This window comes from Triticum urartu, chromosome 5A (assembly GCF_056163025.1).
Source record: "Triticum urartu cultivar PI428250 chromosome 5A, HENAU_Tu73, whole genome shotgun sequence".
Lineage (NCBI taxonomy): Eukaryota > Viridiplantae > Streptophyta > Magnoliopsida > Poales > Poaceae > Triticum > Triticum urartu.
Window position 1 is genome coordinate 328,083,504 of NC_141877.1, and position 144,179 is coordinate 328,227,682.

A 144,179-nucleotide genomic window follows, 5' to 3' on the forward strand; every position below is an offset into this window, starting at 1 on the left:
TGACAGGACTGGGTGGAAACGTCGGGGCAGATTAACTATCCGGCCCCTCTGCCCGAAGACACTGCGGACGCTCTCCTGATGGAGATGCTGACTCCGGTTCCTTACAAGTTGCCGGACAAGACCAAGAAGGCCAAGGGAACCCAAAGAGTTCCTGGCTCCAGGTGGTATCGGACTCATCGTCCGATAACTCCGCGACGCACTCCTCCCCCAAGGACGAGGAGGAAGATGAAGATGCTCCCCCTTCAGTCGGGGGAGACAAGAAAATCAAGGCCGCCCCGACCGGGGGGGCCGAAGGGTTGATGTCTACTACACAACCTTCTTCTTGTAGACATTGGTGGGCCTCGAAGTGCAGAGGTTTGTAGGACAATAGCAAATTTCCCTCAAGTGGATGACCTAAGGTTTATCAATCCGTAGGAGGCATAGGATGAAGATGGTCTCTCTCAAGTAACCATGCAACCAAATAACAAAGAGTCTCTTGTGTCCCCAACACACCCAATACAACAGTAAATTGTATAGGTGCACTAGTTCGGCGAAGAGATGGTGAAACAAGTGGTATATGGATAGTAGATAAAGGTATTTGTAATCTGAAAATATAAAAACAGCAAGGTAACTAATGGTAAAAGTGAGTGTAAACGGTATTGCAATGCTTGGAAACAAGGCCTAGGGTTCATACTTTCACTAGTGTAAGTTCCCTCAACAATACTAACATAATTGGATCATAAAACTATCCCTAAACATGCAACAAAGAGTCACTCCAAAGTCACTAATAGCGGAGAACAAACGAAGAGATTGTGGTAGGGTACGAAACCACCTCAAAGTTATTCTTTCCAATCAATCCGTTGGGCTATTCCTATAAGTGTCACAAACAGCCCTAGAGTTCATACTAGAATAACACCTTAAGACACAAATCAACCAAAACCCTAATGTCACCTAGATACTCCAATGTCACCTCAAGTATCCGTGGGTATGATTATACGATACGCATCACACAATCTCAGATTCATCTATTCAACAAACACATAGGACCTCAAAGAATGCCCCAAAGTTTCTACTGAGATCCTAACAATCTGAGATCCTAGATACTCCATCTTTTTGCTTTCTATTTAGACTCTCAAATTTATTTTTAGACTCTCAAAACGCATATCATGTGGCGAATAAAAATATAGCTCCAAGTAAAGTTACCGATGAACAAAGACGAAAGAGGGGATGCCTTCCGGGGCATCCCCAAGCTTAGGCTCTTGGCTATCCTTGAATATTACCTTGGGGTGCCTTGGGCATCCTCAAGATTAGGCTCTTGCCACTCCTTATTCCATAGTCCATCGAATCTTTACCCAAAACTTGAAAACTTCACAACACAAAACTTAACAGAAAACTCGTAAGCTCCGTTAGTATAAGAAAATAAATCACCACTTAGGTACTGTAATGAACTCATTCTTTATTCATATTGGTGTAATACCTACTGTATTCCAACTTATCTATGGTTCATACCCTCCGATACTACTCATAGATTCATCAAAATAAGCAAACAACACATCGAAAACAGAATCTGTCAAAAACAGAACAGTCTGTAGTAATCTGGATCAAAAGTATACTTCTGGAACTCATAAAATTCTCAAATAAACTGATGGACCTGAGTAATTTATCTATTAATCATATTCAAAAAGAATTAACTAAATATCACTCTCCAAATAAAAATGGCAGCAGTTCTTGTGAGCACTAAAGTTTCTGTTTTTTACAACATGATCAACAAGACTTTCCCCAAGTCTTGCCAAAGGTTCTACTTGGCACAAACACTAATTAAAAGCATAAAACCACATTTAAACAGAGTATAGATGATTTATTTATTACTAAACAGGAGCAAAAAGCATGGAATAAAAATAAAATTGGGTTGCCTCCCAACAAGCGCTATCGTTTAACGCCCCTAGCTAGGCATGATGATGTCAATGATGCTCACATAAAAGATAAGAGTTGAAACATAAAGAGAGCATCATGAAGAATATGACTAGCATATTTAAGTCTAACATACTTCCTATGCATAGGGATTTTGTGAGCAAAAAACTTAGTGGAACAAGAATCAACTTGCATAGGAAGGTAAAACAAGCATAACTTCAAAATTTTAAGCACATAGAGAGGAAACTTGATATTATTGCAACTCCTACAAGCATATGTTCCTCCCTCATAATAATTTTCAGTAGCATCATGAATGAATTCAACAATATAACCATCACCTAAAGCATTCTTTTCATGATCTACAAGCATAGAAAATTTACTACTCTCCACATAAGCAAAATTCTTCTCATGAACAATAGTGGGAGCACACTCAACAAAATAACTATCATGTGATTGAAAATTAAGATCAAGATGACAAGTTTCATGGTTATCATTGTTCTTTAAAGAATACGTGTCATCACAATAATCATCATAGATAGGAGGCATGATTTCATCATAATAAATTTGCTCATCAAAGCTTGGGGGACAAAAAATATCATCTTCATCAAACATAGCTTCCCCAAGCTTGTGGCTTTGCATATCATTAGCATCATGGATATTCAAGGAATTCATACTAACAACATTGCAATCATGCTCATCATCCAAATATTTAGTGCCAAACATTTTATAGATTTCTTCTTCTAGCACTTGAGCACAATTTTCCTTTCCATCATACTCATGAAAGATATTAAAAAGGTGAAGCGTATGAGACAAACTTAATTCCATTTTTTGTAATTTTCTTTTATAAACTAAACTAGTGATAAAACAAGAAACTAAAAGACTCGATTGCAAGATCTAAAGATATACCTTCAAGCACTCACCTCCCCGGCAACGGCGCCAGAAAAGAGCTTGATGTCTACTACACAACCTTCTTCTTGTAGACGTTGTTGGGCCTCCAAGTGCAGAGGTTTGTAGGACAGTAGCAAATTTCCCTCAAGTGGATGACCTAAGGTTTATCAATCCGTAGGAGGCGTAGTATGAAGATGGTCTCTCTCAAGCAACCCTGCAACCAAATAACAAAGAGTCTCTTGTGTCCCCAACACACCCAATACAATGGTAAATTGTATAGGTGCACTAGTTCGGCGAAGAGATGGTGAAACAAGTGGTATATGGATAGTAGATAAAGGTATTTGTAATCTGAAAATATAAAAACAGCAAGGTAACTAATGGTAAAAGTGAGCGTAAACGGTATTGCAATGCTAGGAAACAAGGCCCAAGGTTAATGCTTTCACTAGTGTAAGTTCCCTCAACAATACTAACATAATTGGATCATAAAACTATCCCTAAACATGCAACAAAGAGTCACTCCAAAGTCACTAATAGTGGAGAACAAACGAAGAGATTATGGTAGGGTACGAAACCACCTCAAAGTTATTCTTTCCAATCAATCCGTTGGGCTATTCCTATAAGTGTCACAAACAGCCCTAGAGTTCGTACTAGAATAACACCTTAAGACACAAATCAACCAAAACCCTAATGTCACCTAGATACTCCAATGTCACCTCAAGTATCCGTGGGTATGATTATACGATATGCATCACACAATCTCAGATTCATCTATTCAACAGACACATAGGACCTCAAAGAATGCCCCAATGTTTCTACCGGAGAATCACGACGAAAACGTGTGCCAACCCCTATGCATAGGTTCATGGGCGGAACCCGCAAGTTGATCACCAAAACATACATCAAGTGAATCATGTGGCATCCCATTGTCACCACAGATACGCACGGCAAGACATACATCAAGTGTTCTCAAATCTTTAAAGACTCAATCCGATAAGATAACTCCAAAGGGGAAACTCAATTCATTACAAGAGAGTAGAGGGGGGAAGAAACATCATAGGATCCAAATATAATAGCAAAGCTCGCGATACATCAAGATCGTATCATCTCAAGAACACGAGAGAGAGAGCGATATCAAACACATAGCTACTGGTACATACCCTCAGCCCCAAGGGAGAATTACTCCCTCCTCGTCATGGAGAGCACCGGGATGATGAAGATGGCCACCGGAGAGGGATTGCCCCCTCTGGCAGGGTGCCGAAACGGGTCTAGATTGGTTTTTGGTGGCTACGGAGGCTTCTGGCAGCGGAACTCCCGATCTATTGTGCGTTCTGGAAGTTTTAGGGTACGACGATATATATGGGTGCAGGAAGTACGTCGGAGGAGCTACGGGGGCCCCACGAGGCAGGGGCGCGCCCTAGGGGGGCGCCCCCACCCTCGTGAGCACCTCCCGTATCTCCTGACGTGGAGTCCAAGTCTATGTGGTGGCTTTCGTTCCAAAAATAACTTCTCCAGTTGATTTCGTTCCGTTTCGACTCCGTTTGATATTCCTTTTCTTTGAAACACTGAAATAGGCATAAAACAAAAAATCTGGGCTGGGCCTCCGGTTAATAGGTTAGTCCCAAAAATAATATAAAAGTGAAAAATAAAGCCCAATATTGCCCAAAACAGTAGATAATATAGCATGGAGCAATCAAAACTTATAGATACGTTGGAGACGTATCAAGGGTCCAAGAAGGGGAGGACCCTCCTTCCGGACTACTGCGAAGACGAGTGGCTGCTCAGGGCCAAGCCCCTGGAGAAGTCGTAAGTATTCGGATACCAGAGTAACTCATAGGATACCTTTGTTGCACTGCTTCTCCTAACGCCGAATATGATTATGCAGACCGCCCCAAGCCCGTATCGACGTATCTTCGTCGGGCGGCTCCTTGGACTCGCCGGATATGGATAGCGATCCACTTCCGACCGCCACCTCCCCTTTCCCTACGGACAATGCCGAGGTATTGTCTCAAGAGGCACCGGGTCGAGGGGAGACAATCCCGGAGGCGCCTCAGGGCGACCTTCCGGACTCCAGGAGCAGAGGTAGTAAGGCTCCCGAGGGCTCCGAGTTCGGCCCTCAGCCGAACACCGCGCCAGAACCTCCAGTGGTTCCGGACTCGGGCAGGCGGCCTCCTTCCTAAAGGGGCAAGACGCCTGTGCCGGTGACCTCTGCCCATCCAGGGGCACCGGACAATCTGCTGGGAGCGCTTCGCAGCGCTTCCATCGACAAAGAGCACCGCACTATTATGAGTGCGGTGATCCAGAAGGTTCAGTCCGCCAAGAGCGGACTGACTGAATCCTGTGCCAGCCTTCTAACAAGCTTTGAGGTAAGTATTTGAAATATAGGAAAAATATTACCGCATAGACAGTAGCCCCTGATGCTATGTTCGGTGTTCACAAAGAAAAGCCGAATAGAGGATCAAACAATATCATAGGAGTCTAATATAAGTATGTCTATATGCGTATGCAGGCTTCGCTTCTGGCCTCTGCCGCACTGACTACGGAGGTCACCGCACTGAAGCAGGACCTCGAAGGGTCCAAGAAAGAGCTCGGCCTTGCCAATAGGCAGCTCGAGGAGAACACAGGTAAGTAATACCTAGTCTGTAGATATGTATATATATAAAAGTGATGCGATTGCAAAGTGACAGGATCATCTTTAATCTGCCAGGGGCCACGACCGAAGTGGCAACCCTGAAGTAAGCGCTATCCGAGGCCGAAAACAAAGCAGCCCAGGAGCGCACCAAGCGGGAAAAACAAGAGGCACGGGTGGGCGAGGTGTAGCAAGAGCTCCACGCTCTCGTGAAGAAGCACGAGGCGTTGGAGCTTGACTTGAAGACGCGAGAGTCCGAGCTTGCCGCGGCCCTTGAGAGTGCAAAGAGTGCCAAGGCTGAAGCCCAAAAGGCTCTCTAGGAGATTGATGCGATGAAGAAGATAGCGGCGGGTAAGGCATTCTATATGCAAAGCAAGCATGTGAAAGTAAATTACTTGTTACTTACCCGAATCCGGAGCTCTCCAGGAGCATTCGCAGATTTGCCCCGCAGCGTGTTGGATGCCGCACAGTTTTACCATGCCGAGGAGGGAAGCTCAACGGAGAAGCTGTTCTGGTCACAGTATACTGAGACCGAACACCCGATGCCTCTGAGCGACCAGCTGAAGCAACTGGTCGAGCTGCACAAGGCGGCCGAACAGGCCATGAAGGGCTTTATAGTCCGGATGTGGCCTGGTGACGCCCTTCCCAATAGCTACTTCGGCCTGGTGAGGCGGCTTGTGGATGCCTGCCCATGGCTGGAAGTCATCAAGCGGTCCATCTGCATCGAAGGTGCATGCCGGGTTTTCGCCCGTGCGAAGGTGCACTGGGCCAAGATGGATGCCGTGAAGCTGGTGAAGGAAGGGTCGCCGCAGGGCAAGGAGCATCGCCACCCCAAGATGTACTATGAGGGTGTCCTGAAGGGTGCCCGTCTTGTAGCGGACGAGTGTGCGAAAGATGTAATATTTGAGTAAACTTGCTCGTGTAATCCTGTATTATGAAAACTTGTTCATATGCGCTATGCAACGCTTGTTTGAATTTAAAATATTGCCTTCTGTTCGGCTGTTTATCAAATCTGAGAGATGGCTAGTCGTCGGCTTCTGCCCCCACGCCACGAGTGCTGGGGTGTTCGGGATAAACCTGAGCACTCTTGTTCCCATTGTTGGGTCCTTCGAGGGAGGTGCTCAGCACAACGAACAAGGCAATCGGACTATAATGCGTTATCACTCTCACTTAGCCATAGAATTCTATAATTTTAAATTTCGGCGAAGCCCCTAGTATTTGGAAGGCCGAATTCGGGGCGCGATACACGCCTTAAGCCGGACAGGGCCGACTCCTCGCTCTAAGGGGCATAAGTCTTTAGGGACTTGAAACCTCTCAAACAACGACTAGTCTCTCGCCTTATCATGATAGTCAGTTTTAGCTTTCTCTACTGAGGTGCTTAGCCCAGCAGAACCGGGGCACAATCGCAGTAGTTCTCCCAGTGCTACCTTAGCCGATATAGCGGAACGTAAGGTACCAAAACATGGGAGCCGGGCAAACCCAACTATTGACCCAAGACATGATTCGGAGCTGATGCATATAATGCTATAAGTTCGGGGTGGCGCACTGTCGAAAGTGTTCGGACTTCTCACGCCGCATTATGGGGTATGCGTAAGCCCCTGGCGTATTGGCCGTACCAGAGTGTACGGGTGCTAGATGTCATGAATGAACATATATATGTAAAGGAAGAATGCAATAATAGTCTTAATGATATGCATTGTTTTATTCAAAAAGGTGCGTTAGAGTAGAATGATACAAATAGTGCGATAAGCAAAAAGTAGGACTATTTGACATGTCCCTTCCAAGGGCGAGCTGAGGAATAGTATTAAAGCAAGTATTTCACTCGTTATCTTAATCCGCCTAGGAGTTCCGTGGTGTGACGTAGCTCTCTGCTTCCTTGGTTGCTGCATCATGTGTTCGACAATCATGCTGCCGGACAGGGTTTCCAGAGATTAAAGTCCTGAAAGAGAAAAATAACAAAGCGGGAAGCCCCTAGTGCGGTTTAAGCCGCGTCTTGGGGCGTGCCGTAGTTGTGCCCCCTCCCCACCTGTGCCCATGGTATTTTTAATGCGTAATTATGTACGCGTGGCATGGATTTTGCTGTTTGGATGGGACCGGGGTGGGGGCCGTATTGCTATGCGAGCTCGGAACGGGCCAGGCGGTCCAGTTGTCGATTACTCCGGGCACGCTTGAAGGTGTCCAGGTCCTTAATCACCGAACTAGTGGATTGCCTTGAGAGGCTGCTTTGCGCTTCTGCTGCGAGGACCGCTGTGTGCTCCTCCGTGCGGAGAGAGCGCTCTATGTTTCCATTGACTGTTATGACCCCCCGAGGTCCTGGCATCTTAAGCTTGAGATATGCATAATGCGGTACCGCATTGAATCTCGCAAATGCGGTTCGCCCGAGCAGTGCATGGTAGCCACTGTGGAACGGGACTATGTCGAAGATTAACTCTTCGCTTCGGAAGTTATCCAGGGATCCGAAGACCACTTCTAGTGTGACTGAGCCTGTGCAATGGGCCTCTACACCTGGTATGACGCCTTTAAAGGTCGTTTTAGTGGGTTTGATCCTTAAGGGGTCTATACCCATTTTGCGCACTGTGTCCTGATAAAGCAGGTTCAGGCTGCTGCCGCCATCCATAAGGACTCGAGTGAGGTGAAATCCGTCAATGATTGGGTCTAGGACCAATGCGGCGAATCCGCCATGACGGATACTAGTGGGGTGGTCCCTGCGGTCGAAGGTGATCGGGCAGGAAGACCATGGGTTGAATTTTGGGGCGACTGGCTCCAACGCATATATGTCCCTGAGTGCACGCTTCCGCTCCCTCTTGGGGATGTGGGTTGCGTATATCATGTTCACCGTCCGCACTTGTGGGGGGAACCTCTTCTGTCCTCCGGTATTCGGCTGCCGGGGCTCCTCATCATCATCGCTATGTGATCTCTTATCTTTGTTTTCGGCATTTATCTTGTCGGCCTGCTTGAACACCCAACAACCCATGTTGGTGTGGTTGGCTGGCTTGTCGGGGGTGCTGGCACGAGCGATTGAGTATACGGTCCAAACTGGATGGGCCGGGAGTGCTTCTTTTGAATGGCTTTTTATGCTGACCGGGTTTAGAGCCTTTGAATCCGGCATTGACTACCGTATCCTTGGTATTGTCGCTGTTAATGTGGCGCTTATGTTTGTTGCGACGTGACCTGCCATTGCCATCCTTGGTATCCAAAGTACCATGGTTCTTTGATATGTTATTGCTGCGAGCCAGCCAGCTGTCTTCTCCCGCACAAAAGCGGGTCATGAGTGTCGTGAGGGCTGCCATAGATTTTGGCTTTTCCTGACCGAGGTGTCGGGCGAGCCACTCATCGCGGATGTTTTGCTTAAAGCTGCTAGGGCCTCTGCATCCGGACAGTCGACCATTTGATTTTCCTTTGTTAGGAACCGTGTCCAGAATTGCCTAGCCGATTCCTTTGGCTGCTGAATTATGTGGCTCAAGTCATCAGCATCTGGTGGTCGCACGTAAGTGCCCTGGAAGTTGTCGAGGAATGCGGCTTCCAGATCCTCCCAACAGCCAATGGACTCTGCTGGCAAACTATTGAGCCAATGCCGAGCTGGTCCTTTGAGCTTGAGTGGAGGTATTTAATGGCGTGTAGATCATCACCGCGGGCCATGTGGATATGTAGGAGGAAATCCTCGATCCATACCGCATTATCTGTTGTGCCGTCGTATGATTCTATATTTACGGGTTTGAAACCCTCTGGGATTTGATGGTCCATTACTTCGTCTGTGAAGCATAGGGGGTGTGCGGCGCCTCTGTACTGGGCTATGTCGCGACGTAGCTCGAATGAGTCTTGCCCGCTGTGTTCGGCCCGGCCGGACTTACTTTTACTATATCCCGCGTGACGATCATCGTCTCGCATAGTGGCGCACCCTCGTGATCCGTAGATCGATCTTGTGTATTTTGCTTTGTCCTCCAATACGTCTCGCAGGTATGGCGTATTTCCCCATGCCTTTTTATTTGAATGGCGTCGGGGTGCGGGCTGAGCTTTTGGCTGGAATGCCTCTCTGTCGCGGCCACGAGGTGGCCGACCAGCCGCGTCATACACCGGGGATGGTGCTTCCTCCTCCAGTCGGGGTAGCAACCTGCACTTTGGGTAACTCTTGGAGGGACGTTCGAGTTTATACTCCTCGGCCGCAAGGACTTTGGTCCATCTGTCGGCTAGTAAATCTTGATCAGCTTGAAGCTGTTGTTGCTTTTTCTTAAGGCTATTTGCCGTGGCTATAAGCTGGAGCTTGAAGCACTCTTGTTCGACGGGATCCTCTGGCACGACAAATTCGTCATCATCGAGGCTTGCCTCGTCTTCGGAGGGAGGCATGCAATTATCATCCTCCGCCTCTCCATCAGCCGCTCTCTCAGGAGGGCTGGCCTCTCCATCCTCCTGCTCTAAATCTTGCTGGAGGGGATTGTTGTTGTCTTCGGCACTGTCCAAAGTGCTATTATCTCATGTGCCGGTATCACCGCTTTTGCCTTGGCGGGACTTAGAGCGGCGCCGCTGACGCCGGCGCTTGGGTTGCTTCTTGGAGGGGTCATCCTCCATTATCTCGTCGCCATTGCCTTCTTTGGGTGTGTCCACCATGTATATATCGTATGATGAGGTGGCTGTCCAGTGCCCTGTGGGCAGTGGTTCCCCTTCGTCTCCCGCATCGTCGTCCATACCGTCGATGTCTTCGGAGTCGTAGTCGAGCATGTCAGTTAAGTCGTCGACAGTGGCTACTAAGTGGGTGGTGGGTGGGCGGCGAATTTCTTCATCATCCGCATCCCAATCCTGCCGGACATAGTTCGACCAGGATCCTTCTGACAAGGAGAGATACCTTAATGAGTTCAGTATGTCACCGAAGGGCGAGTGCTGAAAAATATCCACGGAGGTAAACTCCATGATCGGCGCCCAATAGGATTCGATAGGAACAGGCGCGGGCGGTTCGGAGTCCGTGGCCGGAAAAGGATCCGGCAGTTTGGCAACACGGCTCTCATGAAGGGTAAGGTCGATATTCGGCTCGATCGCTGCTGAGGATACGGCCTCCGTGACAGGGTCTATCCACCCATCCATGGATGGCGCAACTGGCTCCGAATTGAGGCTCAGAGTGACTGCCGGTGCGATCTCCTGAATACGGTCCGATGGTAGAGTTAAATTGTACTCATCGTGACCACGTGGTGCACAAGGCAGGGGCTCGAATCCGTCGAAGATCAAGTCTCTGCGGATATCGATCATTTAATTTAAGCTTCTAAACCTGACCTGGTGACCAGGGGCGTAACTTTCGATCTGCTCCAGATGGCCAAGTGAGTTGGCCCGCAGTGCGAAGCCGCCGAACACAAAGATCTGTCCGGGGAGAAAAGTCTCACCCTAGACTGCATCGCTACCAATGATCATAGGAGCCATCAAGCCTAACGGCGATGACACAGAGGAACTCTCAATGAAAGCACCAATGTCAATGTCAAAATCGGCGGATCTCGGGTAGGGGGTCCCGAACTGTGCCTCTAAGGCGGATGGTAACAGGAGGCAGGGGACACGATGTTTTACCCAGGTTCGGGCCCTCTTGATGGAGGTAAAACCCTACGTCATGCTTGATTTATTCTTGATGATATGAGTATTACAAGAGTTGATCTACCACGAGATCGGAGAGGCTAAACCCTAGAAGCTAGCCTATGGTATGATTGTATGTTGTCCTACGGACTAAAACCCTCCGGTTTATATAGACACCGGAGGGGGCTAGGGTTACACAAGGTCGGTTACAAAGGAGGAGATATACATATCCGTATTGCCTAGCTTGCCTTCCACGCCAAGTAGAGTCCTATCCGGACACGAGACGAAGTCTTCAATCTTGTATCTTCATAGTCCAACAGTCCGGCCAAAGGCTATAGTCCGGCTGTCCGGAGACCCCCAATCCAGGACTCCCTCAGTTGTCTCCACCACTATTTCTCCATCCAAGCAGCTACATGCATTGTGCCATCGCAGCTACACAACCATTCCCTTGTCAAGTTGTCGTGCACAGATAGCATCTCACCGCCAAAGGCAACCACCGAATCTGAAGAGGGAAAATCCTCACGAAGACCTTTCAGTGATTGCCGCAATCCGACGTGAAGCTTGCGCTGCTACAGGCCAGAGTGGTACCAACACCGATGAGGAATCATGCCAACACCACCTCACCATTGAGAGCCCTACCCAATCACGTCGGACCATTGGACCATAGCATAGAAGGGTGGATTTATGTTAGAGGGCGGATCCGCATCCTGGTGCACTGGAACTTCAGCGGACCATCAGATCCACATTGGGGCACTGACTCTGGGCAGACCACAAATGGAGGCACCATAAGGAGGTTGCACATCAGTGATGGACCAGGGCTAGGGCGGGGAGACGTAGCGTTGTCGGCAACAACACCAAGGTCCGAATCCGAGGCGCCAAGCGGCCCATGGTGAGGAGTGTCATAGCTGGGGTAGTGTAGGATGAGCCATGACTGTGGCCCATGGTGAGATCCACATAGGGCATGGCTGAGCATGAGTAAGGAAGGATGCGCGGAAGGGCCCGCCGCCGCCAATCACCGACCAGGGCTTCATGGGAAAAAGTCGAGGTGGGGCCTGGAGCGGCGGCGACGGCGGAGCCACCCAAGACGCCCAAGGGGACTATGCAGGGGCGCTCGAGCGGACCATGACCTAGTTTTGCACCCACTAAGCCCCACCACTGTCTCACACCACTGCACTACTAATTTGATTTTGAAATATATCTACTACTCCCTCCGTTTCATAATGTAAGACGTTTTTAACACAATCGATTGTAGCGATCCATGCAATCGATTGGCCTTGTGTCACCCACTGGATGCGCCCGACGATGAGACGCTAAAATCAAGTGGGTACAACTCGTTTCACGTGTGAACCGTGGACAAAAAAGCTCTCTTCTCCCCTGATGGGCACAACTCTTCTCCACTGATGTGAGCCACTGCCTCCGCTTCTCCTCCTCCCAGCTCTCTCCTCTCGCCGCATCCGCTCTCTTTTCATTTGGTCTGAGCCGTCACAAGTCGATTTGGGGAGGGTCTGAGGCTGTCGGTGATTTGTCGACCTTTCATCCGTAGTCTGCCGCCGCTCATCCCGTCAGTGTCATGTGCCTGGTTCTTCCTCCATCCTGGTGGCCGGCCAGCCTGCCGAGCGTTCCTCCTAATCTTGGCTCAGTATCAGCAACAACTACCTCCGCCCGCCGCCGAGTGAATTGCAAAAAACATCAGCATTGAAGGAAAGGGTTACACAAACCACACTTCTACAGTTTTGTGCCAAAAATCACTAATTCTAAGCCTTTTTTGAAGGAAATATGCCCTAGAGGCAATAATAAAGTTCTTATTTATTTCCTTATATCATGATAAATGTTTATTATTCATGCTAGAATTGTATTAAACGGAAACATGATACATGTGTGAATACATAGACAAACAGAGTGTCACTAGTATGCCTCTACTTGACTAGCTCATTGATCGAAGATGGTTATGTTTCCTAACCATAGACAAAGAGTTGTCATTTGATTAATGAGATCACATCATTAGGAGAATGATGTGATTGACTTGACCCATTCCGTTAGCTTAGCACTCGATCGTTTAGTATGTTGCTATTGCTTTCTTCATGACTTATACATGTTCCTATGACTATGAGATTATGCAACTCCCGTTTATCAGAGGAACACTTTGTGTGCTACCAAACGTCACAATGTAACTGGGTGATTATAAAGGTGCTCTACAGGTGTCTCCGAAGGTACTTGTTGGGTTGGCGTATTTCAAGATTAGGATTTGTCACTCCGATTGTCGGAGAGGTATCTCTGGGCCCTCTCAGTAATGCACATCACTTAAAACTTGCAAGCATTGCAACTAATGAGTTAGTTGCGGGATGATGTATTACGGAACGAGTAAAGAGACTTGCCGGTAACGATATTGAACTAGGTATTGAGATACCGACAATCGAATCTCGAGCAAGTAACATACCGGTGACAAAGGGACCAACGTATGTTGTTATGCGGTCTGACCAATAAAGATCTTTGTAGAATATGTGGGAGCCAATATGAGCATCCAGGTTCCGCTATTGGTTATTGACCGGAGACGTGTCTCGGTCATGTCTACATAGTTCTCGAACCCGTAGGGTCCGCACGTTTAAACGTTTCGATGACAGTTATATTATGAGTTTATATGTTTTGATGTACCGAAGGTTGTTCGGAGTCCCGGATGTGATCACGGACATGACGAGGGGTCTCGAAATGGTCGAGACATGAAGATTGATATATTGGAAGCCTATGTTTGGATATCGGAAGTGTTTCGGGTGAAATCGGGATTTTCCCGAAGTACCGGGAGGTTACCAGAACCCCCCGCGTGCCCCTCCCCCCTAGTCCGAATAGGACAAGGACAGGGGGGCGGCACCCCCCCCCTTTCCTTCCTCTCTCCCTCCTCTTTCCCCCTCCTCTCCTAGTCCAACAAGGAAAAGGGAGGGAGTCCTACTCCCGGTAGGAGTAGGACTCCTCCTGGCGTGCCCCCTCTAGGCCGGCCGCACATCCCCCTTGCTGCTTTATATACGGGGGCAGGGGGCACCATAGTCCACCTCGATAATACTATAGCGGTGCTTAGGCGAAGCCCTGCGTCGGTAGAACATCATCATCATCACCACGCCGTTGTGCTGACGAAACTCTCCCTCAACACTCGGCTGGATCGGAGTTCGAGGGACGTCATCAGGCTGAACGTGTGCTGAACTCGGAGGTGTCGTCCATTCGGTACTTGATCAGTCGGATCGTGAAGACGTACGACTACATCAACCGCGTTGTGCTAATGCTTCCGCTTTCGGTCTACGAGGGTACGTGGACAACACTCTCCCCTCTCGTTGCTATGCATCACCATGATCTTGCGTGTGCGTAGGATTTTTTTTGAAATTACTACGTTCCCCAACGGTGGCATCCGAGCCAGGTTTTATGCGTAGATGTCATATGCACGAGTAGAACACAAGTGAGTTGTGGGCGATATAAATCATACTGCTTACCAGCATGTCATACTTTGGTTCGGCGGTATTATTGGATGAAGCGGCCCGGACCAACATTACGCGTACACTTACGCGAGACTGGTTCTACCGACGTGCTTTGCACACAGGTGGCTGGCGGGTGTCAGTTTCTCCAACTTTAGTTGAACCGAGTGTGGCTACGGCCGGTCCTTGCGAAGGTTAAAACAACACCAACTTGACAAACTTTCGTTGTGGTTTTGATGCGTAGGTAAGAACGGTTCTTGCTAAGCACATGGCAGCCACGTAAAATTTGCAACAACAAAGTAGAGGATGTCTATCTTGTTATTGCAGGGCATGTTGTGATGTGATATGGTCAAGACATGATGCTAAATTTTATTGTATGAGATGATCATGTTTTGTAACCGAGTTACCGGCAACTGGCAGGAGCCATATAGTTGTCGTTTTATTGTATGCAATGCAATCGCCCTGTAATGCTTTACTTTATCACTAAGCGATAGCGATAGTCGTAGAAGCATAAGATTGGCGAGACGACAATGATGCTACGACGGAGATCAAGGTGTCACGCCGGTGACGATGGTGATCATGACGGTGCTTCGGAGATGGAGATCACAAGCACAAGATGATGATGGCCATATCATATCACTTATATTGATTGCATGTGATGTTTATCTTTTATGCATCTTATCTTGCTTTGATTGACGGTAGCACTATAAGATGATCCCTCACTAAATTATCAAAGTATAAGTGTTCTCCCTGAGTATGCACCGTTGCGAAAGTTCTTCGTGCTGAGACACCACGTGATGATCAGGTGTGATAGGCTCTACGTTCAAATACAACAGTTGCACACACGGAGTACTCAGGTTAAACTTGACGAGCCTAGCATATAACAGATATGGCCTCGAAACACGGAGACCGAAAGGTCGAGCGTGAATCATATAGTAGATATGATCAACATAGTGATGTTCACCATTGAAACTACTCCATCTCACGTGATGATCGGACATGGTTTAGTTGATCTGGATCATGTAATCACTTAGAGGATTAGAGGGATGTCTATCTAACTGGGAGTTCTTAAGTAATATGATTAATTGAACTTAAATTTATCATGAAATTAGTACCTGATAGTATCTTGCTTGTCTATGTTGATTGTAGATAGATGGCCCGTGATGTTGTTCCATTGAATTTTAATGCGTTCCTTGAGAAAGCAAAGTTGAAAGATGATGGTAGCAATTACACGGACTAGGTCCGTAACTTGAGGATTATCCTCATTGTTGCACAGAAGAATTACATCCTCGAAGCACCGCTGGGTGCCAAGCCTGCTGCAAATGCAACTGACGACATTAAGAACATCTGGCAGAGCAAAGCAGATGACTACTCGATAGTTCAATGTGCCATGCTTTACGGCTTAGAACCGGGACTTCAACGACGTTCTGAACGTCATGGAGAATATGAGATGTTCCAAGAGTTGAAGTTAATATTTCAAGCAAATGCCCGGATTGAGAGATATGAAGTCTCCAATAAGTTCTACAGCTGCAAGATGGAGGAGAATAGTTCTGCCAGTGAGCATATACTCAAGATGTCTGGGTACTGCAATCACTTGATTCAACTGAGAGTTAATCTTCCGGATGATAGCGTCATTGACAGAATTCTCCAATCACTACCACCAAGCTACAAGAGCTTCGTGATGAACTATAATATGCAAGGGATGGATAAGACAATTCCCGAGCTCTTTGCAATGCTAAAGGCCACAGAGGTAGAAATCAAGAAGGAGCATCAAGTGTTGATGGTCAATAAGACCACCAGTTTCAGGAAAAAGGGCAAAGGGAAGAAGAAGGGGAACTTCAAGAAGAACAGCAAGCAAGTTGCTGCTCAGGAGAAGAAACCCAAGTCTGGACCTAAGCCTGAGAATGAGTGCTTCTACTGCAAGCAGACTGGTCACTGGAAGCGGAACTGCCCCAAGTATTTGGCGGATAAGAAAGATGGAAAGGTGAACAAAGGTATATGTGATATACATGTTATTGATGTGTACCTTACTAATGCTCACAGTAGCACCTGGGTATTTGATACTGGTTCTATTGCTAATATTTGCAACTCGGAAGAGGGGCTACGGATTAAGCGAAGATTGGCTAAGGACAAGGTGACGATGCGCGTGGGAAATGGTTCCAAAGTCGATGTGATCACGGTCGGCACGCTACCTCTACATCTACCTTCGGGATTAGTATTAGACCTAAATAATTGTTATTTGGTGCCAGCGTTGAGCATGAACATTATATCTGGATCTTGTTTGATGCGAGACGGTTATTCATTTAAATCAGAGAATAATGGTTGTTCTATTTATATGAGTAATATCTTTTATGGTCATGCACCCTTGAAGAGTGGTCTATTTTTGTTGAATCTCGATAGTAGTGATACACATATTCATAATATTGAAGCCAAAAGATGCAGAGTTGATAATGATAGTGCAACTTATTTGTGGCACTGCCGTTTAGGTCATATCGGTGTAAAGCGCATGAAGAAAATCCATACTGATGGACTTTTGGAACCACTTGATTATGAATCACTTGGTACTTGCGAACCGTGCCTCATGGGTAAGATGACTAAAACGTCGTTCTCCGGAACTATGGAAAGAGCAACAGATTTGTTGGAAATCATACATAAAGATGTATGTGGTCCAATGAATGTTGAGGCTCGTGGAGGATATCATTATTTTCTCACCTTCACAGATGATTTAAGCAGATATGGGTATATCTACTTAATGAAACATAAGTCTGAAACGTTTGAAAAGTTCAAAGAATTCCAGAGTGAAGTTGAAAATCATCGTAACAAGAAAATAAAGTTTCTACGATCTGATCGTGGAGGAGAATATTTGAGTTATGAGTTTGGTCTTCATTTGAAACAATGCGGGATAGTTTTGCAACTCACGCCAACGGAACACCACAGCGTAATGGTATGTCTGAACGTCGTAATCGTTCTCTACTAGATATGGTGCGATCTATGATGTCTCTTACTGATTTATAGCTATCGTATTGGGGTTATGCTTTAGAGACGGCCGCATTCACGTTAAATAGGGCAGCATCGAAATCCGTTGAGACAACGCCTTATGAACTGTGGTTTGGCAAGAAACCAAAGTTGTCGTTTCTAAAAGTTTGGGGCTGCGATGCTTATGTGAAAAAGCTTCAACCTGATAAGCTTGAACCCAAATCGGAGAAATGTGTCTTCATAGGATACCCAAAGGAGACTGTTGGGTACACCTTCTATCACAGATCCGAAGGCAAAACTTTTGTTGCTAAATTCAGAATATTTCTGGAGAAGGAGTTTCTCTCGAAAGAAGTAAGTGGGAGGAAAGTAGAACTTGATGAGGTAACTATACCTGCTCCCCTATTGGAAAGTACTTCATCGCAGAAACCGGTTTCTGCGACACCTACACCAATTAGTGAGGAAGTTAATGATGATGATCATGGAACTTCAGATCAAGTTGTTACTGAACCTCATAGGTCAACCAGAGTAAGATCCATACCAGAGTGGTACGGAAATCCTGTTCTGGAAGTTATGTTACTAGACCATGATGAACCTACGAACTATGAAGAAGCGATGGTGAGCCCAGATTCCGCGAAATGGCTCGAGGCCATGAAATCTGAGATGGGATCCATGTATGAGAAAAAAGTGCGGACTTTGGTTGACTTGCCCGATAATCGGCAAGCAATTGAGAATAAATGGATCTTCAAGAAGAAGACTGACGCTGACGGTAATGTTACTGTCTATAAAGCTCGACTTGTTGCGAAAGGTTTTTGACAAGTTCAAGGGATTGACTACGATGAGACCTTCTCACCCGTAGCGATGCTTAAGTCTGTCCGAATCATGTTAGCAATTGCCGCATTTTATGATTATGAAATTTGGCAAATGGATGTCAAAACTACATTCCTGAATGGATTTCTGGAAGAAGAGTTGTATATGATGCAACCAGAAGGTTTTGTCGATCCAAAGGGAGCTAACAAAGTGTGCAAGCTCCGGCGATCCATTTATGGACTGGTGCAAGCCTCTCGGAGTTGGAATAAACGCTTTGATAGTGTTATCAAAGCATTTGGTTTTGTACAGACTTTTGGAGAAGCCTGTATTTACAAGAAAGTGAGTGGGAGCTCTGTAGCATTTCTGATATTATATGTGGATGACATATTGTTGATTGGAAATGATATAGAATTTCTGGATAGCATAAAGGGATACTTGAATAAGAGTTTTTCAATGAAAGACCTCAGTGAAGCTGCTTATATATTGGGCATCAAGATCTATAGAGATATATCAAGACGCTTAATTGGACTTTCACAAAGCACATACCATGAATTTTTTTTGAAGAAGTTCAAAATGGATCAAGTAAAGAAAGGGTTCTTGCCTGTGTTACAAGGTGTGAAGTTGAGTAAGACTCAATGCCCGACCACTGCAGAAGATAGAGAGAAAATGAAAGATGTTCCCTATGCTTCAGCTATAGGCTCTATCATGTATGCAATGTTGTGTACCAGACCTGATGTGTGCCTTGCTATAAGTCTAGCAGGGAGGTACCAAAGTAATCCAGGAGTGGATCACTGGACAGCGGTCAAGAACATCCTGAAATACCTGAAAAGGACTAAGGATATGTTTCTCATTTATGGAGGTGACAAAGAGCTCATCGTAAATGGTTACGTTGATGCAAGCTTTGACACTGATCCGGACGATTCTAAATCGCAAACCGGATACGTGTTTACATTGAACGGTGGAGCTGTCAGTTGGTGCAGTTCTAAACAAAGCATTGTGGCGGGATCTACGTGTGAAGCGGAGTACATAGCTGCTTCGGAAGCAGCAAATGAAGGAGTCTGGATGAAGGAGTTCATATCTGATCTAGGTGTCATACCTAGTGCATCGGGTCCAATGAAAATCTTTTGTGACAATACTAGTGCAATTGCCTTGGCGAAGGAATCCAGATTTCACAAGAGAACCAAGCACATCAAGAGACACTTCAACTCCATCCGGGATTTAGTCCAGGTGGGAGACATAGAAATTTGCGAGATACATACGGATCTGAATGTTGCAGACCCGTTGACTAAGCCTCTTCCACGAGCAAAACATGATCAACACCAAGGCTCCATGGGTGTAAGAATCATTACTATGTAATCTAGATTATTGACTCTAGTGCAAGTGGGAGACTTAAGGAAATATGCCCTAGAGGCAATAATAAAGTTATTATTTATTTCCTTATATCATGATAAATGTTTATTATTCATGCTAGAATTGTATTAACCGGAAACATGATACATGTGTGAATACATAGACAAATAGAGTGTCACTAGTATGCCTCTACTTGACTAGCTCATTGATCGAAGATGGTTATGTTTCCTAACCATAGACAAAGATTTGTCGTTTGATTAATGAGATCACATCATTAGGAGAATGATGTGATTGACTTGAACCATTCCGTTAGCTTAGCACTCGATCATTTAGTATGTTGCTATTGCTTTCTTCATGACTTATACATGTTCCTATGACTATGAGATTATGCAACTCCTGTTTACCGGAGGAACACTTTGTGTGCTACCAAACGTCACAACGTAACAGGGTGATTATAAAGGTGCTCTACATGTGTCTATGAAGGTACTTGTTGGGTTGGCATATTTCGTGATTAGGATTTGTCACTCCGATTGTCGGAGAGGTATCTCTGGGCCCTCTCGGTAATGCACATCACTTAAGCCTTGCAAGCATTGCAACTAATGAGTTAGTTGCGGGATGATGTATTACGGAACGAGTAAAGAGACTTGCCGGTAATGAGATTGAACTAGGTATTGAGATACCGATGATCGAATCTCGGGCAAGTAACATACCGATGACAAAGGGAACAACGTATGTTGTTATGTGGTCCGACTGATAAAGATCTTCGTAGAATATGTGGGAGCCAATATGAGAATCCAGGTTCCGCTATTGGTTATTGACCGGAGACATGTCTCGGTCATGTCTACATAGTTCTCGAACCCATAGGGTCCGCACGCTTAAACGTTTCGATGACAGTTATATTACGAGTTTATATGTTTTGATGTACCGAAGGTTGTTCGGAGTCCCGGATGTGATCACGGACATGACGAGGAGTCTCGAAATGGTCGAGACATGAAGATTGATATATTGGAAGCCTATGTTTGGATATCAGAAGTGTTCCGGGTGAAATCGGGATTTTACCGGAGTATCGGGAGGTTATCGGAACCCCCCGGGAGCTTAATGGGCCATAGTGGGCCTTGTGGAGAAGAGGAGAGGCGGCCAGGGCAGGGCCGTGCGCCCCTCCCCCTGGTCCGAATAGGACAAGGAGAGGGGGGCGGCGCCCCCCCCCCCTTTCCTTCCTCTCTCCCTCCTCTTTCCCCCTCCTCTCCTAGTCCAACAAGGAAAAGGGAGGGAGTCCTACTCCGGTAGGAGTAGGACTCCTCCTGGCGTGCCCCCTCTAGGCCGGCCGCACCTCCCCCCTTGCTCCTTTATATACGGGGGCAGGGGGCACCCTAGAGACAATTGATCGTTTGATCTTTTAGCCGTGTGCGGTGCCCCCCCCCCCCCCCACCATAGTCCACCTCGATAATACTGTAGCGGTGCTTAGGCGAAGCCCTGCGTCGGTAGAACATCATCATCGTCACCATGCCGTCGTGCTGACGAAACTCTCCCTCAACACTCGGCTGGATCAGAGTTCAAGGGACGTCATCGGGCTGAACGTGTGCTGAACTCGGAGGTGCCGCGCGTTCGGTACTTGATCAGTCGGATCGTGAAGACGTACGACTACATCAACCGTGTTGTGCTAACGCTTCCGCTTTTGGTCTATGAGGGTACGTGGACAACACTCTCTCCTCTCGTTGCTATGCATCACCATGATCTTGCGTGTGCGTAGGAATTTTTTTTTGAAATTACTACATTCCCAACATTTTTTGCAAAAAACACTAATCGGTGGTTTAGACCGTTTTAAGCATGATTATGACAGGTGGGTCCTGCTGGACAGGATGGCATTGCAAATAAGAAAGTTGATTACATCCCTATATAATTTGGTTTTGCAAAAAGACCCCTGAAAAAAAAAAGCAATCGGGTCCTCCATCTCCTCCCACCAGTCCGGCGGTGGATGTCGGCTGCCACTCCCTCCCTGTGCGCGACCGGCGCAGCTGCTGCTTGCTCAGGCGGCGGGGCATAGGGGAGGTTCGGCGTTGTCGGGGACGCGCGCCACCGCAACGCCATTCCTAGGCTGGCGCCGACGAGGAGACACTGGAGGTTGCTGACGTCCTCCCTGCCTCCCAGGCCATTGCTCGTCATGGATAGAAGACGCGGGAGGTGGGGCGAGATGAACGAGCACGGGGCGAGACTCCCCCAAGGCTAGCAGCAGAGGTGACGCGGGACTCCGGCAGCAACGACGGGGCCAACACGGAGGCGACACGGGACTCCTTTATCTGAATTACTTTTGCATCTTTATTTTTAATCCTTTTATTCACTTGTTGTTGGAAGTAAATATTGCATATTGTTCAACATGTTTTCTTGAAATTTACAAGTAGAATGCTTCATCGTTGGTCGTTTGCTGCTACTACTATAGAGTGTGTTTTCAGTTACTCTGTGTCCAATATGGATGGTGTACTTAACTATGGTATTTTTAGACATTTTTCCTTTGGATAATGGTAATTCTTGCTACCATTTACATGCGTAGATGAGTTTCCTCGGTCATTTGTACATATTGTATTTCTATGATTATGTCTCCTCCAGGAGCATCAGAAACTTTGCATTCTACACTTACAGAGAGCAATTTTGGTTGCTCTATATTAACTTTCTCTGATCCCATTCAAGCAATTTCTCATAGTGATTGTTTCATAACGCAACTATGGATTTTTAAGGACCCATGTGTGCATTTTCGAGCGAGCAAGAAATCAATTCCCATAGTTGGTTGTTGTGTGCATGTGAAACTGTGAATCAATCAAGGCATCCAAGCTGGATAGCTAGGTCATGCCTATCTCGCTAGGCAGGACCGGTGCTAGCTTCATGTTGCTAATCATTTAGGAGAGGATTGAGTCAGCTTGCTTCGTCGTCGTCACCCCGTGGCGCAGGGGTTGTGGCGAGGCATGGCGGCATGGTTTGCGGTGCTAAGGCGTGCAGTTTTTACGATAGGTGCTAAAGCGTGCTTTGGGGCATAATTTATTTCACATAAAATTGCTCCAAACAATTTCGATTGCTCATCATATACTAATAAGCCAAAAAGGACAGCAAGTTTGGACACTCTCCCAACATCCAACTGAAATGGAATGGTGCATGGCTTGAAATATATCATGCCCTTTTGCGATAAGATAACAATCAAGTGCATCACCATTCAATGTTACTTGCCTATTTCTTTGAGTAGCGAACATATATACGCACAAAAGAGAGTAAGATTGAGTAGTAAAATTTTAACAAGCACGTCCACGAGAAGCTCGAACCTATGTAAAATATTTAACAACTAGAAAAGCTCTCTCTATCATATGTAAGAATCTTAGCAATTAGGACATGTAAAATATTTTATCGATCGCATTTCTTTTGGCAGGGTGATGAGCTAAAAAGAAAATACCGTTTAGCCAAATGGGATATCATCTGTAGAACGAAAGACCAAGGGGGTCTCGGGATTAAGAATCTTGAAGTTAAGAACAGATGTCTTCTCAGCAAGTGGTTATGGAAGTTATCAAGTGAGACTGACGCCACTTGGGCGCAAATCCTCCGTAGCAAGTATCTTCAAACCAAAACTTTGTCTCAGGTGACAGTAAGACCGACTGATTCACCCTTTTGGAAAGGGCTTATAAAAGTAAAGCTTTCCTTGTTTAATAGGACAAAGTTTATTGTTGGTGACGGTGCCAGCACGCGATTCTAGGAGGATACTTGGCTCGGAGAGGCACCCTTAGCCATCCAATACCCTTCTTTGTATCGTATTGTTCAACAACGTGAGGTTTTTGTTGTAACGGTATTACAATTAGCCCCCCTTAATATTCAGTTCAGAAGGGCGTTAGTGGGTAATTGTTGGGAAGAATGGTTACATCTAGTACGTAGACTGATGGACGTTCAGCTTTCCCAACAACATGATAAATTACGCTGGAAGCTTACTAGGTCAGGAGTATTTACAGTTAAATCAATGTATGTTGATGTTATCAATTCAAGCTCGATTCCTAGTTCCAAACATGTTTGGGCTGTCAAAGCCCCTTTGAAAATCAAAGTGTTTATGTGGATTCTCCATAAACAAGTTATTTTAACTAAGGATAACTTGACAAAGCGTAATTGGACATGACCTACTAGGTGTAGTTTTTGTGATCGAGATGAGACGATCAAACACCTTTTTCTTGATTGCCCACTAGCTAAAGTTTTATGGAGACCGGTCCATATTGCTTTCAATATTACTCCACCGAGTTCAGTCAACACGTTATTTGGAACATGGCTTAATGGGGTAGATCCGGAGTTAGCGCGGCATATTCGTGTTGAAGTCTGAGCCTTGGTGTGGGCGCTCTGGAATTGCAGAAATGATTTGGTTTTTAACAGGACAACACACATTCATTTTTTGCAGGTTATTTTCAGAGCCACGGCGTTGATCCGTTCGTGGTCGCTACTCACTCCGACGGAGGCCAGGGAGAGTTTGGTTACTGGATCTATTCGCTGGGAGATGGTAGCTCGGGATATCTTCAAACGGTTTGGATGGCGGTCATGTAATAGGATAGGCAATTAGTTTACCTATCTCTCTTTAGCCAGCCGGTTGTGGCGTCCTTTATTTGGCTAGTTTGTGTTTCTAGCCCATTTTGGCTCTGTGTGAGCTTTTTCACTTTTTCTAGTTGGAGACTTTGAGACCTTGTTGGAACTTATTTATTTGGTTTAATAAGATGGCCGTATGCATCGCTCTGATGCAGAGGCCGGGGAGATCCCCCTTCTCGGAAAAAAGGACATGCAGGAGACCATGGAAAGGCTACCATACAACCTATATTCTAAATGCAATATGTGGGTTGAGGTAAGCATGCCCTGGTTCTTGCATTTCAAATTGAGGTCTAGGTTTGTAACGTTTGTCATTCCTTTGCCTACATGGATTTTCTGTGTAGTCCTTTTTAGATGTTCTTTCGTGCAGTCTATATTTCTTATTATCAAAAGTGGGTGGGCAAGGGGGCTGGTACCCTGAATTGCTTTTTGCACAAGAGAAAAGCTATTTATATTGTTTCGGGCCTTGAGATGATTTATATCTTTCATGTCTTCCATGGTGGTTTTTTAGCCTTGGACACTTAGGCGGCCTAGCAGCACCTTGCAATTGTGCCCGCTTTAGTCGCTTAGGCATCAGGGCGGTTGGTGCTCGCCTTATGTCGTCTTACCGGCTTATTAACAATGGTTCTTTGCCTTCAGTCTTTATTTTTATTTGGAGGAAGGTAGAGGATAATATCTAGCTTCAATGTACCATTATGAGTATTATACCCTTAGAAAATTTACTTTCATGATCATCTCTTCCACAACGTGAAATAGATGTACAGATAATTGTCTTGTGTGAAAAGTTGGCAATTGTTGTTTGAAGATTTCGCATTAGTTGTTCTTTGCAGGTCCATTCAATGTAAAAGATGGTGTCAGGCCAAAATGCTTAGCTACACCAGATTTTCTTAAAAATTAGGAGATTTGCCTTTTGTGCTCATCTTTTCTACAGTGTGAAATGGATGTATAGATTCTGAAGAAGTCGACAATTGGCCATTCAAAAGAAGGTCGAGAATTGTTGTTGAAGATTCAACATTGGTTCTTTCCAGATCACTGCAATGCAAAAGGTGGTGTCAAGCCGAGATGCTTGGTTGCACCTCGAGATTTTCCCAAGACCATATGGGTTAGACTTCTATCATTTATAATGAGTAACCACAACTATATTACCGAAAAAGGGTTTCTCCCCGCTTTATATTATAAAGCAAACATCACCGATCACAAAACATGTGCTGGGGCGAACAACACATCAAGTCCAAAAGAAAAGAGAGAGAAAAGGAAAACTAATGCCAACAGTAGCGGCTCGACGAAACGCGGATGACTCGCCCCCGCTGCACCCTCCGGAGTTGTCCCACCACCCTCCTAGACTCCAGACCTCCGCGTACCAAGAAGGAATGCGACGGTGGCTGACATTGCTGCCCGGACATATCCTAGTGTTTCTCCCAGCATGCGGAAAGTGTTTCTCCTGGCACACGGAAAGGATTGGGGAATGGGTGCAACTATATTGCCAATGGTTGTAATTGTAGCAAATCTTGTGATAGTGACTTATATGTATGAACGGGTTGTTTGGTTTGAGCCCCAGTCAGCCACACCAAATTTTTGGTATGACCAATGTAAGGGCATAACCAAAAAATTGGTAAACTAGTAGTGTTTGGATTGAATCCATCCAAAGTTTGCCCATGTGAATAGTGTGAGGGGCCTATTAATTAATTACTGTCAAAAGGGTCTGCTGCCTTACTGCATGCACCACATAGTAATAGAAAATTAAAAAGTATACCTGGGACCCATCAATACAGGGTGACAAAATGGGACGCCAATTTTTTGGCAGAGCTTTTGGCCGCCCTCATCTCGCCAACGCATTGGCCAGATTTACACAGGCGTATGCGGGCTGTGATTGGCGCGCCAATTTCCTGGCAACAGTCCAAACGGCTACCAAATCCTACGGGCGAGCCAAAATATTGGTAAGGTAAGTTTTGGTTGTGATTCAAACGCACCCGAAGTCTCAATAATTGGATATAAGGGTGGTTCTTCCTTAAATCTAGGAGATGTTTTGTTCTGCTATGGAGATGATGATCAGTAGTATATACCCAAAATTGTGTCTTACATAATTGTGGCTCACGTAAGAGTTGCATAATTATTCGTACATTCTTGCGTATTATTTTCTGCTATCAATGGTCCACTTTGAGATGCTGACCAGTTTTTCATCTGTATGTTTTTTCGCGAATACGCAAAAGGCTTGCATATCATTGCATCTGTATGTTTCACAATACTAAACCTTACTCAACTGACAGATTTGCGTGTTATCGAAGTGCCTCTATTTAGTGATTTGATTGCAAATTTGTTTGCTGGTACCTCTACTTTCTGTAGTTTTTATATTTTACTTCTGTTTTAAATTTAACTGAAGGAAGTGCCTTTGAAGTAAAGTTTGCTGATATGCAAGACTCTGAGGCTCGCAAAGGAGTTTTGTTCTGTCAAATATAGAAACGTAAGAACACGTAGTTCCGACGTAAGTAAAGTATAGGCTCATTTTCGCTTAGGCATGTGCTTACTTGCCTAACACCTCACATTGTATTATTTGCTCTGTTACGTATAATATAACAGTTTGTGTTAACAAGCCTTGACGATGAATATGTTTCTGATTTTTCTACCGACCAAATCATCATTTTTTTAGGTTATAATGGAGTGAGCGCAGCAACACGCGCCTTTCCCATCTAGTAGTAAGTCAAATTCAAATTAAGAAGACACTTTCCCTTGTAGTAGTAAGTCAATTTCCAATTAAGAAGAATTATTTAGCCGGTGTCTCATTTAGCACTCATTTGGTTTAGAGGATTCCTACGAGATTTCCACCCACGAGATTTCTTCTTTTATGTTCAGCATTCGTTCTAAAGGTATAGAGGTACTAGAATCATTAGGATTGTGTCCATATTGACTTAATTGTTTAGGACTCGTAGCATCTGGCTAGACCTTATAGAAATTTTGTAAGGATTGGAAGGGGTAGCACATCGAACCCTTTACTTTTTCATATTCCCTTGATCTGAGAATCATGTAAAGTGAATGATCCCTTGCCAAGGATGGCCGATTATTTCTTAACAAACCAGGCACTATGGTGAGACGTAAAGAAATCTGATCCCATTCCGACCTCAATATATATGTGTAATCGTCTTGTGCCGTATGTATTGAAATTGTTCGGGTGACATGGTCAAAGCCCTGAGCAAGAGCAAGAAAACTAAAAAATGTTAGTGCATTGGACTTGAAATTCAAATTGTGCTAGCTGACAAAGAGAAAACATAATACAATAGATCAATATTAGTTCTGACTAGTTGGTAAAAGGACTATAAATCTTTGAATAAAATGACTAAAAATCCATTGGGTGCTAGTGGTTCCATTCCACAGCATAACAAAGAATTAGATGAATGAATGAATGAAAGTCATGATCATGCCTCCAGTAGGAAGATCGAGGAACCGGTGTTGGCCCTCCTGGTTCATGAGATCCTAAGCGTGATGGGTGAAATTAGATATTATTCTTTCATAAGTCCATATAAGTGACCTGGCCAAATCCTTGGTCAACAGGCAACATCATAGATTGATAATATTTTTTGGTTAAATATATAAAAAGAAAATATGCTTCACCTGCCTATATTGTAAGTTTATAGTGGAGCCTCACAACATCTACGAAACCAAATAAACAAGATGAAAGTATATTTCATGATGGATCTTAATATGCTAATTATATGTCCTAAATATTTGTACACTCTCCTCCATTGCGGGTGCTTGTGGGCTAACTCTCTACTTTAGGGCATTTTAACCGATCCCCAATATGGCCATAAGGGAGTAAATTTTTTGGTTTACTCCCTTATGGTGGACCTACCCGATCCCCTAAAAACGTTAACGGGCTATAATTTTTACTCCAACTCCCTCCCCCCCCCCCAAGATTTTCCTAAATATACTTCATCGTGCGGCGGTCGAGTAAAACTCCCTCTCGCCCTCCCACGCCGCACTGCCTCCCGCCCCCGCCGTCGCCACCGATGACCCTTGAGCCGGTCAAAATGGATAACCAACCACCCCCCCCCCCCCGCTCCCGCTCACCCTGCCGGACACCAACGCCGGCTTTTCACCGCTGGAAACCACCCACGCGCGATACTGCTGGTGCCAAAAAAAGTTTGGGAATGACAAAGAACCGTCGGGTCCTAGCTCCGCATCCAACCGCGCCAATGGTGTCCGGGGTGGTCACCGTGTCTCCGGCAATGGCACGCCAGCCTCCTGCCGCACCTACCAGAGGCAAACAGGCTCGAAAGCCGGCAGCGGAGGCGGCGCTCGTCGAGGCGGCCGCCAAGAAGAAGACGAAGAAGACCGCGTCGGTGCCTCCTGCAAAGCCTATGCCTCATGTGGCAACTCCGGCTTCCCCTACGGCGACTGCCCCGGGGCGAGCGGCAGCCGCAACCGACAACAAAAAACGCAGCCACCAAGTGCTCGATGAAATGTTAACAAGGTAAAAATAAAACATCGTGTCCCGTTGGTATTCGATAGTGATTGTTCATGATCGGTAGTGATTGTTTATAGTGCTTGCTTTGACATTGTACAACAGAGATGAATACGACCGAATTCCTTGCATCGTTGGAGTCCTTGGCCACCGTTGGCCTTGATGATCTCAACTATGACTCGTTTTGGGATCATTCGGCCACCCAAGACACGGAGGAGGCTGAGGAGGATGTCCAAGAGGTGGTGGCCGAGGAGGAGGTGGTGGAGGTGATTGAAGCAAACCAAGGCCTCAAGGAGCCGCACCCAAAATACAACCAAAAGGAGGACCTTGCACTTTGCAACGCTTGGTGTGCCATCTCCATGGATGCAACGATCGAAACGGATCAAACCAAGACCATGTTTTGGGAGAGGATCACCAACTACTATAGCATCTCTTTGGACGTGTGATCAAGCTGTACACAAGGTTCGCTTGGGCATCGTTGGAGCACCATCCATGATCAATTGAACCGATGGTCCGGTTGCATAGACCAAGTGAACCATGCTCCACCGAGTGGTGCAGGTGGCGGAGTATGGCCCCTGCATCCAAGAGCTATTCAAGCATTGGAACACCAAGTTTGGCCACAAGCCCTTCACTTTGCATCATTGCTACAAAGAGCTATGCAGGAATGAGAAGTGGATCCAAAGAATTGTGGAGACCACTCCGAAGAGGTCAAGGTTGAGCGTATCCATTGAGGACGACGACGAGGTTGATGAAGATGCCAACAATAGACCGAAAGGAAATAAGATTGCAAAAGAAAGAAACAAGATGAATGCATTCGGTGGCACTTACAAGGATGAACTTGTGGCGATGATTGAGACCAATAAGGTGTTGGCGGCCAAATGCAAAGAAGACAAGATGGCGAGGTGGAATGAGCTCAAGCCCTTCGAGGATGAGAAGTGGAAGACCAAGTTGGCGGAAGAAGAGAGAAAGTTGAAGGCTGAGGAGCGTAGGCTTGCACTTGAGGAGGAGATGATTCGTGATGCAAAGAAGGCCGAAGAGCGTGCTATCATGTTCATGAATCCAAACAAAATTGATGAAACCGCAAGAAAGTATTGGGATCTCACTTGTGGAGAAATCTTGGCCTCTCTTCGGAATGTTGGTGGTGGCCGAGGGGGTGGTGATGGTGGCCTAGAGGGTGGGGGTGGTGGTGATGGTGGCCGAGAGAATGTTGAGGTTGATTTCTTTGCCGAGGACATCATTTGAGTGGTGGTGACCGAGAGGGTGGTGGTGCATGCCAAAGATTGGCTCGATCCACAACATATACATGTTATGTTTGTGGTGATTTTGAATCAAACATTGTGTTTGAAGTGATGTATTTTGGGTGAACTTGGCATTGTTTAAATTTGAAAAACGTGGTGATGAAACTTTATGTTATAACGATTATTGCTATCCATGCTTTAATCTGAATAATTTTAAGATATGTATTGTGTAGAGATTGTGTTTGTGTGACTAGTATACAAAATGGCCACAAATTTGATTTTGCTCCGCTAACTACAGGGGATCGGCTAGGTGCGGTCACCGTTAGTGGAGTAAAATTTTACTCCACTAACTTTACTTCAACTTTTACTCCACTAACTTTTAGGGTATCGGTTAGAAATGCCCTTAAGCTCACGACTTTATGTAACTAGATGATACACCTTGTTGCAAGAATATTTTGAAATATATATTTTTTAAGGAGACCAACAACAGCTCGACTTTTTATTATGATAGGCAGTTAGCAGTATGTACATTGACCATGGAGGTCATAAAGAGAAAAAACTCAGAGAAAGCTGAAAAAAGGGGGTATAAAAAGGACGGAAAAATCTCTCAGCCTGGGTCCCCGAAGGGCGACAACATGCAGTTCGCACCCCCCAGTCTCTACATTTACAAATCTCCTCGGATCTCCTGTAGTGTGGTTGCCGCCACAGAAATTTTGTTGTTGAAGATTCTGTTGTTTCGTTCCAGCCATATCCTCCGTGATACCAGTATCAGCATGGACTTGATTTCCTTCGTGTGTTCTGTCGCCGCCTTGGATACAATTGATATCGAGAGATCTTTATTTCAATGAGAACTGATTGTATGAAACATGAATATTTGGAGTAATAACATGAAAATTAAAACTAATGATACATATAATTATATGTTTGAATATTTTGCATGATATAAATATCATAATAGAATGGAAATTCTTGAGGTGTCTTTTTCTTATGCATGGTCGCAAGTTGAGGTGATCATTTACTCATGCATGTTGAATGTTGAGGTGACATGCTTGCATGTTGAGAAAAATATGGTGTTATGGGCGAGAGGGGCGTTTTGGTGGACGAGCTGCATGGAGGCCGCTATCTGGAGCGGTCGTCTTGGCGCTGCGATGCGTGATGGCTGCTGTTTTTACTATATACGAGACCTATTTAGTGCGTATACAGATGTGCCGCATAGTCATGTTCACAATTTGTACGTGGGCCAGCGATTTCGGCCCCGCCTCGCACGCACGAGATGTGCTACCTGGGCGGCTTTGAAAAATGGCCCACTACGCGGCCTGGGAGCAGGTGGGGGTGGTTCGGGAAATAAATGTATCTGTTGGGCCTGTCCAACCACAGCGATGACCATTAAGCCATCTGTGGTCGTGCGTGGGCACTAGAACCGGGCCAGGTGACCGCCGCTTCTCGCCATGGACGGCATGGAGTTCTTCTTCGAGGATTCTGGAGCTGGGTAAAGTTCTCTAAAAATTCCTATTTCGCGCCAAAGTTTCCGCTGATGGGTGTGGTTTTGTGAACTGGATTTCGATTTTGGACTGTAATTTCCCCCCGTCTTGTTCTTATAAGAGTCAGATCTGGCTATCCTCTTGACTGCCTTCGCAAGCTCGTGCCGCGCTTGGACGGCGGTGACGTCCTACGAGATTTAGTTGCCGGCGTGGACCTGCCTGGTGGCGACACCAGTTGGAGTGCTGACGCTGACGAGTTCTTGTCTTCTTCTCTGCCGATGGGGCTAGTCGGAGGACTGAAGGATTATGAAGGGCGCGAGGATACAGGTGAAACAATGCTCACTGGGAGGGGGTGCGGCTCGTCTGATCTTGGCGGCGAAGGTGTGGGCGACTCCTGCGAGATAGGCGATACAGAAGTTGCATCTGGCGCCGAGGATAACGATACAGTCGAAGAGGGCGTCGCAGTGTCAAACGCAAATCAGTCTTGTTGGACCAAGAGGTAATTTTACCGTTCCCTGAACTTTTAGCCTCTTCGCTAGTTTTAATGATTTTGCCCTGATCTAGAATTTATGCCTATCGGTTTGGCTAATAGATTTGTTGTGATGCTGTTCATCTCATGGCTTGTCTTACTAGTCGCTGGACCAAAACCTGAAAATTACTGAAGTATATGAGTATTGTAAATATCTGAAAAAAGTACAGTAATCTAGCAGCACCAGGACGTTCATGCCCCAGATGCAGGATATGCTATGTTCGATTTCAAGCCGTGGCTAGCGTGCCCAGATTACAGATAATGAATGATTTTGCAGACTGAAAAAATAAAACCCATAACCATCTCTTGTTTTCTTTTTTTGGTCGGTACAAGTGATTTTTTTGTGAATTGCTTGATGATAAATGTATAGCTATGTTCGAGACACCATAACCATCTCCTGTGTCATCTATGGGCAGCAATACTATGGTCGCCACTGTATTTGCTTTTCTTTCAAACCAATTAAAATCTGATTGGGTTGTGTGCCATTCTTTGCAGGGTTAGAGTTGGGAAAGCGGCTGATGTGAGGGAGCCTAGCTCTTCGAGGATGACTGCCCTTGAAGCTTCTGTCCGTGCATTTGTCGATAAAAAATCTGGAAATGTTGTCAATCCGTCTATTGGGACTAGCTTTGATTCTGTCGAAGAGGGCTATGAGTTTTACAATCTGTATTCATGGGAGGTCGGTTTTGGTGTCCGCTATGCAAAAAGCCATTTGAATGTACACCAGAAAAAGTGCATGCAAGAGATAGTGTGTGCCTGTGCGGTGAGTAACTAGGCAAAACAACATTCTCTTGTTTTTTGATGCTTCTGTCACATATATTTACTAACAAAAATTGGCATGTCTCTTGTCTGCATGCTTGTTTCCTGCAGGGTAAGCCATTGCAGGCCAACAGTCGGTCAACGAGGTGTGGCTGCAATGCCATGATAAGACTGCTGAGGTCGGATGATGGTGGATGGTATGTATGTGAGCACAGGTCCGAGCACAACCATGCTTTATCTGTCATTTGTGGAGAGAAATTGCACTGGAAGTCGCACCGACACATAGATACCTATACGAGGGACCTGGTTAAGCAGTTGAGAGAGAATAATATCAACATTAGCAAGGTGTATAGTGTTGTAGGGAGTTTTTTTGGCACGATTAGGGACGTGCCATTCACGATACGGTCCTTAAAAACACTATGTGGAAAACTGAACCAGGAACAATCGCTAAATGATGCAACAAAAACCATAGATGTGTTCAACGACATGCGGGCAAAGGACCCAGAATTTAAATACAGTGTCCAGGTGGACACTGAGGGCAGAATTAAGACACTGATGTGGGCGACTGGTAGAGGCATTGAGCAGTTCAAGTGTTTCGGTGATGTCGTGACGTTTGATACGACCTATAAGACATTCCTGTACGACATGCCATTTGGCCTATTTGTTGGTGTTAACAATCATTTCCAGAGTGTCATTTTTGGAGGTGTACTGATGAGTGATGAGAAGGTGGAGACTTTCAAGTGGATATTCACAGAGTTCTTCCAAATGCTAGCAGCGCCACAGCCTAAAACTATCTTAACAGGTAACACACCCTGCGTAAAAACAGAAAAAGAACTGCGCATTGATTTACATCAATATGCTGCGATCCGTCTTATAGGTATAAAAGTTTAATGCTCTTGCTTGATTTTCTATATTGTTGATACATACCAAGCTCGTTCGATGGAAATTGCAATAGCTGACGTGATGCCGCGGACTGTACATCGTTGGTGCAAATGGCACGTACTGAAGAAAGCAAAGGAGAGCCTTGGAGCACTGCTTGCAAAGGGGAGTGAATTCAAGCCAGAGTTCAGCAAACTAGTCCACCACGCAGTTAGTATTGATGAGTTCGAGAATGGGTGGGCTTGCATGTTGGAGAAATATGGGCTGCAAAAAAATGCATTCCTGACCCAGCTATACGAGGTGAGGGGGAAGTGGGCAAAGCCATACTTTATGGGTGTATTCTGTGCGAAAATGACAAGCACACAACGAAGCGAGAGTGCAAACCACCTTCTGAAAGGATATGTGCCACCGGGGTGCCCCATGCACTTGTTCATCAGGCAATATGAGAAGATGCAATTTGACCGCGATTCCGAAGAAAGTTACCAAGAGAAAAGGACAAAACTGGTGAGATGCAATTGGTCCCTATAACATAAGAAACAACTGTGATTAACGAATACTAAAAATCTTTTGTTATATGATCATCATTTGCAGGGTGGGGTTGTCCTGAAGCAAAATATCCCAATTGAGGTACATGCGTCGGAGGTGTACATCAGGACAATGTTTGAGAAATTTGGTGAAGTGTTGTATGGATGTGGATCTTATGACCTAATAGAAGTCAAGCCACGCTTGGAGTACATTGCTAGGCACATCAAATTTCAGTCAAGGGAAAAATGGTGCAAGAATGAGTTTGTGATCACTGTGAGCGAGGCAGCCGACGAGTTCAAGTGTGAGTGTGGGACGTCTGAGCGCTATGGAATGGTGTGCAGCCATGCACTTAAGGTGAGTTATCGCACATCCTCTTCCTTAATTGCAATATTTTTTCTGAAAATCGCGGCAAGCTCCCTACATTTGCTATAGATAGTTTTGAAAGCACCGGAATAATGACTCTATTTTTCATGGATGCTGGTTTTCAGGTGATGATACACCTAAAACTGCGTGAGCTCCCTGCGAAGCATGTGCTGAAGCGATGGACAAAAGACGCGAGAGATATACTGCCGCCAGAGTATTTGCACTACCAAAAGGATCATGGGCCGCTCAAGTATTCCTCTCGCCGACACAACACTTTATACCTCTTGGCACTGGATGTTGTTAAGTTAGGTGACAGCAATGTGGAAGCATATGCTCTTGCTGAGGAAAAACTGCGACATGTCAAAGTGCAGCTGGAGCCAGTTGCTGCTGTGAGGGATGGACTTGGGTTGTCTGATAAGGAGCTGGCCGCAGATTCAGCGGGTTCCGGCGTTGGTAACAAGCAGCACTTTGGTCGACCTGAGTCTGAGCACACCATTTCACAGGGATCGGATGTGTTCCCAGCTGCATCAAAGAAGCGGCCGGCTGGGCGCCCTACAACCAGCCGTGACAAGGCTCCATATGAACAACCATCAAAGAGGACTAGGTTTTGTTTAATATGCAGACTTGAGGGGCACAAGAGCACGACATGCCCTGCAAGGGGTGATGTGCCAAAGGCGCCCCGGAAATCTCCTCGCTGCTCAAAATGTGGTTTGACCGGGCATAGGAAGAACACATGCAGCAACCCCCCGAAAGTATGAAAATTCAGAAATTTTAGTGTTTTTTTCGTTGTTATCCTGATGGTATGCATTTGTCTATGTGACCCCTCTGCTGTTAGAAGCCATACCTAATTTGAACATCTAGAAAAGCGAGGGTCGTGCACTGTGTCTGGCACTATCTGTTTGCTTATGATGTCGACTCATCTCAGGCTGTTGACACATTTGTTTAATTTCCCGTCTTAAGTCAATTAGAAAAAATCGTGTGTTGTGGGCAAGCTATTAAGATTCTCATTAATATTTCATATCTTTCAATGTTGACAAAATTGTTAAATTTTTTGTTTGAAGTCAGTTGGAAAAAAGATTGTTTGATGCGCATAATATTGTCTCACATTGTGAGTTAACCCTGGTCAAAAAAATCATTCTCTTCGTTGCCCCCCCCCCCCCCCCCCCCCCCCGCCGCGTAAAAATGACGGGAAAAGAAGGTTGTACGTATGATGATGAAAAATTGTGCTGCAAAAGCAGTGAAAGCCGAAAAAAATACAAAGAAATAAATTGATGTGCTCAAGAAAAACTCCCACTGTGTTGAAAAAAAAAAGAAATAATTGAACAAGGGTGGCAGAAAAAAAAACGATGCAATGCAAGCTTGTTGTGCGAATGATGCATGCATGGGCCGTATGTGTGTCGTTGGGGGCATGCCTCGATGGGCCGGAGTGCACTTTCGGCCACTGGGTTGAAAAATTCCCATCAGTGGATGTATAGTCTGTCTGCGGCTTTGCGGTCTTGCGAGAAAAAATAAAGTAAATATAAGTTATTGCGGATTGCCTGCTGGGAATAACCAGGCATGTAGCTCCTGCATGCTTCTGACCGGCCATCTGGGTGAGCCATGTGGTGCTCTTCGTCAGTGAGTGTTTTTTCAGGTGATGGTAGAAAAAACTCACCTGCCAAAAATGGCGGCGTGCTTTACCCACGCCGACGCAGTGTGGGCACGGGAGCGTTTCAGCTCGATTTCAAAAATAAAAAGTGTTATATCTTTGTTGTTCTTTTGCCATTAAATTAAATAATCTATTTTTTAGACTGTGTGTTTGCGGCGTGTTCGATTTTCAATATATTTGAGCCCGAAACAAAGGGATTAACGAAAAAATGTTTTATTTTCGCTTTGACGTATTACATGAAGCAGTGGCGATGGGAGACCAGTGGAAATCACTATCGTCGGAGGGGGAAACCGCTCCCTTGGGGGTCCGTTCCAGCCAGTACCACTCAAGGCGGTGCCACCGGACCATGGGAGCCACTCACCAACTGGCTGGCGGACACAGGTGCCGAAAGGATTCTGACACGTGTGGATCTCCTGCTGGATTGCGATCGAGCTACTGCGCATATGCCTTTCCTCTATGGATGCTACCTTTACCATTAACAATGGATTCCTCCCTTGGGATGACAGCTACAGGCAGTTCAATGCGTGCTGCCGCGTCGCTGCAGCGACAGACCAGCGGCACCGGACAGTACATTGAAGCAAGTGGGATAGGTGTGCTGACAGGTGAGTTGTGTGTCGGGCCATGCCCGTGCTCTCAATGCTGATCGCGATAGGCATGGCATGATACCGCGTAAGAGAGAGCACGCATGCATGCGGTGGCCGCTGCGTGCCAACCATTTTCCTCGAAACGTCATTGGAAAAGAAGGAAAAATACAAATAAATTTTTTCTTTAAATCAAGTGAAAAAAAATGTAATTTATACTTTTTTTGCTTAGGGCCATGCCTCATAGTTTTACTTATTTGGGGGTCCGCGTTTAAGGTTTAATGGTTCGGGGTTCCCGGGTCATGATGGGTTAGTGTTCGTACTTAAACGTAAAAAAAGGTTACGCTTATACAATTTATGTTTTTTCTTGGGTTTTTAACTCCTGCAGCTGGTTTGAGACCCGCTTCCTCATATCTTTGTCAACATGATTATCGCTATTCAATGAAGACCCATCCGATTTAAAAAGTTAATTGACCAGTAAATCAATACTTATCGTACGGGCAAAAAAACTGAGGATACATATTCAACGCGTTAAATGGTTAGGGTATTTTGTTTCTGCGGCTGGCTCCAAATCCGCTTTCTCGTATCTTGGTCAACAGTACTGTCACCATTCAAAAAAAACAACCGACTAAAAACAGTTTACTGCATAATTAAACGCTAGTTATCAGGGTGAGCAGAGAAAAAAACGAATAATGCCTATACATCGCATTTATATGCCAGGCCGATTCAAAAATGTCGTGTCATACCGATAAAAATGGTCCGACGGAACCGATTAAGTGGTGTGTTAGACGAATTTAGGGACGGGAGGGGCTGGAATGATCATTTTATGCCACATTATGGTGGGCGTGGGGAAAAGCGATGGTTATTTGGCCCATAAACCCTACCAGCCCCTCCCGTCCATAAATAACAAGAGCTTAGCCTTCCACCTGCTGCCTACTACTAATCTGATCCGATCCAGCCCTCTTCGGCACGCCGCCACTTCCCCCTCCTTCATTGTGTGTCGCCGCTTTATATTCTCCCTCTGTGTGCCTCTACTTCCGATCAACCTTCGGGACATGCAACCTCTGGTTTTAGGTTTTAGAGCTACGATTTATGGTGTGGGTAGCTAGCTGCGTGGGTTTATGGTTTAGTAGCTAGTGGTGAGTTAGACCAATTCCCAGTTGTCACTCCGGAATGATCATTTTGTGCCACATTATGGTGGGCATGTAGGAAAAACGGTAGACTGGTTGTTTGGCCCATAAACCCTCCCAGCCCCTCCCGTCCATAAATAACAAGAGCTTAGCCTTCCACCTGCTGTCTACTAAAAATCTGATCCGATCCAGCCCTCTTCGGCGCGCCGCCACTTCCCCCTCCTTCATTGTGTGTCGCCGCTTTATATTCTCCCTCTATGTGCCTCTACTTTTGATCCACCTTCGCGACATGCAACATCCGGTTTTAGGTTTTAGAGCTACAATTTATGGTTTTAGTAGCTAGTTGCGTGGGTTCATGGTTTAGTAGCTAGTGGTCACTCCGGAATGACCATTTTGTGCCACATTATGGTGGGCGTAGGGAACAGCGATAGACTGGATATTTGGTCCATAAACCCTCCCAGCCCCTCCCGTCCCTAAATAACAAGAGCTTAGCCCTCCACCTGCTGCGTACTACTAATCTGATCCAATGCAGCCCTCTCTGGCGCGCCGCCACTTCCCCCTCATTCCTTGTGTGTCACCGCTTTCTATTGTCCCTCTGTGTGCCTCTACTTCCGATCCACCTTCACAAAATGCAAACTCTGGTTTTAGGTTTTGGAGCTACGAGTTATGGTTTTAGTAGCTAGTTGTGTGGGTTTTTGGTTTAGAGTTTGGGTTTTTGCTCGTTAACAGACTATGGCTTGTTATTAGATATTGGGGCGGCATTTGTAACTGGCAATGGTGATGTAATTTTTTTTATCCATTGACATTCCATCAAGATGTGTGTGTTGGGTGAGGAAACGGCATTCCACGGGGAAGTTGGTTGACCGTGCCATGGGTGTATGCGATTTACGAAAAGGGCAAAGATCGGACCGGCGTATTTTGGAAAAAAACAAAAAATGTGGTCAAACTTGGCACGCGGTGGCTATGTGTACACGATGCCTTCGTGAGCTGTTTTATGGAGTGTTGATGTTCTAACATGGTGGTGATGTCCTCTCTAGTAGGACATTGCTCTTTTCAGAGATCTTGGCGCTTTCGATAATTAAATTTGCAAAGGACCAGCGCATGAGTGAAGTGGTTCACAAGCATTTTATCTTGTAATCCATGTCGAGGGGTTAACAGGATTTAACTTTTGAAAGGTTTAGCGTTTAATATTTGCGACCATAGATTAAGGTTTCAGCGGTTAGGGTGTGTGTTCACTGTTTAATGGTTCAGCGTATTTTAGGTAGGATTCACTAGTGTTTATGGGTAATCCAAAAAAAAGGCTGCATGCACACTGTTTATCCTTGTTTCTGATGGTTAGGGTTTTAATTTCTGCAGCTGGTTCCAAAATCGCTTTATTGTACCTTGGTCAACATTACTATCACCATGCAAACAAAAACACCCGATTAAAAAACAGTTTACTGGACAATTAACCGCTAGTGATTAGGTGGGCGAAGGAAAAACGAATAACGCCTATTCGTCACATTGATATACTAGGCCGATTCAAAGATGTCGTGTTGTACCGATTAAAACGTCCGATGGAACCAAGTAAGTGGTGTGTTAGACCAATTTCAAGCCGTTGGTCCAGATTAAATCATTTTGTGCCACATTATGATGGGCGTAGGAAAAATTGATAGACTGGTTATTTGGCCCATAAACCACGCAAACGCTTCTGGAGTCCAAAATGGCTACGGTTTAGCCTTCCACCTTCTGCCTCCTGCAATTATGGCTATTCATCGCATTTATATGCTAGGCCGATTCAAAAATGTCGTGTCATACCGATAAAAATGGTCCGACGGAACCGAGTAAGTGGTGTGTTAGACGAATTTAGGGACGGGAGGGGCCGGAATGATCATTTTGTGCCACATTATGGTGGGCGTGGGGAAAAGCGATGGTTATTTGGCCCATAAACCCTACCAGCCCGTCCCGTCCCTAAATAACTAGAGCTTAGCCTTCCACCTGCTGCCTACTACTAATCTGATCCAATCCAGCCCTCTTCGGCGCGCCGCCACTTCCCCCTCCTTCCTTGTGTGTCACCACTTTCTATTCTCCATCTATGTGCCTCTACTTCCGATCCACCTTCGGGACATGCAACCTATGGTTTTAGGTTTTAGAGCTACGATTTATGGTGTGGCTAGCTAGTTGCGTGGGTTTATGGTTTACTAGCTAGTGGTGAGATAGACCAATTTTCCAGTTGTCACTCCGGAATGATCATTCTGTGCCACATTATGGTGGGCGTGTAGGAAAAGCGATAGACTGGTTGTTTGGCGCACAAACCGTCCCAGCCCCTCCCATCCATAAATAACAAGAGCTTAGCCTTCCACCTGCTGCCTACAAATAATCTGATCCGATCCAGCCCTCTTCGGCGCGCCGCCGCTTCCCCCTCCTTCCTTGTGTGTCGCCGCTTTATATTCTCCCTCTATGTGCCTCTACTTCCGATCCACCTTCGCAACATGCAACCTCCGGTTTTAGGTTTTGGAGCTACAATTTATGGTTTTAGTAGCTAGTTGCATGGGTTCATGGTTTAGTAGCTAGTGGTGAGTTAGATCAATTCCCCGGTTTGTCACTCCGGAATGACCATTTTGTGCCACATTATGGTGGACGTAGGGAAAAGCGATAGACTGGATATTTGGCCCACAAACCCTCCCAGCCCCTCCCGTCCCTAAATAACAAGACCTTAGCCTTGTTTTCTGATGGTTAGGGTTTTAATTTCTGCAACTGGTTCCGAAATCGCTTTATTCTACCTTGGTCAACGTTACTATCACCGTGCAAACAGATACACCCGATTAAAAAACAGTTCTGGACAATTAACCGCTAGTGATTGGGTGGGCGAATGAAAAACGAATAACGCCTATTCGTCACATTGATATACCAGGCCGATTCAAAGGTGTCGTGTTGTACCGATTAAAACGTCCGACGGAACCACGTAAGTGGTGTGTTAGACCAATTTCAAGTTGTCGGTCCAGATTAAACCATTTTGTGCCACATTATGGTGGGCGTAGGAAAAATTGATAGACTGGTTATTTGGCCCATAAACCACACAAACGCTTCTGGAGTCCAAATGGCTACGGTTTAGCCTTCCACCTGCTGCCTCCTGCTATTATGGTTCCCTCTTGATGACCTAGGTAGTGGCTGGGCAGGTCCTCATCGAAACACCACCGCTTTCCCTTCTCCCTCTGTGTGATTCTAATTCCCATCAACCTTCACGACCTGCCACCCGCTAGTTCGACGGTTTAGAGGTACGGTTTAGGGTTTTAGTATCTAGATGCGTGGGTTTAGGGATTTGTTCTCGCGTTAGCCGGCTATGGCTTATTGTTAGATATTGTGCCGGTTAACGGGATTGTGACTAGTAAAAAAGAGAATGATAAACCAGAGGAGTACAAGCTGGTTTGTCGCAAAAAATTAGACAAGGCGTTTCTCTAGCTAGACATGGAGGGGGTGTGGGAAAAAAATGTGTGCGGGCAAAAAATGAAAAACGGAAAGAATGTAACTGTGGAAATCAAAGCATACCCCGTAAAAAAGGGTAAAACAATGATGTGCGTCCAAAAAAATTATTTTTTTAATACATATATAATGTGAAAATTATTCTCAAATGGTCACCGGATGGATAATTTTTGGTACAGCGGACGTATGGCGTAGCTGCAAATCCTCTCTAGTCCAAATTTTCTCGTGAGAGTATTTGGGTCTCTACGCCGGACACACGCAGTAATTAAAGATGCTCCACCGGTCTTTGGACTTTGGGTGTGCTCAGCTGACCGAGTAGATGAGAAACATCACTTGCCGTGTCGTCTGTTATGGCCGCCCGTCGATGTGATTTGTACTGCGCACTCGATGGATGCCTATGGCGGCTAAACTAGATGTAGCTGCTGAGCTGAAGTGACAAGGCATGAGCATTGACCATGGGAGGCTGTGAACATGTGCTCCAGGGCGGAGACGCGTGCGACACGGTAGCTGAGTAAAATCTTTCCATGGATTTGCCATGAATGGGGGGTATCGATTTACTCCAAAACTGGTATGCACTGCGAGCGGCAGGTTTGGTTAGGTGAGCTATAAGTATGTGCTTCGTGACATGCCCGGCTGGAAAATTTGAATATTTGCTAAGAAAGATATGTATACGTCACCCCCCTCATTCAAAAAATTTTGAAATTTGTTTGGGAGGGAAAGCGATGGTTCCAAGGGTTTTCTAGTCGCCTACATAAGTGGGTGGATGCCCGAGCAAACAGCAACTCAAACCAGAAAGCTCTCGCATAGCCTCTCAACCAGATCGACTTGCAAAAACTGCGCTCAGCTCCAAGCAAAGGCATGCCTCCTCCCCATGCTGATCGTAGCGCTACATCCGGCGTAACGGCTGTCTCCGATGTTAGCCTGACCGAGCAAGAGGTTAGTCTTGTCTGATTTAGGCGAGTTTTTTTTCAAGACCACCGGATTAACTTGTAGATGTGGCATCTATATGAAGGGTTTGGGCGAACATGCGTCGAGTGGCGTGGTTCGGGGAGCGGAAAACAGCGCGTCAGCTGCAACAGACATCAATGGCATCGTCCATGGCAACACCACTCTGCCCCTGGTACGGTCTATGTTCCGAAAACATTGTTATTCCCTTGCCTTTTCGTTGTTTTTTGCGTGAGCGATAAGGATTGATGTTTTTCCATTTGCGCCTGCATGCAGGTGGGCTGAAGATGCTAATCCTGTTGAAGGGTACGGTGACTTCAACCCCATGGTCATGCTGATCGAGACTGCTCCTACAGAAAGTTGTGCGTCGAGCGGTGCGTGCTCGCGGGTCGGTGACGCCCGGCCGGGTTCCTGTTGCGAAGATGAAGAAGTGACGAGCCCCCCGCTCAAAAAATCCAGGCTGGTTTGACATTAGTCGTCTAGGTATAATTAGTGAGCGGTTGAAGTCTGTGTTTGGTGTGCTTAGTCAGTCGCGTGTGTGTTGGCAGTTTCTAGTGTGAGCAAAAAATCATTCAGCATGTACTACGTATTCAACTACTCATTGTCGCTTCCAATAAAAAGAACTGTTCGACCAATCAGCCCTCAGCCTTGCTATTTTTGGATGTTTTTCTTTTGTGTTGTGTGATGTGCGGCCTCCAAAAATCGGTGATCCTCCCTCGTATCCCATGCATGGCTGGTTGATCGACGTGCGTGTTCACTGCTCCCTGCTGATGAAACTGTTAGTGTAATGACCTAGCTGCTCTGAGGCCATTCAGTTTGTATTGCATCCATCGTTACTTTCCTAATTACCATGCACCGTGCGCTAAAAAAGAAGGGAGACGCATGCCGCATGTGTTTTGGGCCACAAAGAAACAAAACGAAAAATCAGATTACGTAAACAAGTAAGAAAGAATGCTTAAAAAAATGAGTGGGCGATCACAGCTCGCTGATCGATGTGCCTGCAAATGTCCTGCCACCGCAGCGTGGTTTAATGAGAAGGTATCGAACCATTAGAGAAAATGAAAACAAAGATACTGCCTCTCTCCCCCTGCTGCGTGTGGCTGGCCAGTGGGACCATCATGAGCGCGGGGGGGGGGGGGTCATAAAAGGCGGGCGGCTGGCTTGTTCTCCTCTCACACGCCATTCCCCCCTCACCACTCCTCCCTCCACTCGCTTCTGCTCTAGTTTCCTTCCTCTTCCACCACCATCGCATCCAGAGACACGGAGTGATTCAAAACCCGGTAGCGTTGAAGAAGACGACCAGTGGTGGCCCGAGGTGAGCCTCCTTCTCCTCACAAACTTTGCAATCCCATGCATTTTCGCTCCCTGCGCTAGATCTGTACTCCCTCTTTTCTTGTTTTCCTACCTTAATGTTGCCGTCTCTGCCTTGTGAAACAGAGCCACACTCCGATGAAGCGTTCATGCAGTTCATTGCGGCAGCAGGCCCGGGAAGCCGCTGCCATGCGGCTGCTGACCTCATACTCGACGCCACCCATGCCGACAACTGGAGCGGGAGCGGCGGCAAGGTGTGTTGCCAGAGGGACGCACATTCAGAGTTCGTACGCCCCGCAAAACCTCATCGGGGCGACCAACAACTGGAGCAGTGAGCGCATGAACCTTCTTCGTAGAACTGGTTTGGGTGGGCTTCTTCAACTTAGGCATGTAGGGAATGTTGATAGGCAGCGTGCACTCTGGCTCTTGTCACGCATAGACCCCGACACTATGTTGCTAGATGCAGGGGATGATGTGTTTGTGCCAATAGATGCTCGCGCGTGTGCTAGAGTCCTAGGTTTGGAGGAAGGCGGCATACGCATCCCGTTGGGTAAGCCACCAAGCAGGCCTGCAGTCTTGGCTAGGGTTCATGCTCTTCTTGGCACGGGTATAGCTAGATCAAGCAATGTTCCGGCGCAGAGGGTGTTAGCTATCCTAGAGGAGGCCATGGTTGGGGAGGTAGATGCTACAAGGGAACGGAAGTTGTTGGCGGCATACACACTGTATGCCGGTGCAGTCTTCCTAGCCCCATGACCAGCCTCGGCTCGTGTTCCAGATGAGTTGCTTCCTGTTGTTGAAAACCCAAACCGTATAGCCGAGTTTGACTTCTGTAACCTGGTTGTGGACGTCCTCAGTGAGGGTGCGAGGGCAATCAGGGAAGCGCTGCCGCACCACCCGAGTAATGTTGTGCTTCCGAGATGCCTCATGGTCCCCCTGGTGCGTACAAGTTTTACTTCTCCTGTACTACAACCAGCAAAAAATTACTATCTGTTCTCATGAGTGATACTGCTTCTTTTGGCATGGCTGTCCTCTTTTGCAGTTGCTCTTCTTGGACGCCAAGGAGCATGGTGTTGACGCCCTTGAGAGCCTTCCTGGGCCACGAATCGCCATTTATGGATCTTCACTGATGAAAACCATGCTGGCCAAGCACTTCCCGACTCATTTGTTCCTTGGCGGCATGCTTGCGGTAAGGGGAAAGTCATCTTGTGATGTGCTGAGCATTTTTTGTGGGAGTTTTCTTTTGCTAACAGAATGATGGATGTGCAGATTGGGGGCGACGAAGCAGCCCAAAACCCTTTGCCTCGGCCCCATGCTGCCCCAGCATCGCCAGACTTGGGTGCTGGGTCATCCTCACACCCTGCTGATGGAGCAAGTGATGCTCGTCGTAGGCTCAACGCGCAGGTAGTTCATATTCCACCCACAGCGCCTTGTTCCCCGTCTGCCAGTGATTGTTGTGCTTGTGAAACTTATTTATCATGCGAGATTGGTTTCCCTGACTCTCACATCGCCTTGATTGGATTTCCTTGACACAGATCACCCGCGCTGCGGCTGCGGCCTTGTCTCTGACTTTGGAAAGAACTAAGCTTGGTGATGATAAAGATTTAGAGTGCATGCAAGAATCATTCCGCATACTAGATCTCCAGAAGAAAGCAAAGATGGAGGAGATAGCGAACATGGCGAGCGAGCGACGCCAGAAAGAACTGGAAGAGATGCTTGACATGTTTGTGGCTGAAATATTGCACTTACTGTCATACGGCCCTGGTACAGATGGTGCAGAATGGTGGAGGAATGCTTCTGAGAGGTTCTTGTCGCTCCCTCCAGGGGATCAAGGTCTGTGATCTGTGGATTTTGTTCTAGTTTTTTCAATATCTGTGTTGCATCTTAGATAAAAATAGCTGTAAGTTTCCATTGCTGAAAAATATATTTCTTTTAGTGTGGTAGCAGGGTGATAGGGCGTTTGTAGAACTTTTCTTGCGCAATCTAAAACAGGGAAAAAGGGAATAAAAGAAAAATAAACAAAACATGCATGGTGCCATTTTGCTGACGAGCACAACAAATACTGTCAACCTATGACGAGCACAACAAATCGCCTTCCTTTGCATCCTAGTGATATTCCGCATGCTTGTTGTTTTGTAGGGAGAGAGGACATGGTTGCTATGGCACGCACAACAGCATCTGCTATACAGAGGACGGCAATCAGCAACTTAAACATCCAGACAGGTTAGATGTTTTTGCCCTTCATTACCTGAATGAATTTCATTTCTACTTTGCAACATCGCATAGCTGGGCTGACCTGACACGCCATTGGTGTTCTTCCTATTTCTCCAGGCACACACATTGAGCAAGTGGTTGAGGAGTCAGGCATGGAAGGCAACAATGGCGAGCCGGGAGCACCTACTAGTGAGGGTACTATCTATGTACATCACTGGTCCCAGTTTTCGATATAAACTATTAGCATGGGGGGATGCAAGAATATTTATGGAAAAATACTAAAAAAATGCATATTTTGGGCTATGAAAATGATCATGCATGAGACATGAATGTTGGCTGTATTGCATAACTTGACATCAACTCTGTGTGCTTTTGAACTGCATCCAGCAGCGCATGACGGACATGCTAATGCTGGGGTTGGCTTGGAAGACGGCAATGGTGAGCCTGCGTTGGTTTCAGTCGAAGGTGAACTTTCATCTAGATTTGCGTCACATGTTGCCGCCATTTATAGATTGTTTAGATAGACAAAAATATGACCAGACATTGATTCCTTGCCAGCTACAAGCAGATGGTGTCAAATGTATGTCCATGATATCCAACTTGAAGATGGTATCATGTAAAAAAACTGCCCAGATCGCATCTGGCCTTGTGATGTGCATTATTTTCGGTTGCATTCTGCTGCAACTATGGCCAGTGATGAAAAATGTATCTTTTTTGTTTCAGCTTCCCGTTTGTAAAAATTAAGGCTTACTTTGCCTGACGCATTACTATTGGTCGCATTCTGCTGCAACTATGGTCAGTGGTGAAAAAATATATCTCTTTTGTGTTTCAGCATCTGGCGGCAGCAACCATCATGGTGGGAGTGCAGTGCAGGCACCCATGCCTCTGGCCTTTAGGCGTCCGTCAACTGAATACATCAGCGATGATAGTTCTTCAGGTTATAAACCATCGATACTAGATGAGATGTCTAAGCAAACATTTTTTGCATAGATTGCGATATCCTATTTTCTAAAAAAATGCAGATGATACTACAAGCAGCAGTGATGATGATATTGTTGATGTGGACGACAGTGATCTCTCCGGGAATGCAAACTACCATCAGATTTCTTCAAATGATGAAACTCCTCGCCAGATCAGACGGCTGTCAGCTAACACTCCAAGACGCAACCTAGCAATTGGTGGGCCAAGCTTTGATGAATCACCAGGTAAAGGGCATTGCTTGGTTGGTATGCTAAAGCAACATTTCAAGAGAACTTGCTGCAACAGCAAAAAACCATAGATTTATTTACTGGTATGCGTTTGTTTGCAGCACCTGCTATGGCTGGTCCTGGAGTTCAAGCTCCATTGGATGTAGCTCCTGCTGTTGCTTCCTGCTCAACCAGACAATGTAGCTTTTGGGTTGTCCCCATTCCAGCTTGGTGTGGCCCATGATGAGCCAGTTGCATTTCGTTGGGTCAATTTCTATCAGGATGCATTGGCTTGCCGCAATGATGAGCTATTCATGTAAGTTCTCGCTGCACATATCATAATGATCCAGCCTTACAACCAAGGATTGGAAAAAATGCATCTAAAGAATCCTGAAAAATAACATAATTCTTGTTATTGACACCCATATTTGTGTCTGGCAGGGACTGGTTTATGCATAACGTGCCGTGGGAACTATTTATTGATGGTACAAAGATGGTGCAGAGTTTCCACGAAAATGGAACCATGACTTACTACACAGTAGACGCTAGCGTTAGGATGTTCAACGAGAAGGAAGTTGATATGATGCAAGGAACAGGGCAGCCTGTGTGGCGCTGTTTGACACTGGCTAACTTTGCGGTTAGTTTCATCAAACAATAAACTTGTTGTTGTTCTTATACTAGGCTACTCCTAAAAGAATTTCTATGCATGTTGCTATTGTCTTCAGGTTCAATTCCTCATGACTCCAGGAGAGTATGATATGGAAACTGCCGTTAGTATGTTCCTGCCAGAGAAACTGGCATACTCTGTCAAGATGTGCCGCCTGGTGAGCGCCTGCAATCTACTTTCTCATGTTTGCTGTTCTGTGCTTGTAAATCAAGTCATACTAGGTTGGCCGCTATTTCTCACTAATTCACTACTTGGTTTCGTTGTTTGTTGTTTTGTAGATAATGGCACCTGTGTTGCTGGAAGATTCAAGGGCATGGTGCCTGTACACGTTCGATAGGCTGGGAAAAGTACTGACAGTACTTGACCCAGTTCATAATCTCCAGGATATAGACATGTTGGCTAGGCTCCATGCTCAAAATGCAGAGCTGCTGCTCAAAGGACTCAAGCTGGTTGGCCAAACGCTGGCAGATGGGTTCACTATCAACAGGGCTGAATGGGACATTGAGTACAACCAGGGGATGCATGTCCCTTGCTCTATGTGAGTGCATACTCCTCTGTTCTATTGTTTGATGCAAGACATGCTGGTAGATTAACAACCCTTCTTTCCTGTAATTTTGTCATGGTTTCAGAGAGGAGTCCGGGATTTACATCTTCCACTATGCCAAGTTCTTCACTGGAGAACACCTTGTAGAAGACATCGATGACGTATGCCTCTGTTTGCAGATTGTTTGTTTTACCTTCCATCTTGATTTCACAACAACATTTTCCCCTAATTTGTCTTGTCTTGTTTCGATGCGGCAACTAACAGGATGGCCTGGTCGTTCTGCGCAAAAGGATGTTTTACGACATGATGGCGACAAGGGGAAACGTTGGCGAGAAGCCTGGCTTTATGCTAACCGGCTGATCGTCCCGAGTTGAAATCTGGACTTGAATAAAATTGGTGCGAACATTTTGCACATCGGCCTGCCTGGAAAGAGTGAGCTTTCCTGACTAAGGTTGCTCGACCAGTGTGGTTGATTTGTCTTCAGTGCAACCTGCAGAAGCACATCTATCCCCCATTTATGCAAGCTTGTATTAAAGACCAGACATATTAGTAGTAATTGTGCCTGCTGAACACTAGTTTAAGAACTCCCCGTTTGTAATATTTGAGGCTTACCTTGCCTGCCGCATTCTCAACTTATCGCTTGAACTACTGGTGTGTAATGTCTTGGACATCCATATGATGCCTTAAAATTATATTATCAGGTATCTGAATTGCCTAGGGTTATGCCAAAGGGTGCCTTTCATGCGAATGCATGTGAGTTGATCAGTCAAATCTAATGGAAAAACTAGAGATTTTCAAAACGAAAACATACTTATCTTATCTTGGACAGTATATGGGACAGGATGTTTGGCCATTCAAAGGGCAGTGGAAATGTGTGATGACCATTTGTAACATTTTTTAGATGGATGGACAAGTGAAGCAAAATCGGTGACCATAGCGCAACACTTCTGGTATATAGGATGTCAACAAGTGCAGCACACTTCTACACCTATAAGTTTTCCTCACAAATAATTTCCATTGGTACAAGTTATATTTAGGTGGTTATTTTAGTGGAAGTGTATTGCGAAGGGAACATCGCGTGTTTTGTTCAGAACACTCGAAGGGAACATCGCGTCGTTGTGATGGAGGCAAACATGGAATTGACAACCAAAAACATTTACCTTAAAAGGTGTTGCCGCTTCCAATATGCTCATCAATTGCTGAAGAAAATTACTGAAAACTTTGTGATAAACATGTAAATTGGGAGAAAAAGGTAAAGTAAAATAAATAATAAAATAGTTTATTTTGGACATTGACGAAGGTTTCCCATTATGGGCAAAAAAGTCAAGACAAATTGAGCAACCTCAACGTAGAACCAGCGACGGATGATTTACCGGAAAAGGGGTTTCGATGCCGAGCTCAAATGCTCCCTGTTGAGAATAATTAGTAAAAAGATTATAGTACAACGTCGGTATCAAAGGGGAAATAGAGCGATTTTCCAATTTAAAAAGCTGCTTTATGGACACTGATGAAGGAATTTCATTGGTGGCAATTTTTGTTTTTAATAAAACAATGACACTCGCCTCCAATTCCCAGGCTCGAATGCTCATTGGGATAGAAAAGTAAGTTTGTGATAAACATGGGAATTGGGAGAATAATAGTAAAGTAAAATAAATAATAAGATAGTTTATTTTGGTCATGGTCGAAAGTTTACCATTATGGGCAAAACATTCAAGAAAATTCCTAGGCTGTGATTTGGAAACTTCGGTGGACGTCTAATAGCCAAACATATCAACTAGGGGGGGTGCTACAATGTCCTGGTAAAGCAATTGGGTGGATAATCGGATATTTCGGGGTAATCGCCCCTAACACTACACATGCCAAAAAAGAAGATGGGACCATGTGGCAAATCCAGTAGGACGATAGATGACCGCCGAGACGCGGCGCAGCCAAAGACAAATTGAGCAACCTCAACATGGATCGTATGCTCCACCGCAGCAGAGAACCAACGACGGAGAATTTACCGGGATAGGAATTTCGATCCCGAGCTCAAATGCTCACTGATGTGAATAATTAGTAAAAAAACATGGTGGTAAACATTGGAATTGAGGGGAAAAACATTTTTCCAAATTAAAAAACTTCTTTTATGGACATTGGTGAAAGATTTTCATTGGTGGCAGAAAAAAAATCTGCTAAAACAATGACACTCGCCTCCAATACGTTCAAATGCTCATTGGTGCAGAAAAAATACTAAAAAAGTTTGTGATAAACATTGGGGTTGGGAAAAAAAGTAAAGTAAAATGACTAATAAAAAAGTTTATTTTGGTCATTGACGAAAGTTTCCCATTATGGACCAAATTTCAATAAAATCCCTGGTATGTGATTTGGAAACTTCGGTGGACGTCTAATACCCAAGCATATCAACTAGGGGGGAGGGGTGCTACAATGTCCTGGAAAAGCAATTGGGTGGGTAATCAGCGATTTACCGGAAAAGGGATTTCGATCCCGAGCTCAAATGCTACCTGATGTGAATAATTACTAAAAAATACATTGTGGTAAACATTGGAATCAAGGGGGAAAAAGCGTTTTTCCAAAGAAAAAACTTCTTTCATGGACACTGGTGAAAGATTTTCATTGTGGCAACGAAAAATTCTGCTAGAACAATGACATTCGTGGCCCGCCCTCCCCACTTGCAACCCACCCCACGCACAGGGAGCTTCAGCAGGAGCGCAAACATCATGCATTTGGGGCGTGGTGCCGAACCCGCCACTGGATGATGGATATTGACGTTGGAACGCACCACGTACCATACGGAAATTGCGAAAAAACAACTAACATAGCGGGTGCAACAAGAATGGTTGCAATAACAAAGTCTGATAATATTAAACTAGTCAAAGTCGGCCACGGGGGGGGGGGGGCATGATGGAACATGTTGGGGGTGAGATTTAAAGGTGTGCCAATTTATCATGGATACATGCTGATATGCCGTAAAATCTGTTGTGGTGCCTTCGCGAGGGTGACGCGCGAGTGATCGTAAGCACATTGCATGAAGTCATGCTTAGAGAACATGGAACGAGGTCTTGATGAATTCAAGTACATCCGATGGGACGAGCGAGATGTTGTCCTTTAGTCGCATGACGTCATACAGGAGGGTGTGTCGGTGCAACTCCAAGTTTTCCTGTGAGCAAAAAAAGAAATCCAACAAAAAAACGTTCATGCTGGATGATAAATTGCACGAAAAAATAAATGGCTGCAAAAAGAGTCCTGATTGTGATGGGCATACCTTGTTTAGTGACTTCACGAGCTTCTCGCCATCAAAAAATTTGGATAAGAAAGTCACACAAAGCCCAGATTCCTCGCTGTGCACATAAGACATAAGAAAAAAAGGTTTCAGCTGGACATTTTTTGTACAAAAAATGCATGAAAAAACATGTGTGAATCTGAAAATAATCTACATAGGTGACCGTGCAGGTAGTAAAAGGGAAAAAAGAAAAAACCTAGTAAAATTGTCCTCCATGATCATGGGGAAGTCCCTGGTCCATCTTTCTGTTTTGTAGGGCCAGTTGGAGTAGAAGTGCCTCGCACACAAGAACAACCCATCAAGGATTTTCCCGGTTGCGTACTCGTGCAACCTGATGCTTTCGTTGCTGAAACCAGTCGTGCCAACGAGTGGGTCTAGAACGGTAATCTTTTTCTTTGTGAAATCAAAGGCGTATAGGCACCACCCCAATGGTAGAATGGCAGGAGCATAAAACTGTTGAATAAAAAATGAGTAAGTTCAATAAAACATGCGTAAAATTGGGTTAGCTCATCGTATGGGTGGTCAAAAACATGAGAGGTGCCGGGCATGCCTTTAGGGTTGGTAAGAACACATGTCAGAAAATAGATGAACTAACCATATGACAGGATGCAACTTTGAATGACATGGGATCTTGCTTGAATTGTTGCTGGATAGACCTAATTGTTGTTAGCTCTCCATCGGCAATAGCAAAGGTCTTTTTTAGGTCGTAGAGCATGGGACATGCAAAAAAATAAAGAGGAAAACGAAAAAAAGGGGAGTTAGACATAATTAGCTAATAAAGATAAAAATGTTGAGTATTGAAAACTGATGGAGTATATATAAATAAAACTGGCAAGTGGCTGGTCTTACAGCAAAGTCTGGCTCCATGAATTTTCTCCACCTCAGCCCAGGTTCATCGCAGTTTAGCGTTGCGTCGATCTGGCCGAACCGCCGCATAATGACTGCGCACATCTCATGACTCATCGGTTGGTCCTTAATAAGCTGGTCAGCAATGTGTGTCCCGGTCATGTATATTAGCCTTGGACACTTGTGGATGACCCAGACCCTGCATTTAAAAAAGTGCAAAAAATCTCAATATATAGTGACCGTCTGACGAGCACAATTGGTGATCTGATGCAGATGGACAAGTGTTCCAGAACAGATTGATGTACTACCTAGACAATGTACACTCTGCTGCACTAGCAAACCAATCCTTTATAGCTGAACATGCAATTGCTGACGGGGCGGATGGCACGGAACCAGCTGACCAAGGATCGCGTGCCATGTTAGCTCCAGCTAGCAGGATTTTCTCAGTGTGTTCATAAAAACTCTGGCCAAAAGTAATCGAGCCTTGGCATCCATCTGGGTGTTTGTCTGCATATAAGATTATTAACTCTGATATGATATCACTAGGAAACTGTGTCGCGGCCTTTGATTCAGCGCATGAAGCATCCGGGTTATTGCGGTGCGAATGACTTGTCTTCCCTTTGCTATACGGAGGACAAATATCATTGTCATCTTCAAATGAGGGCTGCTAGATACATATTCTCTTCATGTTTGGTCTACCCGTGCCTGAATCGTATCACATAAAAAAGTGACTACTGTTGATGATTATGGGATGGTATGTAGGAAGGGATACACCAAAAATGGGCCAAGAGAAAACATGACAACTAAACTGTGTGTGCCGGATGTAGCTGATCCAACAGAGTGCCGGCTGCTCGATGGTGTTGTACCTAGCTCCTTGCACTTCCCAGGCACTAGACTGTGGCTATTAGAATGAGTTGCGGAGCAAGCTGGTGATTCAGTGGTCGTCGAGAAAGGGAAAATAGATGTCAGGAACACTTACTAGAGCTCAAAAAATGTGTTGGTACTAAACCACTGTATGGAAACCTAAAAAAACAAAACACTTACCATCCGCATGTACTGCAGGCGGCAAGCTAGCACCCAAAGAACGGATTGGTGGGACATTGACAGGGGTATGTGATGCACCTATATGATCATTTGGGCAACATGAAACTGGTTAACACGGTTAATGGGTAGAATAATCTATATTTCTAAAAAGGCTAACTGGTTAACACGGTTAATGGGCCAAAAAAGGCTAAAAACGACGTAACGGTACAGGGGTCGTACCAGCAATTGCAATGTCTCGCAATGCATGAGTTTCATGCCCAGGGGTGTTGAAGTTACTCGGTAAAAACCCATTAGCTAAACTAATCATTATCTTGTCTGCAAAAGCAACCATCTCGTCGTGTGATGCCTGCTGCAATTCGAACATGTTGCGCATGACACGGGCATTATGTTCTCTCAGATAAATTGCTACTGGGTGTGAGAACTGCAGAATAAAACATGGACAGGCAGTTAAAAAAGTAGTGACTGAAAATGATTTGCTGGTCATTATGTTGGATGTTGGGATGAGGGTGCGAAAAATGATTACTTACAAGGCTCGGATACCGGGCACGAAGATGGTTTGCAAAGTCGGCAGGGCCTTTCCTAGTTGTGCCCCGCCTATTTGAGTTGGGTGCCGCGCTTGAATTGTACCTTGTAGCATTTGATTCTGGTGTCCTGAACATGTGGCTCTTCTGGCCGAGCAACCGGTTTGGTGAGGGATTCCGCATTATGTAAATGCGAGAGTAACCGACATCGTCAGACCTGAAAGCCTGTTGTTAAGAAAAGTGATCATCGATTGCATAGTAAGGGTGACTCGAAAAACAACTGAGCGACCCTATCGTCTTGGAAAAAATAGAAAAAAAATTGCGAGTCCCCAGGCATACCCTGGAGATTGAAAATGCTGGTTCACCACTTTGACTGCAACTGAGCGCCTCTATCATCTTGCGGGTGATGTCATAATCGAAAACACAGACCCTGGGCGTCGAAGGGTCTCAAGGAGTTAGCTGACCCAGGTCCAAATTGTCGAGCACAAAAACCTGATGAGGGGTGATAAGAAAATTTTCATAACTTCTCTTATCAACATGGACCTATGGTATATCACGACGGAATGCATGCCATTTTCAGAAAAAAAAATTGCAACAAACAAGAAAAATAGGACACATTTCATTTCACCTGTAGGAACAGATGGCAACCCACAAGATGTATAGTTGAGTGCTGTGTCTGAAGATCAGTCTTCAGCTTTCGGACAGCGCTTAATAGGTGCTCGATGACAAATTCACACCAATCAAATCGACTAATCTCTGAAGTTGTGTTCAGTGCACCCCAGTAGTCTACGCTGGTGTAGTCATTCTTCGACGAAGGACATAGCAAATGCTCGAAAATAAAAATGACAGTGGCAATTTTAAACATCTCTATGGCGACGCTAGGCGAGTCTTCCTGGATGTCTTTCAACAGTATGGCCTCTGCAGCTTTCAGGCTATGTGTGCCCTTGTCACTAAGCTCTTCTGCAAATTTCTTGTACTCAATGCATGCCTCCGGCAAGTCACATGGATATGTTGATATCCTTTTCCCACCTACTGGAAGCCCAAAAACATTGTTGACATCAGCTGCTGTGAACTTGATTGAACGCCCTTCATCTATGGTGATTACGCATGTGTCTGCATCCACCCTCTCCATGAGGAACGAACTGAATTTCAGGTTCAGCTTCGGCAGGGACCTGAGTGACAGCACGCCTTCAAAACCAATCTCTGCTATCAACTTCCTCTTGAACTGTCCAAACCGGGAGAATATGTTGCACAACTTTTGCACTGAAATCCTAGATGTAACTGCGCCTGGGCCTACGGCGGATGCGAACTCCCAGTTATCTGTGACCTGTAAATCAGACGCCTCTAGGTCTACATTGCTTTCCATGCCGGCCGACGACGCCGATGTGATGAGGTGCGCACTACAAATTGAACAGAAGATACAAGATGGATCTGGTAAATCAAATGGCTTTCTATAATAATCCGTACTAAACTCGAGCATTTCAATGGATCCCTACTGCTACAGATGAATAGTTTTTGCAACTGCGAGTGTGATACAGAGAGTTGGATTTGCCTTTACATACTTGCCTCCTGTTCTTGCTTGAATCCTCACTGCCTCCTCTTCTTGCTTGAATCCTCGACTCGCAGGGCTGAACCCGTTTGCTTAAGTGGCTGGTGCCATGGATACGATGCAAGCTTCAGCGCTGGTGGGGGGAGGAAGGAGATGCCGAGATGGCGTGCGGTGAGCGAGGCAGAAAAGCAGGGGAGATGGCTCGCACCGCTCCCTTCTAGTTTCAGCGCGCGTTCTATTTACTGCTGGGTGATGGTGATTGTGTGCACAGTTGGCGACAGAGTTAACACCCGACCTGACTAGTCAACACAATTTACTACGTCCAGCAAGTAGATATCACCAGTCAAGCAAAAAGTGGGGCCTCTCTCTGACTATGTCAACATTTTTCCGCTGGCCAGACTGATTAGCGTGTCCATCCGATGATGCAGATAATCATACATTGATGAGCTGGTTATTAATAAACATAAACTTGAAGCATACACTGACAAGCTTTTGCATGCTAACTCGATGACCCATTAACGACCTAATCAACAGGCTCAGTGACTCGCAACTAGAACTAGAGGGAAAGGATTACAGTGGATAATTGGAAAACATATGTCTACGATTAGAACGGATAGCGTGCTTGACAGTAGCTCATCACACCCGTGAAAGGATGGTCAGGGTGAAGATCATGTTGATCACCATGAGGCAGATGACGAGCCAGTCGCGGCCTCCCCTGGCCTGTGCTTGCTCAGTCCGCGGCTGCCTGACGATCTCGGGTGCCTGCTCCGGCTGCGTCTGCGTAGTATGTCCAGCCATGCCTTGGCTCGAACCTTGGACACCGTATGGGTCTCCATACCTCAGGCGAGCTTCCCTCCGCCGAATGATTCCGGCGTAAACATCTTCCCACCTGAACCAGCCGCACTTGTCTGGGCCCTGCTCAGCCCCATACCACAAAAAAAACACAAACAACAATGTGAGACTTCATTTATCGATTTTCCCATGGAACTTCTTGTGGACATTGATGAAAACTTACACTGTCGATCGGGCACTTGTAGAAGCGCCTCCCCTCGTTCGGCCCTTCTTTGCTGCAGATGTTTGTCTCCACCCTGACCTCCTGGCAATCAGGGCACATGATGAGCGGCAGGTGTTGGCGTCTATCTCTGGAATGAACTGAAGAAGCCGCCATTGCTGCAATTCCAAGCTATTCACTGATGAGAGCTGAGAGGAGGAGAAGCATTAGGCTGCTGTTCTCCGGCGGTATAAATAGAGCATTTCCCCAACGGTCTGATCGTCAGACCCAATGTTCGAATTCCAAACGGCTAGCTCATCGGCTTATCTCTGAACATGGGAGCGTGAGCTTGCCCATGTTCGTCAGTGAGTGGATTAGCTGCTAGCACTGCATGCACATAATGGGTGGATCGATGGCACGTCTAACTAGCTTGCCATGCATTTTCGTCAGTCCTGGGATGCTACTGCACGAAAATACAGAATACAGTGTGGCATATATCCTTGCCAGCTCGAATACATGTCATTAAATGCATTGGTGCAGCTGCTAGATGCGATTATAGACGACTAGGATACCGAGCTGCATGGAGCTCGTCCGCCAAACGGCATTTTCGGTTATGGGCTAACTATTTAAATATACAAGGTATGAGATACTTATATGGAACACTTTTTCGCGTGCAAAGGAGATATACCGAACATCTGAGCAAGATCACCTCAGTGTACCGCAAATATTATATTAGAGATATCAGTACTTCTTAGTACTTGTCATGTTGATAAGCTCCATAAAACACACAGATACAAATACATACACAATATTCTATCTTGGCAATCGCACGCACTCTCTCACAATGCACGGCATGCATACTTATACTACGTTGTACATGTGTATGTCATACTTTCTTTGCCTTCAATAATTAGGTCGGACCGGGTCCTGTTATCGATGATGGGCGACGGTCGGACAGCCTTGTCGCCGTGGACTTCAGCTGCACCTCCGGCCACCGCAGCCGCCCTCCCTCTGGCAGTTGAAGTAGGCGGCGGCGACCGGCGCGCCAAGGCAGTAGCACGCCGCGAAATCCCTGGTGTTGAAGTTGGGGCGCCACCCCGGCGCGTAGATCACCTGCCTCACCGTCTGCCGGAACACGATGAACGCCAGGCGGTGGATCCCCGCCTTGGGCTGCGGGCTCTCGTACGCCACCACCTCAGTTCCTGACACGTTTCATCAGCAGAGTAATAACAAAACTTAACACATGATTAAACATATACTGCAATAGTACAATGCGAAATCCACATGCATGCATGTTCAATCCTCTTAGTGAACGTGGCAGCAGCTGGTTAGTGCATGCATGGAACTTGTCCATATTAATTTCTGCCAAGTCGCCCGCTTACCATGACTGACATCACCTCCTTCCGGTATGTCCATCACTAACCTGCACAGCAAATGAAAAGGACGCATGAATAATTTATTCTTGATAAACAAGCACGGAGTCTGTGGTAGGAGTATAAAAGAAACGAGACCATCCTAGACTAGCCTTGGAGGCATATTTGTGTTAGGACTTAGGAGTATGATGATGCATCAACTGATACAAGAAATTAGGGTTGACATGGGAAAAAATGAATGGTTGGTTAATGCTTAGCTCTAGTTTAGCACGTACGTACCAATGGAGGTACTCCCTTTTGGAAGGGTTGCTTGGACTAGGTGCATCAGGATCCACCATCACCTAGTAACAAAACATGGCAGTAACATATACATGCATGAGAAGGAGCATCAGCAACCACGACAAGTGTTTTTTCTTTTCTTTCGAAAAGGACGCAATAAGCATCGATTGATGCAATTGGCCGGTGACTCACCAGCGTGTATAGTGATGTTTCATTGCGCCCCCGGGAGCCAGTTATCCGGACGGTCGGCTCCCTGGCCACCTGCGACGGCCTCAGCCCAGACCCACTGGTCATCTCGCGGTTGTTATAGAACAGCCTCAGCACCGCCGAAGCATCAAAGTGGTCGATGATTTCTCCGACGATGTTCCCGACGACCAGCGGATTCCTTGACGTGCTCATCGCCGGCTCGATCGGAAGACTTGTCACCAGCTAGCTAGCTAATTTTCCCGCAAGGAAAATAAAAGCTAGCTAGCTAATTAAGCTCAAATGTGCATGAGAGTTTGCATAGGTGAGCTACGTATTTATATGCTTGAAATGGATACGATACGATCGATTCCTTGCATCGGAATATAAACTTTCTTTAAAGATCCATCTTAATCCTCTGGGCATAGACATATACCAAGTGGAGAGACCATTTCGGAGTGAATAAAATCTTGAGGTAACCATGCCAAATCCAGTTACGGATGCAATGTACAAGTAACGGGGAGACGGAGAAAGGAAGTGCTGACGCCTTAGAAAGGAAGCTCTTTGACCCCCAATGTGATGACAACTCACAGGTAGCTATATACTTAGTTTTCAGGCACGATCGATACCCCAGCAGCAATAGCCTGGACACCATTGTTTTCCCTTCTGCTTTCTCTCTTTTCTCTCTTAATACTAGCTAGCTAGGTGAATCCAGTCATCGTATTGGATTCTTCACGTAAAGTGGATGCGGAGGCAAAGGCGCAAAGCAGATATGGTGGTGTACTTGTTGAGAAGAACATGAGTTCAACAAGTGAATTACGAAAGCAACAAAGTTTATATCCCCATATATTCCTTTTTTCAAGTATCATCCAGGTATGTTCTTTTGTACCAGAGCCTGTTTGATTTTATCAGCTGCCTAGGCCTAGCTATATCTTTTTAGCTACCTCACTGAAGATCTTATGGCTCCTGTGCCAAAATAATGCACCCTACGATAAAACAAGATAGTTCAACTCGAAGTCACTTCTCCTGAAGGTTTTAGCAGCGTCCTATACATATATCGGGAATGAGTTTAACTTGTTTTGTTTTGAATTTATATTTCAGTGCAACTTTGACAATACAATTTTATACTCCATGTTAAATTGTTAATGCAAGAAAATAGTACTCACATTAAGTACAACCCCTGACACATTGAGTTAGTAGTTCAGTGGTACATCCTCATTATTCACCATAAATTTTATATCATTTTAAATTTATAAATTTTAGCTCTAATTTCTATAAAATAAGTGATAAATATATGTACATCCCTTTTTGCTAATTAAATGGAATAGTGGTTCTGATTGTAGTATATGTAGACAAATCTAAGACAAGTTTCTTGGAGCGAAGGTAATAGTAGTTATTTTCCTAGGGGATACATAATTCAGAGAGTTTTGTGTGCCTATTCGCTCCGCTGGAAAATGTAAAGCGTATTTTGAGTGTTCAAATTTTCAGTCAACACAATTTATTTCAGACTATTCTTCTTACTGTTAACAAGGTCACAATCACAATAAAGAACTTTGGAAGGTGGCTCCATTGATATCAATTTTGTGTCACATAACCCGTATATAATATTGCATTCAAATGTTGGCTAAGGCGTGGATTTGTTGGATGATCAACATACCGCTTAATTTCAATGGAGAGAGTATAGTTAAGAAAGAACTAAATGAACCTTTTGTGAACCGTGCAAATCATTTCCCTAGTTAATCTCAAAATGTGTTGCCTATCACATGCAAGGTTTAAACTTTCAATAACACACACAAAAATCAGACCTCGCCGAAATATTCAAAATTTGAGATTTCTTTCAGATTCAGATATATTAAAATCGACTTAATTTTAACGAAATTTCACCTACTTTAAAGTTGATTCTTAAGGGCATGTTCAATGCGGAACCTCAAACCGCCGCATACGTCCGGACCGCGCGATCTGGACGCGTGTTGCCATCCAATGGGCCTGTATCGGTCCGCTCGACAGTCCGGACATACTTTTTTCTGCAAACCAGTGATAAAAATGTGTGTGGGGGGGGGGGGGGGGGGATTGCGGGCGTCCGGGTCACTGGCACGTTCGCTTCTGACTACCCTGGCCCACCCATACCCACCCTCCCTCGCACGAGTATTTTTTCGCTCGGTGCTAGCTACCCGCATTCGTGCCGCTATGAGCAGCCGCTCCGCAATGACGCCGACCAAGAGCGGACGCGACCTCTCACTGCCGCCGGCATTGAAGCAGCGCGCCAACCAAGAGAGCTCTGCCTGCTACACGCCCGACTGAACACGCCTCCTCGCATGTCCGACTGAACATGCCTCGTTGCCTGCATTCATTAAAGTCGTGCGTGTGCCGAGGAACCTACTCCGTCCACACGTCCGTTCGTGAGCCAACCGACATTAAACACAACGTCAGTTGGCTCCTCGCGTCCACCGGCTATTTAAACGAGGCCATGCGCCGGGCAAGAACCGCACCACACCTCCGCTCCCCATCTCCTCCTTGCATCATATTCTCCACACTATCCATGGCATCCGGCGAGCAAGAAGAGGGGTTCTCCTGCATAAAAGTCAGTTGGGTGGTTTGCCGAGCCCGCCGGATACGAACTAGAAAACTCACTGCTCAATCTCCCTCGCCGCTCGAAGCCGTCGGTACAAAGAGCGAGGCTGTAGTCTTGCGCACGGAGGATCAAGTGACTGCTCCAAGCCGGCACGTGGTTCAACAAGTCACCGCTCCAAGCTAACTCACGGAGGAGCACGGCGGCATGGGCAAAGATGTTGCCGTGAACAATGTTGTGCCGTACCACTCCTCCCATGCCATCCGCCGTCGCGCCCTGCCGGTGGATAAAAAAGTCGGCATCATGGAAATCAACGAGGCGACTAACACGTCCGCAGCCGCCGCCGACAGGGAGGAAAAGTATATCATGGGAGGCCCCCGCCGCTTGCGTCCCATGAAGGCCCTCGCCGACGTGCACATCCCATATCTTGCCCTCTTCTCATGCCACCATTGTCACCCACCCCAAAAACCAACCCTGATACTTGCTTCATGGAAGCGGACGCCACTCCGATGAGCGGTGCTGCCAAACATAGGGAAGGTATGGGGAAGCAGAGGCTATTCTTCCCCTCTAACTGAAGCATATCCCTCAAGGGCATCCGGCAGTCCGATGAGCGGGCTGCCGAACATGGGGATGACATGTCAGGGAGGGACTGGGGAGGGGGCGGGGCTTCATTTTCTGGGGCTCATGGTCGACCGAAGATGGGGAAGAACGGGCACTGGCAGTCATATTAGTCTAGGTTTAGAGTCTGGTCTAGTAGAAAAGTGTCTAAATGTAAAGAGTTTGTTACGGTTTAGATGAAAAACATCCGGTTTTATGTAAAAAAAATGTCCGATTTGTTTGAGTTTAATCGAATTTATTCATTTTCGTTGAATTTCATTTGAAATGTAACCGGACATATGTGGATAGCTTTGGATGACCGGCCCCCGCATCCATCTTTGCAGACTGGTCCCCTTGTCCGCGGACGGACGTTGGAGCAAATTTGTGGGCCAGTGTTGGAGATGTCCTAACTATTTTGAATCTGGCATGAAGTTTCGGGGTTACAAACATTGTTGTGCCTGGTCCTTTGTCTCTATGTATATTTAGAAAGATGTCCATTTGGATGGAACGGGTCCATGACATGCGTACTAGATCACATTTTCATGTTCAGCTTACAATAGCGAACCAATATGTGATTGGATGGTTAGAGGGACGGTAGTATCCTCAGCCCATCAGGGTTCAAGTCCTAAACTTGATATTAGTGTCGCATTATTCCTAGATTTATTTTAGTCTTCCCGCGATGTTTGTTCAGTGGACGGAGATGCTCGGTCTTTCAAAAATGCTCATAGAGATAGAATATGCATGCGTTCATTCATAGAGGTAAGTGTATGGCTGTGTATGCGAGTGACTTCGATTATACTGTGTTAAAGAATGTTTTGGTTACCCTACTACGTGTCATGTCACGTTGGGTTGAGCATGCATGCGTGCTTTCATAGAGATGAGCGTATGCTTGTGTATGCAGTAACTTTGAACTATATTAAAAAAATGTTCATGTTACAATATTACGTGTCACGTTAGGTTGATTTTTAAGTGCATGACTTATGGGATCATAATTAACCGCTCCCATGAACTAAGCTTATCTTCGTTAGTTAGGTTTCTTATGGCGGAATCAGTGCATTGGATTAAATACTAGACTTGCACATGTGCTACATATTTTGGGTCTTCCGACGGCATTCTATCAGTGGTTTCTAAAGAAAATAATTAACCGCTCCCGAAAGATGCAATGTACGTGGCCTGAAAAGAAGAACGTGAGGAAAAGAAAGAGATCGAGACGTGGGTTTGCCTATGATACTCGAAAGAGGCACTTCTAGGATTACCCTGTCCCACTGTAAAGAGTTGTTTGCGCGTTCTAAAAGGCACTTGGTGCTCGTGACAAAATGCTGTGCACCTTTTTCTTCTGAAATATCAAATGTAGTGTACCTTTCGATCCGGTGGACCATTTTTTCTTTTAGCTCCCCGGGTCCATGAAGGTGCAAAGCCCATTCGGCTGCAGATTAGTTTGGCAGGTGCCTAATTTACAGTCAGCATTTCGTATGTCACAATTTCATATTCGACTATATGAGTGGTAGAAGGTGAACCGACGAGCTTTGCATAGTTAGGATTTGGGACTCCCTATTGGTCAGGTGCGTGCGTCAGTCCAAATTCTGGAGCGTTAGATTTTCGTTCAACGACCATCAACTAAGCGCACACTGTTCTGTCTTTCTCTCCCGCTCGCTCACAACTCGCACTTGTCGTGGAGTCCATAGCCGTCTGCGGCCTCCCCGTTCAGGCACATGATGTTTAGCAAAAGCGTTAAAAATCAACCAGTCATGCCTCGTATTATTGAGTAAACGTTGGGCCTGAACAAAATTTGAAAGCTTAACTAAAAATTAGTCTAGAGCCATTTTCTCTTTTCGCGCACAAGTAATTGAGAAACTGATGGAATGACAAGTGCAATATGATCTCTAATCGAACGGATCAGTGGATACCTAAGCAACTCCAAGAAATTAGGATATAATGCAAGTTAGACTAGGCAGGGAGTGACATGTGTACTGAATTAAATTCCCTGAAAGGAACTAGTACCCTTGCTATCAAGTTTCCATGGTTAAGAGCAACACGGAGGGTATCATCGATCAATTTGCCTTTGCTACCGTCTCATGGGACATGAGAGACAATAATTGGGCCAATTAGGTACCAAATCTTCACTTTTCGAGAAGACTAATCTTACCCGGTCTAGTTATACCATCACTACTATATGTCGTCTATGCTAACTAGTCGTCCTGGAAACCACATCCTCTTAGTGCGGATTACCTACGGCAAGAATGAGAATATCTAGATGTTCTTCCGGAACAAATCAGAATTACATGAGTGAGTTGTCGGTGTGAAAGGGGGGCCAACAACTTCCAGTAAAACTTTGAGCTTTCACGAAATGGATATGATTATCAACTGGATATGGAGACGCGTGGCTTCACACATGAAATATACGATAGCCATGTTCGCCTACGAATTCGCGGGAAAAGAAACATTTGACAATACTATTGTAGATCGACTATGATTCAGTGCACATAACCGGGACAAGTGCACTGTGTTCAGTGCTTTTATTTACCCTTTGATCTGATACTATGTACTCCGTAGTTACTTTTGACGTCTGCCAAATCCATGATTATTTTGTACCCATATGCTAATTAACCACGTGCTGTTTGGCTCAGAAACACTCTTACAGCTGGAGACAGTACGGCTCCTAGAGACTAAATGGTCACTGTCTTGGATCAAAAGCTTGGGTTCGATTGTGCACCTGAAAAAAGGAGTTTCTGCATCGCAAATCCTGTGGCAAATACGAGTAGTTAGTAGTATAAGAGAGTTTCTCATGGTTTAGTTGGGCCAAAAAAATTGTGTTAGATCTTCAGGCCGTTTTGATTCTCTTCAGAATTGCTCAAGTTTATTTGCCTAAAATTTTTCTCTCTTATTTCCACTTTCATTCAAAACAGTGTTAATAGTGGAAGAGTTCTTTTTTATTTGAAAGAAAGTGTTAGTTCTAGCAGCTAAAGAAATGTCTGGGTCTTTAATAACAAGTGCAGCCACGCATTGGGCATTCTGCATAGGATCTGTCGGAGACGATTCCGGCATATCCCTCGGTAGGGTATCCCGAAGAGATGAATAGATTGGATGGTAACAGGAGGCGAGTGTTTACCCAAGTTCGGGCCCTCTCGTCGGAGGTAAAACCTTACTCCTTCTCGTGTATATTGTGATGGAGTGTATATAAAATACAGGTAAAGTACAAAGGGATTGTCTTGTATTTATCGACTATCCCGAATCACTGCTTATGTAGCACACCGGGGGCCCTAGGTTTACATATCCTAGTCGGTTACGACGGTGGAGACAGACTCTTCATCTTGTACTGCAAGTCATTCAGAGTCTTTGTATAACACGTTATGAGTCACCCAACGTGGTCTGGGACGAACCGACCTAGGGGTCCTCAGCCCGGCCAACCAAGCCGGGAACCAATGTGGTGAAGGAACCCTAGGCCGGGAGACCACCAGTAGCCCCTGAGGCGGTCTTCAAACTCGGCCGCACCTCGAGTTGAACGTCATCTACGGTCGCCGAGGTTGAAACGGGTTCAACGAAGCTTCCCCAACACCATTCGTTCACTGTCAACCTTCATGCCGGACTGCATTCGAAGTCTTTTTTAGAAAAGGGGGGACTCCCCAGCCTCTGCATCAGAGCGATGCATACGGCCAACTTTATTAATAAGCAAATAGGTTCAACAAAGGTTATAAAGCCGAAGTGAAAGTAAAGGAAAAGCTCACAAAGAGCCTATAAAAAAGTAACCACAACGCCACAACCGGCCGGCATCAACAAGATAAGGAAACTAATTGTCTATCCTATTACATAACCGCCATCCAAACCGGTTGAAAATATCACGTGCTACCATCTCCCACCGGCTAGATCCAGTAACCAAACGCTCCCTGGCCTCCGTCGGAGTAAGTAGCGACCACATACGGATCAAAGCAGTGACTCGAAAGATAACCTGCAAAAAATGAAAATGTGTTCTTCTGTTAAAGACCAAATCATTTCTGCAGTTCCAGACTGCCCACAATAAAGCACATACTCCTACGCGAATGTGTCTCGCTGTTTCGGCCGGTATCCCGTTAAGCCACGTTCCAAATAACATGCTGACAGAATTCGGAGGAGTAATATTAAAGGCTATGTGCATCGTCCGCCAAAGCACTTTTGCCAGTGGGCAGTCAAGAAAAAGGTGTTTGATAGTTTCATCCCGATCACAAAAACTACACCTAGTAGGTCATGTCCAGTTACGCTTTGCCAGATTGTCCTTGGTTAAGATGACTTGTTTATGAACAAACCACATAAACACTTTAATTTTTAAAGGAACTTTGACTTTTCAAACATGTTTGGAACTAGAAATGGAGCTAGAGTTGATACATCGAGATACATCGATTTAACTGTAAATTCCCCAGTCCTAGTAAGCTTCCAGCGCAACTGATCGGGTTGTTGAGATAGCTGGACCTCCACCAGTCTACGCACCAAATGCAGCCAAACTTCCCAACGATTACCGACTAGCGTTCTCCTGAATTGAATATTAAGGGGGATGGACTGAAATACTGTTGCAACAGACGCTTCGCGTCATTGAACAATATTATACAAAGTTGGGTATTGAAGCGCGAGGGGTGTCTCTCCTAGCCAAGTATCCTCCCAGAAACGCGTGTTGGTACCATTTCCGATAATAAACTTGGTCCTATTGAAAAAGGCTGATTTGACTCGCATCAACACTTTCCAGAAAGGCGAATCCGTCGGCCTTGCTGTCACTTGGGACAACGTTTTGGAGTGAAGATACTTACTACGGAGAATCTGTGCCCATGTGGCCTCAGTCTCTATAGATAACTTACACATCCACTTGCTAAGAAGACATCTATTTTTGACCTTAAGATTTTCAATGCCAAGACCCCCTTGGTCTTCGGGTCTACAAATAATATCCCACTTGGCTAGTCTGTATTTTCGTTTTAGTTCATCGCTTGGCCAGAAAAAACGGGATCGATAGAAGTCCAGTCTTTTCCTAACTCCAACTGGGACCTCAAAAAATAACAAGAGAAACATAGGCATACTCGTGAGAACCGAGTTAATGAGAATTAATCGGCCTCCGTATGACATGAGCTTGCCCTTCCAGCAACTCAGTTTCTTCTCAAAGCGATCCTCAATGCACTTCCATTCTCTGTTTGTTAGCTTATGATGGTGAATTGGTATACCTAGATACGTAAAAGGTAGAGTCCCCAATTCGCACCCAAACAATTGCCCATAAGCCTCTGGTTCCTCATTGGCCCTTCCAAAACAGAACAATTCGCTTTTATGAAAGTTAATCTTTAACCCGGTCAATTGTTCAAATAAGCATAACACCAGTTTTATATTTCTTGCTTTTGCCAAGTCATGCTCCATAAATATGATAGTATCATCAGCGTACTGTAAAATGGATACACCTCCATCCACCAGATGAGGCACCAAGCCACCCACCTGTCCAGCTTCCTTAGCCCTTCCATTAGAATTGCCAACATATCAACTACAATGTTGAACAAAATAGGCGACATCGAATCACCTTGTCTAAGGCCCTTATGTGTCTGGAAATAATGACCAATATCATCATTCACCTTAATTCCAACACTATCTTTTTGCGTGAAAGATTCTACTTGTCGTCTCCAGGCTTCATAAAAACCTTTCATACGCAAGGCCTGTTGAAGGAAAGGTCATTTGACTTTGTCGTACGCTTTCTCAAAATCCACCTTGAAAATAACTCCATCTAGTTTTTTCGTGTGAATTTCGTGGAGCGTTTCATGAAGGACCACCACCCCTTCTAGGATGTTTCTGTCCGGCATGAAAGCAGTTTGGGAGTGCTGCACCACAAAATGCGCAATCTGTGTGAGCCTATGATACGTCTCCAACGTATCTATAATTTTTGATTGTTCCATGCTATTATATATTCTGATTTGGATGTTTAAAGGGCTTATTTATACACTTTTATATTATTTTTTGGACTAACCTATTAACCGGAGGCCCAGCCCAAATTGCTGTTTTTTTGCCTATTTCAGCGTTTCGCAGAAAAAGAATATCAAACGGAGTCCAAACGGAATGAAACCTTTGGGAGTGTGATTTTTGGAACAAACGTGATCCAGAGGACTCGGAGTGGACGTCAAGCAACCAACGAGGAAGCCACGAGGCAGGGGGGCGCGCCTACCCCCCCCCCCCTGGGCGCACCCTCCACCCTCGTGGGCCCCTGGTGGCTCCACCGACCTACTTCTTCCTCCTATATATACCTACGTACCCTGAAAACATCAGAGGGCACCACGAAAACCTAATTCCACCACCGCAACCTTCTGTACCCATGAGATCCCATCTTGGGGCCTTTTCCGGCGCTCCGCCGGAGGGGGCATTGATCACGGGGGGCTTCTACATCAACACCATAGCCTCTCCGATGATGTGTGAGTAGTTTACCTCAGACCTTCGGGTCCATAGTTATTAGCTAGATGGCTTCTTCTCTCTATTTGGATCTCAATACAAAGTTCTCCTCGATCTTCTTGGAGATCTATTCGATGTAACTCTTTTGCGGTGTGTTTGTCGAGATCCGATAAATTGTGGGTTTATGATCAAGATTATCTATGCACAATATTTGGATCTTCCCTGAATTCTTTTATGTATGATTGGTTATCTTTACAAGTCTCTTCGAATTATCAGTTTGGTTTGGCCTACTAGATTGATCTTTCTTGCAATGGGAGAAGTGCTTAGCTTTGGGTTCAATCTTGTGGTGCTCGATCCCAGTGACAGTAGGGGAAACGACACGTATTGTATTGTTGCCATCGAGGATAAAAGGATGGGGTTTATATCATATTGCATGAGTTTATCCCTCTACATCATGTCATCTTGCTTAAAGCATTACTCTGTTCTCTTGAACTTAATACTCTAGATGCATGCTGGATAGCGGTCGATGTGTGGAGTAATAGTAGTAGATGCAGGCAGGAGTCGGTCTACTTGTCACGAACGTGATGCATATATACATGATCATACCTAGATATTCTCATAACTATGCTCAATTCTATCAATTGCTTGACAGTAATTTGTTCACCCACCGTAATACTTATGCTATCTTGAGAGAAGCCACTAGTGAAACCTATGGCCCCTGGTCTACTTTCCATCATACAAGTTTCCAATCTATTTTAGTTTGAAATCTTTACTTTCAATTTATATCATAAAAATACCAAAAATATTTATCTTATTATTATTATCTCTACCAGATCTCACTCTTGCAAGTGGCCGTGAAGGGATTGACAACCCCTTTATCGCGTTGGTTGCGAGGTTCTTATTTGTTTGTGTAGGTACGAGGTGACTCGCGCGTGGTCTCCTACTGGATTGATACATTGGTTCTCAAAAACTAAGGGAAATATTTATGCTGCTTTGCTGCATCACCCTTTCCTCTTCAAGAGAAAACCAACGCATGCTCCAGAGGTAGCAAGAAGGATTTCTGACGCCGTTGCCGGGGAGTCTACGCACAAGTCAAGACATACCAAGTCACAAACTCTTATCCCTCACATTACATTATTTGCCATTTTCCTCTCATTTTCCTCTCCCCCACTTCACCCTTGCCATTTTATTCGCCCTTCTTCTGTTCGTCTTTCCATTTGCTTTGATGTCTTACTTGGCTCATTTGCTCGTTTGGTTGAAATAGTTGTTTATTTATTGCTAAACAGAGAATCTAAGATCTATGGATCCTCATCCGCTTGCTAATATTTTTAAGAGATCCAATTATGATGAACTAATTGCTAGTGAGTTTTGTGCACTAGATTATCTTTATGAAGTTTTGCTTGAAATTCGTGAATCTGAAAATTGTGATAAAGTACTTTATGGAGTGATTCACGATGAATATTTGAATAAAAAGCATGATTGCAATAATGATAGTATAAATTCTATTAATGTCAATATGCAAATCCCTAATCTTGGGGATGCTAGTTTTGCTATGTCTACTACTTGTTGCAATGATCATGATTGGGGTGATTCTTCTTTTGATCTTGAAAATTTATTTTAAGCCCCGTGATGAATATGAGATTGATAATAGTGTTTGCAATATTATTGAAAGTGGGTTTGGAAGAGTGTCAACTTTAGATCCCACATATTTGGATAATGTTCAATCTTATGAAATTTTTGATAAAAGTGGGTTTGGAGAGGTCATGACTTTAGTTAATGTTAATCCCACTATTTTGGAAGAGTGTCAACTTTGCATGCATGTGGATCGTGTTGAAAATATTTTATGTGATAGCTATTTTGTTGAATTTGCTTATGATCCCACATGCAATTATTATGAGAAAGGAAAATATGGTGGTAGAAATTTTCATGTTACTAAATTACCTCTCGTTATGTTGAGATTGCTATTGTTTCTTTCCGCTTCCTTGCATATGCTAGTTTTTGCTTGCCTTGATAATTTGTTTGCCTGTAAGATGCCTATGCATAGGAAGTATGTTAGACTTATATGTGTTTGTCACGTGTTTTATGATGCTCTCTTTGTGCTTCAATTCTTGTCTTTCATGTGAGCATCGTTGAAATCTTATGCCTAGCTATAAGGCTTTAAAGAAAAGCGCTTGTTGGGAGACAACCCAACATTTTTCCTTGCTGTTATTTAATAAATAATTTATCTAGCCTCTGTTTTGGTTGTGTTTTTTGTGTTTAGTTAGTGTTTGTGCCAAGTAGGACCATTGGGAAGACTTAGGGAAAGTCTTTTTGATCTTGCTGTAAAAAAACAGAAACTTTACCGCTCACAAGATTAGCTACAGCTTTTTACTGGAGAGTGCTATTTAGTTAATTATTTTTGCAGATGATTAATATATAAATTACTCATGTCCATCAATTTATTTTAGAATTTTTGGGGTTCCAGAAGTATGCGTTTGATACATATTACTACAGATTGTTCTGTTTTTGACATATTCTGTTTTTCATGTGTTGTTTGCTTATTTTGATGAATCTATGGATAGTAATGGAGTTTATAAACCATAGAAAAGTTGGAATACAGTAGGTTTAGGGCCTGTTCGTCTCTCCTCCGGTCCACACCCGCGCTCCGGGAGTTGGTGGAGCGCTAGTTAAAAGTCCAGGAGCGGGGGAGTAGATGCTCTGCAGATTCTCGGATTTGGTGGAGCTAGTGGATCACCGAACACTCCCTTAACACCAATAAAAATAAAGAATGAGTTCATTACAGTACCTTAAAGTGGTGTTTTGTTTTCTTCCGCTAACGGAGCTCACGAGATTTTCTGTTAAGTTTTGTGTTGTGAAGTTTTCAAGTTTTGGGTAAAGATTTGATGGGTTATGGAACAATGAGTGGCAAGAGACTAAGCTTGGGGATGCCCAAGGCACCCCAAGGTAAAATCCAAGGACACCAAAAATCCTAAGCTTGGGGATGCCCCGGAAGGCATCCCCTCTTTTGTCTTCGTTCATCGGTAACTTTACTTGGAGCTATATTTTTATTCACCACATGATATGTGTTTTGCTTGGAGCGTCTTGTATGATTTGAGTCTTTGCTTTTTAGTTTACCACAATCATCCTTGCTGTACACACCTTTTGAGAGAGACACACATGAATCGTAATTTATTAGAATACTCTATGTGCTTCACTTATATCTTTTGAGCTATATAGGTTTTGCTCTAGTGCTTCACTTATATCTTTTAGAGCACGGTGGTGGTTTTATTTTATAGAAATAATTGATCCCTCATTCTTCACTTATATTATTTTGAGAGTCCTTTAGAACAGCATGGTAATTTGCTTTTAGGCATAATAAAAACTTTCATATAACTGCATTGAATACTATGAGAAGTTTGATACTTGATAATCGTTTTGAGATATGGAGATGGTGATATTAGAGTCATGCTAGTTGAGTAGTTGTGAATTTGAGAAATACTTGTGTTGAAGTTTGTGATTCCCGTAGCATGCACGTATGGTGAACCGTTATGTGATGAAGTCGGAGCATGATTTATTTATTGATTGTCTTCCTTATGAGTGGCGGTCGAGGACGAGCGATGGTCTTTTCCTACCAATCTATCCCCCTAGGAGCATGCGCGTAGTACTTTGTTTCGATAACTAATAGATTTTTGCAATAAGTATGTGAGTTCTTTATGATTAATGTTGAGCCCATGGATTCTACGCACTCTCACCCTTTCACATTTGCTAGCCTCTCTATTACCGCGCACTTTTCGCCGGTATCATACACCCACCATATACCTTCCTCAAAACAGCCACCATACCTACCTATTATGACATTTCCATAGCCATTCCGAGATATATTGCCATGCAACTTTCCACCGTTCCGTTTGTTATGACACGCTTCATCATTGTCATATTGCCATGCATGATCATGTAGTTGACATCTTATTTGTGGCAAAGCCACCGTTCATATTTTTTTCATACATGTCACTCTTGATTCATTGCATATCCCGGTACACCGCCGGAGGCATTCACATAGAGTCATATTTTGTTCTAAGTATTGAGTTGTAATTATTGAGTTATAAGTAAAAAAGAAGTGTGATGATCATCATTATTAGAGCATTGTCCCGGTGAGAAAAGGATGATGGAGACTATGATTCCCCCACAAGTCGGGTTGAGACTCCGGACGAAAAAAAGGAAAATAGGCCAAAAGAAAAAAAAGAAATAAGGCCCAAATAAAAAATGAGAGAAAAAGAGAGAAGGGACAATGTTACTATCCTTTTTCCACACTTGTGCTTCAAAGTAGCACCATGATCTTCATGATAGAGAGTCTCTTATGTTGTCACTTTCATAAACTAGTGGGAATTTTACATTATAGAACATGGCTTGTATATTCCAATGATGGGCTTCCTCAAATTGCCCTAGGTCTCCGTGAGCAAGCAAGTTCGATGCACACCCACTTAGTTTCTTTTGTTGAGCTTTCATACACTTATAGCTCTAGTGCATCCGTTGCATGGCAATCCCTACTCACTCACATTGATATCTATTGATGGGCATCTCCATAGCCCGTTGATATGCCTAGTTGATGTGAGACTATCTTCACCTTTTTGTCTTCTCCACAACCACCATTCTATTCCATCTATAGTGCTATGTCCATGGCTCACGCTCATGTATTGCGTGAAAGTTGAAAAAGTTTGAGAACATCAAAAGTATGAAACAATTGCTTGGCTTGTCATCGGGGTTGTGCATGATTTAATATTTTGTGTGATGAAGATAGAGCATAGCCAGACTATATGATTTTGTAGGGATAACTTTCTTTGGCCATGTTATTTTGAGAAGACATGATTGCTTAGTTAGTATGCTTGAAGTATTATTATTTTTATGTCAATATTAAACTTTTATCTTGAATCTTTCGGATCTGAACATTCATTCCACAATAAAGAAAATTACATTGACAAATATGTTAGGAAGCATTCCACATCAAAAATTCTGTTTTTATCATTTACCTACTTGAGGACGAGCAGGAATTAAGCTTGGGGATGCTTGATACGTCTCCAACGTATCTATAATTTTTTATTGTTCCATGCTATTATATATTCTGTTTTGGATGTTTAATGGGCTTATTTATACACTTTTATATTATTTTTGGGACTAACCTATTAACCGGAAGCCCAGCCCAAATTGTTGTTTTTTGCCTATTTCAGTGTTTTGCAGAGAAAGAATATCAAACGGAGTCCAAATGAAATGAAACCTTTGGGAGCGTGATTTTTGGAACAAACGTGATCCAGAGGACTTGGAGTGGATGTCAAGCAACCAACAAGGAAGCCACGAGGCAGGGGGCGCGCTTACCCCCCTGGGCGCGCCCTCCACTCTCGTGGGCCCCTCGTGGCTCCACCGACCTACTTCTTCCTCCTATATATACCCACGTACCCTGGAAACATCAAAGGGCACCACGAAAACCTAATTCCACCGCCACAACCTTCTGTACCCGTGAGATCCCATCTTGGGGCCTTTTCCGGCGCTCATCCAGAGGGGGCATTGATCACGGAGGGCTTCTACATCAACACCATAGCCTCTCCGATGATGTGTGAGTAGTTTATCTCAGACCTTCGGGTCCATACTTATTAGCTAGATGGCTTCTTCTCTCTCTTTGGATCTCAATACAAAGTTTTCCTTGATCTTCTTGGAGATCTATTCGATGTAACTCTTTTTGCGGTGTGTTTGTCGAGATCCGATGAATTGTGGGTTTATGATCAAGATTATCTATGAACAATATTTGAATCTTCTCTGAATTCTTTTATGTATGATTGGTTATCTTTGCAAGTCTCTTCAAATTATCAGTTTGGTTTGGCCTACTAGATTGATCTTTCTTGCAATGGGAGAAGTGCTTAGCTTTGGGTTCAATCTTGTGGTGCTCGATCCCAGTGACAGTAGGGGAAACGACACGTATTGTATTGTTGACATCGAGGATAAAAAGATGGGGTTTATATCATATTGCATGAGTTTATCCCTCTACATCATGTCATCTTGCTTAAAGCGTTACTCTGTTCTCTTGAACTTAATACTCTAGATGCATGCTGGATAGCGGTCGATGTGTGGAGTAATAGTAGTAGATGCAGGCAGGAGTCAGTCTACTTGTCACGGACGTGATGCCTATATACATGATCATACCTAAATATTCTCATAACTATGCTCAATTCTATCAATTGCTTGACAGTAATTTGTTCACCCACCGTAATACTTATGCTATCTTGAGAGAAGCCACTAGTGAAACCTATGCCCCCCTGGTCTATTTTCCATCATAAAAGTTTCCAATCTATTTTATTTTACAATCTTTACTTTCAATTTATATCATAAAAATACCAAAAATATTTATCTTATTATTATTATCTCTATCAGATCTCACTCTTGCAAGTGGCCGTGAAGGGATTGACAACCCCTTTATCGCGTTGGTTGCGAGGTTCTTATTTGTTTGTGTAGGTACGAGGTGACTCGCGCATGGTCTCCTACTGGATTGATACCTTGGTTCTCAAAAACTGAGGAAAATATTTACGTTGCTTTGCTGCATCAGCCTTTCCTCTTCAAGGGAAAACCAACGCATGCTCAAGAAGTAGCAGCCTATTAGTCCCGACCTTGGTGAAAATTTTGAAACTAACGTTAAGAAGACAAATTGGCCTGAACTGCTCAATTCTCGCAGCCTATGTTTTCTTAGGAAGCAACATTATTGTTCCAAAACTCAAGTGAAATAAGTGAAGCTGTCCAGAGAATAAATCATGGAACATCTGTAACAAATACCCCTTAATAATATGCCAGCATTTTTTATAGAACTCCGCCAGAAATCCATCCGGCCTGGAGCCTTATTATTTTTCATCTGCAAAATGGCTTCAAACACCTCTTTCTCCGAAAATGGGGCAGTCAAAATACCATTCTCATCTGCAGCCAATTGAGGAACATCCTCAATTCTAGACTCATCCAGGGATACGCAATTATCCTCCGGAGGCCCAAACAACTGCTGGTAGTATTCGGTTATGTATAGTTTTAGGTTTTCCTGCCCTAAAATCGTTCCTTCGTCTTGTTCATGCTGAAAGATCATTTTCTTTCTGTGCTTGCCATTAGCGATCATGTGAAAGAATTGTCTGTTCGCACCCCACTGGACGACTTTGCGAACCTTAGCCCGCAGCGCCCACTTCAATTCCTCTTCACGAAGAAGCTCTTTTAATCTCATCTCCGCTTCAAGTTTAGCATTAAGCTCTGAAGTGAGAAGAATTGTGGACTTGGCTTTTAAATCTAGGGACTGAATAAGAGTAAGGAGCCTTTCCTTTTCAACCTTATAAAGCCCGCTAAGATGCTTAGCCCACCCACGCAAAAAAACTCCTCAAGTGCCGTATCTTATTCTGCCAGCGCTCAACCGAAGTTCTACCTCCTGCATCCTTAGCCCATTCCCTGGCTACCAGATCCAAGAAACCTTCTCTTTCAAACCACGCCAGTTCGAAGGAAAAAGAGTTTTTGTTCCCCACGTGGGTTGCCTCACCGGAGTCCACCAGTAATGGTGTGTGGTCCGAAATTCCGCGCGAAAGCGCCTCGACCGTTACCAAGGGGAATTTCTGTTCCCATTCAACGCTGGCAAAGACTCGATCCAACTTCTCAAACATCGGGTTTGGCAATGTATTAGCCCAGGTGAATTTTCTACCCGAAAGCTCAGTCTCTCTCAGATCCAAGCTTTCAATAATGGTATTAAACATAAACAACCACCTACCGTCGAAGTTATCATTGTTCTTTTCCTCTCTCCTAATAATGTTGAAATCACCCCCAACCAAGATTGGAAGCTGCTCAGAACCGCAAAATCGAACTAGATCAGCCAGAAACTCGGGTTTGAGTTCGGGCTATGCGGCACCATATACCGCCACCAGTGCCCAATTGAACCCATCGGCCTTCGATCTAACCCGAAACTTAACTGTGAAATCTCCCATCACAACACTTCGCACTTCCAGCGATTCGCATCTAATTCCAAGTATGATCCCTCCCGATCTTCCTCTCGGAGGAAGGCAGTGCCAATCAAAATCAACACCTCCTGATAAGGTATTGAGAAACTGGGGTGAAAAATTATCTCGACCAGTTTCCAAGAGTGCAATAAAATCCAACTTATAGTCAATGGAAGCATATGCAAGAAACCTTCTTTTAGCCAAGTCTTTCAGACCTCTGCTATTCCAAAAGATTCCTTTCATATTTCGTAATGAAATTTTTTAGAAGTACGGATCCTAGCACTCCTGCACACCGTCGAAGCCGGGTAAATCTTCCGCTTCCACTTGCGTTTAGGTTTGTTTTGATCCTCCACCTGGTCCTCACAACCGGGCTCCGTGGATCTAACTACTTCACCCTCGAGAGCATCATCCTCTTCCTCGGACTCAGGAAAGGATGGTGCAAGGTCCGCACAAAAATTATCCAGTACCCTAACTCCCAACGCATCTATATCGGAGTCATTCATGGGTTTGACCGCTGCTAAGTTTCGAATCAACTCTAACACGCATTCAGCTTCCAAATCTAGGATATCATAAATAGAATTAGAGATTTCACTATCATTACTACCTAGTGAAACTCCTAATTGTTTTGCATTATTAATAATCTCATTATTAGTAAAATGCAAGATCGAATTAGCGGTGTTGACCGACATACCAGTAGTGACCACAATGTCACGAAGCTTGGCCGCCCTCATAGCGCACCTCTGCTGCATGTCGTCAACCTCCAGAATATCCTGGAGCCTGCAACTTATCCGCCGCCCCTCGGATACCGTATCTGAAATCCCACCAAACGCGATGACCTCCTCCCGAGTGGCCTCGCACGAAGTAAAGCCTCCAACCTCACCTTGAACACCGTACGGGGCTGCACCCGTCGGAGGTGAGCTCGGAGGCCTCGTCGACGTCGGCCTCAAATCGAGGCCCTGGGGCACAGACGCGCAAGGGGAGGGAAGTACATGGGCCGCCTGCCCGTACTCCCCGCCCGTCCTGGCCCTCTAGCTGGAAGGCATCGCGGGTGCCACAAGCGGCGCGGCCACCAAGGCTGCTGGAGGAGAGAAAGGAGCCGAGGCCACCTGCCTAGGACCCCCTCCCCTAGGCTCAAGCATCGTCGTCGGCGAGGCCATGGCCGGAGCGGGAGAAAGAGGGGCCTCCTGCCTAGTCTCCTCCCCCCTCCATCGACTGAGCCCCCGAGCACCAGACCCTCAGCAGCAACAAAATCCAGCGGAGGGAGCGTACGCTCCAGCACGTCATCGGACTCCACCCGGTCACTTCATAGTCTGGGAGGAGCAGAAGCCGGCTCAAACAACCCAAATCTCAGCGCATTCATCGGCACTGAAGGGGATGGTGTTGTCCCGTTCCCGGGCATCTGAGAGACGGCCCTCGAACCATTGGACACTTCTCATCTAGTATCATCCACTGGCGCCTCCTTGGCAGTAGAACTATCATCACCCTCATGCATGTCTACATCAGTCACATTGATGGCCTCAGCGAACAACTCGGTATCCTCAAACTCAATATCAAGGGTGAAAATTTCGCCCCTATATGTCCAGTTGAACACATCAGGCACAAACTCAATATCCCGAACACTCACCAACAATCGAGCCACCCCGTGAGCTCGGGTAAAAGGCATATCAACTCTCTCAGTTTTCCCAACTAAAATACCCAGGCTAGCAACAACCCGAGCATCCTGCATCGGCTTCGAGGGAGCCCCTAAAAACGTAACCAAACCTGAGTAAGAGGCTTGCCCTGTGGCTCAACCTTCTTCCACTCATGGAACTCCAGTATACAATCTGTGCCAGGCACTCGGCACAGCCCAAAACTCTGCAAATCCTCAATCGAAGGGAAGTCAACCTTATACATGTTGCCCTCAAGACTGACAAGCTCCCACTGGTAGTCACCTGGAACTAACTCCATAAGCCTCTGCACAATCTGAGCCTCAGAGACATCATATTTGGTAACTTTCACAATCCCAGTGGTCATGCTCTGGGTCTCCTCTGGGATCTCTCGCGCACTAGGAGACTCGAAGAACATCAACTTAGCATAATACACACCATAAATAGTGAGAGTCGGCATCTGATCACGCAAAAGTGGGCACTCCCCATATCATGCGCTGCCTTGAGGCATGTATCACAAAGCTCAGACACGCATTCCGCTATAAAGTGGCCCTTCTCACCACAACGATAGCACATCATCTTCTCCTTCTTGCGTGCCCACTTGGACGCCTTATCAGTATCTGCCATGTCTGTAACCTCAACCGACCCCGTCGCTGGGATCTCAGCCGTAGCCAGTGCGGTGACTATCTCCATAGCCTGACCGGACAAGTCCGACACTAGCCGGGATCGGCCGCCTCCGCAGAATCCGTCTGCTCAACGACGACTGGCGGAGGAGGTTGCCGTTGTCGGCAGCGGCCACCTCGTCCACCACAACCATGGTAACCACTTCGCTGCCGGTAGTTAGGGCCCGATGCCCCTCAACAAAGCCTCCCGGAGGGCCGTAAAAAGGTCTCTCAGCTATACCATCGCTCTGCCAAGTATGACCACAGCCGCCACCCGTCGACGACGAGCCTCGGTGCTGGCCTTCCCCATACACATTGTAGCCATCATCACCCCATTGTCCCCAGGACGGTCCATTAGCGCCACCGTTTATTGTGTCACGGAGCACACCTGGCCCTCCATTAGCATGCAGAGGCGGCGGTGCATGTGTCTGTGCCAGACCAGGCCGCTTCTGCGTCGGCCTCCCGACGTACTGCGGTGGCGGCGCAGCCCGAGGCTGATGGTCAGGCGCCGGTACAGGCACGATGGCAGGCCTAGGCTGCGGCGGCCGTGGCCCTTGCGCAGCGCCGCCCCATCCCGCAGCCGCACCCGGTCCCTGCAGCGGTGGCCGAGGCCCCAGACCGGTCCCGCCCCGACCCACGGTGGTCACCGCTGCCGGTACCTGCACCGGCGGCCTCTGCCCAAGCTGGCCCCCACCTCATCCTGCGGCGACGAGTGCAGCACTGGCCACCACCAGAGGTCTAGGAGATAGTTCCACGGCACCACGGCCTACTCCAGCCGCCGGAGGCCTCAGACCCGGCGCGCCGCCACCGCGTCCCACCCCGGCCGGCACAGTCCCAGCGGCTACCGGACTCTTCTGTCCAGTCGTCGCGCCACCACCACGGCCGAACGGCGCGGTCCCGGCTGGGGGTTTCGGTCTAGGTGGACCCGTGCGGTGTTTACAAACCCTAGATGGCGACAATAGAGAAGAACGAGGACGAGAATGATGATCTGGAGTTGTGCATGCGGCTACGTCACCCGCAGATGCGATCGGCGTTTCCTGGGCCTCATACCCAGGAACGTCAGGTCCAAGTCGTCGTGCCTCGCTGCTCTCATGTTGGGCCACATACCCAGACATGACAGAGCCGGCCTGCCCAGCCACAGGCCCAGGAAGGCCCAGAATAGAATTCAAATGTCTCTCCCGTTCCGCTCGGATCGAGATCGGAGGATCGGCTGCCGCCGCCGCCGGCGACTGCCTCACCGCCGCCCGGCCCTTCTTCTTGCGACGATCAACAGTTTCCACACACCGAAGAAATCACCAAGCGTAAGAGAGGGCAACCTTACCTTAGGTAGCGGCCCCTTCCAAGGTTTCATGGCGGTCGGAGCAGTTCGCCGATGGACTACTCGCCGGAAGACCTCCACCTTGTCAGCCGCACCTAGACCGGTCCAGCCAGCACCCGACGCCGGCACGATCCCGTCGATGCATGCCGCTAGCTCCTCCTCCGAATACCCTACCTTCAAAGATTGACAAACAAAATCAGACGGCGTCGGGGATGCCGCGACCTTACCAGATCCGGCGACGTCCAGGCCGTCTTCCTCGTCGGAGTCGTCAGACTCCAAGCCGGCAAGGGCCCAGAACCGACTTCCTAGCCGGTGAGGGGAAGCACCGGTGGCTGGCACGGGGGCACCCCGATCCCCCACCCCGTTGCCCATCCTCTACAAGCCGACCGTCTCCATAACCGCGAACCCTTAAAAATGGGGAGAATTTCACTTCCCTGGCCTCTGCCTAGACTGCATCCGAAGTGGTGTGAGCAACCTTAATCTTCAGTTGTCGATGAAGATAGTCGACCTGCACCGCAAAGCTTCGTGCACAATTAGCTTCCTCGTGGCCGAATTCCCGCGCTATGTCTTGAAAGTCCAACTTGTTCATCCTCTCAAACCATATTGGTCTAATCAATAGATCCCATTGGACCACGTGCCTAACGTGGCCGGACGGTCAACATGATGTGTGGAAGTGGGCATGGGGTCCACCTATGCCACATCCCACCAACAAAGGACGTACACCTTGATCCCCGCACGGGATTAATAGAGGGGACCTCAATCCCTGTGCCCAATTAACACCGTCGTGGGGGTATGAAGGGATATGCTGCCATGTGGCAGCGATTGCCTGTCGGCGTTTCACATTCCCCCCCCCTATATAAGGGGATGGACAGAGCAGGAGAAGGCTTTACGCTCTCGCCTCTTAGCTCCCTTCTTCTTCATCACACCACTGCTCCACTATCGTCGCACTCGCTGCTCGTTGGGTGCTCCACCACGACACCGCACCATAGCACCACCATGGCCGTTCTAGCTGCCTGATGAAGGATGGCCATGCCGTCAACACCGGCAAAGGAGGCACCGCCGCCCCCGTCAAGGAGAAGGTCACCTCCAAGACCAAGGGAAAATAGATGTCCTACATGGCCACATGCAAATAGCTATATTGCCTTGCTGACTCCCACCATCGCCATCGCGCACTCTCCGTCATCATGGCTGACAACGACGATGTTCGAGCGGAGGTGCTACCATAGCCAGAGCCACGTGAAAGGGTCAACTTCATCCCCTTCCATATCCTTGTATTCTGCAGTCCTATACACTTTTATTGCTTGCAACTCCACCACCTTCCTCCAACTACATTCTGCACATCGCGTGCTTCATCACCTTGTATGAGGCCTTCCTTTGCGTTGAGACGCACTTCAGCTTGTGGAGGAAGTATTTCTGCGTCAAGTTGCAGACCAATGTCCACGAACCTGCGAGTGTGGCAGATCCGACATCAGCAAGCAGGCCGGCTACGGGTATCTACCCTAGGACTTCGTGGAGAAAAACAATAAGTGGCAACAAGAATGGTTCTACATCTCAGATGTAGAGCTTGATAACCGTAGCCAGACTAGGATTGTCACACCCTTTAGGCCGGCTACCCACTTCAGGCGTCATTCCTGGAGCCCTAGAACAATTCGGCAGAGTCCAACTCGACCCAGAGGCTTTGTGACGCCCCGAGACCGATGCGCCAGGTGTCTCCCAGTTATTCGCCGCCATTGCCATGTCTTTCGCTTGCGTGTTGCATCTTGTCGTGTCATCATGTTCATTGCATCATCATGTTTTCAAAACTTGCATTCGTCCGGGTTCCCCCAGTTCCGTCCGTTGTCCGTTCTGAGCCCAGACACACTTGCACGCGCCCGCGGCACCTCCAAAATATCATTTTATAAGTGGTCGGATATGTTCTCGGGATGGGTTGAAAGTTGGCATGCGGTGTTGTTTTGTTGCCGGTAGGCCGCCTGCCAAGTTTCATCGCATTCAGAGTCCGTTTGATGCCCCAACGGATAACTATAGCAGCAATATAGCCGGTCAAACGTCGGACGTTTTCGGTCTCCGGAAACAGTCGCCGGGTCTCTCTCTTCTCTTCTCTCAGCCCAAGGCTTTCTGCACAACCCACTACCTACCGCCAGGTCCAACCTAACCTTTCTCGTCAGCCCGCGGCCCTCCTCGCGCGCGCGTCCGAAAACTGTCCCAAACCCGACCCGGATAGTCATCACCGTTGCGTTCAGATCATCCCCTAACATCTACAAAATATCTCCATTTTGCTTTTGGTCTCCCTAGCCTATTTGTCTGGTGTCGTCCGATTAAGATAGGAGGGACCAAACGCCCCTATCCAAAAACCACTTGTTATAAATCATACCAAATCCCTAACTTCTAGGGATCCTCCTCGCCGCCGCCACACTCCACCTTGTCGTCTCCCACCTCGGGATCCCCCTCTGCTCGCACGCACGTGGGCCAGTGCCGCGCAAGGCCCAGTCGCGCCAGATCTGGCCTGCCTGGCCTCCCACCTCTCCAGCTGGGCTAAAGCCCATGGTGAGCCACCCAAAGCCCAGCGCCCAGCGTTTTCAGCCTGCATATGTTTTTTTCCTTAGCTGCGATTTTATCAATTTCCAGGGAATTGCAGTTTTGTAGATCAGCCCCTAAACTTCATGCATTTAACAACTTCACAACCGTGCATCGGTTTAAAACAAACTTTATATATAAAATGTCTAGAATTTTGTCTAGTTTAATAATATCTAACTTTCATCCATGTTTGAAATGTTTAAAATTTTGTTTGTTTAAATTTGCTCCTATGGCATGTTAAAATGCCTTAATCCATAACTAAATAACCGTAGCTCCGAATTTAACAAACCTTGTATGTAAATGGGGTAGAAAAATGCCTAGTTTAACATGGTGACCTTACTTTGCATGTTTAACAACTCTAAAATATGGTTTAGGGCAGAACAGTACCAAATCCATAAATTGCACATGAGGATTTTCCGGACTTGTGGTTTGTTGTTCCAGCCTCATTTAAACATGCCTAGATAGGTAGTTTTCATTTGCTCCACCTCTTGCCATGATAATCAAAATTTAATATTGTTGAGTACATAAACGGGAGAGAACTAAATAAGTCATGTGGTGTTTCATCAATATGCAACTCGTTGCATATGGAGCTCCACTTAATTGGTAGGTTTGCTTGTGCACTTTGCCATGCCATGCCATGCATCATTAAACCGGACATGCATCATACTTGTTGTGCATCATGCCTTGATTATGTGATGGTTGTTTACTATGTTGTTTGCTTCTTTCCGGTGTTGCTTCTTCGGGTTAGTTCCAATAACGTCGCGTTTGTGAGGATCTGTTCGACTACGTCCGTTTGTCTTCTTCATGGACTCGTTCTTCTTCCTTGCGGTATCTCAGGCAAGATGACCATACCCTCGAAATCACTTCTATCTTTGCTTGCTAGTTGCTCGCTCTATTGCTATGTCGCGATACCTACTATTTGCTATATCATGCCTCCCATATTGCTATTGTTGGAAATATGCCCTAGAGGCAATAATAAAATGGTTATTATTATATTTCCTTGTTCATGATAATTGTCTATTGTTCATGCTATAATTGTGTTATCCGGAAATCGTAATACATGTGTGAATACATAGACCACAACATGTCCCTAGTGAGCCTCTAGTTGACTAGCTCGTTGATCAATAGATGGTTACGGTTTCCTGACCATGGACATTGGATGTCATTGATAACGGGATCACATCATTAGGAGAATGATGTGATGGATAAGACCCAATCCTAAGCATAGCGCAAGATCGTGTAGTTCGTCTGCTAAAGCTTTTCTAATGTCAAGTATCTTTTCCTTAGACCATGAGATTGTGCAACTCCTGGATACTGTAGGAATACTTTGGGTGTGCCAAACGTCACAAGTAACTGGGTGACTATAAAGGTGCACTACGGGTATCTCTGAAAGTGTCTGTTGGGTTGGCACGAATCGAGACTGGGATTTGTCACTCCGTATGACGGAGAGGTATCTCTGGGCCCACTCGGTAAGACATCATCGTAATGAGCTCAATGTGACTAAGGGTTGGTCACGGGATGATGTGTTACGCAACGAGTAAAGTGACTTGCCGGTAACGAGATTGAACGAGGTATTGGGATACCGACGATCGAATCTCGGGCAAGTAATGTACCGATTGACAAAGGGAATTGTATACATGATTGCTTGAATCCTCAACATCGTGGTTCATCCGATGAGATCATCGTGGAACATGTGGGAGCCAACATGGGTATCCAGATCCCGCTGTTGGTTATTGGCTGGAGAGTTGTCTCGGTCATGTCTGCATGGTTCCCGAACCCGTAGGGTCTACACACTTAAGGTTCGATGACGCTAGGGTTATTAGGAAGATTTGTATGTGATTACCGAATGTTGTTCGGAGTCCCGGATGAGATCCCGGATGTCATGAGGAGTTCCGGAATAGTCCGTAGGTGAAGATTTATATATGGGAAGTCATCATACGGTCACCGGAAATATTAAGGGGGTATACCGGTATTGTACTGGACCACCGGAGGGGTTCCGGGGGTCCACCGGGAGGGTCCGCCTGCCCCGGAGGGCCTTATGGGCTGTAGGTGGAAGGTAACCAGCCCCTAGTGGGCTGGGCGCCATTCCCCCTAGGGCCCATGCGCCTAGGGTTTGGGGGAACCCTAAAGGGGGGCGCCCCCCTTGCTTGGGGGGCAAGCCCCCTTCCCCTTGGCCGCCGCCCCCCCTCTAGCTAGATCTCATCTAGAGGGGCCGGCCCCCTTCCCCCTTCTCCCTATAAATAGAGGGGCGAGGGGAGGGTTGCAACACCACATCCAAGGCGCAGCCCCTCCCCTCCCCAACACCTCTCCTCCTCCGCGTGAGCTTAGCGAAGCCCTGCCGGAGAACTGCCACTCCATCACCACCACGCCGTCGTGCTGCTGTTGGAGCCTTCTTCCTCAACCTCTCCCTCCTCCTTGCTGGATCAAGGTGCGGGAGACGTCACTGGGCTGCACGTGTGTTGAACGCGGAGGCGCCGTTGTTCGGTGCTTAGATCGGATTCGGCCGCGATCTAAATCGCTATGTGTACGACTCCTCCAACCGCGTTCTTGCAACGCTTCCGACTCGCGATCTTCAAGGGTATGAAGATGCACTCCCCTCTCGTTGCTAGTTACTCCATAGATTGATCTTGGTGATGCGTAGAAAAATTTTAGTTTCTGCAACAATCCCCAACAGTGGCATCATGAGCTAGGTCTATGTGTAGTTTCTATGCACGAGTAGAACACGAGTTGTTGTGGGCGTCGATTTTGTCAATTTACTTGCCCTTACTAGTATTATCTTGATTCGGTGGCATCGTGGGATGAAGCGGCCCGGACCGACCTTACACGTACGCTTACGTGAGACTGGTTCCACCGACTAACATGCACTAGTTGCATAAGGTGGCTAGCGGGTGTCTATCTCTCCCACTTTAGTCAGATCAGATTCGATGAAAAGGGTCCTTATGAAGGGTAAATAGAAATTGGCATATCATGTTGTGGTTTTGGCGTAGGTAAGAAACGTTCTTGCTAGAAACCTATAGCAGCCACGTAAAAACTTGCAACAACAATTAGAGGATGTCTAACTTGTTCTTGCAGCATATGTCGTGTGATGTGATATGGCCAAAAGGATGTGATGAATGATATATGTGATGTATGAGATTGATCATGTTCTTGTAATAGGAATCACGACTTGCATGTTGATGAGTATGACAACCGGCAGGAGCCATAGGAGTTGTCTTAATTTATTTATGACCTGCGTGTCAACATAAACGTCATGTAATTACTTTACTTTATTGCTAACCGTTAGCCATAGTAGTAGAAGTAATAGTTGGCGAGACAACTTCATGAAGACACAATGATGGAGATCATGATGATGGAGGTCATGGTGTCATACCGGTGACAATGATGATCATGGCGCCCCAAAGATGGAGATTAAAAGGAGCAAAATGATATTGGCCATATCATGTCACTATTTGATTGCATGTGATGTTTATCATGTTTTACATCTTATTTGCTTAGAACGACTGTAGCATAAATAAGATGATCCCTCGCAATAATTTTAAGAAAGTGTTCCCCCTAACGGTGCACCGTTGCTAAGGTCCGTTGTTCCGAAGCACCACGTGATGATCGGGTGTGATAGGTTCTAACGTTCGCATACAACGGGTGTAAGCCAGATTTACACACGCAATACACTTAGGTTGACTTGACGAGCCTAGCATGTACAGACATGGCCTAGGAACACGGAAGACCAAAAGGTCGAACATGAGTCGTATAGAAGATACGATCAACATGAAAATGTTCACCGATGATGACTAGTCCGTCTCACGTGATGATCGGACACGGCCTAGTTGACTCGGATCATGTATCACTTAGATGACTAGAGGGATGTCTATCTGAGTGGGAGTTCATTAAATAATTTGATTAGATGAACTTAATTATCATGAACATAGTCTAAAAATCTTTGCAATATGTCTTGTAGATCAAATGGACCACGCTAATGTTGCCCTCAACTTCAATGCGTTCCTAGAGAAAACCAAGCTGAAAGACGATGGCAGCAACTACACGGACTGGGTCCGTAACCTGAGGATTATCCTCATAGCTGCCAGGAAAGCATATGTCCTTAATGCACCGCTAGGTGAAGCACCTGTTTTCCCAGAAAAACAAGACGTTATGAACGCCTGGCAGACGCGCAGTGATGATTACTCCCTGGTTCAGTGCGGCATGCTTTACAACTTAGAACCGGGGCTCCAAAAGCATTTTGAGCAACACGGAGCATATGAGATGTTCCAAGAGCTGAAAATGGTTTTTCAAGCTCATGCCCGGGTCGAGAGATATGAAGTCTCCGACAAGTTCTACAGTTGTAAGATGGAGGAGAATAGTTCTGTCAGCGAGCACATACTCAAAATGTCTGGGTTGCACAACCGCTTGTCTCAGCTGGGAGTTAATCTCCCGGATTATGCGGTCGTTGACAGAATCCTTCAGTCGCTCCCACCTAGCTACAAGAGCTTTGTGATGAACTTCAATATGCAGGGGATGGAAAAGACCATTCCTGAGGTATATTCAATGCTGAAATCAGCGGAGGTGAAAATCAAAAAGGAACATCAAGTGTTGATGGTGAATAAAACCACTAAGTTCAAGAAAGGCAAGGATAAAAAGAACTTCAAGAAGGACGGCAAGGGAGTTGCCGCGCCCGGTAAGCAAGCTGCCGGGAAGAAGCCAAAGAATGGACCCAAGCCTGAGACTGAGTGCTTTTATTGCAAGGGAAACGGTCATTGGAAGCGGAACTGCCCCAAGTACTTAGCGGATAAGAAGGCCGGTAATGCCAAAGGTATATGTGATCTACATGTTATTGATGTGTACCTAACCAGCGCTCGTAGTAGCTCCTGGGTATTTGATACCGGTGCAGTTGCTCATATTTGTAACTCAAAACAGGAACTGCGGAATAAACGGAGACTGGCGAAGGACGAGGTCACAATGCGCGTCGGGAATGGTTCCAAGGTTGATGTGATCGCCGTCGGCACGCTACCTCTACATTTACCTACGGGATTAGTTTTAAACCTCAATAATTGTTATTTAGTACCAGCTTTGAGCATGAACATTGTATCTGGATCTTGTTTAATGCGAGATGGCTACTCATTTAAATCTGAGAATAATGGTTGTTCTATTTATATGAGAGACATGTTTTATGGTCATACCCCGCTGGTCAATGGTTTATTCTTGTTTAATCTCGAACGTGATGTTACACATATTCATAGTGTGAATGCCAAAAGATGTAAGGTTGATAATGATAGTCCCACATACTTGTGGCACTGCCGCCTTGGTCACATTGGTGTCAAAAGCATGAAGAAACTCCATGCAGATGGACTTTTGGAGTCTCTTGACTATGAATCATTTGACACGTGCGAACCATGCCTCATGGGCAAAATGACCAAGACTCCGTTCTCCGGAACAATGGAGCGAGCAACCAACTTATTGGAAATCATACATACTGATGTGTGCGGTCCAATGAGTGTTGAGGCTCGCGGTGGCTATCGTTATGTTCTCACCCTCACTGATAACTTGAGTAGATATGGGTATGTCTACTTAATGAAACACAAGTCTGAGACCTTTGAAAAGTTCAAGGAATTTCAGAGTGAGGTTGAGAATCAACGTGACAAGAAAATCAAGTTCTTACGATCAGATCGTGGGGAAGAATATTTCAGTCACGAATTTGGCACGCACCTAAGGAAATGCGGAATTGTTTCACAACTCACGCCGCCTGGAATACCTCAGCGTAATGGTGTGTCCGAATGTCGTAATAGCACTCTATTGGATATGGTACGATCTATGATGTCTCTTACCGATCTACCGCTGTCATTTTGGGGTTATGCTATAGAGACTGCCGCATTCACTTTAAATAGGGCTCCGTCGAAATCCGTTGAGACGACACCATATGAATTGTGGTTTGGTAAGAAACCTAAGCTGTCGTTTCTGAAAGTTTGGGGATGCGATGCTTATGTCAAGAAACTTCAACCTGAAAAGCTTTAACCCAAATCAGAAAAATGCATCTTCATAGGATACCCTAAAGAAACTATTGGGTATACCTTCTACCTCAGATCCGAAGGCAAGCTCTTTGTTGCCAAGAATGGATCCTTTCTAGAGAAAGAGTTTCTCTCGAAAGAAGTAAGTGGGAGGAAAGTAGAACTTGATGAAGTATTGCCTCTTGAACCGGAGAGTGGCGCAGCTCAAGAAAATGTTCCTGAGGTGCCTGCGCCGACTAGAGAGTAAGTTAATGATGATGATCATGAAACTTCAGATCAAGTTGCTACTGAACTTCGTAGGTCCACAAGGACACGTTCCGCACCAGAGTGGTACGGCAACCCTGTCCTAGAAATCATATTATTAGACAATGGTGAACCTTCGAACTATGAAGAAGCGATGGCGGGCCCAAATTCCGACAAATGGCTGGAAGCCATGAAATCCGAGATAGGATCCATGTATGAAAACAAAGTATGGACTTTGACTGACTTGCTCGATGATCTGCGAGCCATAGAAAATAAATGGATCTTTAAGAAGAAGACAGACGCGGATGGTAATGTGACCATCTATAAGGCCCGGCTTGTCGCTAAGGGTTATCGACAAGTTCATGGGGTTGACTACGATGAGACTTTCTCACCCGTAGCGAAGTTGAAGTCCATCCAAATCATGTTAGCAATTATCGCATTCTATGATTATGAGATATGGCAAATGGACGTCAAAACAACATTCCTTAATGGTTTCCTTAAGGAAGAGTTGTATATGATGCAGCCGGAAGGTTTTGTCGATCCTAAGAATGCTGACAAGGTGTGCAAGCTCCAACGCTCAATCTATGGGCTGGTGCAAGCCTCTCGGAGTTGGAACATTCGATTTGATGAGATGATCAAAGAGTTTGGGTTTACGCAGACTTATGGAGAAGCCTGTGTTTACAAGAAAGTGAGTGGGAGCTCTGTAGCATTTCTCATATTATATGTGGATGGCATACTATTGATGGGAAATGATATAGAATTCTTGGAAAGCATAAAGGCCTACTTGAACAAGTGTTTTTCAATGAAGGACCTTGGAGAATCTGCTTATATATTAGGCATCAAGATCTATAGAGATAGATCGAGACGCCTCATTGGTCTTTCACAAAGTACGTACCTTGACAAGATATTGAAGAAGTTCAATATGGATCAGTCCAAGAAGGGGTTCTTGCCTGTATTGCAAGGTATGAGATTGAGCACGGCTCAATGCCCGACCGCGGCAGAAGATAGAGAAAAGATGAGTGTCGTCCCCTATGCCTCGGCCATAGAGTCTATTATGTATGCCATGTTGTGTACCAGACCTGATGTAAACCTTGCCGTGAGTTTGGTAGGAAGGTACCAAAGTAATCCCGGCATGGAACACTGGACAGCGGTCAATAATATCCCGAAGTACCTGAAAAGGACTAAGGATATGTTTCTCGTTTATGGAGGTGACGAAGAGCTCGTCGTAAAGGGTTACGTTGATGCTAGCTTCGACACAGATCTGGATGAATCTAAGTCACAAACCGGATACGTGTATATTTTGAATGGTGGGGCAGTCAGCTGGTGTAGTTGCAAGCAAAGCATCGTGGCGGGATCTACATATGAAGCGGAGTACATGGCAGCCTCGGAGGCAGCACAAGAAGCAATCTGGATGAAGGATTTCATTACCGACCTAGGAGTTATTCCCAAAGAGTCGGGCCCGATGACTCTCTTCTGTGAAAACACTGGAGCTATTGCCCTTGCCAAGGAGCCCAGGTTTCACAGGAAGACCAGGCATATCAAGCGTCGCTTCAACTCCATTCGTGAAAATGTTCAAAATTAAGACATAGATATTTGTAAAGTGCATACGGACCTGAATGTCACAGATCCGTTGACTAAACCTCTTCCTCGAGCAAAACATGATCAACACCAGAACTCTATGGGTGTTCGATTCATCACAATGTAACTAGATTATTGACTCTAGTGCAAGTGGAAGACTGTTGGAAATATGCCCTAGAGGCAATAATAAAATGGTTATTATTATATTTCCTTGTTCATGATAATTGTCTATTGTTCATGCTATAATTGTGTTATCCGGAAATCGTAATACATGTGTGAATACATAGACCACAACATGTCCCTAGTGAGCCTCTAGTTGACTAGCTCGTTGATCAATAGATGGTTACGTTTTCCTTACCATGGACATTGGATGTCATTGATAACGGGATCACATCATTAGGAGAATGATGTGATGGACAAGACCCAATCCTAAGCATAGCGCAAGATCGTGTAGTTCGTCTGCTAAAGCTTTTCTAATGTCAAGTATCTTTTCCTTAGACCATGAGATTGTGCAACTCCCGGATACTATAGGAATACTTTGGGTGTGCCAAACGTCACAACATAACTGGGTGACTATAAAGGTGCACTACGAGTATCTCTGAAAGTGTCTGTTGGGTTGGCACGAATCGAGACTGGGATTTGTCACTCCGTATGACGGAGAGGTATCTCTGGGCCCACTCGGTAAGACATCATCGTAATGAGCTCAATGTGACTCAGGGTTGGTCACGGGATTATGTGTTACGCAACGAGTAAAGTGACTTGCCGGTAACGAGATTGAACGAGGTATTGGGATACCGACAATCGAATCTCGGGCAAGTAACGTACCGATTGACAAAGGGAATTGTATACGGGGTTGCTTGAATCCTCGACATCGTGGTTCATCCGATGAGATCATCGTGGAACATGTGGGAGCCAACATGGGTATCCAGATCCCGCTGTTGGTTATTGGTCGGAGAGTTGTCTCGGTCATGTCTGCATGGTTCCCGAACCCGTAGGGTCTACACACTTAAGGTTCGGTGACGCTAGGGTTATTAGGAAGATTTGTATGTGATTACCGAATGTTGTTCGGAGTCTCGGATGAGATCTCGGACATCACGAGGAGTTCCGGAATAGTCCGTAGGTGAAGATTTATATATGGGAAGTCATCATACGGTCACCAGAAATATTCGGGGGTATACCGGTATTGTACCGGGACCACCGGAGGGGTTCCGGGGGTCCACCGGGAGGGTCCACCTGCCCGGAGGGCCTTATGGGCTGTAGGTGGAAGGGAACCAGCCCCTAGTGGGCTGGGCGCCATTCCCCCCTAGGGCCCATGCGCCTAGGGTTTGGGGGAACCCTAAAGGGGGCGCCCCCCTTGCTTGGGGGGCAAGCCCCCTTCCCATTGGCCGCCCCCCCCTCTAGATCTCATCTAGAGGGGCCGGCCCCCTTCTCCCTATAAATAGAGGGGCGAGGGGAGGGCTGCAACACCACATCCAAGGCGCAGCCCCTCCCCTCCCCAACACCTCTCCTCCTCCGCGTGAGCTTGACGAAGCCCTGCCGAAGAACTGCCACTCTATCACCACCACGCTGTCGTGCTGCTGTTGGAGCCATCTTCCTCAACCTCTCCCTCCTCGTTGCTGGATCAAGGTGCGGGAGACGTCACTGGGCTGCACGTGTGTTGAACGCGGAGGCGCCGTTGTTCGGTGCTTAGATCGGATTCGGCCGCGATCTGAATCGCTACGTGTACGACTCCTCCAACTGCATTCTTGCAACGCTTCCGACTCGCGATCTTCAAGGGTATGAAGATGCACTCCCCTCTCGTTGCTAGTTACTCCATAGATTGATCTTGGTGATGCGTAGAAATTTTTTAATTTCTGCAACAATCCCCAATAGCCATGTCAAGCCTCTAACCCTCCTTTCCTAGCAAACCGTTGTTTGGCTATGTTACCGCTTTGCTCAGCCCCTCTTATAGCGTTGTTAGTTGCAGGTGAAGCTGAAGTTTGTTCCATGTTTGGAACATGGTTATTGTTGGGATATCACAATATCTCTTATTTAATTAATGCATTTATATACTTGGTAAATGGTGGAAGGTTCGGCCTTATGCCTGGTGTTTTGTATGTTCCTTGATTTTGCGTTCCTTACACGGTTGGGTGTTATGGGGACCCCTTGATAGTTCGCTTTGAATAAAACTCCTCCAGCAAGGCCCAACCTTGGTTTTACCATTTGCCTCACCACCACCTACCCTTCCCTCGGGTCGGCCAACCCGAGGGTCATCTTTATTTTAAGCCCCCCCGGGCAAGTGCTTGTCTAAGTGTTGGTCCAAACTGAGTAGACTGCGGGGCCACCTCAGGGAAACTTGAGGTTTGGTTTCTCGTAGGATGTCTCATCCGATGTTGCCCTGAGAACGAGATATGTACAGCTCCTATCGGGATGTCGGCGCATCGGGCGGTCTTGCTGGTCTTGTTTTACCATTGTCGAAATGTCTTGTAACCGGGATTCCGAGTCTGACCGGGTCTTCCTGGGAGAAGGAATATTCTTCGTTGACCGTGAGAGTTTGTGATGGGCTAAGTTGGGACACCCCTGCAGGGTTTTGAACTTTCAAAAGCCGTGCCCGCGGTTATGGGCGGATGGGAATTTGTTAATGTCCAGTTGTAGAGAACTTGACACTTAACTTAATTAAAATGCATCAACCGCGTGTGTAGCCGTGATGGTCTCTTTCCGGCGGAGTCCGGGAAGTGAACACGGTGTTGGAGTTATGCTTGAACGTAAGTAGTTTCAGGATCACTTCTTAATCACTTCTAGTTCACGACCGTGTTTTGCTTCTCTTCTCGCTCTCTTTTGCGTAAGTTAGCCACCATATATGCTTAGTGCTTGCTGCAGCTCCACCTCACTACCCTTTTCCTACCCATAAGCTTAAATAGTCTTGATCTCGCGGGTGTGAGATTGCTGAGTCCTCATGACTCACAGATTACTTCCAAAACCAGTTGCAGGTGCCGATGATACCAGTGCAGGTGATGCAACCAGGGCCGGTCCTGAGATTTTGGGGGCCCGGGGCGAAACTAGAACCCGGGGCCTCTTAATATATGTATCAAATCATAACCCCCAGCTCATAAATCTGAATATTATCTATCCCTAATTGTGTCCCATCAATCAATTATTAATGGTCATATTTCCACAAAACAAAGAAGTAATATTGATTGTCATTTATAAATATTGGTAAGTTTACCAATCGTTTTATCATAATAAGTATTTGTCAACAATCATGGCAAAAGCGCAGGCATATGTTATGAGAGTCGTACCTTCTCAAATTCTCCCTAATCGGCTGATTATATTTCTTCCAAGGATCAAGCGGAAGGATCAAAGGGCAACCGTGACTCATAAATCTGAATAAATAATATCTATTCCTAAACCGTGTCCAATTAATCAATTTTCAATGGCCATATTGCAACAACAATGAAGTAAATACTGAACGTTTTACTCAAATAAACGGAGTGCATATACTATTTGAGCTATACCTTCTTTGATTCTCTCTAATCTTCTAGTTATATTTCTTCCAATCTTGAACGGGAAGGGTCAAAGGCAATGGCCTGGAATAAATTTGCGGTGGTAGTGAACGTGATCCTGATGCGGTCGCCTCTCGGGGTGGAGAGCCGGCAAATCTGCGATGGGGTGTCTCCAGCAGGGAGGGTGGCATGGCCGAGTCGGGTAGGCGTTCGATCTGTGAAGCCCAGAAAAATGAGGCGGCGGTGCACGACTGGAGCGAGGATCAAGCGCCTAGCCGGGAACGCAGGGATTGATTTTTTAGGGGTCGAATGATTTGATGCATTGATCCCGCCGTGATGCGAGGCCTACTTTCAGTGCGTACTGTTTTTCCCTCGGGCTGCTTTCTACCTGCGTATTGTTTTGGACGAGGCCCTTCTCCACGATATTACTGGGCTGCACGGCACGACCTAGGGGCCCCTTGGCTTCGGGGGGCCGGGGCGGCCGCCCCCTCTGCCCCCCCCCCCTCAGGGCCGGGCCTGGATGCAACCGAGCTCAAGGAGGAGTTCGATGAAGATCGTATTCGTTGTGTTGTTTCGTTTCCAGTCGATCAGTAGTGGAGCCCGGTTGGGGCGATCGGGGATCTAGCATTTGGGGTGGTCTTTCTTTATTTGGTTCCGTAGTCGGACCTTGATTGTATTCTGGATGATGTAATGTTATATTTATGCATTGTGTGAAGTGACGATTGTAAGCCAACTATTTATCCCTTTCTTATTCAGTACATGGGATGTGTAAAGATTACCCCTCTTGCGATATGCTTACAATGCGGCTATGCCTCTAAGTCGTGCTCCGACACGTGGGAGATATAGCCGCATCGTGGGTGTAACAGGCTTCACCGCAGGGTGACCGAGCTAGCCGACCAGGGCCAAACCCTGGTGCTTGCGATGCACGTGGCTCCCAGCCAGGTATCCAGGCGATGCAAGCTTGAGCACATTCAATGTGGAAGTACACCAGGGAGAACGACTTGACGAGGGCGATTCGGGGAGCTTTCTTTGAAGACAAGCCCGTACAAATGCAACCGAGAAATTAGGTGAACTATTTGAACGATGTTTTTCGTGAATTGTATGCAAATAATTATGTTCGTATTGTGTTTGTATTTGTGTTGTATTTACAAATGACAAATAATGATGATCACTACCCATGACTTTCTTTGGCAATACATAAGTCATTTTCTTGAGTGGGTGAATGGATTGTAAGAAAAAAAAAATCATGCTTCGGTGTTTCTTCATTTCAGAACTGTGAAAATAACCGCAAGTTTCAATGTGACTATCACTGCATACTGCACCCTTATCTACAATGCTAATACTTTACACCTTGATGCAAAAAAATGATATCACTACGATTTTGGGTGTATTGCCAGTGGACGATGAGCAGACCGCTCGGTAGAGCATCGCCAAATAAAACACAGTCATCGAGGATTGGCCAAGGAAACCCAATAACCGTGTTAATTGAAAGCCCGGCCACACCCTCACGGAAAATGACCTGAGCCATCAAAACCGGCCACTCCCACTCGAAACAACAAGAGCAAAAGGAAACCAAGCGAACCGGCCAGGCGATTCACGGACATGGGGAAGAGTGGATCAACAAGGATCTGTCGCATGTAATTGTAGGCTATATGGTGTACCCTCTAATTCCTATGTTTTTTCTGTAATGTCGCTCACAATTCATATTGTGGCTAGAGGATAGAGGCCTATTTATAGACTCCGCGTCCAGGTGGTTTATTATTTCATCTGTTTCCGGAAAAAACCGTATGACTCCTGTGCAATGTTACCAACCACGAATAAAAATGCCAGTTTTTCGAGTCTAAATATACTAGTCCCTGGCACGCATGTGTGAGTCATGTGCCATGATTAGATTATAAATACACGATAAAATGAGATGTAATCACTCGCAGCTAGTAAAGTAAGTAAATAACCCACCCTCACGGTCCACCTGAACCCCCAAAAGTACGCAAATATAAACCCATATGTGCAAGCACGGACACACAAAAAAGGGGATAATCTGAACACACAACACTCATGTACGTATCAGCAAGAGTAGCAAATCTGCTCACTGCGGCTCGGATGTACCCTTCAAAGGACGCGTGGTACTCGTCATATAGCTGCTGCGATTATATCATTCTGTGCAACAAAAGAGACAAACAGTGGGGCGGGGGGGGGGGGGGGGGGGGGGGGAGGGAGGGGGTAGAAACTCTAGAGCAGCACGAGATCAGATGAAATCGGGCCAAGCCTTAGGCATGCCCGGAGAGAGGTGGGGAGGAAGGCGACTTACATGCAGAGCATCATCCCTTCCCCAAGATCGATCATCCATTCTTCAGAGCAGAATCGTGGCTCCGACTTGCCCTCGAAGATGTTGATACCCTTCTGCATCCTGAAGCTCCATCCACTCCTTCCAGATCAATCATCTTGAGATCATCCTTGCCCTGCCATCGCCGTCGTAGCCACCAGTCCTACACACCGACGGTCGCAAACCCTAGAGGCGGCTGTGTTCTGTTGCGTCCGTCGCGGCGTGGTTAGTATCATCTGGGGAGAGATTTACGGGGGACAGGGGACGGGAGACGGGGCGGCCTCACACTCGCATCAAAGACGTTTCGATTGGTTCCCTCAATAAAGAAAGGACGCTTCGCCTGTCAAAAAAAGGACGCTTCGACTGGAGGAGCATTCGATTCCGCTTCTGCGGGCCAAGAAGGAGGAGCCAATGTGTGGGGTCTGGTGCACGGGCGGGATCAATTATTGGCTGCAGTCCGAGTCACACCTGCGAGAGAGAAAAATGATGATTATATGTAAAAGAAAAAATAATGACATGGTGTAGTGATGTGGAAGCCTACATGTCAAGATAATTGGTGGTAGTGGAATGATGATGTGGATAGGCTGCATGTCAAGAGAACTATTTAAATATTATAGATACCAAATGAAGATAAGAGGAAGCATAGGGCATAATCTTGGTGGAGGCATTTCAACGGAGATAGGAATGTGTTGCGCAAGTGGATTTATTAGACTAGATAATAGCAAAATTTCTTGCTTGATATTTATATTCCATTTACGATGTATTTTTCTCACAATCAAGTTTGGAATTACTCTACGTCAAGTCATAACATGGTTGTGATTGGTATCCATTATAGTATTACATTACATTATGTTACATCTTTTGCGTCATTAAGCGCCTTTTTTGTTCAATTTCTTTTACCACTTTTGTTTTGTATTATATTTACTTTTTGCTCATACTCTATTCAGTGAGAAAACCGTTGAATCATACGCTCTCTTGACCTAATCCCAAGTAATATTTGTGTTGGATTTTTGAATGCATGATTGTTGTGGTTTTCCTTATACGTGTGTGATTGTAGCATTAGCTAGATGTGTGAAATCATTAATTAAGGAGTACTCGTTGCAAAGAACACCCCACTTTCCCAGGTCACGACAAGTGACGCATATGCAGCGTGCCATTTGTCGCAACCTGAGAGTTTTTCCTTTTTCATAGATCCATTTATTCAAAATGTTTTATCTTTTAAACCATGCGTCCAAATCTTGAATCGTTTTCACCATTTAATTCCTCACGTCGAGATCTTCAAAACTAAATCCCATGTTGATAGGTTTGGACGAACTTTTTTTCACGAAGAAAAGACAGGCGAAGAAACCGAACCGGGAGCACGGTTTTTTCCTTTCCGAAACAGGCACGCTCGTGCCTCTCGCGAAATCACACCCGTGTCTTTCATGGAAACAAAACTGTGACTCTCGTGAAAGGGAAAAAAAAAGAAAATGCATTTTTTTTTGTTTCTGAGAGACACGACCGTGACTCTCGCGAAAGCACACCGTGCCTCTCGCGGAAGCAAAACCGTGACTCTCATGAAATAAAAAAAATAGAAAACACATTTTTTTCCTTTTCTGAGAGGCACGGCTGTGACTTTCGCGAAAGCACAACCGTGCCTCTCGCGGAAGCAAAACCGCGACTCTTGCGAAAGAAAAAAAATAGAAAACATGTTTTGCTTTTCCTTTTCCGAGAGGCACGACGGTGACTCTCGCGAAAGCACAACGGTGCCTCTCGCGAAAGAAAAAAAAACAGAAAACGCGTTTTTTTCGTTTTCGAAAGGCACATCCGTGACTCTCGCTAAAGCACAACCGTGCCTCTCGCGGAAAAAAATCGTGACTTTCACGAAAGAAAAAAATGCGTTTTTTCGCGCACATTTTTTTCTCTCGAAAAGCTAAGAAAGACCAGAGGAAAACCAAAACGGAAAAAATCATTTAAAAAACCGAAAACATGTGCGGAAAAATAAAAAAACCGGAAGGAGCGTCCAGAGCGTGACACGTGGCGAATGGCTGAGAGCGCGCCAAGTGGCGTTGATCATTGCAAGGCTCCCGAAGGAGCGCTCGTTAACTAGTTGCTTCCCCAGACGTGTGTTGCACGTGTGAAAATCCTATATACATACACCCATTGTGGGCATTATTGTCGCTATGCTCGCGTTGCCTGGTGGATGGGCCGAGCCCAATAGGGGTTCGTCGGCTATATTTTTTATTTGTTTCTTCTTATTTGCCTAACAAAATGCTTCTTCTTCTTTTCTTTTGATTTATTTGTTCCTTTTCACCATCATTCTTGTCTCCAGTTTTAGTTTTTCTGTTCTTGTTGGTTTTTATATTTGTGTCATTTAACTTTTCCCTTTTTATGTCAACATCTGAATAGTTTTTAGGAATATAAGAATATTTTTATATAGATTAACATATTTTTCATGTACATGAACATTAGCCATAAACATTCAAAAAAAGTATGGGAATTTTAAACAATATAAAGGGATATATTTTTTTCTACTGCATGAACATTTCTTTTCAACCGCAATAATTTTAATATGTGAACATTTATATTTTTACACATAATACTTTTATATTAATTACAACATTACTAAAAATTAAATGTAAAAGGAAAAAAACATTACTTTTAGTGGACAACGCTAGTGCCCGTCCCGTTAGGCTTTCCTTTAGGCAAAGCTCCTAGTATATAGCACTCAAAACAAAAAGCTCCTAGTATATCTGATGGCACAACAAGTTCTCAAAAAAAAAAGAATCTGATTGTTTTTTAGGCAAAAAAATATCTAATGGCACAACGATACGTTGTCTGTAGCGAGTGCAAAGGAAAAGTCGCTTACAACAGGCCCAGCAAAAGCCGCCTTTTTTCTTTTTTCTTTCTTTTCACTTTCCTTTGTTATTTTTTTATAACTATTCATTCATTTGAAAATAAATTTTGCTTTTAAAAGATGATAAATTTTGAAAAGGGATCTTGCACTTTTTTAAATCATGTATTAAAAATATCAATGTGTTTATCAAAAAATGGTTATATTTATTTTTAAACAGGGAAAAAGAAAGACATGAAGATATAGAAAAGAGAAAAAGGAAGAATCCTTTGAAGATTGGACATAAAACTGTTCGCCAAAAGTTTAAAGTAAAAAAGGCCCACAAGCGAGGGTCTGGGCTGCCGAGGTCGCCTATGGGCGCTTGTGTGTGGAGGAGCTGGGCCCCGCTCAAGTGTATTGGCTGGCGATGTAGTATAGGCTCTGGACTTCTGACCGCCGCGCACGACATGGCCTGCGGGATGAGCCATCAGTTTGCTACACGTGTTTGCAAGATGAGGAAAACGTAGATCACATTCTGTCGACATGCGGATATGCGTGTGAGGTTTGGTTCTTCATTTGGGACGCGCTCCGCATCAACATGCAGGACCGTCTCCCAGATGATACGACTCTTGAATGGTGGTTGAGAGGGAGAAAACAATTTCACAAGGCTGACAAGCGAGGGTTTGACACGTTGTTCATTGCGGGTATGTTGGCTCTTTGGAAGCAGCGCAATGCTAGGGTATTCAACAGAGTCGACCAACAAAAGGATGCTAGGGAGCTTGCCACTATGATTCTTGGTGAGGTAGCCGAGTGAAGGCAAGCAGGTGATGGTGTTGGTGGTTTACAATGATTTGTGAGGAGTTAGCTTAGGTGTGCTAGTTGGTGTCGGTGATGTGTATGTGTGACCGTGTGTGCGCACTCGGGCCATATTTTTTGTAATTATGCTTTCTATCGTCTATAATAATATGGTATATCATTGTACTCTTGAAAAAAAGGCACACGAAATGTCAAAACATCGTCTTGATGATGTGCCCATAGAGAATAGTTGGCTCGGGGCGACAAAGAGCACCTATTTGAGGCTTTTTATGATGGTGCGTCAAATAGTTAGGATTTTTCTCGCGAGAAAATAGTCAGGATTGGGACCTCCTATTCCTCGCCTTCAACGCCGAGCTGTCGTTATAACAGGCACACACGCTCACTCTACACCCTTTGACCACTATTTTTTTAGGATGGCGCTCGCTCATCTAAAAAGCAGCTGCTGGTGACTCAGTAAAAAATTATATTGAGAAAAATTCTATAACAACTTACAAAATTGAAATAAAAGACTAAAAGTGTATTTCAAGAATGTTCATCATGTATCTAAAAAATGTTTATCATGTGTTAAAAAAGTACAATGCATACTGAAAAACCATCGTTTTTTGTTCAAGAAGTGTTGTGTACATAGTAGAAAATTGAATGAAAATTTAAAAATAATGGCTAATTATAAGATGTTCTAACCTTTTTATGAATCGGATGTTTGTAGATGCGTTTTAGTGTGTTTGTTCACTCATTTTAATCTGTATATAGTTCATATTAAAATATCCAAACATCTTAAATTGGTATGGAAGGAATAATAATGACCTGAAAAAATATAAGGGAAAAGAAGACAGAAATAAATTAAAAAAATATACCGGCAAATGGGGCTGGCCCAGAGCAATTACGGAAAAAATACTAGTAACATTTTGCGTATAGGAGCAACTAGTCTAATTTGTTAAAAAGTTGGGCTTTTCTGCGCGATTAGGCCGTGGGCCATGTGCCATCCAGCCCAATTCGAGAAGAAGAAGGCGCGGCTGGACATCATCGTCTCCACACACCTCCACCTCACCTTCTCCGACTCAGCCGCGCTACCATGACTTTCCCCATGGCCACCTCCACCGCCTCCACGGCCGCCGCCGCTTCCATCCGCCTTCTCCCGGTACCAGCCACCCCATCCTCCCGCACTCCCCGCTTCCCGCCCATCCTCCGCCGCGCGCCCCGCGCCCTCTTGTCTGTCTCCGCTCTCAGCAAGCTCTCCGAGGCGTCCCCCGTCCCCATCCCGCAGGAGCCCACCCAGACTTTGCCCGGCGAGGACGCGCTTCCCCCTAGGCCCGGGGTCTACGGCGTCTTCGACCCCGCCGGGGACCTGCAGTTTCTCGGGATCTCGCGCAACGTCAGGGCCAGCATCGAGGGGCACCGCAGAAAGGTGCCCGCTGACCTCTGCGCCTCCGTCAAGGTATACACAATTGCGCATCACCCATTCTGTAGGATTTTAGCTACATCATGGAATTGGATTGCGCAAAGGGTCCTATGAATTGAATCATGATAATTGATTGCTTGCCTCGTCCTATATTGTTTGATGATGAATGCTTCTGAAGTGATCATGGTTTCTTCTCAACCAGTTAACTTAAGGGTTGGTTGCTATACACAAATATATGCGCTCCTACACCCATTTTGATCACTTCTGCAAATGATTGTCCTGTCCCGTGGTCTTGCTATACACACTTAGGGCGTGTTTGTTTGAGCCGCAACTTCTCTGGCTGCAGCATGTAACGACTCCGGCTGGAAGAAGCAGCTGTACCTGCTAGGTGTGGCTGGAAGGTTCGAGCTGAGGTGCAGTCATTTGGTAGTTATACTATAGCAGCTGCGGCTGGTGCAGAGACGCGTTGAAATGACCAGAGTGCCCTCTATTGGTCTGTACATTGGGTTTAAGTGCTGACTGTATTACTATAACTGTAAACGATCTGATTAAGAGCTATTTTTGCACAAATGGCCAAAATGAGGCACAGTTGTCTGGTAGTTGTGTTCATCTTTGTACATACAAATAAAAATAACAAATACTCCAGTTTTTTTAGAGAATAAAATAACAAGTACTCCCTCCGTAAACTAATATAAGAGCATTTAGAACACTAAAGTAGTGATCTAAACGCTCTTATATTAGTTTACAGAGGGAGTACTTAATATCACATACCATCAATTAATCAATAGACACAATCTTCGGTGATACATTTTTTGATGAAAGTTGGAGAGTTCGCACGCTGTATTAACTCAGTATGTATCAACTCTCAGTTATCTCTCTTAAACAAACACGCTCTTAGGCCCCCTTTGTTTGGGCTACAGATTCCTGATAATCACTATGGCTGTGGATTCCTGAGAATCAGTTGTAGCTATGGATTCCTGAGAATCAGAAGCTGGTTGTTTGTTTACCCTGCTGTTGGATAGTTGTAGGAATTGTAGGGGTTATGAAATGTCAGTAATGTCCCTGGATGCCGAGTATGACGTTTATATGCTGATTTGGTGCAAATTAAGTACTATTTTTATTTTAGACTGCGGTACTCCCTTGCGCCTCCGCCACCGTGCTCCGCTTGATCCTCCAGCCTGAACAGGCGCGCCTCCTCCGTTGACGTTGTCGTCCTCGCGGTCACGATGGGGAGGGAGACGAGACGATGGGGTTTTGGCGTGGTTGACCTGGCCTGCGGGGTGGATACTAGATGAGGTTGCGGTGGCAGTTTTATTGTAATTTCAACTGGAAATAGGGGCAAGGGCACAAAATGAATCGTTTTGTTTTGTGGGAATCTGTAGAATCGGCTGAATCACCAAAATCGCTGCTTCCGGATTCCCTTCGCTGGTAGTTCATTTTTGGAATCAAATTCTAGGAAGCTATACGGGAATCCCACGTATTTGTTTGAGCTTCTGATTTTAGAAGCCTAGAATCTGAGAATCAGAAGCTGTAGCCCAAACAAAGGCCACCTTAATCACTAATGACTCTGTATCAACTCTTAGTTATCGCTCTTCACGTTTTGACCATGCTACTTGAGGATTTGATTACACCTATTTCTACAGGTTGCAATACCAGACGAGGAAACGCCAGATAAAAGTGTCCTAACTAATGCCTGGAAATCATGGATGGAAGAATACATAGCAGCCACCGGCAAGGCGCCACCAGGGAACGTTGCCGGGAACCACACCTGGATCGGTCCTCCACAGAGACCTGCAGACCTGCGTTTGACTCCTGGTCGCCATGTGCAGCTAACTGTGCCGCTTGAACAGTTGATTGATCGGTTAGTGAAGGAGAATAAAGTGGTTGCCTTCATCAAAGGATCAAGAAGCGCTCCCCAGTGTGGGTTCTCACAAAGAGTGGTGGGGATCCTGGAGGCACATGGAGTGGACTTTGCATCCGTAGATATTCTTGACGAGGAGCACAACCATGGGTTGAGAGAGACCCTCAAGACCTACAGCAACTGGCCAACCTTCCCACAAGTTTTTGTTGGAGGAGAACTTGTGGGCGGATGTGATATTATTTCATCCATGGCTGAAAAGGGGGAGCTTGCTGCCCTATTTCAGAAATAGCACTCTCACCTTGGAGTTTAAGTAATGTCTTGTTTTATCAGGTGCAAAATGTGACCTTATCTCTTGTACTGTTGCAATAATGCTTAGCTTATTGTATGGCACAAAGTTCTTGGCTCAGAAACACGTTGATTCAATTTAGATGAGGCAGTATTGTACTGTGAAACTTACTGGTTGTTTTTGAGAGCGGGCTTAGCAAAGGTGGCTGTGTGTATTTTTTTGGTCATTTCACATCTTGCACATGAATACATTGTAGCTACATGAGAAAGTATGTGGTGCAAAGTGAGAAAATCGCTGGATTGAGTTCTAAGGTTCAACTCAGAAAATTAAAATTATGATTGAAACTTGGAACATTTTTCTAGGTTCACAATGTCACCGAAGTGTTTGGATCTGTACAATGAGGAGTCAAGAGAGTAATCCTTGTAGGCTTCTGGAACAGATTGATTTTCTGTTAATGAGCTTTACTATTGGAATAAGTAACAGAAAAGAAGCACTAAGCTTTCCTGTACCATATGTTGGCTGGTTATCTGTATAACTCTACCAGAAGCAAATATAGCAGTTAAGCTCAACACTTGATGCAGATTATCTGAATATTAAAGAGAAGATGTATCAATCAATCTTTACTAGTTTAGGAAAGTTTCTACTGGAGGCAAGATATCTTCCAAGCATGATTTATTCAATTAATTCCAGGATCAGGGTAAGCAATGACTCAACCTGTTTCTTCTTGATTCAGTTTTGAGCACTCCTGTTTTAACTTAAATCAGAATGGGTTCTCTACTGTTGCCATTTTGCCTTACTTTCTGCATTACTAAAGAATGTTTTTTGTCTCCAGCAGAAGCCATCATAAATTTGCTGGGCCTTACGGTTAGGAGTTGGACGGATCCATGTCATCCACAATCACCAGGAAACTTCTGATGTCATGTTGCAGCAGACTGGCCAGGCATGCTGTGAGGACGAGCACTCTGTACTGAATGCCCTCTTTGCAAGCCTTTTCCACTTCAAGAAAATTGATGGGATTTTCGGACTTTAGGCTAATCCTCGTAAGTCTTCTCTAATTAAACATTTTACATTGATTTGCTACTTCTGATTTTTTATTTTTTTATGCTTCTGCTGGGGGGGGGGGGGGGGTCTTAAGAAACATTTACATCACGTGATGATATGTCCAAGATACTGCCAATGATTTTGAAACCTAGGAAGTGAGCCTAGCTCATTTGGTTGGGGGAGTGGATGTACAACCCCTCCGCCTGGGTTCAAGCTCGCATATATGCAGATTTAGGTTCCTATTTATATTGTAGGCTGTAGGGGTCTACCTTACAATTTTCTTTCAGAAAGATGGTTTGGAACCTGTGCAACTATGATGTATAGATCATATGGGTAGTTCAATCTCATCTGAGAATTGCTTGGCTAAGGATATGTGGAACAAAAAGGTTGAGTGTTTGACTACACATTACTCAAAGCTGAATTAACACACCGTTCCTTTAATAATTTCACGGAGAAAAAACAACCAGGTTGGGCGAGGTATTCAAGAAGGACGAAGGATGCATGTTTCCATAGATGCCTGGCGGTTCGGTTGATTTCTTGTGCTTACACGCGTGTCTTCTTCTCTACCCTAGGAATTGAATTCTTTCTTGTGCTGTTCCCCACCTGTTCCTTCTCTTGCTTGCATGCGTGCCTTCTTCTCTACCTTTTTCTTGTGTCTGTTAGGAGATAGATGTGCAGAGGGGCACGTGCTGATTATGAAAACATCTTGTTTCTTCCACAAACAGTAAATGGTGTGGCTATCCTGAATTAATGATCCTTGTTGTTGTTGCTTCCTTGCTGCTGCCATCTTTGGTCGATCTGGACATATCGACGATCATATGCTAACTGTCAACATAGATAATTATTATCACGAAATAATCTTTGTAGATAGTTTCGTGTGGTTAACAAATTTGAACTCCTTAAGTTAGTACCTACGGATGTGTACAAAATTACAGCTGATTGAGGAGGGGCCTGTTAAGTGTATCCATCTAACCATTTATTCATGAGGTAGTAGGCACCGACTTTTTTACACTCCCTGTTAAGTGCAGCCAATGCCGTGCCTATCTCGAGTTCATGGTTTTGTTTGCTTTCCTGCTACTGCAATCTTTATTCAACGTGGACATAAGAATGATCACATGATAAAATGTGAATAGTTATTATCGCTGTACTACTTGTAAACAGTTCCGTGTGGTGAACAGATTCTTAGGATTAACAAATCCTACATGTTAGTCCTTGCGTACGTGCATGAAGTTTTAGCCGATTGAGAGGGTCTATAGAAAGTCTGTTGGTTGTATCCATCTAGATCATTATTAGTTTGCCGACTTAATATTTCCCATCCTATCCATGAATAGAGCTATGGTGCTGTAGTACTATTAGATGCATGCATTCCACTTTCATTGGAAATTAGCTTCTTGAAAACAGCTAGGTAGCATGTACTACCTTTTTGGAGTGAGACATGATACTGATAGTGACGGTTATCACAGACTGAGAGAAAACTGCACGCTTAGAAAGCGACTAACTTGGGATTTCCTTGGCTTCCTTCCTAGCCTGGCAATATTTTCTTGTGTACAAACACGAAACATGTTACATGGATTTGTGACTTTTGGTTGCATTTTTACAGGGATTGCGTATGGGGGTTTCTCTTGTGTTTCTCAATTTAAGATTAGATCCTCAAAGGAGATACACACACCGACAGAAAGGAGCAACTTGAACTAGAAGCACAGAAAGCCTCTCACACACCAAGAGAAGAAAGAAGATAGATATATACTCAACAAAGGAAGAAGTTGGATTACCAATATAGTTTCTTTCCATTCCAGAGATGGATTGGTCGGTCTGGAAGAGCCAGTGGTGACCAACCATAGAGGCCCAAGAATATGTTCTAGCACTTACAGGCACGTCTTCTTGTCCATCTTTTAGGGGAGGATGGCCCGGTTTGGTTAGTGAAGAAACCATCGTGTTCCATGCACAAACGGCAAATGCCGGCCGTGCCTATCCCGAATTCATGATCTTTTCTGTTGCTTCTCTGTCGGTGCAATCTTCGGCCGATCTGTGCGAAGATGGACGGAGTTTTTGTCAAATGTCAACGTAAAATCGTTTTCAAATTGAATGAGCTGTTAATGTTCCTTGCAGAGGTGCGGAAAGGATCGGCCGGCCGGTGGAGGTGCTACGGAGCGAGGGAGGGAGATGTCGCTGTTGACTGTATCCATCTAGGGAAGCATTTATTTAGTAGTTGCCGACTGGCTTGCTTCAGATTCGAAACTGCTCAAGGTTCCTTCAGATTTCCCATCGAATCTGTAGGTGTAGGTAGAACTAGGGCTGTAGCCAGATATACTGTAGATAGATAGATGCATGTGTTGTTCATCGGAAAGTTGCTTTTCCTAGCTTGCCTAGGTAGCATCCACTGTTAGGAGTGGGCGTTGATAATGACGGTTTGTGCAACGCTGCAAGAAAGCTGCCGGCTGTAGAAAAACGATGGATCATCTCCTCTTAGAGATTTTAACAATGGACCGACTCAAACGGACGGCGTATTTGTCTGTTTTTTATTCGTTTGAGTTGGCCGCCTGCCCGGCGTCCATCCAATCTTGCATTTGGGTCGGCAGTGCGCCCAACGCGCCGACCCATTTCATGTCCATACTAAACTTTTTTTTAAAGGCCCATGGCTGATCATGCCAGCGGCCATGACTCATGCCAGCACCATGCCAGCGCCGGCATACAATGTCGGCTTTTAAAAATATCATCATAGTTCATGCTGATGCACACGCCAGCCGACCGGCACACATGCTAGCACACAAAAAAGGTGAGACTTGAGTTCGACCACGTCATCGCGGCCCTGTGGTCATGCCAGCACACAAGCCGTCATAGAAAAAGGAAGGCGCTCGCGGCCACGAGATCACTCGTCGGTGAACTTGAGCATGTTGGCCTGCATCTTCTCGAACCATGGCCTCTTCTTTGGCGACATAGTGTTGAGATCCACCTTCATGATCTCCACCCCGCTCATCATGCTCACAAGCGCCACTTCTTTCGCCTTGGTCGTTGGCGGCTTCGATCTCTAGCATCTTGGCTTGCATCTCCGCGTCCATCTCAAACTGCTTGGCTTGCATCTCCGCGTCCATCTCAAGCCTCCTCCTTTGGATCTCCATGAAGGCATTCATTTGCTCTTCTTTGAAACGTAGGCGTTCTTCCTCCCTTTGCCGGAGGGGGCGGTCATCTTGCCGGACGAGGCGAGGCAGGCAAGGCCGGCGACGGCGTCGAGGTCGAGATCGTCGTCCATGACGGGTGTGGGACGGGAGCGCGCGCGGGGACGGAAGGGTTTTTGAGGGAAATGGTGGTGGCTGCCACCGACTGGCGGACTCGGAGAGAGGAGTAGATGCGCGCGTGCGCGTTCATCTTGTGTCCGCGCCGACGCAAATCTGACTCAAATAGATTGGGAATGGGTCGCCATGCGGACACCAAGCGGACGCGCGTCCGTTTGGATCGGCGCGTTGGCTACCTTTTCTGTCCGCGCCGATTCAAACGGACGCCGACGAACGAAGTAGGTCACCCCATTTTGGAGTTGCTCTAAATGGTTGGTTTTTTAATTTTTAAAATTCCGGCTCGATGGAGCCCGTAGCCGAAAACCCTCGCTCGGGATCTCGTGTATCTTTTTCCCCTTCTTCCGACGACATGCCCTCAGTCTCGTCGTATCCCAAGAGGGTCCTAAACTCCGGTAGGCAGAAGCGCCATCAAAATTTGACTTTGCACTACCGATGGGTCTTTTTGGCACGAGAGTCTTCATCACCACGACGAGTCCCACTCCAGTACTGCAATGACTTTCCTTTGCCACGGGAGTCTTCACCGCCGGACGACCAGTCTGACTTAGAGAAGACATATGGGACGAGCAGTCTGAATTAAAGAAATCTTCACCACACGGGAGTCTTCACCGCTCAACGTTCAACAAGGAGCGGCAAGCTGATGTCAAGAAAAAAAAGGAGCAGCAAGCAAGCCAAGCCTTCACCGCGGGCGGGCGAGAGGTCCTCTGCTTCCTCTGCATGAGAGAAGAAGTATGGGACGCGTTTGGTAGCCCGTATCTAATTTGGCCTGTTCTGTTGGTTGTGTTTACTGTTTTTTTTTTTGAGGGAAGTTGTGTTTACTGTTTGGTCTGTATAGCACGAACAAGCATTTTCCAGCCATACCACTAGAAGCGGCCGAACTTGCCGTTTTCAGCGAGCTAGGCTAGTGGTAGGTCCTTTTGCATGAGAGGATGCGAGTAGTATACAACCTTTAGATGGTTTCTTACGCTACATCCATGAAGCTTTTTCTTTAATCAACGTTTCTTCGTCCCTTTTAATCTATACAATGATGCTTCAATTTGAAATAATGTCTACTTGAAAAAAAGACATCAATATTGCGGTTCTATTTAGGCGATCGGTTTGTGGTTTTCTTCATTGTAAGTGCTCATGTTTAGAGTTATTTTGGATAAATTTTGTCAGATTCATCGTAAGCGTTTGACGACTTGAAATTTCTTTCGCAGTTTCACACAACTTTTGTGTTGCACTTTTTCTGTCCCGATGATCATAGATGACTAAATCTACATCTTCTTCATAAACTGTATATATGCATATGTTTGTATGTTTTAACGACACTCCTTAATCTATTTTGGCTAGTCCCTTCTAATTTTTTCTCTCGGCCTCCTCGCCTGCGTCCTGCTACACTGGCATTGTTCCTTTTGGTCTCCTCTTCTGCGTCCTACTATACTGACGCCATGGCGCGCGCACTGCATTTCTTCACCCCGTCTAGTCGTCCCTCCTCACAGACTTTCTCTGCGGCGGCGACCCTAGCAACTGGTTCGCCAGGGCCACCATCCACCGCAGTCACCGAGGCACTCTAGTGCAGTGCTAGAGCTAGACAGGATGGCCAACAGCCCCCCAAAAAATCTTCAAGTTTGGCGCGGGAAGGGGGTGGGGGGGGGGGGGGGGTGCCCCTGCTGGCCCCAACTAAGCTCCGTCGTTGCTCTAGTGTAACTCTATGTCATGTGTAGCTGTTAACTCTTAATCATGTCCGGTGTATGCAACCACACATCGTGTACTTGCATTAGCCCAGCCAACACACACAACCAAACACAGTGTACTTGCATCAGCACGGCCCAGCCAACACGCACAACCAAACACCGTGTGGTTGCATCAGCCCAGCCAACACACACAACCAAACACCGTGTACTTGCATCAGCCTAGCCAACACACACAACCAAACGCCAAGCAAAAATTGCTCTCCCAATGCAGTCAGCCTACGTGCATGCAACCAAACGATATGCAGATGATAATTTTTTGCTTGTATTTGCCCAATTAGGCCCAACTGGGACAAGTATGAGGGGCAAAAAATATTGCAGGTGGCCAAACACGTTCATGGGCATCTCCAACGCTGACTCTCAAATTGAACATTGTATCCGTCCGCGGACAGTGATGCGGAAGCCGGCCATCCAACCATGTCCGCATTCATTTCTAAACAATTTGGATAAACCGGACGAATTATATGCAAACCAGATGATTTTCATCTAAACTGGAACACATTCATTACATTTTTTATTTCACTAGAAAACGCGACCGGACCTAAACCTAGTCTAAATCTATGGGGGCGCCCATCCTCCAAGTCCTCGTTCCCCTCCAGCGTTGGTTGTGTCCATGTTCGGTGAAGATGAGACCTGTGAAATGAAGATAGGGTCGCCGGCGAGGAGTAGAACATGGGACATGGACGAGCCCACTTGAGACTCGAGGCCCCGCCGCCTCCCATGCACTCTTCCTCCTCGGAGTCTGCGACTTGTCCCTTGCTTGTGGATGTGAGGTCAACATGGACGTGGATGGGGTTGCATGCTCGTCGTGTCGCCGACGCCAGTGAAATGTCGTTGGCAGCGTGAAGGACGCGCAACTGCCGGCGCTCTCATCCGTGATCGGTGATGCCTCCACTTCGGGTTGCATCGTGACCGGGTTGCAAGATGAGTTAGCGCGTGCAACCTTGTAGAGCACCCGCTGGTCGACGACGAAGTTGGGGTTCTACCCCACCATGGCCACCACAGCCTCCTCGCTCGCGTGCTTGTAGTAGATTTGGCCCTACCTCAGCCAGTGCTTCTCGAGGAGGGAGAGATTGTACCGTTGCTTCTCCTACATTTGCCGGAAGACTCACAATGGTGGCCACGCCGGCTGCTCCTTTGCCATACTGTCGTTGGAGTGCGCCTGCGCCCGCTCTACGGTCAAGCCAGCATGGACCGGCGCGGCAGAGACGCCAAGTCCTCGTTAGAGCCCGTCTCCATCGTCGGGTCATCGTCAGAGACTACCAGGGTGTTGGCCGACATGCCGACCTCTATCCGCCTGGCACAGCGGCCTTGCCAGTCAGCCGCAAGGGTGGCCACCTCATGCTTCTACTCCGTCAAGAGGCTCTCCCATGTTACCGCTTGCGGTCATGGCGGATGTGGTGCACGGGAGGAGGACGTGGAGCGGACGTATTGTGGTGCGGTTTGTGTCGGGAGTGGCCTCGTTTAAATAGCGGCTGCTGGTCAAGCCGAGCAGCGGGGTGTGTCAATGTAGGCGTCGGACTTGGTTTCTCGATCAGCGTGCCTATCTAATGACAACACACAGATAGACGGCCAGACCGTTTGAATGCGGTAGATATCCACCATGTCCCGTCCAGTGATGCCTATTCGGCATTGAACTGGCACGGACACCAGGGATGCGGCGCGGGCTGCGCTCTCGGTTGGTGACCCGCTTCAATGTTGGCACCAGTGAGAGGTCATGTCCGCTCTGGGGTGGCATCAATGCGGAGCTGGAGCTTTAGAGCGGTATAAATGCGGGGCAACCGCATCGGGCAGGCAAGTACGCGGGCGAGAGGGAGGGTTTTGGATGGGACCGGTTTGTCTGACACTTGCATGGCAATGGTCCGAACGCCCACAAAGTCCCATAGGTTTTGTTTTTGGTTTGCGAAAAAAATAGACGTTTGAACCGGTCCATGGACGAATGAAGCCTCGTGTCGAATGACAAAATACGTCGGGCTATTTGAGGGTGAGGGTTGAAGATGACCTGAGAACTCACAAACTGAAGATGCCATGAGAAGATCCAGCGCGGCCGGACCTAATGACCTTTCTGTCGGACGGGGACAAATCCAGACAGACAGCATTGGCCTCCCTACATACCAAATTCCCAAGTATGCGGTCGGCCTCGACTTGTCTTGCACCGGAGACGTACTAGGCCCTAAGAAGAACCGGCTGTAGCAAGTGGACCTTAACAAGCCGTTGTGGGTGTGAGGGGAAATCCATTGTGATAACATTGCTAGGGACGCATGTGGAGTTCCATGACCCTCCTACCATTTACAAACCTATGTAGTATGTGGTTGATATCAAACCGCTAGCTTTGCATGCTCCATGACTCCAGCTAGTTCCCGTTTTAGAAACGGCCGTAGATGGCGGGAAATTGCTGAAATCCATGGTGACTGAAGAAAAAGAAAATGCTTGTTTCTTTGTTTCTGGCGCAGCACGTCGTACCATACAGCGGTAGGTGTACAACCACATACGCGTACCCAGGAGCTTCAACTTCAGCTTCCATCTCACTAAAAAAACAACAACCACCCCCCCCCCCCCCACCCCCCGCCCAATTTATGTTTGTCGGTGCATCTTTTTTTCCTACATGGCAAACTCGGGAGGTTGGCGGCCGGGAAGTCGCTGATGCAAACTAGGAGATGTCGATGGCTATGATGTACAAAGCAAATTGCCGCTCCAGGGGAAAAAAGCCAATTAGGACATGTGGAAACTCCAAAGACCACTCGTACAATGAACGTCAACCAAATTCAGACAGATTAACCAAAATCCTAAACCAACCGGATCCCAGAAGGCCCGCCGGAGACACGACCACACACGCCCTCCGCCAGTGAGAAACACACCAAGAAAACAGGGATACGGTGGGAGAACATTTTTTTACCCCTGGGCCACCGTTGGAGCCTCTTGGAGGACATACAGGACTGCGACCCTCCCTCCCTCCCACCCCTTTTCAAAAGGCGAGACTCTTTACTATGGCCCATTTTGTGAATGAATAGATAATTTTCCTCCCCAGTCCAGTGCACTTATTATTCGCTCACGCTCGGAAGGTGCATCTTTCTAGTCTTCAAGGTGATTTGATTTCTGGTCTTCCTCCCAAGTCTCAATTTCCCATTCTTGTTCTATGCCTTCTCGGACAAGACTTTGATTGCGGACCGCCGCCGCAATGGAAGCTTGTTGCTACATCTCCAAGCTACTGTTGTTGTTTCCCTTCTTGTCATCGTGCACTCCTGCTATACTGCATGCTACCGTTTATTGTCGGTGGTTTTCTGCTGCATCTACACACCACTGCTATCACTCCTCTTATCGCGCTGCTACAGTGCTGCATCTAGACGGCCCAATATAGCGATCGCAGATGAGATGAACTTTTGAATAGTGAACTGTTACCGAACAACCAAAGGACTAAACGAGCAAAGCAATGTATGTTTCATATTCAATGAAACAAAATTGATTCAGAGACATTCTAAACATCTAATGGTGTGTAAATTTCTGATTGCCATTTCCATGTAAACTTCCCTACACATGTTTTCATGTATATTTTGCCTTAGTTTGAATTTGACCCCCTCTTGGTTGCTGGCCACGCTCCGCCATTGCCCAGGGCAATGCCACTGCTTCATCGCCCCACACCAAACACGAAGACTTGCTAAGGAAAAACTAGAAAAAAATCATCCATGTTGTACAACAGGTCTGGGTCTGATGCCAAGCTTGCCACCGTCTAGAACCATGTACTGGCGCCCTCTTCTTCAATGATCCAGCCAACCTGGGCCATCGATAAAGATCTCCGCGACGGATCCCTTCGGTCACCGCCGGCTTCACCGACACCACTGTCACGCAACTCCTGACGAAGACCGTCACTCGAGCACACATTTCCTTTGGTGTCCCACAACAACCCTCCAGCGTCTCCACAACAGACCCTATTGATTCGGACCTCCACGCTGCAGCCGACGACACGCCCTAGTGATGGCAAGAGGGGGATACGACGGGTGGCGGTTAGGGTTTCTTGGCGTCTGACTAGTCACATCTCTCTCTCTCTCTGAAAACGATTCGTGTTCGTTGATGCATCCTTATGTTAACATTGTCGGTGTTTTTTTGGCATTGCCTGTGGCTCGGTTGTTATTTTGGCAAAAACAAAAAACCGGTGGCTTTTCTATTATTTCAGCCTTGTGGTCCTTTTCTGCAATTTTCTCTATGTTAATATTGTCGATGGAATGTATGATGTGTATATGTACAATTCTAATGGGAGTGCTAATAATTTCAAATGGTCCATACAATTTCGAGAAAACAATTCGACTTCTGCTTTCAACGTTTGTACAATTTTGTGGTCATCAGAGAAGTTCTGCATGCACGGATAGCTCGGCTGAATGCCCAACCGTGGTGGACCGGCCACTCTACCAGGTGAAGAGATGGAAAGGATATTTGGACCATGAACAAATATTGTCTTGACATTTTGTTGTGTATGAAGAAACTGCAATGACTAGCATTCAACAATGTCTGACCTTTGGGGCACGCCAGTTTGGAGAAGGTCAACGTGGAGGAAGACCAATATATGCGAGCTAGGCTGCTTAAGGAAAATTTCCGATGCATGACTAGGATGCCAACGAGGTTCACTGAGCATTGTCGTAAGCCTCCAGTCATAGATCCGACGCTTGGCATTTTCTCTATTTCCATGTTGTATTCCAAAGAGGAAATCTTATACTATGTAGTTAAGATCCTCGAAAATGGTTGGTATATTCCACCCTTCCATTGCACTTCTTGTATCATGTATTTATCCTCGAAACACAAAGCAAATGGCCATGTAAAAACCTGACAAAAATTCATTTTTTCATTATTATTTAAATTTTCTTCATTGATGATGAGATCAGACAAAGCACTTGTTTCCGAAGAGGGCTCACTAAGCATGGGATGGGTTGCAAACCTTCTTGCTCGTCATTTTGACAATGTGATTCTCTTTTTCCCTTTTTGGGGGCGGTGGACGGTGGTTCTAGTTTTCCAGAATTTCCTCCTTAATGAATGATATGAGTAACTCATTTGTTTTCATCTCGAAATTTGTTGAAAATAACCAAGAAGTCCCATAGCATAGGATGGATGGCAAACTTTCTTGCTCGCCCTCTAGACGGTGTTATACATTTTGCCTATTTAGTTTTTGTGGCCCTTTAAAAAACTCTTAATTAGTGAATGAGTTGAGACAAATAATTTATTTTTGTTTCAAAGTTTTGTCAACAAGGACAAAGAGATCCCACTAAGCATGGGATTTATGGCAAACTTTCTTGCTCGTTGGTTTGGACAAAGCCACTTTTTTCTCCCTTTTGCAGTCAATGCAGTCCTTTATTACTTTTTATTTATTACTATTAATGAATAATATGAAATAAAGTGTTTGTTTTCATTTCAAATGTTTGATAGAAGAACAAAGAGAGTCCACTAAGCGTGTGATGGGTGGCAAACTTTATGGCACTCATTTTCGAAAGGTCACATTTTCCTTTGTATTCTGCAATATGCACGGTCCTTTTTTGGCTATTCATTTTTGGTTGATGAATGGGAGCAAAGAAAGCATTTGTTTTCATTTCAATTGTTTAACAAAGGAATGAAGAATGACCACTAATGTGGGATGGATACTAAACATTCTTCCTCCTTGTTGTCGACATTTACATTTTTTTCCTATTTTAGTGTTCATGGTCCTTTTTATAGTTGTATATTCTCATTACTTAAATTATTTTATTAATGTATGAAATAATACAAGTCATTTGTTTCCATCTGAAACAAATTCAAAAGAACAAAGAGAATTCACTAAGCATAGAGGATGGATGACAAAGTTGCATATTTTCCTCACCTCCTTAGTATGCATTGCCCCTTTTCTCATTTGTCGGTTCTGAATTGGTAAATTCTCTTGATTAAAGAATGAGGTGAAACAAAGCATTTATTTTTATTTTTGTAGTTTTACCAAAATAACAAAGATGAGTATACGAAACATGTGATGGGTGGTAAACTTTCTTCTCAACTCATTCGACAAAGTTGCATTTTTTCTCTTTTTTTTATATGCTCACTCCTTTCTCTATAGCTTGTTCTTCTTTGGAAGAAACTGAGATGGGACAAATCATTTGTTTAGGTCACCATTTTTTGTTCAAAGAACGAAGAGATCCAGTAAGTGCAGGATGGACCACAAAATATCTTGCTCATTGTTTTCAAAGTTGCCTTTTGTCCTCCCCTTTTTCAGTATGCACATTATTCTCTTGGCCGCTTGTTCTAGTTCATTAACTTTATATGAATTATTGAATGGTAGTCCCTCCATAAAAAATGTAAGAGCGTTTAGATAACTACTTTAGTAATCTAAATGCTCTTATTAAGAATAGTAAAACTCACCTAATCCCTGCCCTCTCGTGAATTAAGTGTTTCTGGCCATTTGATTTCGTTTGTTAAATTTTACTGACTGCCGATATAAACTAAATGCTAGGTTTGCTGCAAACTGGGCCTGAAACGCTCTTACTTTCTTTATAAAGGGAGTACAAAATAAATAGTATATTTTGGTTTCATTGTTTTGTTGAAAGAGCCAAGAAAACGCATTATACATGTGATAGATGGCAAACTTTCTAGGTTGTATATTACAACAAAAAATCCTTTTCTGTCTTTTTCTGTATGCATAGTCTTTCCTGTTGGTTGTAGATTACAACAAAATTATCAAAAAGAACCAAGAGCTCCCATTAAGCATATCATGGATGGCAAACTTTCTTCCTCCTTGTTGTCGATAGTTACATTTTTCCTTTTTTAGTATGCATGGTCCTTTTGACAGTATGGATTCCTCACTGTTTTCAAAGTTGCATTTTGTTCTCCCTTTTTTAGTATGCATGGTTATTTTATTGACCGCTTATTCTAGTTCATTAACTTTATCTGAGTTATTGGGGGGGGGGGGCTTTTCTGAATTATTGAAAGGTACATTCCAAAACAAACTATTTATCTTGTACCATTCAACAATTCAGAAATTATTTTTGTTTCCATGTTTTTTGAAAGAGCCAAGAAAGCGCAATATACATGTGATGGATGGCAAAACTTTCATGGTTGTAGATTACAAAAAATTCCTTTTTTGTCCTTTTCTGTATGCATAGTCTTCATTAGCTATTTGGTTGTAAGTTCTTCCTGATTAACGAACAAGGCGAGACAAATCATTTGTTTCGGATTTTTATCAAAGGAACTAAGAGAGCCCACTAAGTGTGGGATGGCCAACAAACTTTCTTCCTTGTTTCTTCAACATGTTGTATTTGTGCTCCTTGTCTTCGGTACATGTGGTCGTGGTATCCATGTAATTTGCTATCTTTTTTCTTGATTAGGGAATAGAACCATAGTCAAAACAGTGTTGACATTGACCCCCTCCTCCCGTGAAGCTCGCGTGAGCGTCCAGGAGGTGAACCCTAGCACCCCCTCCAAGGTACCCCTCCTCACTCCCTCCTCCCTCGCCGTGCTAGGGGACGCGAGCGGGCGAAGCCCGGTCATTGGCGGCAGCGGCAGGGCTCCCTTGTCTCCTCATGCGGGGGATGCGGCATGGGTTGGATGCCTCGGTCCAGGGTGCGGCGTTCGGTGCTGGATGGAGTGGGCTGGCGACGGTGGCATGGCGGCACTGCGACATGCGACACTGAGGTGGTGCGGGCTGGAGATTGGTGGTGGTGGTGGCTGCTTCGCGGCGGTGCACCTTGATTTGCCTCTGGAGACACAGATCATGGGCAGCCTTCCTTACCATGGCTCGTTGGTGGGGGGGGGGGTTGCAGCAGTTTGATGTGTACGCCTGTTGCCCAGTTGGGTCCTTACGGCTGGACGACAGCGCACGGGGCGGGAGGCCCCCTTCTGGCCATCCATGGCAGCATCGACGAAGGTTCTGTCCCCTCCTCTTCGGTGATGAGCAGTTGTCGGTTGTCTCGCGCTGGTCCGGACCAGCAGCCAGGGTGGGGCAAAACATGGTGGTTTCAGGGGGGTGCTGGTTGGAGGGACGGGGGCTCCGATGTCGAGCTTCCCGTCGCTGGCACAAGGGGTGTTGATCGTGGTCGTGGGCTGCTCCTCCCCATTCCCCTTTCCTCGGCCTAGTTTCTCTGCTCACGGATCTAACGTTGCTCGAGGCGGGGAGGTTGATGGCAGTCCTGACGGTAGTTGGGGTGCGAATCGGGTCAAAGTCGTGGCCTTTGGTGGTTCTTAGGGTGGTCTGGTTGCAAGGCGACGACCCTGGGGGTGGGAGGTGATACGTCTCTAACGTATCTATAATTTTTTATTGTTCCATGCTATTATGTTATCAATCTTGGATCTTTTATATAGACTTACAAGCAATTATATATCATTTTTTGGGACTAACCTATTAACTTAGTGCCCAGTGCCAGTTGTTGTTTTTTTGCTTGTTTTTGGTTTTGCAAAATATCAATATCAAACAAAGTCCAAATTCCATGAAACTTTTTGGAGATTTTTTCTGGACAAAAGAGAAACTAGAAGTTTTGGGAGAAGACTAGACGAGGGAGTGTGGGCCCACAACCAACCAGGGCACGCCCTAGGGGGCAAGCGTGCCCTGATGGGTGGTGGGGTCCACGAGGCTCGATTTTACCTAGCTCTGCCTCTATAAATTCTCTAAAATTGTGAAACCAACAAAGGAGTCCATGAAATACTTTTTCCGCTGCCACAAGTTCCAGAACCACGAGATGCCATCTAGAGGCCTTTTCTGGCACTACCGGAGAGGGATTTGATCACGGAGGGGGCTCTTCTGTTGGGGAACGTAGTAATTTCAAAAAAATTCCTACGCACACGCAAGATCATGGTGATGCATAGCAACGAGAGGGGAGAGTGTTGTCTACGTACCCTCGTAGACTGGCAACGGAAGCGTTGACACAACGTAGAGGAAGTAGTCGTACGTCTTCCCGATCCGACCGATCCAAGTACCGAACGTACGACACCTCCGAGTTCTGCACACGTTCAACTCGGTGACGTCCCTCGAGCTCCGATCCAGCCGAGTGTTGAGGGAGAGTTTCGTCAGCACGACGGCGTGATGACGGTGATGATGTTCTACCGACGCAGGGCTTCGCCTAAGCACCGCTACGATATGATTGAGGTGGAATATGGTGGAAGGGGGCACCGCACACGGCTAAGGAACGATCACGAAGATCAACTTGTGTGTCATGGGGTGCCCCCTTGCCCCCGTATATAAAGGAGGGAGGGGGGAGGTGTGGCCGGCCCCTAGGGGTGCGCCTGGAGGAGTCCTACTCCCACCGGGAGTAGGACTTCCCCCTCTTGCCTTGTTGGAGAAGGAAAGGGGAAGGGGAAAAGAGGAAAGGGGGGCGCCGCCCCCCCTTCCTTGTCCTATTCGGACTAGGGGGGAGGGGGCGCGCGGCCTGCCCTGGCCGGCCCTCCTCTTCTCCCTTAGGGCCCATGTAGGCCCATTAACCCCCGGGGGGGTTCCGGTAACCCCCCGATACTCCGGTAAAATCCTGATTTCACCCGGAACGATTCTGATATCCAAATATAGGCTTCCATATATCAATCTTTATGTCTCGACCATTTCGAGACTCATCGTCATGTCCGTGATCACATCCGGGACTCCGAACAACCTTTGGTACATCAAAACACAAAAACCCTAATTACGATCGTCACCGAACTTTAAGCGTGCGGACCCTACGGGTTAGAGAACTATGTAGACATGACCGAGACACGTCTCCGGTCAATAACCAATAGCGGAACCTGGATGCTCATATTGGTTCCTACATATTCTACGAAGATCTTTATCGGTCAAACCGCATAACAGCATACGTTGTTCCCTTTGTCATCGGTATGTTACCTGCCCGAGATTCGATCGTCAGTATTCCAATACCTAGTTCAATCTCGTTACCGGCAAGTCTCTTTACTCGTTCCGTAATACATCATTCCGCAACTAACTAATTAGTTGCAATGCTTGCAAGGCTTAAGTGATGTGCATTACCGAGAGGGCCCAGAGATACCTCTCCGATAATCGGAGTGACAAATCCTAATCTCAAAATACGCCAACCCAACAAGTACCTTCGGAGACACCTGTAGAGCACCTTTATAATCACCCAGTTATGTTGTGATGTTTGGTAGCACACAAAGTGTTCCTCCGGTAAATGGGAGTTGCATAATCTCATAGTCACAGGAACATGTATAAGTTATGAAGAAAGCAATAGCAACAAACTAAACGATCAAGTGCTAAGCTAACGGAATGGGTCAAGTCAATCACATCATTCTCCTAATGATGTGATCCCGTTAATCAAATGACAACTCATGTCTATGGTTAGGAAACATAACCATCTTCGATCAACGAGCTAGTCAAGTAGAGGCATACTAGTGACACTCTGTTTGTCTATGTATTCACACATGTATTATGTTTCCGGTTAATACAATTCTAGCATGAATAATAAACATTTATCATGATATAAGGAAATAAATAATAACTTTATTATTGCCTCTAGGGCATATTTCCTTCAGTCTCCCACTTGCACTAGAGTCAATAATCTAGATTACACAGTAATGATTCTAACACCCATGGAGCCTTGGTGCTGATCATGTTTTGCTCGTGGAAGAGGCTTAGTTAGCGGGTCTGCAACATTCAGATCCGTATGTATCTTGCAAATTTCTATGTCTCCCACTTGGACTAAATCCCGAATGGAATTGAAGCGTCTTTTGATGTGCTTGGTTCTCTTGTGAAATCTGGATTCCTTCGCCAAGGCAATTGCACCAGTATTATCACAAAAGATTTTCATTGGACCCGATGCACTAGGTATGACACCTAGATCGGATATGAACTCCTTCATCCAGACTCCTTCATTTGCTGCTTCCGAAGCAGCTATGTACTCCACTTCACATGTAGATCCCGCCACGACACTTTAGAACTGCACCAACTGACAGCTCCACCGTTCAATATAAACACGTATCTGGTTTGCGATTTAGAATCGTCCGGATCAGTGTCAAAGCTTGCATCTACGTAACCATTTACGATGAGCTCTTTGTCACCTCCATATACGAGAAACATATCCTTAGTCCTTTTCAGGTACTTCAGGATGTTCTTGACCGCTGTCCAGTGATCCACTCCTGGATTACTTTGGTACCTCCCTGCTAGACTTATAGCAAGGTACACATCAGGTCTGGTACACAGCATTGCATACATGATAGAGCCTATGGCCGAAGCATAGGAAACATCTTTCATTTTCTCTCTATCTTCTGCGATGGTCGGGCATTGAGTCTTACTCAATTTCACACCTTGTAACATAGGCAAGAACCCTTTCTTTGCTTGATCCATTTTGAACTTCTTCAAAACTTTGTCAAGGTATGTGCTTTGTGAAAGTCCAGTTAAGCGTCTTGATCTATCTCTATAGATCTTAATGCCCAATATGTAAGCAGCTTCACCGAGGTCTTTCATTGAAAAACTCTTATTCAAGTATCCCTTTATGCTATCCAGAAATTCTATATCATTTCCAATCAGTAATATGTCATCCACATATAATATCAGAAATGCTACAGAGCTCCCACTCACTTTCTTTTAAATACAGGCTTCTCCAAAAGTCTGTACAAAACCAAATGCTTTGATCACACTATCAAAGTGTTTATTCCAACTCCGAGAGGCTTGCACCAGTCCATAAATGGATCGCTGGAGCTTGCACACTTTGTTAGCTCCCTTTGGATCGACAAAACCTTCTGGCTGCATCATATACAACTCTTCTTCCAGAAATCCATTTAGGAATGCCATTTTGACATCCATCTGCCAAATTTCATAATCATAAAATGCGGTAATTGCTAACATGATTCGGACAGACTTAAGCATCGCTACGGGTGAGAAGGTCTCATCGTAGTCAATCCCTTGAACTTGTCGAAAACCTTTCGCAACAAGTCGAGCTTTGTAGACAGTAACATTACTGCCAGCGTCAGTCTTCTTCTTGAAGATCCATTTATTTTCAATTGCTTGCCGATCATCGGGCAAGTCAACCAAAGTCCACACTTTGTTCTCATACATGGATCCCATCTCAGATTTCATGGCTTCAAGCCATTTTGCGGAATCTGGGCTCACCATCGCTTCTTCATAGTTCGTAGGTTCATCATGATCTAGTAGCATGACTTCCAGAACAGGATTACCGTACCACTCTGGTGCAGATCTTACTCTGGTTGATCTACGAGGTTTGGTAGTAACTTGATCTGAAGTTTCATGATCATTATCATTAGCTTCCTCACTAATTGGTATAGGTGTCAGAGAAACCGGTTTATGTGATGTACTACTTTCCAATAAGGGAGCAGGTATAGTTACCTCATCAAGTTCTACTTTCCTCGCACTCACTTCTTTCGAGAGAAACTCCTTCTCTAGAAAGGATCCATTCTTAGCAACGAATGTCTTGCCTTCGGATCTGTGATAGAAGGTGTACCCAACACTCTCCTTTGGGTATCCTATGAAGACACATTTCTCCAATTTGGGTTCGAGCTTATCAGGTTGAAGCTTTTTCACATAAGCATCGCAGCCCCAAACTTTCAGAAACGACAACTTTGGTTTCTTGCCAAACCACAGTTCATAAGGCGTCGTCTCAACGGATTTCGATGGTGCCCTATTTAACGTGAATGTAGCCATCTCTAAAGCATAACCCCAAAACTATAGCGGTAAATCAGTAAGAGACATCATAGATCGCACCATATCTACTAAAGTACGATTACGACGTTCAGTCACACCATTACGCTGTGGTGTTCCGGGTGGCGTGAGTTGCGAAACTATGCCGCATTGTTTCAAATGTAGACCAAACTCGTAACTCAAATATTCTCCTCCACGATCAGATCGTAGAAACTTTATTTTCTTGTTACGATGATTTTCAACTTCACTCTGAAATTCTTTGAACTTTTCAAATGTTTCAGACTTATGTTTCATTAAGAAGATATACCCATATCTGCTTAAATCATCTATGAAGGTGAGAAAATAACGATATCCGCCATGAGCCTCAACATTCATCGGACCACATACATTTGTATGTATGATTTCCAACAAATCTGTTGCTCTCTCCATAGTACCAGAGAACGGCGTTTTTGTCATCTTGCCCATGAGGCACGGTTCGCAAGTACCAAGTGATTCATAATCAAGTGATTCCAAAAGTCCATCAGTATGGAGTTTCTTCATGCGCTTTATACTCATATGACCTAAACGGCAGTGCCACAAATAAGTTGCACTATCATTATCAACTCTGCATCTTTTGGCTTCAACATTATGAATATGTGTATCACTACTATCGAGATTCATCAAAAATAGACCACTCTTCAAGGGTGCATGACCATAAAAGATATTACTCATATAAATAGAACAACCATTATTCTCTGATTTAAATGAATAACCGTCTCGCATCAAACAAGATCCAGATATAATGTTCATGCTTAACGCTGGCACCAAATAACAATTATTTAGGTCTAAAACTAATCCCGAAGGTAGATGTAGAGGTAGCGTGCCGACCGCGATCACATCGACTTTGGAACCATTTCCCACGCGCATCGTCACCTCGTCCTTGGCCAGTGTTCGCTTAATCCGTAGTCCCTGTTTCGAGTTGCAAATATTAGCAACAGAACCAGTATCAAATACCCAGGTGCTACTGCAAGCTCTAGTAAGGTACACATCAATAACATGTATATCACGTATACCTTTTTTCACCTTGCCATCCTTCTTATCCGCCAAATACTTGGGGCAGTTCCGCTTCCAGTGTCCAGTCTGCTTGCAGTAGAAGCACTCAGTTTCAGGCTTAGGTCTAGACTTGGGTTTCTTCTCTTGAGCAGCAACTTGCTTGCCGTTCTTCTTGAAGTTCCCCTTCTTCTTCCCTTTGCCCTTTTTCTTGAAACTGGCGGTCTTGTTGACCATCAACACTTGATGCTCCTTCTTGATTTCTACCTCCGCAGCCTTTAGCATTGCGAAGAGCTCGGGAATCGTCTTATGCATCCCTTGCATGTTATAGTTCATCACGAAGCTCTTGTAGCTTGGTGGCAATGATTGAAGAACTCTGTCAATGACACTATCAACAGGAAGATTAACTCCCAGTTGAGTCAAGTGATTATGATACCCATACATTTTGAGTATATGTTCACTGACAGAACTATTCTCCTCCATCTTGCAGCTATAGAACTTATTGGAGACTTCATATCTCTCAATCCGGGCATTTGATTGAAATATTAACTTCAACTCCTGGAACATCTCATATGCTCCATGACGTTCAAAACGTCGTTGAAGTCCCGATTCTAAGCCGTAAAGCATGGCATACTGAACTATCGAGTAGTCATCAGCTTTGCTCTGCTAGACGTTCATAACATCTGGTGTTGCTCCAGCAGCAAGCCTGGCACCCGGCGGTGCTTTCAGGACGTAATTCTTCTGTGCAGCAATGAGGATAATCCTCAAGTTACGCACCCAGTCCTTGTAATTGCTACCATCATCTTTCAACTTTGCTTTCTCAAGGAATGCATTAAAATTCAACGGAACAACAGCACGGGCCATCTATCTACAACAACATAGACAAGCAAGATACTATCAGGTACTAAGTTCATGATAAATTTAAGTTCAATTAATCATATTACTTCAGAACTCCCACTTAGAAAGACATCCCTCTAATCTTCTAAGTGATCACGTGATCCAAATCAACTAAACCATAACCGATCATCATGTGAAATGGAGTAGCTTTCAATGGTGAACATCAATATGTTGATCATATCTACTGTATGATTCACGCTCGACCTTTCGGTCTCAGTGTTCCGAGGCCATATCTGCATATGCTAGGCTCGTCAAATTTAACCTGAGTATTCTGCGTGTGCAAAACTGGCTTGCACCCGTTGTAGATGGACGTAGAGCTTATCATACCCGATCATCACGTGGTGTCTGGGCACGACGAACTTTGGCAACGGTGCATACTCAGGGAGAACACTTTTATCTTGAAATTTAGTGAGAGATCATCTTATAATGCTACCGTCAATCAAAGCAAGATAAGATGCATAAAAGATAAACATCACATGCAAAAAATATAAGTGATATGATATGGCCATCATCATCTTGTACTTGTGATCTCCATCTCCGAAGTACCGTCATGATCACCATCATCACCGGCGCGACACCTTGATCTCCATCATAGCATCATTGTCGTCTCGCCAATTATGCTTCCACGACTATCGCTACCGCTTAGTGATAAAGTAAAGCATTACAGCGCGATTGCATTCATACAATAAAGCGACAACCATATGGCTCCTGCCAGTTGCCGATAACTCGGTTACAAAACATGATCATCTCATACAATAAAATATAGCATCACGTTTTGACCATATCACATCACAACATGCCCTGCAAAAACAAGTTAGACGTCCTCTACTTTGTTGTTGCAAGTTTTACGTGGCTGCTACGGGCTTAGCAAGAACCGTTCTTACCTATGCATCAAAACCACAACGATAGTTTGTCAAGTTGGTGCTGTTTTAAACTTCGCAAGGACCGGGCGTAGCCACACTCGGTTCAACTAAAGTTGGAGAAACTGACACACGCCAGCCACCTGTGTGCAAAGCACGTCGGTAGAACCAGTCTCGCGTAAGCGTACGCGTAATGTCGGTCCAGGCCGCTTCATCCAACAATACCGCCGAACCAAAGTATGACATGCTGGTAAGCAGTATGACTTATATCGCCCACAACTCACTTGTGTTCTTCTCATGCAAATAACATCAACGCATAAAACCTGGCTCGGATGCCACTGTTGGGGAACATAGTAATTTCAAAAAAATTCCTACGCACACGCAAGATCATGGTGATGCATAGCAACGAGAGGGGAGAGTGTTGTCTACGTACCCTCATAGACTGGCAACAGAAGCGTTGACACAACATAGAGGAAGTAGTCGTACGTCTTCCCGATCCGACCGATCCAAGTATTGAACGTACGGCACCTCCGAGTTCTGCACACGTTCAACTCGGTGACGTCCCTCGACCTCCGATCCAGCCGAGTGTTGAGGGAGAGTTTCGTCAGCACGAAGGCGTGATGACGGTGATGATGTTCTACCGACGCAGGGCTTCACCTAAGCACCGCTACGATATGACTGAGGTGGAATATGGTGGAAGGGGGCACCGCACACTGCTAAGGAACGATCACGAAGATCAACTTGTGTGTCATGGGGTGCCCCTTGCCCCCGTATATAAAGGAGGGAGGGGGAAGGTGCGGCCGGCCCCTAGGGGTGCGCCTGGAGGAGTCCTACTCCCACCGGGAGTAGGACTTCCTCCTCTTGCCTTGTTGGAGAAGGAAAGGGGAAGTGGAAAAGAGGAAAGGGGGGCGCCGCCCCCCTTCCTTGTCCTATTCGGACTAGGGGGCAGGGGGCGCGCGGCCTGCCCTGGCCGGCCCTCCTCTTCTCCCTTAGGGCCCATGTAGGCCCATTAACCCCCCCCCCCCCGGGGGGGGGGTTCTGGTAACTCCCCGGTACTCCGGTAAAATCCTGATTTCACCCGGAACGATTCCGATATCCAAATATAGGCTTCCAATATATCAATCTTTATGTCTCGACCATTTCTAGACTCCTTGTCATGTTCGTGATCACATCCGGGACTCCGAACAACCTTCGGTACATCAAAACACAAAAACCCTAATTACGATCGTCACCGAACTTTAAGCGTGCGGACCCTACGGGTTCGAGAACTATGTAGACATGACCGAGACACGTCTCCGGTCAATAACCAATAGCGGAACATGGACGCCCATATTGGTTCCTACATATTCTACGAAGATCTTTATCGGTCAAACTGCATAACAACATACGTTGTTCCCTTTGTCATCGGTATGTTACCTGCCCGAGATTCGATCGTCGGTATTCCAATACCTAGTTCAATCTCGTTACCGGCAAGTCTCTTTACTCGTTTCGTAATACATCATTCCGCAACTAACTCATTAGTTGCAATGCTTGCAAGGCTTAAGTGATGTGCATTACCGAGAGTGCCTAGAGATACCTCTCCGACAATCGGAGTGACAAATCCTAATCTCGAAATACGCCAACCCAACAAGTACCTTCAGAGACACCTGTAGAGCACCTTTATAATCACCCAGTTACGTTGTGACGTTTGGTTGCATAATCTCATAGTCATAGGAATATGTATAAGTTATGAAGAAAGCAATAGCAATAAACTAAATGATCAAGTGCTAAGCTAACGGAATGGGTCAAGTCAATCACATCATTCTCCTAATGGTGTGATCTCGTTAATCAAATGACAACTCATGTCTATGGTTAGGAAACATAACCATCTTCGATCAACGAGCTAGTCAAGTAGAGGCATACTAGTGACACTCTGTTTGTCTATGTATTCACACATGTATTATGTTTCCGGTTAATACAATTCTAGCATGAATAATAAACTTTATTATTGCCTCTAGGGCATATTTCCTTCATCTTCATCATCCTTGCTGCCCTGTGATAATATGAGTAGTTTACCACGGACCTATGGGTCCATAGTTAGTAGCTAGATGGCTTATTCTCTCTTTTTGATCTTCAATACAATGTTCTCCTTGGTGTTCTTGAAGATCTATTTGATGTAATGGAATTTTGCGGTGTGTTTGTTGGGATCCGATGAATTGTGAGTTTATGATCAGATCTATCCATGAATATTAAGGGTAACAATCATGCATACAAGATTTCAGCAAAGACTCAAATAATATTCATAGATAGAACTGATCATAAACCCACAATTCATCGGATCCCAACAAATACACCGCAAAAAGTCATTACATCAAATAGATCTCCAAGAACATCGAGGAGAACATTGTATTGAAGATCAAAAAGAGAGAAAAAGGCCATCTAGTTACTATCTAAGGACCCGTAGGTCTGTGGTAAACTACTCACGCGTCATCAGAGGGGCAACAAGGATGATGAAGAACCCCTCCGTGATTGTTGCCCCCTCCCACAGAGTGCCGGAAAAGGCCTCTAGACTGGATATCGTGGTTCTGGAACTTGCAGTGGCTGGAAAAGTGTTTTGTCGACTCCCCTAGGGTTTTGGGGGTTTTAGAGTATTTATAGAGGTGGAGGTCGGCGGAGAAGCTTCTCGTGACCCTCACTACCCACCAAGGCGCGCCTGGGCTCCCCGGCGCGCCCTGGTGCCTAGTGGGCCCCACGGGCCTCCTTCTGTTTGCTCCTTTGGCTCCCTGGGTGTCTTATGTCCAGGAAAAGTCTCCAAAAAGTTTTGCTGTACTTGGACTTTGTTTGGTATTGATATTCTGCAAAGTAAAAAAAACAAGCAGAAAATAGCAACTAGCACTATGTCAATAGGTTAGTCCGAGAAAATGATATAAATTTGCTAGTAAATGAATATAAAACATCTAAGATTGATAATATAACAGCATGGAATAATCAAAAATTATAGATACGTTGGAGACGTATCAACATCCCCAAGCTTAATTCCCGCTCGTCCTCGAGTAGGTAAATGATAAAAACAGAATTTTTGATGTGGAATGCTGCCTAACATGTTAATCATACATTCTTTTCTTTTGTAGCATGGACATTTGGACTTTAGATGGTTCAAAGCAATAGTTTATAATTTACATGAGGACCTCAATACTCAAGCATATCAACAAGCAACCATGTCTTTCAAAATATCAACGCTAAAGAAAGCTATCCATAGCCCATTATGCTCAATCATTGATCCATTCATGAAACACACTCAAATATTAGCTATGCCCAATGCACAAGTATGATAATAGTGTTCCCTAGTTGGTGTTTTGTAAGAGAAGATGGAGACTCAATAAAAATAAAAATTACATAAAATTAAATAGATAGGCCTTTCGCAAAGGGAAGCCGAGATTTGTAGAGGTGCGAGAGCTCAAAGCTTAACTTGAGAGATAAAATTGTTTTGAGAGGCATGCTTTTCCTGTCAACGAAAGCGACCGAGAATTCCCAATACTTTCCATGCTAGATACATCATAGGTGGTTCCAAAACATAAAATAAACTTTATTCATTTTTCCACCATTCTTTCACAATCCATGGCTAGCCATATCCACGGGTGCCTTCCATACCAACACTTTCCAAGGAACTTATTATTGACAACATAAATAAAAAAATCATTTCGGGACTGGGCATCCCTATTACTTGCCACACTCTCGTGCAATGACAAGTGAATGAACACTCATCTTGAGAATAACACATCTAGCATGAAAAATATTGGCCACCCCCTGCCGCTTCATGAGCGGTACAGGCACACAAAGAGGAAATTCATTCTGAAAATTAGAGTTGGCACATACAAATTTACTTGTAACGGCATGTAAATACCACATATAGGTAGGTATGGTGGACTCATTTGGCCCAACTTGGTTTAAGGAGTTTGGTTGCACAAGCAGTATTCCCGCTTAGTACAAGGAAAGGCTAGCAAATAGATTGAGAAGCAACCAACCAAAAAATGAAAACTCTCATAAACAAGCATTGAACATAACTAACACTGAATAATGCACCACAAGTAGGAAGTAACTTCATTGCATAACTATTGACTTTCATGCTTGCATAGGGAATCACAAACCTTAACACCAATATTCTTACTAAAGCATAATTACCCACCAACATGACTCACATATTACTATCTCCATATCACAAAACTGTTACAAGGAATCAAGTTTATAATATCCAATGATCTTCATGAAAGTTTTATCATATCCCTCTTGAATATATATCACTTTGGGACCAATTTCATATATTACCATTGCTACTAACAAGCTCTCAAACAAGTTTAAGTGAAGCATAAGAGCATAAATATTTCTTCAAAATTTTCATCTCTCAAAATAATATAAGTGAGGCATGAGAGGATATTTCTTTATAATTTTGCTAACTCTCAAAATAATCTAAGTGAAGCATGATAGCATTTCTTTAAAAATTAAATCACCACCATGCTCAAAAAGATCTAAGTTAAGTACTAGAGCGATTCCATAGCCCAAAAAATTTAAGTGAAGCACATAGAGCAATTCTAACAAATCATAGCATCATTATGACTCTCTCAAATACGTGTTTCCAGCAAGGATGATTATGGCAAACTAAAAAGCAAAACAAACAAAGACTCATATAATACAAGATGTTCCAAGCAAAACTCATGATACGTGACGAATAAAAATATAGCTCCAAGTAAAATTACCGATGGTCGTTAGAAGAAAGAGGGGATGCCTTTCGGGGCATCCCCAAGCTTAGTTTCTTGGTACTCGTTGAATATTACCTTGGAGTGCCATGGGAATCCCCAATCTTAGGCTCTTTTCACTCCTTATTCCTCCATCCATCGTGATCTCACGCAAAACTTGAAAACTTCAATCACACAAAACTTAACAAAACCTTCGTGAGATCCATTAGTATAATAAAGCAAATCACCATGTTAAGTATTGTTGCAAACCCATTCATATTTTATTATTGTATTATACCTACTATATTCCAACTGTACCATGGATTATAGCCCCCGATACAATCCATAGATTCATCAAAATAAGCACACAATGCAATGAAAACATAATCTATCAAAATAGAACATTCTGTAGTAATTTGGACTTTGACCATACTTCTGTAACCCCCAAAAATCTGAAACATTAGGAAAACATAGGCAATTTGTACACCAATCATATGTAAAAACTATCAGAATTTTATCACGCTCTAGCGAATTTTAACAATTCTGCTACTGGACGCAAAAGTTTCTGTTTTCCAACGGGATCAAATCAACTATCACCTAACATGATCCTAAAGGCTTTACTTGGCACAAACCCTAATTAAAACATTAAAAACACAATCATAACAGAAGTATAATTGTGTAAATGTATAGAAGTAAAAAGTGAAAAAAAAATTATTCATTGGGTTGCCTCCCAACAAGCGCTATTGTTTTATGCCCTTAGCTAGGCATAATGCATAGATTCAAGTGTTGTCATCTTTCTTCATATTTTCCATAGATGTGTTTTTGTGAGGAGGTTTTTCAAACATAACATAAAACACACCATCCATAGAGATTTTAGCATTGTTAAGTTGCCCATCTGCATATCCCTTTGATTGCCGGCTACAATCCAAGAATATTGTTGATTAACATCACTGAAAACTTGTTGGATCACATCCAAAACGGGAACTTCCTTTTTAAGATTCTCATCAAAGATGTGATCATTGCCAAGCAAATGTCTTAATAAATAATTAATGTTGTAAAGGATCTCATCTATTACCGATTTTTCATGGTTCATACCATAAAAATCAATGATCTCTCTAGCTTCCCGCACCAGGTAATCAAACTCATTGATAAGGACAAGGGTAGCTATCTTCTTAGCTCTAGGAACTTTTATAACAGGTAACTCGTTAAACAATCTTTGCAAGGTAGGATGAGTACGGATAATTCTTTTCTCAAGTTTAAGATCAAGTGCTGAAATAGCTTCCGCATAAGTTTTAGTTCTTCTAAGTATAGGAGCATCATCACAAGTCAAAGTTCCAACGGGATTAAATAATTCTTGGATGGCACATTTTCCTATAACATTCCCTTGTCCCAAAACAAAAAAAATTAGCATCCAGATTAGCAGAACGTTAGATTTTAGGAGTTCTACCATCATATGTTTCTGCCATACCAAAATCACTCATGATGATAGGTTCAAAGCAAGCAAACAAGCAAACAAGAAAACGGCAAACGAAAAATATTTTTGGTATTTTATTAAAAACTTTTTAGAAGTGGGGGAGATGAAAACGAGAGTCAAATGGCAAATAAAGTAATTGCAAGTAGATGAGAGTTTATGCGTACGTACTTGACAGATGTTGATGATGTTGTTGGGGAACGTAGCATGCAATTTCAAAAATTTCCTACGTTCACACAAGATCTATCTAGGAGATGCATAGGAACGAGAGGGGGAGAGCATCTTCATACCCTTGAAGATCGCAAAGCGGAAGCGTTTATCAACGCGGTTGATGTAGTCGTACACCTTCACGATCCGTCCCGATCAAGTACCGAAAGTACGACACCTCCGCGTTTAGCACACGTTCAGCTCGATGACGTCCTCGCCTTCTTGATCCAGCAAGAGGGGCGAAGTAGTGGATGAGTTCCGGCAGCACGACGGCGTGGTGACGGTGTTGGTGAAGAACAATCTCCGCAGGGCTTTGCCAAGCACAACAAAAACTATGACGAAGGATAAACTAGAGGGACGGGGTTGTCGGCACACGGCTTGGTGTTTCTTGATGTGTTCCAGGTGCTAGCCCTGCCCCTCTATTTATATGTTCAGCCCTCGGGTCAAAACTTAGTAAAAGCCTCCTCAAAGTCGGTTTTGCCCGCAAGGAAGAGTCCTTCTCGGACTTCCAGGACCAAGGCCAGACGCTAGAGTCTCCGGCGTTTGGCCCCCTGGCCTCCGCAAAACTCCTTTTGCACCGACCTAAAGCCCCGTGGGCTTCACCCCTTGGCCGAACCATATCATCCTATATATAAATCTTTACCTCCGGACCATTCCGGAGCTCCTCGTCATGTCCGTGGTCTCATCCGGGACTCCGAACAACATTCGGTCACCAACATACATAACTCATAGTGTATTATATCGTCAACGAATTAAGCGTGTGGACCCTACGGGTTCGAGAACTATGTAGACATGACCGAGACACCTCTCTGGTCAATAACCAATAGCGGAACCTGGATGCCCATATTGGCTCCTACATATTCTACGAAGATCTTTATCGGTCGGACCTTATGACAACATACGTTATTCCCTTTGTCATCGGTATGTTACTTTCCCGAGATTCGATCGTCTGTATCTTCATACCTAGTTCAATCTCGTTACCGGTAAGTCTCTTTACTCGTTCTGTAATACATCATCCCGCAACTAACTCATTAGTCACTTTGCTTGCAAGGATTCTTATGATGTGCATTACCGAGAGGGCCCAGAGATACCTCTCCGATACTCGGAGTGACAAATCCTAATCTTGATTCACGCCAACCCAACAAGACACCTTCGGAGATACCTGTAGAGCATCTTTATAATCACTCAGTTATGTTGTGACGTTTGATAGCACACAAGGCATTCCTCCGGTATCCGGGAGTTGCATGATCTCATAGTCAAAGGAATATGTATTTGACATACATGAAAGCAATAGCAATATAACCGAACGATCAACATGCTAAGCTAACGGATGGGTCTTGTCCATCACATCATTCTCCTAATGATGTGATCCCGTTATCAAATGACAAATCATGTCCATGGTTAGGAAACCTTAACCATCTTTGATCAATGACCTAGTCAAGTAGAGGCTCACTAGGGACTCAGTGTTTTGTCTATGTATTCACACATGTATTAAGGTTTCCAGTCAATACAATTCTAGCATGAATAATAAACATTTATCATGAATAAGGAAATATAAAATAACAACTTTATTATTGCCTCCAGGGAATATTTCCTTCAGTCTCCCACTTGCACTAGAGTCAATAATCTAGGTCACATCGCCATGTGATTAACACCAATAGTTCACATCGCCATGTGAATAACATCCATAGCTCACATCGCCATGTGACCAATACTCAAAAGGTTTACTAGAGTCAATAATCTAGTTCACATCGCCATGTGATTAAGACTTCAAAGAGTACTAAGGTGTGATCATGTTTTGCTTGTGAGAGAGGTTTAGTCAACGGGTCTGCCGCATTCAGATCCGTATGTATTTTCCAAATTTCTATGTCTACAATGCTCTGTATGGAGCTACTCTAGCTAATTGCTCCCACTTTCAATATGTATCTAGATTGAGACTCAGAGTCATCCGGATCAGTGTCAAAGCTTGCATCGACGTAACCCTTTACGACGAACTCCTTGTCACCTCCATAACTGAGAAATATATCCTTATTCCACTAAGGATAATTTTGACCGCTGTCCAGTGATCCACTCCTGGATCACTATTGTACCCCCTTGCCAGACACGTGGCAAGGCACACATTAGGTTTGGTAAACAGCTTGGCATGCTTGATAGAATCTATGGCTGAGGCATAGGGAATGACTTTCATTCTCTCTCTATTTTTTTGCCGTGGTAGGTGAGGGAGTCCTAGACTAAGGGGTCCTTGGGCGTCCGACCTATTAGACATGGGCCGAACTGATGGGCTATGAAGATACAAAGGCTGAAGACTCCACCTGTCGGGGATATACCCTGCGGTATGACCTGGCCGGAAGTATGACCCGTCCGGACATGGCGGCTCACAGAGACCCGGGTAGTATTTGGTGACTTACTGATGACCCCAACGGCGGGTTAGATGGATGACAAGGCCCAAGGCCCAGAAGGCCGATTCATGTGATGGTGGGCCAGCTTAAGAGGAATACATAAGGAATATTCTCCTGCAAAGGAAGCAAGACTAGGATTCCACTTGTAATAGAGTAATCCTAATCCTACAAGGACTAGTCATGTAACCCGCCCCTTCAACTTATATAAGGAGGGGCAGGGCTCCCCAAAAGAGGGACAAGCAACAAGCAATAATCTCTAGGGCTAGACACAAAAGGGGAGCCGGCTTATGCGGCGGCTCTCTCATGAACATAATGAGATCTAGCCACAAACAACATGTAGGGCTATTACCGGATGATGTTTCCCGGGGCCCAAAGCTGTCTAAATCCTTGTCTTGTGCGTTGATCCGCCCTGCGTCTCTCATCCCGATCAACCCCTCTCAATCTACCACAAAGATGCGCTGGCCTCACGACTAAGTCCTCACACTAGGACATCTGCAGTGACAGTTGGCGCCCACCGTGGGGCTCGCGCACGGTGGTGTTGAGTTCTCGAAGGGATCGAGAAGCTCGCGATTGACCAGATGAAAAAAAGAGCCATACAACAATCGCGCAGGATAATCCGGCATGGGCAAACTTGGGCAGGGTCGAAAAATTCATCGTTTTGTGATCAGAATGATGGTTAGCTCCTGAGTTTACATCACAAGGTTTGAGATCAAGAATTTAGGGTTCTATCAACCGCCGCCGCCGGATGTGACGAGATGATCTGTCGAAACTGCTTTTACGCTAAGTCCGAGATCGACAAGGAGTTAGTCTGTTGCACGCTTCAAGTCCCGAGGAGACCGGACGTGACGAGGCAATCGGCAACAGTCCAAGGGTTACCCGTGTGCAATCGGGCCAACCACTGAATCTCAGTATTCAACCTAGGTTGGTTTTATCTTAAAAAAAGGGAGGGGTCATTACGACCCGTAAATAGATAATGGCCCCGACCCGGATTCGCTGCATCGAAGCCCGCCTCCACGTCTTCCATGAAGAAGACCTCCAACAACGCCCTGATCAGCGGTGGAGCATGCCTCCATGCCCTTCCTGTTCCTGGGCCTCTCCGTTGCCGGCCAGACAGAGTGGCGGCCGGCTGGAGCAGCCGCGGACCCATCTTGGGGGCCTCACCCGTCGTTCACCTCTGCCAGAAGCTCACCGGCATACCTCGCCCCCGCTTTCAAGCCGTCGTGCCACCGCCGGTTGCGTCTAGAGCTGCCGCCGTAAGTCAGGATGGACCGCCGTGAGCGATTCAGCGCCGCTTCCAACTTGCTCACACCGTGAGCCACCACCTCCTCCAGTCATCTGCCACCGGCCGGCCTTGAGCCTTGGGCCACCGCATCTTCGCCGGCCTGCCCCGCTTCGAGCCGGCCCTGAGTCACTGTTGCTGTCCTCGAACCACCACTTCCACTGGCTGCGACCCTGCTGTCTGGCTGGGTTCACCCCGCAGCCATGGCATGCTCGCCTTCGTCTCCATTGGGGCCTCGCCTTGAGCGTCTGCTGCCTCCGTGGCTGAAACGAGCAACCGCACCACCAATTCGCCCCTGTGCCATGACCCACTATTGTTGCCTTCGTCGGTGTGTGCCCATCCACCGCCTAAGCCACATGCCTTTCGCGTAGACCCGCCTTGCGCCAAGTCGCCACTCCCGCGGACTTGACTCGCGTGAAGTCATGGCAACCGCCCGCCTCACTCCGCCGCGGTCCACCTCCGAGCCGTCATCGCTGTTTCAAGTTGCAACCGTCATGGCTTTACTTCCTCAAGACGCCTTGTCACGAGCTTCTTCAACCGCGGCCCGCGCTGAGCCGGGCGCCTCGCCAATGAGCCGGCCAAAAACACCTCCAGAACTACTGCGACTTGAATCGTCGAGGGTCTCTTCACCTGCAGCCGCACTGAGCTGGCCCGGCTGAGCGACTCACCTCCGTCTTCACCTCCGCTGTTGTGGCCTCACATGGCTGGTACAGCTCCGCTACCGCCGAGTTGAACCGCCCCTGGTGCCCCGGCCCTGAGTCGCCAAGCCCCTCCGTCCAATCTTCTGTCGCCGGCTCACTGCTGCTATTGCTTGCCTCGCCGGCCGTGTCAGGCTCTCCACGGCGGTCCACCTATGAGCCGCCGCTTCGAGCGGCCGTCGCCTTCGCTCGCTCCACCAACCGCCTTGACCAGCCTCGGTCAAGCTCGAGCGACCGTCGCCTTCGCCTGCTCGGCCGTCTGCCAGTTCTGCGGCCACGTGAGGATGCCTCGCCCGCGAGCCGCCCGCGGCAGAGCCGCTGCCTCTGCGCCAAGGCCCCTACGATAAACTACACTCAGACGCAACCAACGACCCGGACTCGGAGTCCATGGCCATTATATCAGCCGCACTTGGCCACCTCTGCTTGAGCCGCCATGCGCCGAGCCATCATCCACTTCTGCTATGATCCGCCTCCACTACCTTGTCTCAGCGTTCCAAAACGCCATAACACGCTGTTCCGCCTGGGATTCATTGCTACACCCGTGGTCGGCCTCCCTCGCCACCACCTGAGGCGCCCGGTCGAGCCAACTGATGTTGTGAGCCGCCCGCTGCTGCAGGCCTGATTCTTCCACTGCTGCGGTGACTCGTCGTATCACCGGCATGTGACGTCGACCCGCCCTGCGCCCTGCACCCTTCTGCTGCCAGGTCAGGCCAACCCAAGACGCCACCTCCGCTACCTTGGGGCGGGTCTCTCGCTTGCGCCCTATCGCTGCTGCACCTGCAGGCCGCCTGCGCTGGCCTCCCGATGGCTCTAAGCCACTGCGGTTGAGCACCGCCGACGTGCCCCTACCGCCGTGGCTGTGCTTGGCGCTAAGCCGACACCTCACTTCGGCCTCGCCTCCAAGCTGTTGAGCCGCCACTTGCAAATTGGCGTCGGTCTATGGACGTTTCTACTACAACCCGGTCGTTGAACCACCGCCAATGGTGGTCTACGGATGGAGTATATGACTCCGTTTATCATCCAGACAAATCAGGTGATATCCGTCCAGTCTATTTTAAAGAGTACATATTTAATTTCTTTGAGAACAATTAGTCTGGCTGGTAATATTTTTGCGTAGGACAATGATTCATTATAAGGGTGGTGCCATGTTGTGTTTATGGAGTGTTGATAACCCACAAGTATAGGGGATCAATTGTAGCCTCTTTCGATAAGTAAGAGTGTCGAACCCAATGAGGAGCTACAGGTGGAACAAATATTCCCTCAAGTTCAATCGACCATCGATACAACTCTACGCACGCTTATCGTTCGCTTTACCTAGAACAAGTATTAAACTAGAAGTACTTTATAGGTATTGTTGGATAGGTTTGCAAGATAATAAACAGCGTGTAAATAAAAAGTAGGGGTTGTTTAGATGAAGACACAACTAAGTTAGTTTTAGTAGAGAGCTTTTTGTTACGAGAAAGTTATTTGTCCCTAGGCAATCGATAACTAGACCGGTAATCATTATTGCAATTTTATTTGAGGGAGAGGCATAAGCTAACATACTTTCTCTACTTGTATCATATGAACTTATGATTGGAACTCTAGCAAGCATCCGCAACTACTAAAGATCATTAAGGTAAAACTCAACCATAGCATTAAAGCATCAAGTCCTCTTTATCCCATACGCAAACAACCTACTTACTCGGGTCTCTGCTTCTGTCACTCACGCCACCCACCATAAGCAAATCATGAACATATTGCAAACCCTATAGCAGGAATCCCTCACGCTTGCGCGACACGGAGAGCACCATAGGACAGCACCAATAATAAAACATGCAACTCAAACCAATCACGATCATCAATTAACCCATTGGACAAAACGGATCTACTCAAACATCATAGGATAGCCATACATCATTGGGAAATAATATATAGCGTTGAGCACCATGTTTAAGTAGAGATTACAGCGGCTAAGAGAGAGTTTACACCGCTGCATAGAGGCGGGAAGAGTTGGTGATGATGGCGGTGAAGTTGTTGGTGAAGATTGCGGTGATGATGATGGCCCCCGGTGGCACTCCGGCGCCACCGGAAGCGAGGGCGAGAGAGCCCCCCTCCGTCTTCTTCTTCCTTGGCCTCCTCCCTAGATGGGAGAAGGGTTTCCCCTCTGGTCCTTGGTCTCCATGGCGTGGGAGGGGCGAGAGCCCCTCTGAGATTGGATCTGTCTCTCTATCTTTCTCTGTTTCTGCGTTCTCAGATTCTACCCTTTCACTGTTTTTTATATTCCCGGAGATCCGTAACTCCGATTGGGCTGAAATTTTAACACGATCTCTATCCGGATATTAGCTTTCTTGCCGCGAAAGAAGGGCACCAACCGCCTTAAGGGGTGGCCACGAGGGTCAGGGGCACGCGCCCCTGCCTCGTGGCCCCCTCGGGCATCGTCTCGCGTGGATTTTTCTTCCCAAAAATCATATATATTCCAGAAAAAATCTCCGTCAGTTTTTATCTCGTTTGCACTCCGTTTGATATGGATATTCTGCGAAACAAAAAACATGCCACAAACAAGAACTGGCACTGGGCACTGCATCAATATGTTAGTCCCAAAAATAGTATAAAAATTGCCAAAAGTATATGAAAGTTGTAGAATATTGGCATTGAACAATCAAAAGTTATAGATACGACGGAGACGTATCAAGTGTGCATTAGCATCATCATGCACCGGTGTCCGCGCCCGCTTGTTACTGAAGGGGTGTACACAAGCCGCCGCCCGAGCAGCTCGATCTACATCGACTCGCTGGGACCGCGTCCGCAATTGACTCGCCGTCCGCACGGCTCACCACATCTACAATTGACTTGCCCATATGTGCCGGCTTACAATGCCACGGCCGACTCGGTCGTGATTAATTTCAACTTCACCGTGGTGATCATCAACTCCGTGGTGGATAATTTCCGACCTAACAAATCAGGTGAAATCCATCCAGTATATTTTTATATTACATATTGCTTTCTTTAAAAAGAGCAATCACTCTGTCTTGTGAAGTTCTCCAATGCAGGACAAATTGTCTACTGCAAAAGGGACTATTATATAACTGAGGTGTTGAATAGCCCATACCGGTTTATGTCACGGTCAAATATGGAGAATCTCAAGACAACTCCTCGAGTCGCCTTGAGACTCAGGGGCTACGATGACATGACCCAGTAAATAATTGCCAGTTTAAAGCAGATTCAAGAACTCCAGGTCGTTGGAGGGAAGATAACCCGGTCCCGGAGGCTACCGCCATATTGGTAAAAATTTAAAGGCCGTCAGAAAATTTCCGGCTCACAATGATGCTTCGGTTTACAATCCGGCTCAAGGTAAACCTGTGTCCCACAAATCTTTGAAGCTCTAAATATCTGGTTTGAAATTCCAGTTTAAAAAGAATTCATATCTTGCAAGTTCGAGTTTCCAGAAAAAAATTATAGGGACCAAAGAGAGTTTGTTGCACAACACAAACATAGGCACCCGGCGAGCACAACTCAGAAATATAGCACTTGGGTGCTTCAGGCTTATTGAGCTAAGTTATGATACAACTGTACGCACGCTTATCGTTCGCTTTACCTAGAACAAGTATGAAACTAGAAGTACTTTATATGTGTTGTTGGATAGGTTTGCAAGATAATAAAGAGCGCGTAAATAAAAAGTAGGGGCTGTTTAGATGAAGACACAACTAAGTTAGTTTTAGTAGAGAGCTTTTTGTTACGAGAAAGTTATTTGTCCCTAGGCAATCGATAACTAGACCGGTAATCATTATTGCAATTTTATTTGACGGAGAGGCATAAGCTAACATACTTTCTCTACTTGGATCATGTGAACTTATGATTGGAACTCTAGCAAGCATCCGCAACTACTAAAGATCATTAAGGTAAAACCCAACCATAGCATTAAAGCATCAAGTCCTCTTTATCCCATACGCAAACAACCTACTTACTCGGGTTTATGCTTCTATCACTCACGCCACCCACCATAAGCAAATCATGAACATATTGCAAACCCTACAGCAGGAATCCCTCACGCTTGCGCGACACGGAGAGCACCATAGGACAGCACCAATAATAAAACATGCAACTCAAACCAATCACGATCATCAATTAACCCATTGGACAAAACGGATCTACTCAAACATCATAGGATAGCCATACATCATTGGGAAATAATATATAGCGTTGAGCACCATGTTTAAGTAGAGATTACAGCGGGTAAGAGAGAGTCTACACCGCTGCATAGAGGGGGGAAGAGTTGGTGATGATGGTGGTGAAGTTGTTGGTGAAGATTGCGGTGATGATGATGGCCCCCGGTGGCGCTCCGGCGCCACCGGAAGCGAGGGCGAGAGAGCCCCCTCCTTCTTCTTCTTCCTTGACCTCCTCCCTATATGGGAGAAGGGTTTCCCCTCTGGTCCTTGGTCTCCATGGCGTGGGAGGGGCGAGAGCCCCTCCGAGATTGGATCTGTCTCTCTATCTCTCTCTGTTTCTGCGTTCTCAGATTCTACCCTTTCACCGTTTCTTATATTCCCGGAGATCCGTAACTCCGATTGGGCTGAAATTTTAACATGATCTCTATCCGGATATTAGCTTTCTTGCGGTGAAAGAAGGGAACCAACCGCCTTACAGGGTGGCCACGAGGGTTAGGCTCGTGCCTGCCCCCTTGGGGCGCGCCCCCCTGCTTCGTGGCCCCCTTGGGCATCGTCTCGTGTGGATTTTTCTTCCCAAAAATCATATATATTCCAGAAAAAATCTCCGTCAGTTTTTATCCCATTTGGACTCCGTTTGATATGGATATTCTGCGAAACAAAAAACATGCAACAAACAGGAACTGTCACGGGGCACTGGATCAATATGTTAGTCCCAAAAATAGTATAAAAAGTTGCCAAAAGTATATGAAAGTTGTAGAATATTGGCATGGAACAATCAAAAGTTATAGATACGACGGAGACGTATCAACATCCCCAAGCTTAATTCCTGCTCGTCCTCGAGTAGGTAAATGATAAAAAAGATAATTTTTGATGTGAAATGCTACCTAGCATAATCTTGATCACATATCTAATCATGGCATGAATATTAAGATACGAGTTATTCAAAGCAATAGTCGATCATTTGACATAAAAACAACAATACTCTAAGCCTACTAATAAAGCAATCATGTCTTTTCAAAATAACATGGCCAAAGAAAGTTATCCCTACAAAATCATATAGTCTGGCTATGCTCCATCTTCACCACACAAAATATTCACATCATGCACAACCCCGATGACAAGCCAAGCAATTGTTTCATAATTTTGTCATTCTCAAACCTTTTCAACTTTCACGCAATACATGAGCGTGAGCCATGGACATAGCACTATAGGTGGAATAGAATGGTGGTTCTGGAGAAGACAAAAAGGAGAAGATAGTCTCACATCAACTAGGCATATCAACGGGCTATGGAGATGCCCATCAATAGATATCAATGTGAGTGAGTAGGGATTGCCATGCAACGTATGCACTAAGAGCTATAAGTGTATGAAAGCTCAGACTGAAAACTAAGTGGGTGTGCATCCAACTTGCTTGCTCATGAAGACCTCGGGCGTTTGAGGAAGCCCATCATCGGAATATACAAGCCAAGTTCTATAATGAAAATTCCCACTAGTATATGAAAGTGATAACTCAAGAGACTCTCTATATGAAGAACATGGTGCTACTTTGAAGCACAAGTGTGGTAAAAGGATAGTAGCATTGCCCCTTCTCTCTTTTTCTCTCATTTTTTATTTTCTTTTTATTTTCTCTTTTTTGGGCCTTCTTTTTTTGGCCTTTCTCTTTTTTTATTTTTTATTTTTTTCATCCGGAGTCTCATCCCGACTTGTGGGGGAATCATAGTCTCCATCATCCTTTCCTCACTGGGGCAATGCTCTAATAATGATGATCATCACACTTTTATTTACTTACAACTCAATATTACAACTCGATACTAGAACAAAGATATGACTCTATATGAATGCCTTCGGCGGTGTACCGGGATGTGCAATGATCTAGCGTAGCAATGACATCAAAAAACAGACAAGCCATGAAAACATCATGCTAGCTATCTTACGATCATGCAAAGCAATATGACAACAAATGCTCAAGTCATGTATATGATGATGATGGAAGTTGCATGGCAATATATCTCGGAATGGCTATGGAAATGCCATGATAGGTAGGTATGGTGGCTGTTTTTAGGAAGGTATATGGTGGGTTTAAGGTACCGGCGAAAGTTGCGCGATACTAGAGAGGCTAGCAATGGTGGAAGGGTGAGAGTGCGTATAATCCATGGACTCAACATTAGTCATAAAGAACTCACATACTTATTGCAAAAATCTATTAGTCATCGAAACAAAGTACTACGCGCATGCTCCTTGGGGGATAGATTGGTAGGAAAAGACCATCGCTCATCCCCGACCGCCACTCATAAGGAAGACAATCAATAAATAAATCATGCTCCGACTTCGTTACATAACGGTTCACCAGACGTGCATGCTACGGGAATCACAAACCTCAACACAAGTATTTCTACAATCCACAACTACCCACTATCATTACTCGAATATCACCATCTTTATATCGCAAAACTATTGCAAGGAATCAAACATATCATATTCAGTGATCTACAAGTTTTATGTAGGATTTTATGACTAACCATGTGAATGACCAGTTCCTGTCATCTCTCTAAATAGATATAAGTGAAGCAAGAGAGTTTAATTATTTCTACAAAAGATATGCCCATGCTCTAACAAATATAAGTGAAGCAAAAGAGCATTCTACAAATGCCGGTTTTCTATGTAAAGAGAAACAGACAATCCAAACTTCAAATGATATAAGTGAAGCACATGAAGCATTCTATAAAGCCATACTCAAAAGATATAAGTTAAGTGCATAGAGCATTCTATAAATCAACCAAGGACTATATCATACCAGCATGGTGCATAAAATAAAAATGAAAACTAAATGCAAAAGACGTCCAAGATTGCACATATCACATGAACGAAACGAATCCAAAAACGTACCGATACTTGTTGAAGAAAGAGGGGATGCCTTCCGGGGCATCCCCAAGCTTAGACGCTTGAGTCTCCTTGAATATTTACTTGGGGTGCCTTGGGCATACCCAAGCTTGAGCTCTTGCCTCTCTTCCTTCTTCTCACATCGAGACCTTCTCGATCATCGAACACTTCATCCACACAAAACTTCAACAGAAAACTCGGTAAGATCCGTTAGTATAATAAAGCAAATCACTACTCTAAGTACTGTTACAAACCAATTCATATTTTGTTTTTGCATTTTGTCTACTGTAATATAACTTCTCCATGGCTTAATCCACTGATATAAATCGCTAGTTTCATCAAAACAAGCAAACTATGCATCAAAAACAGAATCTGTCTAAAACAGAACAGTCTGTAACAATCTGAACATTCACCATACTTCTGATACTTGAAAAATTCTGCCAAAATTAGTAACAATAAAAAATTTGTATAGAAAGACAGTTCAAAAAGAATCAGAACCATTTGACGTTCCAGCTAAAAAATGTAAAATCGCGCACTACAGCCAAAGTTTCTGTCATGCACCGTACAAACCATCAAGCAAATGTAAACATCCTAAAGGCAAACCTTGTCACATTATTTTTATAATACAATGGAATTATACAAGGGGATAATTATTTTTATTGAAAATTTTTTGTAATTAAGATTCACAAAGTTTCTGTGAGCATGAACAAAGTTCAAGGAGCTCTCCCACTTCAACAATGCTTGTCCTTCTCACTTTCACTTCCCTTTTTGAAAAAGTTTTGGGTTCCCCTCTTTATTTTTGTTGTTTTAAAACTATATCAAAGCACTCAACAGAAATAAATGACTCTCTAAAACTTCCGGGTTGTCTCCCTGGCAGCGCTTTCTTTAAAGCCATTAAGCTAGGCATATAGTGCTCAAGTAATGGATCCACCCGGATCCCAAAGTATATCAAAGCCAATTTTAATTAACAATGATTTGTAATTTTGTAGTGAGCACAAAGTAACATATATAATGTAATGAAGAAGTCTAACTCTCTTCCTATGCATCGGCATGTCATAAAAGAACAATTCATGCACACATAGTAAAGGCCAATGCATAGTATAAACAGTTTCTTGCAATTTTATCGTGTGGGAAACATAGAGTGGTGGAGATATAGTTCCTCTCTCATAATAATTGCAAGTAGGAGCAGCAAGCACATTCATATTATATCTATCAAAATCATCATGTGTAATAGTAAAAGGCAACCCATCAATATATTCCTTAATAAGGGCAAACTTCTCCGATATAGTGTAGTCGGGAGAATTCAAAAAGATAATAGGACTATCATGCGTGGGTGCAATAGCAACAATTTCATGTTTAACATAAGGAACTATAGCAAGTTCATCTCCATAAGCATAATTCATATTGGCATCTTGGCCACAAGCATAGCAAACATCATCAAAAAGGGATATTTCAAAAGAATCAACGGGGTCATAGCAATTATCATAGCATTCATCCTTCGGTAAGCATGAAGGGGAATTAAACAATGTATGAGTTGAAGAGTTACTCTCATTAGAAGGTGGGCACGGGTGATCAATTCGCTCTTCCTCCTTTTGTTCTTCGCTCTCTTCCTCATCTTTTTCATCCAATGAGCTCACAGTTTCATCAACTTCTTCTTCCATAGATTCCTGCAAAATATTAGTCTCTTCTTGGACAGCAGAGACTTTCTCAATAAGCGCATTAATTTCGTAATTGTATTCATAATTCTCGTAACAATATTTCAGGATAGCTAAATTTTCAGGTCTATAAACCGAATCATCAAAATCTTCAAACTCTTTAAACATAGATTCAATTTCATAAGCACCCATAAAAGCAACAAATTCTTCTATTTGTTCCACATCATAGTAATCATATATACCTCTAGCATAAGAAGCCAAGGTTTTATTATCATTAAATTCGCATGAAAAGGGAAGGTGTGGAGCCTTCATCCTAGAGCAACAAGTATAATCATATCTCAAGCATACTTGCCGAGCATACCAGTTCAATATATGAATTTGATCCCATAATAGTTTCCCTTTTTGTGTCAAGCGGTAATCCGTAAAGTATTCACGTTGATCCAACGTTACTCCCATTACATAATTGAATGGGGTTTTCTCAGGATTATTAAAGTAGTACATAATATCTTTCACATAACCAGCATAGAGGGTTTTAGGAGGTTCCCCATCTCCATGAGCAGAAAGTACACCTAATTTTTTTGGTATTTCGTGTCCCATATCCAAAACTAAAGATAAAGAACAACTAAGAACAGCAAATAAAATT

General features: G+C 45.3%; 6 protein-coding genes, 1 long non-coding RNA gene and 2 pseudogenes across 7 annotated transcripts; 6 read left to right on the plus strand and 3 right to left on the minus strand.

Moving 5' to 3' along the window:
* The first annotated feature begins 28,704 nt into the window (after window positions 1-28,704).
* Window positions 28,705-29,947, plus strand: LOC125507005 (uncharacterized; annotated as a pseudogene).
* A 1,336-nt stretch (window positions 29,948-31,283) lies between these two features.
* LOC147971263 (protein FAR1-RELATED SEQUENCE 5-like) lies at window positions 31,284-35,126 on the plus strand. The gene is made up of 7 exons (XM_087523894.1): window positions 31,284-31,324; window positions 31,438-31,815; window positions 32,341-32,605; window positions 32,713-33,403; window positions 33,527-33,984; window positions 34,072-34,359; window positions 34,494-35,126. Exons 1-7 carry the CDS (start codon window positions 31,284-31,286, stop codon window positions 35,124-35,126), a joined length of 2,754 nt encoding a protein of 917 aa, XP_087380020.1.
* A 6,860-nt stretch (window positions 35,127-41,986) lies between these two features.
* LOC125555955 (uncharacterized) lies at window positions 41,987-42,760 on the plus strand. The gene is made up of 3 exons (XR_007304963.2): window positions 41,987-42,125; window positions 42,202-42,309; window positions 42,411-42,760. It is a non-coding gene; the product is annotated as an uncharacterized LOC125555955 (long non-coding RNA).
* A 2,241-nt stretch (window positions 42,761-45,001) lies between these two features.
* LOC147971264 (uncharacterized) lies at window positions 45,002-45,892 on the plus strand. The gene is made up of 3 exons (XM_087522756.1): window positions 45,002-45,275; window positions 45,582-45,665; window positions 45,774-45,892. Exons 1-3 carry the CDS (start codon window positions 45,056-45,058, stop codon window positions 45,890-45,892), a joined length of 423 nt encoding a protein of 140 aa, XP_087378882.1. The 5' UTR covers window positions 45,002-45,055.
* Window positions 45,893-47,336: 1,444 nt separating this feature from the next.
* LOC147971265 (uncharacterized) lies at window positions 47,337-48,052 on the plus strand. Its single transcript, XM_087522757.1, has 3 exons — window positions 47,337-47,480; window positions 47,569-47,667; window positions 47,789-48,052. Exons 1-3 carry the CDS (start codon window positions 47,337-47,339, stop codon window positions 48,050-48,052), a joined length of 507 nt encoding a protein of 168 aa, XP_087378883.1.
* A 3,039-nt stretch (window positions 48,053-51,091) lies between these two features.
* LOC147971266 (uncharacterized) lies at window positions 51,092-55,111 on the minus strand. Its single transcript, XM_087523895.1, has 10 exons — window positions 54,483-55,111; window positions 54,085-54,175; window positions 53,752-53,970; window positions 53,512-53,645; window positions 52,522-52,803; window positions 52,184-52,379; window positions 51,930-52,028; window positions 51,531-51,787; window positions 51,317-51,392; window positions 51,092-51,211 (listed from the first exon to the last, which is right to left on the minus strand). Exons 1-10 carry the CDS (start codon window positions 55,109-55,111, stop codon window positions 51,092-51,094), a joined length of 2,103 nt encoding a protein of 700 aa, XP_087380021.1.
* A 1,961-nt stretch (window positions 55,112-57,072) lies between these two features.
* Window positions 57,073-58,355, minus strand: LOC125555957 (protein FLOWERING LOCUS T-like). Its single transcript, XM_048718761.2, has 4 exons — window positions 58,130-58,355; window positions 57,938-57,999; window positions 57,668-57,708; window positions 57,073-57,487 (listed from the first exon to the last, which is right to left on the minus strand). Exons 1-4 carry the CDS (start codon window positions 58,334-58,336, stop codon window positions 57,261-57,263), a joined length of 537 nt encoding a protein of 178 aa, XP_048574718.1. The 5' UTR covers window positions 58,337-58,355; the 3' UTR covers window positions 57,073-57,260.
* Window positions 58,356-77,978: 19,623 nt separating this feature from the next.
* LOC147971267 (uncharacterized) lies at window positions 77,979-79,647 on the minus strand (annotated as a pseudogene).
* Window positions 79,648-100,111: 20,464 nt separating this feature from the next.
* Window positions 100,112-102,786, plus strand: CXIP2 (CAX-interacting protein 2). The gene is made up of 2 exons (XM_048673611.2): window positions 100,112-100,534; window positions 102,142-102,786. The coding sequence occupies exons 1-2, from the start codon at window positions 100,172-100,174 to the stop codon at window positions 102,646-102,648; spliced, it is 870 nt and encodes a 289-aa protein (XP_048529568.2). The 5' UTR covers window positions 100,112-100,171; the 3' UTR covers window positions 102,649-102,786.
* Window positions 102,787-144,179: the final 41,393 nt, after the last annotated feature.

Coding starts and splice junctions, on each gene's coding strand:
- LOC147971263 (XM_087523894.1), top strand. CDS start 31,284: ATGGACGGCATGGAGTTCTTCTTCGAGGATTCTGGAGCTGG. Junction 31,816..32,340: donor CAGTCTTGTTGGACCAAGAG/GTAATTTTACCG, acceptor CATTCTTTGCAG/GGTTAGAGTTGGGAAAGCGG. Junction 33,404..33,526: donor GCCTAAAACTATCTTAACAG/GTAACACACCCT, acceptor TTGTTGATACAT/ACCAAGCTCGTTCGATGGAA.
- LOC147971264 (XM_087522756.1), top strand. CDS start 45,056: ATGCAAGAATCATTCCGCATACTAGATCTCCAGAAGAAAGCAAAGATG. Junction 45,276..45,581: donor GCTCCCTCCAGGGGATCAAG/GTCTGTGATCTG, acceptor GTTGTTTTGTAG/GGAGAGAGGACATGGTTGCT. Junction 45,666..45,773: donor CAACTTAAACATCCAGACAG/GTTAGATGTTTT, acceptor CTATTTCTCCAG/GCACACACATTGAGCAAGTG.
- LOC147971265 (XM_087522757.1), top strand. CDS start 47,337: ATGGTGCAGAGTTTCCACGAAAATGGAACCATGACTTACTACACAGTA. Junction 47,481..47,568: donor TGACACTGGCTAACTTTGCG/GTTAGTTTCATC, acceptor TATTGTCTTCAG/GTTCAATTCCTCATGACTCC. Junction 47,668..47,788: donor CTGTCAAGATGTGCCGCCTG/GTGAGCGCCTGC, acceptor GTTGTTTTGTAG/ATAATGGCACCTGTGTTGCT.
- LOC147971266 (XM_087523895.1), bottom strand. CDS start 55,111: ATGGAAAGCAATGTAGACCTAGAGGCGTCTGATTTACAGGTCACAGAT. Junction 53,971..54,084: donor CAGCATTTTCAATCTCCAGG/GTATGCCTGGGG, acceptor TCTTAACAACAG/GCTTTCAGGTCTGACGATGT. Junction 52,804..53,511: donor ATGATTAGTTTAGCTAATGG/GTTTTTACCGAG, acceptor TCCTCCGTATAG/CAAAGGGAAGACAAGTCATT.
- LOC125555957 (XM_048718761.2), bottom strand. CDS start 58,336: ATGAGCACGTCAAGGAATCCGCTGGTCGTCGGGAACATCGTCGGAGAA. Junction 57,709..57,937: donor AAAAGGGAGTACCTCCATTG/GTACGTACGTGC, acceptor TTTGCTGTGCAG/GTTAGTGATGGACATACCGG. Junction 57,488..57,667: donor AGGAGGTGATGTCAGTCATG/GTAAGCGGGCGA, acceptor GAAACGTGTCAG/GAACTGAGGTGGTGGCGTAC.
- CXIP2 (XM_048673611.2), top strand. CDS start 100,172: ATGACTTTCCCCATGGCCACCTCCACCGCCTCCACGGCCGCCGCCGCT. Junction 100,535..102,141: donor ACCTCTGCGCCTCCGTCAAG/GTATACACAATT, acceptor CTATTTCTACAG/GTTGCAATACCAGACGAGGA.